Source organism: Aythya marila (assembly GCF_965140915.1).
Source record: "Aythya marila genome assembly, chromosome: 3".
Classification (NCBI taxonomy): Eukaryota; Metazoa; Chordata; class Aves; order Anseriformes; family Anatidae; genus Aythya; species Aythya marila.
In genome coordinates, this window is record NC_139044.1 from 16,108,325 (window position 1) to 16,252,503 (window position 144,179).

Genomic DNA, 144,179 nt, shown 5'->3' on the forward strand with positions numbered 1-144,179 from the left:
TACTGTCTAAAATGCAAATAATTAAGCTAGAAAGAGCACTGATATTTAAAATTTCCTCCCTTGGGAAGTCATGAAGCCTTTAATGTGGCAGAAAAAATGATCAAACCAGGTTTGCATTTATGTCCACAGACCCAGCCTGGTGGAGGGCAGGAGTGCTGGCTCCCTTCATCCTTTCATCTCATTGAGTGCTTTGCCATCTCTGGAGCTGCTATACCTGTTGATGTCTCTATAAGGGAGTGCCCCATCCCTGCAGTTCCCCCAAACCTAAAGGGAGCTGCAGCATCTTGGATGTGTTAGGCTCAGCATGCCTTGCTTCCCTGGCTTTTATGAGCACTGCTCCCAGTTCAGCTGCCATGAGATGGGGGATGGCTTTTGAGTCAAGTCAAGCTTCTCAAATTTTTTTAACACACAAAAACAGTGCAATTTTGTTTTAAAATACTCTTGTAGAAATGTTTTAAACTAGGTGGTTCCTGGTCTCATCTTCCATTAACAGTCTTGAGCTGTTTCCCCTCTAGCTACACAGAGAAGTTTGTAAGGTGTCAGGCTTGGATTTTCAGTGTTTGTTTTGTGTGTGTGTCTTTTTCATTCTCATCCCAAAAATATTCATTTATTCTCTTGAAACACTTCCAGTGTTGCTTGCCTAGTTACTTACCTTTTAAGTGTATGAAAATCAGAGATACTCAGTTTGTATGCTTGTCAAATTAATTTTTGGCACTTGCAAAATTAAGCTATAAACTTTAGGGATATTTATATCTTTAACCTAGATATATTTGAATTCTATTTTCAGCTAAATTTGTTAATGATGTCTCACATTTTTATGTTTCTTTCTGGTACTAACCAGGTGACAAAGGAAAGAAGCACAACATTTAGCAGTCCTTGGCTGATATAAGATAGCACAAGTTTACCATTACAGCCTCTTTGAATTAAATTGTTTTACCCATTCAGAGCTGATGCATACTTCTTAATTCTGCAAAACATAAGGTGTACTCATCATTAAGAGGAAGCCAAAAGGACCAATATATTCCTGAGTCCTGCCAGCCACTGTGTTCATCAACTCACCAAGTGGGTCTGGAAATAGCAACTCTCCATGTGCAGGTACTGCTTCCCACCCAGCTGTAGGGAAAGAGGAAAACCCTCATCTCAGGAGACTGTCACCTCCTGGGCTTACACAGAGAAGTAAGCAGGCTGTTTGTCATAGGGCAAATCTCCAGGAGAACCAGACATGGAGCCATGGTGTCCAGCCCTTGTTGCTGTGCTCAAACCAAGGGACCTCTCTCGGCCTTCTTCTTGCAGTCCTCTGTTTCCAAAGATGTTCTAAATGCTGCAAATGTGTCCGATATGCTCTTCTTTCCCATCCTTTATGGGATTTCTTGGTTGATTCTTTTGTTGCTGCCTTCCCCATCCCTCTGCTCCACATGGATTTCCCCAACATTCTTATTTCTGATATATTGATTTTCTCCCATTCTCCTCTATGAAAAAAGGCACAAAGTATTCACCAGTGTCTGCTGCTCATTACAAGATTATCCTTTCCATTTTACAGAAACCCCATTGTCTTGTTCACTTCTTGTTCTTTACTGGTCTTATTTTTAACCTTTTTTTTCCAATTTTCATTTTGCTTTGCATCTTTGCATCTCTGCTGCTCTTATGCCTTCTTTAAGATGTCCCGTTTTATTCTGTAATCTTTACAGATCCCCTTTGAGTTTGATCTTTCATAACTTCTGTGTCCTTCACTGCCCCTCTTCCTGCTGGAAATTCCCTGTTAGCTGCATCAGCCTTATTTTACTTTTACAGCAAAGTCCCACTCTCATGTCAGTACAATAGCAAAACTCCTATTGATTTCAGTGGGAATGGGGCTCTTGGAGTGTTTATGGCTCTGAACAACATACATAAACCCCATCTCATGTGGGAGACAACATAATTAAGCAATAAGGCATGACAGACCACATCACACTGCTGATTAATGTGTGCACTGGGTGTGTAATAAACACGAGCCTCCAGCACACCTGAGGTGCACATTAATCAGCCCTATTGTACAACCTGATCATTATAAAATGGATTCTTAAAACATTAAAATGTCCTATTTTTTAGTGGTAGCAGTCATTAATTGGAGTAGAGATCCTCTCTTGCATCCACAGCTCCACAGGGTTGCAGAGACTTTTTCCGGTACTGTTCCTTAATGTTGCAGAAATAAAACCAGGATCCCATATTTAGTTTAAAAGGACAATCTGCTTATTTATCTCCTTGCCTTTGTCACATTGTGGGGAATAACATGGCACCATGGGGGTCAGAGACCCCTATGCTACCAATCCTCTTTGTGATGAATATGAGGAAGCAAGGGAAGACATCCAAAGGAGCCTCTAAAGACAACTCACAATGATATTATGAATTTTGGGAAACACCCCTAAAACACCTGCCTGCAGACTACACCCCTTTTCATTACCTATCCCCTCAATCTCCCATGTATTTCCCTCCTCACAAGGCTCCTTGGACTTACATAACCCACCAAAAATCTCCAGCCACTTCAGGATGTTAATACACATGTGCGCTCCCAGGAATGATTCCTGCCAACATGTAGGTATCCCCTTCACCTGCCTGCAGATGTAATGAACTCTGCTCTTCGGTACTGCAGCCAATCCCACCGCCCACAGCAGTCTGTATGGTGTGGCATCCTGTGTAGAATTATAGAATCATTAAGGTTGGAAAAGACCTCAAAGACCGTCTAGTCCAACCATCCACCTACCACTAATATTGCCTACTACACCATGTCCCTGAGCACCACATCTAGCCTTTCCTTGAGCACCCGCAGAGACGGTGACTCCACCACCTCCCTGAGCAAACAGTTCCAATGCCTGACTGCTCTTTGTGAAAAGAAATGTCTCCTCATTTCCAACCTGAACCTCCTCTGGTGCAACTTGAGGCCATTCCCTCTAGTGCTGTCACTAGTTACCTGTGAGAAGAAGCTGACTCCCAGCTCCCCACACCTTCCTTTCAGGTAGTTGTAGAGACCATAAGGTCTCCCCTGAGCCTCCTCTTCTCCGGACCAAACAACCCCAGTTCCCTCAGCTGCTCCTCACAGGACTTGTGCTCCAGGCCCTTCACCAGCTTTGTAACCCTTCTCTGGACACACTCCAGTGCCACGATGTCTTTAGCAGCTTGTATTAGAAGACAGCAACCTTCCTGATGGTTGCAATACTGAGCAAATAAGGAAGTTTGTTCTCTTATTTTGCTTTTTCCTGATAGCCTAAGCTCTTTCACTTCTTGTGGCCACAAGAAACAGATCAGGTTGTAGCTGCTCACCTTCTTCATCTGAGAAGGGTCCTTTTTCATCCAGTTAGTATCCCTCTGTGATGTGCTGGAGTTCCTGCCTTATACTACAACCCAAATGGTAGTACTACCATGTATATGCTACCATCCAAGCATCCTACCTACAGATGCTCTGGTAAACATGGTATGCATTCAAGAACATGTACCAAGTTGGACCATACTGCAACTCAAAATCAATAGCTATGTTTGGACTCAATCACAGTGGGTCTTAAGTCAAGTAAACTGGAAATTATAACCCTGGTGGACTGTATCAACTGTGTTTTGCACCAAGGATTGAGTGGGCTTTGTTGTGCATGTCCCAACCTCTGCAAGGTCTTGCATGCAGCCATGCGGGTATAGCCTTGTGTCAGCACCCCTGTAACCTCACTTCTTGTGCAATGCCAAGCACTGCACACTCCTGCTGACATCTAGCTATATCCCCAAACAGCTCTGAGCTCATGCATAGCCTCAGGTTCATTCCCAAGCAGTTAACTTCACATTCACAATTTAATGTAATTTTCCTGTAGCTGTAACTTCCCAGATGTCTTTGATAGCCAGCCCTACTGCAGGAATCTGCACGGGGCTGTGGAGGATGGAATCAAATAGCTGATGATGCTGAGACTGCAGGCCTAGCACCAGTTTCCAAAGCCATCCCAGCCCCCCTGTCCTGGTTGCACTCCACTATTCCTTACATCAGACCCTGTCCCAACACACTTCCACCTCTCACCACCTGGCAAGTAGTGGCTGAAACCCCTGCCCCCTCACACTGCACTCTCTGATGGCCCCTATTAATTTCAGTTTATCATCCCTCCTCCTGTGGATCAGATTTGCAGCTTTGGGCTGCTTTTCAGTACAGAATGAAATAAATGAAAAACAAGTGATAACAGCAACATAAGAGTGTCTAGAAGTAGGTCTCACTCAAACTTCAGGACTGAAGTTTTTGGTTGCTTGGTGATCTTCCCCAACAGAGAGAACAATTCTAAAGATCCACTCCTCCAAATTCCCCTCTTTACTAAATAGTTTCTTTCTCCCCATTTACCCTGAGAAGGGCAGCTAGATGCTATGTTGTTTTCCAGTTTAAGGCCCACGCCAACATGTTCCAAAAGTGCTGGCATTTTCATTTTGTTCGATTTAATGGAGGGTGACTCAAACTCTAAGCTGCTTGTTTTTTGAAAGCAAATCCAATACATGGTGCTGCAAAGTGAGACACACTGTAGCCCTTACACCAGGTATAGATTTAAAAGCAAATATTTGTTTCCTTTCCAAAATAACTTGATCCCTCATCAGTTCTGATATTTCTGCTCATTTCTGTTCTTAAGGGATCTACCACAAGCTTCAGAGATACAATAGCTTTTTACAACCCATCAGTTCCTGCCATGTTGTAGCATATAGGCACACTGGTACAGTGGCAGGTGATGATGATTTTTCTTCTTGGTATTAATTGGCTTACAAATCTGTATCATATTTATCCAAGATGGATCCTAGAAGAATCCTAGGGGAATTATTTTTTCTACCCATGTACACTGCAACATTCTGGGGAAGCAATGGAATATCAGATGTAGCTATAAAATGTCTGGTGGCCACATTAGAAGTGTCCTCTTCTAGAAGGATAGGATGAGCTATTCAACCAGCAGATGGGATCTAAACATTTAGATGTAAGAACTGAATTTAGAAATACAGAAGAAAATAAAAGTGTGAAGTGTATTTTGTACAGAACACAACTCAAAATTGCAGATTCCTAGGACTCAGCAGAACTTTGTAATTACTAAATCATGTAGTCAGCTGCTAGCTTGGTAGCTGTGCAACACGAGAGGAGCAAAATTCACCACAATGTATATGGACACCTTAGTATTTAAAACATCTTTAGAGTCCCTGCTCTCAACACAAAGGAAGCTGCTTGCCAGGCACGCACAGACTGCTGCTGCAAGTCAGAACTCTAACAAAACCCCAGCAACACTCGATCAATGTAAATAAGAGGTCTGTCATCAAAATGGTAGCACAGGAGCAAATTAAGCTTGAGGCAAGTGACTTCAGGTAGGACTAGATGAGAATGGATTAAAGGAGAAGCCCCACTGAAGAAGACAATTTCCAAGTGTCTCTTTCTATACCCTTTACCCATCTCATCTGAAATATTCAGACTTTTCTCTAAATATTCAGTTTTGTTGTCTTTTTTTTAAAAAAAAAAAAAAAAAAAAAACGTAAGTGAATCACTCTTTTTGCTGTGACTGTGCTCTCCAGCTAGTAAGAAAATTTCAGAAGTTTTTGTAGTAAATAGCTTCCAGCAGAGAATGATTAGCATGAAGATTGATTGTGTGATTTGCCATAGTATATGGTAAATGTTTTCTACAACTAAATAAGAAGAGCATGATCCTACTCTGTGGGAGGGCTGGTTTAACTGCTCAGAATATCCCAGGGAGAAAAAAAGAGATGCCATTAAGAAACTATTAAAAAAGTACTAAATAGCATTCTCTTTCCATGGCAGGTCAGAACAACCTAGCACTGTTACATCAATATTTAAGTTAAACAACTACATGTATAATTACACCTTTAATACTGAGAAAAAAATACTATACTCAATGGTATCACACCTTTAGTACCAAACAGCCAGAGGTGGTTTTCAGGTAGCTATCAGGTAGTATGGACCTCCAGCTATTCATGAGACCACCTGGGTCTCCAACTGACCTGTGGCAATGGTGAAGACAACTCTTGTAAGATTTCAGTGCTGTACAGCCAAGTTTTGCTTCCAGGTTCACCAGAAGTGCGAGAGCTTCAACTTCTAAGAATATAGATATCTTCAAATGTGTAATAGGATGTTAGTTTCATCACAGACCATAATCCTTACACTCACATTCTTTCACCAAAATTAGCAGACACACTATCAGAAACCCTCAACATATGCCTGCTTACAAATAGAGCGATGGTTTCCATATTATAATAAAAAAATTAACAGCATATTTCAAGATCTTTGCAGATGCAATCTCATTTCCTGTGATGGAAAATTTCAGATGAAAGTGAACAGTGTACTTGTCCAGGACCCCACAGAAGTGTGCAAACTCACCACAGCATCTGTGAGAAGAAAGACCAATCTGTCTTGGGACTCCATTTCTCACAATGCCCAGATAACATGATTTCAAGTATCCTACAAGCAGCTTTGAATGGCTTGAACTGCTTTTCTCCACCATCAATACTGCAGCCTTTTCAATGATAGAAGTGGGGCAAAGCAGAGCCCTCTATAATTCAGCACCTTCATAGCAGGAAAAAAGATAGGGACAAAGAGCCCTTAAACTACTGTACCATCTCCCCATCATGGAAAAGGGAAGAGAAACAGGCTCCACAAACCTGGGAGAGGAAAGCAGATGGGATGTGGGCTGATGTTGGAATTTAAGACTGTTTGTTTGGCAACAGGTAGCTCTTCATAAAATACTCCATGATTCAGTCTCATCTGGGACTCTGCAAGCAGAGCTCCAGTCAGAGATAATGATGATGCTATAATTTCCATGCACATGGTGCATTCACCAGCCCTTTCACAGGACGTGGACCATTCACAGTGGATAAGGAGTTGGCTTATGGTCACACCTAGAGATCCCTGGTCAATGGCTCTGTGTCCAGGAGGAGGCTGGTGATGAGTGGTGTCCCTCAGGGGTCTGTCCTGGGACTGGTATTGTTTAATAGCTTTATCATTTATTAAAATAGGTTTATCATTATTTTATTAATATTTGAGTTCCCTTCCAACCCAAGCCATTCTATGATCCTCATGCATTAGATAAGGGGGAAGAAGTCAATCTTATACATTCTCTTTTAAAGTTGGGATGCTTAATCTCAGAAGCACATCTTTTTGCTTGGCCATGCAAACTTCACTCCATGTTTCTATGTACATACTAGGAATAGTTTTTCAGTAAACAGATGAGAAGACAGCAGTGCTTGCTGGCAAACCTTCAGCAGACAACTATATGCCTACAGGCACACTTCTACCTTGCTCTCATAGAGGGCTAACTTTGCAGTAAGCTTGCCTTGTTGCTGTAGGGGGGTATTTGGCTGGATTGTGGTTATATGAACTGAATCCCTTGACTCAAGATCCTTACACAAAAAGGAGTGCCAGTTACTTAAAGCACAGACAATCAATTACCTGAAAAGGTTATTAAAAGCTACAATTTAATTAGCAAAAGTCAAACTGCAAAGAGTAGGATCAACAGCAATTCAATCATTATTTCAGTCCCACTGACTTCCAGATATTTCCACATGTGCTACAGAAATAAAACTATAACCCATGCTGTAGAGACACTATGGGAAATCCTGGGTATGATTTCCTGGACTGATTTTATATTTTGCTTAGCCTACTGTAGCTGGTAGTTTCTATACACTAACATATTCTCCTTTCTGCTTTAATTTGGTCTTAGAGCTTTCTTAAACTGATTTTATGCTTGCTTAAGAAATTGTGTTACTTCCAGCAAGAGGTGGCTTTTACTGAGAGCATTTCCCCCAATACCTTTTTAATCTTTCTACCCTTGACCTTTCAGTTCAAAATATTAAACAAATCACAAGCTATTACTTTTATTTATTAGGCTATTAAAAGCCAAACCCACCTTGTTCCAGAAGTTAAATTGGAGAACAAGAGCCCAAAGCAAGGAGGACTGGATAATTATGGTACAAAAGACCAAACATAAATGAATTATTCTCATGACATTTTCCATTCTTGTTACCATCTTTGTAATGAAAATGAGGTGTCAGAAACTTAATTTCTCATACCCAGGCTTTATATTATTTCAGTTATGTGCTACATTACTTTGATGTTTTTGATATTTGGAAGTTGGGCCAGCTAGCCAATCCCCTAAATTCCTGATTACAGACTTAACTTGTAGGAGAGGGATAGAAAACCCAGGTAATCAAAGCATACTTCTTAAGCAGAGCTGACAAAATGGTCAGGTAAGGGGGGGAAATGGTACCTGAGCCCAGGCTTTCCCTTTCTTTCTTCTGGATGGAGTTGGGCAGGGCCAAACGCAGAATCAGACACATGCACACCCCATTACTTGTGACCTTGGCTCATATGAGGGATGCTTTGAGCCCAGCACACTTGGAAGGGAGGAACAGGAGTCCAAGGCTTACAGCATCTGAACCCAACTCAGATTCTTTTCAACAACCAGAACCAACACTGAAATGTGTCCTCAACATGGAAAGGCTCTCCCAGGATCTTCCTGCTCCAGGTGTACTTCATGTACTTCAGTGACACAAAAATTCTCATGTATTCTCAGATACAGGTGGAATCACATACTTTCAGCAGCAAGAGACTTTGGAAAAGTTACACAATTGTAACTTTCAGCAGTGTTGTTGGTATTTTAAATGAAGCTATTAGGATAAAACAACACTTTAGGATTATTTGTTTTCTAGAAAAAAATTCTTTTGCCATCAACAGTTTTAAACTTTAAATGAGCTGTGGGGAATTCAAAAGGACCTAGTATATCAATGTAATCTCAGAAACCCTTCCATATTCAACATGGCCAAATGGCAGCATTTATTCACCGGCCTCTGCTCAACTCTATTTCTACAGAAAGTCACATTAACTTGAAAGGCTAAATTCTGAGCAATTGGACAAAAGATCAGAAAGTACGTATCAATGAGGAAGTAGAAGAAATTGTTCAGGTGCAAGCCAGATATATTTAAGTATTTGACTTACAAATATGGAGTCAAAAGAAGATGATAATAAAAAGTATATCTGAGGTATATTTAACATCTACTTTTATTTGCACTGGAAAAACCATGAACCTTCATATTCTGCAGCAGCCCAAGGTGATGAAGAACAGATGTAAGGGAAGTGGCGGGGTCCCTTACCCTTCCCCAGCAGAGGAAGGTCAGGTAATTTCCTGCTATGTCTTATGTCACAACACAAAATTTAAACTCTTCTTTCGGAAAGGTTCTCATCACAAGGAGTCTAAAGGAAGTTGTATTTGCTGTTATTGCTTGCGTTATTGCCACTGGATGAAGACATTAAAAGATGTAAGGAAAGGGCTGGTATGCTCACAGATAAGGAGTTCCCAAATGATGCTTTCACCTGACCCTTGACTGTATGTAATCAGTTGTTCTTAGGAGACCTACTGACATTTCCATGTTTCTGAGTTTTATAGCCAACCTTCTGTAATAAGGTGAGGATGATGACCATTTGCTTCTAAAACAGTAACCTTGCTATTTCTTTCACACTACCCTGCTAAGCACACATGAGATTGCTGGTCTTGGTCTCTGTTAATAATCATAAAAGAGATATCAGACATTTCCTAAGAATCAGGTTACAAAAATGTAGCTGAGAGACATACAAGGACATAAAAATTCCAACAAGATAAAAGTATCCCTGTTTACATAGCAATTCTGCTTCATTAGACTCTATGCTGTTTCATTATATTCAATGCCATTTAGCTTTGATGTTCATTTCAAGGCTGCTTATTTGTATGAAGGCAGAGAGGGAGAAACACAGTAAAAACTGTGTTGAATTCAATGTTGAAATGCAATAATATATATATATTGTGTTCTAGCTAAGAAAAAAAAAAAAATGCTGCTGTTTGCTTACATATGTTACTATAACAATTATATCCTAAAACCAGAGCAGAGTTCAGGTATTAGATACTAAACCCCACAAGAAAAAAGAGATTCTTAATTGACACTGCTAAGAGACTATTCAAAATTGTGGAACAGAGACATTTCCCCCCCCCCTCTATGCATAATTTGTTAGGTGAAAATCACTATGATTTCAGGCTTTAAGGAAACCTCTTCTTAGGGATGAATTGCACTTGTCAGTACTAAGGCATGCATCTATCTAGGGTCTTTTGCCAGTGGCAAAAATCCAGGGGACGTGGGCTGGTGCCTCTAAGGCAGAACAGACTACCTGCTACACCCTAAAATTGCCTACTTTCCTGAAATACATTTTATCAAATTTCTTATATGCTGCAGCTTAAGACCACTAAGGGTTTAATTTTTCTTTTTATTGTATGCTATTTTGTGCATCTTGCTATAGGGTTTCTCTGAAAGTGCATAAACTTATTTTAATTGTTCCCAGTGCTGACACCCATTTAATTAAATGGCAGTACTACAGGAAGATTTATTATACAGAAACAGACACTTTTTTAAAGCAGTAATGGAATATATAATAGATGTGTCACATTTTAAAAGCCTAATTAAATCTATTGTTTCTCCATGTCCTCAGCATGTCTCTCTCAAGTGTAAGATATAATTTTAAATGGCTGAGATGTTTATTTCAATGATCAGACAAGTCGGATCCACATTTAGGATGGTTGCTCCTGGCAAAGCTAAAAGACTATTCAGTGAGTGTGTGTGGTGTGGGATGTTCAATATAACCCGAATAAGTGAAGGGAGTGAAAACAAGGGGATGTATTTTGCTCTCCATGGTTTTCATCTGATGTCCTTGAAAGTGCAAGTGAGCTGAGTCAGGCTCAGGGAGGCAGGTGGAAATCCTGTCCTTTTCCCTCCTGAGAGGCACAGTTTTTGTTTTGTCTTGTTTTTTGTTGATGTTGTTGTTTTGTTTGGTTGGTTGGTTGTTTTTTTGTTTGTTTGTTTTGTTTTATTTTTCCCCAAATTTAGCCTGGCCCTTATGAAGCCTTATAAATAAAAGTCTGGAGTTGGCTGGGAGTCCACAACTTGGATAACAAGCTCTATGTGAGGCTCTCTCCTAGCTTCAGGGTTTTTGGTGTAGTAAAAAAGAATAATTATTAGGATGGAATTAGGTAGGATTTTTTTAAATTCCAAGCATTAAGCCAACCCTGCTCCCAGAATGAAAGCTCTGAACACTTACTCAGGGAATTAGACTAGAGCCTAGCATTTTTATATATATATATATATATATTTTTTTTTTAATAGAAATTCCCCCTTTCTAAGCTTGAAATGGAAAACAGGTGACATTTCACAGAAAACTTGGACTCCAGCAGGGAAGAAGGATTTCTGTCCATGAAGCCAAGCTCCTTTGCCCCAGCAGTGTTTCAGTAATGGACCAGACCACAGGCATAGGCTCAGAGCTGTTACTGCAGTGACTAGAACCATTTCCCTTCATCCCCTCTGCACTGTAAATACCATCATGGCTGATTTTAAGGGCAATCAAATACTGCAAGTCCCTAAAAATGAGAATAATAAGACACACGAAGGGAGTCAAATTCCCTTAGAGATCACTGGAAATTATCAGAAGAAAATTCAGTACAAGCTAGATATCAAATGTAGTAACTCGGGAAAAAATAGCCTTTTATGAAGAATCAGAAACATAGCGGTTTAGTCTTTGCCACGTCTGGCCTTTTATAGTGAATAATACATTGTAATTATTTAGTCTTAAATAAGTAATTACTTTTTTCCTTTTTCAATATTCTGAAAATAATTATATTACTTAAGGTTCATTAACTGTTTCCAGCAGAATAACCGGCTTTATTTAATTAGCCAAATGAAGCTTTTTAGTTACTTTCTTTCTTTCCACCACTGATTAAACATTAGTTTCAGAAGATTAGCAGCTATTTTCTTCCAGTCAATATGCTCTCTAGTTTATAATCTCGTCTGGAAAAAAATGTGCAGTAAGTTAAACTAAAATGCTATGACTACTTAAAGAAGACATCAGGGGGAAAGAGAGCTTGCTGGACTCTTTCATCTGCTATATTGCCCATTGCAGTAGAAATGGTAAAATGCTCAAAAGCAAAGTGAATACTGCTTGTAAGGGACTGAGTTCTCTTGCTCCACCCTTTGTTACTGGCCAAGAACTGTGCTCTGGAAATCCTCTTCGGGGCACCTGCATGAAATAAGTGTAAAACTGATGTAATACATCAACTGTGTACTCCACTCACGCAGCTTTGCTGCCAAAACATATCACTTGACAGGTTGAAATATGAAGTATTACTCTCCCAATCCAATTCCAGCACATGAAAATGAATATCACATTAAGGGCATCAAGCATTCAGGATTTATGTTTTTTCTTGTATCTGACTTCAGGCAATTCCTGCAACAGGGAACTCTACATGTTTTCTATGCAGCAAGTAGAAAGCAAACCTTGCCCCTGCATGATTTGGCTGTCCCAAAGGGGCCAAAAAATGTAAATTCTGTACATGAGATGATTTTTGCAGCACCCTTGGCAAGCATTCTACTCTGCCAATCCCTGGCGTCAAGGTGGTCACCTGTCTGGTGGGAAACAAGTCACCCTAGGGAAGATCACACTAAGCTTTCTGCCACCATAACTCCTAGGGCCAACTTGAAGTAGGCTCAGAGATGTGACAGCAGATAATTTTTGGCAGCCACCAGGCCTTGCAATGAGGCTGCCTGGCACATGGTGTCAGACTGCATGCATGCCAGTAGGCTGGGAATATTTTTATCTATGACTTACGGTTCTAGCTGCCCAGTCACTGCATTCATTTACCACCACCCCACACAGAAAACTATCTAGCCCCCACCATGTCAAATATCTGGACAGCCAATAAATGAGTGACCAAGGGATGACAGCATAACTTTCATTGCATTAAGAAAATCATTCACTCTCTAGAAAAAAAAATGAAATATACCAGCTCCCAGCTACTGTATTATTTTTCTTAAATTTTAGCAAACAAAACCTCAATGCCTATAAAGCACACAAACGCAGGCATAAAATTTTACATTCCCCTTACAGTAGAGACAGAAATGGTATGTCAGCCTGTTTTGCCATTTAATTTTTGTGCCCTGCGCAAGTCATATTTGCCTGCAGCAGAAAATTCAGAGCTTTCTCATCTGTCCCTGAAGCACATTCCCTTGGAAGCAAGCAGAACTAAGCTAATTCCTGCACCTACTACAGAACTCAAAATGATGCCCTGCTGCAATGTACTGTGGGTTTCGGGTAGTGGGTATTAGCGGGAGGTTCATGATCAGCATATGGATTTTTAGTGAGGGCATGAATTTATTTCCTTATAGATAATAACGACCCAACATGAAAATCTAATTGATTGCAACCAAAAACTACAAACTTTCTATAGATTGCAATTTTTTAATTTTTGCCTATTCTGTGCTCAAAGCCTTCTTTTACTCATATCATACAAACACAGATGTAAAATATCAGTCATGTCAAAAATCTTTTTGTTTGACAATATAAGATGACTTTACTGCAAACCACAGATACACTTCTTAGGAGATCTTTTACAACTTGGATACAAGGAGTCAAGTTTTCAGGTAGACCTCTGCCTGTCTCCATTTTGACAATACATTCAACTTGCCAGAAAGCTGCAGATGTGTCAAATAGCTAAAAGCAGAGAGTAAAATTCTAACTACTGATTTTTTTTTTGCTTCTGAGTTGTTGCCCTGCTATTTTCTGGTTGTTTTCTGAGCACAGGTATGCTACCTGTCATGGCCACCTTGGTCAGCCTTTGTCTCTTTTTGTGCACAGACAGACAAGGGCCAGCTCTGCCAATAGCACCCAAATAAAATAATTTACTCCTAACACAGATTCAGTTATATACCTTCATATAAGCACAGAAAACAAATGTGATAGGAATATCTCATCTGAATTTCTATACAGAGCCTACAATGCATAATCACATAATCCCTGCAGCAGTGAGAACCGTTCTATAGGCAACTGATTTTGGACAGAGCCTTCTGTGGTTTTGTTTGTGTCAATACCCAACCAGCTGATAGTAAGAATTTGGGCATTATTTATTACAGCTGTCAACACAGTTGTTTGCATGATCTTCTCAAGCATTATATATAATTTTTACAGTGGATTAAATCTTTCCAGAATTAAAGAAAACATGCCCATCTATTGTCTGGGTATTGAAAAAAGGATGAAAGGGAGACATCAAGCCATTTTTCTTTCTTTTTTACCTTCCTGTATAAACAGTTCCTAAGTCAGAGACAATGCATTACAAAGGAAGGGCTCTATGCAGGTTTGTATAAAGGACGAGGGAAAAATGATAGCAGGTAGCACTTCAGTTCCTCTATTCCCGGAGCAAAATCAAAGCTCAAAGATAACTTAAATTCTGCCTGTGAAGCAAGGTTTCTCCTTTAAACACAATACATCTAAGGCAGACCATTGCAAGAACAATGCTATTGGGGTAGCTTCACTGCTTATTAGAAAAAGCGTTTTCCCTTTTCCTCAAAAATTTGGCTTGCAACAAAGCCAGAGAAAGAAGCCAACAACTGTGAGTCAGATAAGGCACTGATATTAGACACTAACTTCACTGACTCCAGTGAGTCCCTTCTTCTGCCACAAGATGAACTGGCATCAAGAGCAAGCCCCATTCACCACTGTAGTTTTGCCAGTCAGTAAAAAGAGATCCTCATTAACCAAAGAGACTCCTAATTAAGGAGTGCAGCTCAGATCTTTAGCCAGCATTAACTTGCAGTGGTTTATTGACTGTAATTATCTCCAAACTTCTAAAAATTTCTTTTTAAATGTTTGACAGCCACAGTTTCACAGATGTTCCTTTCCTCCTGCTCTGGACCTCTCTGCTCGCTCTGCCCTGGTTTTCTATATTTTGTTCACAGATCTGATCTCTGAAAACCATCACTTGCTTCAAAAGTCCCAGTCCATGCTCACTGCCAGAGACTTTTTTCCCCTTTTCAATTTACCATTATATCCTTCCACGAAGAGGGTTACCACATGCAGCACGTCTCTGCCCCTGGGCAGAAGCAGCTCTCCTGCCACACCATATGAGAAGAAAGCACAAGCCCATTGCCACAGAGAGCCACACTGCAACTTCAGTGACTGGGAATATCACTAAGGCAGTCAGTGGAACAAGTATGGTATAAATTTGCACAAGGACCACTGAAAATTAAGACATGATGTTTAAGATCTTTTGTGTGTGCAGCCCCTGCAACATGGCATACAGATCACCACTGGAGCCCTTGTGGGGACTATACAACACAAAGTGACAGAGGAGCTGGACATTCTTCTCTTTCAAGAAGACAGACTTGTGACATAATGTATGAAAGCCACATTTTTTTTTTTTTTAATATCAGCACCTTGAATATTCAAGCTGAGGCCAAGGCAACATTGTGGTAGTTTCTTTAAAGAACATGAGATATATTCTAAATGGATGGTACAAAGGAAGAATTGCAATCTTCGTTTGACAAAGAGAAAGAATTCAGATGATAGATTCAAAGATGACCACACTGAAGTGTCTGGCAGAGCCACACAATATGCCCAAGCAACCTGGGTCATCTGTGTTCACACCAATTTGAACCTGCCTTTCTTTCTTCAGCTAAGAGTCACTCTTCTCTTATAAAAAAGAACACCGCAAACAGAAACATCAGTTCCTGAAACATCCCATGAATGTGTTCACGTTATCTGGGAAGATAGTACTGACACCTCAAAAAGATGATATATGTGCAAGAAGCATATCTATATGATACAAAGGACACCAGATTGCCTGCTAAGTTATGGAGATGACAGAGCTGCATAATGTTACTGTTGAGTCTAGACAACCCATGTTTGTGCTGTTTAGCTACTGGCAGCTATGGATCATAATGAATTATGGGGAAATAGGGATGCTATCCTACAGGGAAGAGCTCCAGAGATATTGGAAAGAGTGGCAGCGTACTGCAGTGTTGCGCAAGAATGGTTGCTCAGAGTTTAGTTAAATACAGTCTTTTTCTTGTGGCTATCCAGAGACTTCACCAGCCATAACAGAGATAGGATTATAACCCACAGGCATTGCAAAACTTTGTGTTGAGAAGTCAAAGGAGATAATCAGGTCAAAATGATCCCAACCAAAATCTAGCGATATGAAGGGAGGAGAGATGGGGGGGGGGGGAGAGGAAAGAAGGAAAGAATAAAAAACTACTGCCACCCACACCTTCAGACAGCAGGAAGGCAACAGTCACAGAGAGATGAGATTCAGCCATTGCAGCCTTTAAGAGACACAGTGAGAGGTAACAGCGGTAACAGCACATGAAACAAGTAGTTTACTGGCATAGAAACAAACAGACAACGTGCACATTCATCTGTTTGCATCACCACATGCTCATTGTTGCCTTTCTGCTGCAAGTTTCTACTCACTTTATGAGTACAGCCAGAAAAAAAAAAAAAAAGATCATAGACATTCTATTTCAATTTGGCCACCTAGGTAAAGCTTACTGCAGACTCCATACTGAAGCAGATGAGGGAAGTTCACGTGATCTTTCATGTTGTCAGACCAGTGGGAGCTGTAGACTGCAGCACACTTGCCATAATGGTCAGCTGGCCAAAGCTAGCATCTAGCAGCTCTGACCAGACCCCAAAGAGGGTATCTGCCTTTCCCCAAAGTAGTCTCTCTTGTCTATAAGCTCTGTGGACCTTCCATCCTGAGAAACAGTCTGAGCAAGCTTGCAAAGAGAAGCAACTCCTACTACATGAGGCTTCAGACAACACAATCCCAAGCCACTTCTTGACAGATAAAAAGTTGATTTGATTTATACTGCTCCTCCTAATTCATAGACAAAACATAAGAGTCTGCCAGTGTGGAGTCAACTGATGATTTTCTGGGCCAAGTTCTGCTCACAGCTATATGAAAACAGATTTGTACATTCATTTAATTGGTATTTACATTAGTGCAACCAAATGAAGGAATTATTCAGTCAGCTCTGATCTGACTCTTACACTATGAAAATCAAAAGAAAGAAAGAAAAGAAACTGTTTAAATTGATGATTTTATGTAATAAGCAGCACTATAAAGTCTGAAGATTAGTTTTACAGTCAGAATTTTACTCTTTTTACACACCATGAAATCTATTTATTTTGGAGATAAAACCAGATTTACAGGTTGAGGTTAAACTCATTCACTCAGAAGCCTATAGTCCAGATTCTTTGTTCTGGCTTTTTCCTCTTTCCCCAGTGCCAGCCTGCTGCACCAAGGCGACAGAAGCAAGCATCACCTAGGGAATCCCCAGACTGCATGAGGAGCTGTGTCCCACCATCCCCCAGTGCCATCCGATGGGATGTGCTGCCCACGCCTATAGTGCCACTACGGTATGGTGGCACCTCTAAACTTCAGAGAAATCCCAGTACAATTATTTTAAGCTGGTACAATGCAGACAATCCCTCAGTTGTCCTAAATTATTCTAGAAACTAAGCCTCCAGACAATGGGATGCTCACAGGCACTTTATTAGGTACCTCTCTGTCCTATCAAACAGTAACTACTTCTCTTCAGTTTTCAGGCCCTTTGTTTCCTACATCAAGGTTATTTTCTACTCTCTCTTTTATGTTACTGACCCGCAAGCTCGGCATCCATATGACTTGCAAGTCAGTGATACCAGCAAACCACTTCATTTTTAAGTGTGCACTTCCATACTTTTTCCAATATATACCACACCAGAAGCCACTACATGGTCCACCTTGAAATCCCATCCTAAGACTGTTCTACAAGTCTTAGGATGGACAGAAGGACAAAAAAAAGTCACAGCTAGAATTAAGCTGTTCTCACACACAGGCACTGACTCCCAAACGATCTCTTCTCTGCCTAACACCTCTGCCTATTATCTCCCTTCTGTACTTCCAAGTGCTCATCAAGATCTGTTTGTACAGCACTTTGGTACGCTAGGTCTGCATCCCACACTGAATGTTCCTAGGCACAAGTGTAACATGGATCACAAAGAAATCATTAGCAAATCAAAGCAAAGTAAAAGGACAGATGTTTTTCACCCACTTTCAGCAGACCTGCGCTTTCCCGATACTTCTCAACTTCTACTTGTACAATTAGCATTCCTTGATTTCACTTTATTGTCATGGGGTATTTCTGTATTGGAGATTGTTTATTAACCTGAAACATTTTTGTACTACGTATTTACATTTAATCATCTAGCAAGCCTTATTACCTTGAGTACTAATAATAATCAACACATTACTAACATTAGTTTCAAGCTGTATGACTAGACATTGCAAATTAATTCTAAGTTAATGAGTTTCGTTAGCTATGCAGATTTTTTTTGTTGTTTAAACCATTAAATCAGATTTAATTTGCTAAGACAATATTCATCACAAGTTTATGCAATCCATTCCTGCTTTCCAATAATTAAGGCATGTTAAACTGTGGAGTCTTTATGAAAAAAAATAAAAAGACTAAACTGTAAAACTTTTGCCTTCATTTGCAACTTTTGTATTATGACAACATCTTTCCTTGTAGTGAATTTTAAAATATATCTAAATCCATTCTAAGTTTTGATATAACAAATATTGCCTTACAAGAAGATCACCATGTTGAGATTTTTCTCACTAGAAGAGTGGTAAGACTAAAGTATAACCTTTAAGCATGGTCTCACTTGTGCCTTAGCTCCTAAGTTTTTCTGTTCAAAGTGTGAATCAGACTCAATTAACAGAACAGAAGAGGGTAAGATGCAGAACTTTTGTAGTTATACATTTTGATAATACAGAACATTCAGATACACACACAAATTTGAGAAATTACTACTGCAGACAAATATGCAGAGTGGACTGTTCCTTTACATTTATTTGGGCAAATGTTTCATTTGCATCAGTGGATGTTTTGCCTGTGCAAGAGCACAAATACCATAGTCACTGAGTATGGATTTAAGAAGCGGGCCTACTGGGCAGGAAATTAGAGATTATCTAAACACTGGTTCTTAATCCAAAAAGCAGACTGGGAAGTTGAGAACATAAGAATCAGAGGAATGAAAAGGCTCCTCTGAAGACTTGAATGGACTGCAGCAGACACAGCTACCGGGGTTATTCTTAATGTACCATTTCTGTGCCTGCAGGTTCAGAGCTGAGTATTGAAAGTACCAGCTCACCTAGAAATGGCTATTTACCCTTGGAAAAGAATGGACCAGTAATTGAATCACCAACATGTGGACACCCAGTGTGCCTTCAGGCATGTGACTCAGCTTCTAGGTGCTCTTCATTTTTGGTAACACTGTCTTACTAAGAGGGATGCTTTATAGACTGGAAAGTACCAAAAGTGGTAAATGTAGAAGTACCGTATAAAGTTTGCTATTGGCTTTTCCTCTGCTTATGCATTGGTTATGTTGGATTTAACCCAAGAACATTGTAGAAACAGTAGATTCACACTAGGAAGATATGTTTTCAGAAACACCTTGTTGTTCTAGCTATGAAAACGGGATCCTTACTGTAGGTCCTGAGACCACTAATTTGATAGCAACAGGATCAGAGTTATATTTCAGAGACTAAATGGTACAATGGTGCAAGTTATAAGAAATTAGTCATTCATCTTTTATGGGATGTTTTCACATTTCTGCTCTGTGCGTTTCTCATTCTTTAAAAGCTCAATGTGTGTAACGACTGGCCCCAAGCCACAGTGTTTGTATCTTATTGTACAGCTTTAGTATTGATAAATAGAGAAAGTGCAGAGGAAATTAAGTACTGAATTTGGACCCAATTTTCATTTGGATGTAACTTTACTGTCATTGGACATCAAAAAATATTCTTGCATTTCAAATAAGCCTATGGCTTGGGCTATCAAATGCTATTTATTCCAGTAAGACAGAACTATGCTTAGCATTTTTCCATGTGCCTCCCAGCACTGACACTCAGATCATGACTTAAATACAAGCAATTACAGCCTATGGTCAACCCACACATTTGACCATACTGCCATCCATGGTTGTCATCTACAAGAATAAGGATCTCACATGAAAGGTCCTTTGGGAAATGTATCAGATCAGGTGTACCTTATCTGAATTTGAAGTGTGGCAGATAGGTCTTTACACACCCTTTACATATTTTGTTTGTGTAATGAGCAAAATAACACTACATTTGGGTCCCTGTGATGAAGTGCAGCTCTCCCATGAAGTCCCAAGTGGACTGGATCCTCAGACCTATCTTCCTCTCTCTTAAAGCATATTATTTTCTGAGAATTCATATTTCTCTTCTGGAATACAATTTCTGAAATACTACTGAGCCTTCCCAAAACAATAAAAGCTTTCTACTGATCTTTTTCACTTCCAAGCCTGCAAGCCATTTCTCACAAGCCATCTGCCTCAATTTTGGCATGAGGACAACCTGGTTAGATGTGGGTTGACACCAGGCTTGTTGCCTAAAACAGTACTCTCTGAAAAAGTAACTGCTCAAAATAAGTTTCCTTGACCACCCACAATTCAAACAGCTTTCTTTTTCACATTTAAATTGCATCATTATTCTTCGTAATTAAAACACATCCAAAGAGTGACGTATGACCCCTTAACCCCTGGACAAGTTTTGCCATGCCACAGCTATGTAAACTTAGAGTAATTGAAATGAGAAAATGAACTGGATTATAAAAGGTGTATTTGACTGCTCTGTCTGGGTAGAAGCAAGGGATAGAAGATAAGAGATACACCTATGTCATTTAGCAGCCTCACCAAGTGTTTACTTAACTGGTCTTTGTAGGACAGGGGTCATTATTCCATAGACCCACACACACATGCACACAAGTGGCTTTATTCACATCATTTGTACTTTAAATTCAGTGGGATTAATATATACAACTAACTTCAGTCCTATGAGAATGCTCAACGTGTTTTTAGGGAGATTGCTCACATCCATATTATTTCACTAAGTGAAAAATTTCCAAGACATCAGGGATGAACAAAAAAGGCGATCACTTCCTGTTGTTTGAATACTCTTCTTTTAGTAAATATTAAAATTAAAATAGTTTAGAATCCCAATCACTCCTCTCCTTTAATTTTGATTCATCACTAATTAAAATATTTGCATTTGTTTCCATTCTGAGGTCCTTATTCTAGCAGAACAAAGGGCTCATGGATAGATGAGGAATATTGAATGTTTTCTCCTTTTACAACTTAGTATCTTTTTTAAATAAAGATTTCAAAGCACCCAAATCTTTTTCTTTCTTTTTTTTTTTTTTTTTTAAGAGACTATTCAATATTTTTTCCCAGTTTCTCAGCTACTCTTTTAAACAACACACAGCTCAAAAATAATGAGGAAAGGTGTGGAAAGGGACTATCTTGACCTCTACATTGTATTTTTCACAAACAAGAGATGTGTTGAATGAATTTCATCTCTATGGCTGCAGCAATTACACATGAACCCAGAAGCAGCGCACTCCGTTCCTGCTTATTTTAAGCTAAAGCAGCTAAAGAATATGATTAAAGCAACTGACTCCTCACAGTGATATCACCTGGTCCCATACCCAGAAGACACACTAAGAAGTGCCCTCATTACAACAAAGAATGTTTAGGATCCTGCGGCCAGCTTGCCCTTAGGAGGGGGCATAATACACCTGAGAAAGTGAAGAGAAAAGGGTAAGTAGAGGAAGCACCAAGAAATGACTTTCTGATATTTCTCTCACTCCTCCATATCCTCCTGCTTCATTTTCCCTCTGGAAAATGGTCTCCTCTCTCTAGCAACCATATGTAGAAACCAACATTTAATCTGAGCCAAGAAGGATCGAGGTGGAGATGGGAGAGTTGAGCCAAAGGGTGCTTGATCTGGGCATGCAGAAACTGCTGGCTGGCTAAGCCTGAACCCTTTCCAGCTCCCCTTCACAAAAAAAGTCACACTTCTATGCAAGGATAAGCCTACAAGAAGCATGGCAGAGACTGCATCAGACCTACAGCTGGTGCTGTCTTTGGCTTCTAGGGTTTGTCAGTGGAAAGTAGGTGAACGTGGCCAGAAGAAGCTAGCACCTAAAGGAGTAAGAAAGGAGGAGTCTGGAAACAGTGAGAGAGAGAGAAAAAAAAAAAAAAAAAAAACTCCTGTGGATGCCTGAATGACAGTTAAGTCAGGGTAGCATTGCCCACTTGCTGTCAGCCTAGCAGCAAGCATATTGGAAAAGCCCTGCTGGATTCAGGGACTTGTTCTGCAGGGAATTTGAGCTAGCAGGGACAGAGAAGAAGCGATGGGATGGACTGAAACGAGCTGAAACAGGCCAAGGCAAGCTCTGCTGGCATGAATGCAAAGATTGCGTTTGTGGGGGGAAACAGTAACTTCTTACATTCAGAAGAAGTCAAGGGTGAAGGAGAGCATCAGAGGAGGGACACCTCAGAGGTTGTACATAGGAGAAGGTGGTCAGTGATCCATCTCATGTTAATATATGAAAGTAGATGGTGAGTCCAAATCTAAATAAATAAATAATCAGAAGTGCTATACCAAGATGCCATCTGTGGCCCTTCCCCGCTTCATTGGGCTTTGGTGACATGAGCCATTACCCAAGGATTCACTTTTATACTCTTTATGCTAGTATTAAAAGACGACACCAGCACTGATGAGGCTGAAATAAAATGCTCATTTTGTCCAGAGTATGCTGAACTTAGTGGAACAACAAGCAAGAGTGTAGCCTGATGAGGAGTATTCAATTGCCTTCTGATATCGGTGTGCATGGCAGAGTATGGTGACTTTGCATGGCCCGAGCACCCTCTAGTGGCACCCACCGCCCCTCTATCCTGATTCTCACCACCAGCCCATTAAAACACCACCACAAAGCAGTTTGCCTTAGCTTCCTAACATATACCTAGTAAACACAAATGGAGCGGTACGTAGAAGGAGAGCACTCCTTTAAGAGCATCTGGTCAAGGACCTTTCCCAAGGCAAGAAGACATAATGAGAAAGGGAGGCAGTGATGGGAACCAAGTCTGGTCACTCACACTGATTTATGAGAGCAGGTAAGAACATAGGAATGTTTATTTCAGAAGGGTTGTCTTATGGAGGACTTCTAAGGTGGGAAACAATAACAAGAAACTGACCTCTCAGTCATACTAATTCCTGGGGCTAACAAGGCCCCCAGCCTGTGGTGCCAGCTACTGGAGCATGTGGGGTCCTTGCATCAGATGCTAGAGCAAGTGGGTGTCTTCTACTCCATGCCACCCCGGTGGGAGCAGTGCTTATTTACAAAGCACCTGCTGGGAGGGACTGGTGCAAGTGAGAGTTTTGCACTGGCAGCTGGAGCAGGGCCACAGGTCACAGCCATTGAGCCTGGTGCCAGCTACAGTGGAGGGGCTGGGGGGAGGGGGGGGGAAGTAGAGGCAGTATCTGTGTCTGGTGTGCAAGGAGCATGTGTATTTGCTAGCAAACTAAGCTGGGGTAGCGTGGGACTTTGGTCCAGGCCAGGGTGTCAGGAGAATGGGTCTCCTCTGTCTGTGTCTATGTTTAGGTGAGACCTATGTGTAAGTGATGTTTGAGGCAGCCTTTGTGGCTGGTCATATACATGTGTCCTGTCTGGGTGTCTCTGGGACAGGTGATCAGCTTTGCTACCAGCTGAACCTGCAAACAGGAAAGCATCAGCCACATTCCCCAGCCTGGGCAGAGACCCTGCGTTCCCAGGCACTAGGCTGGGCCCCAGCAGCCAGACAGGAGTGGTCCTGCACTGAAGCAGCTGGAGGAGGTGTCTGTGCTTGCTCTTGTTGCTCTTTAACTCGCTTAACAAAGATTTTGGGAATAGTGCCAATAACAAATCATTAAAGAGATGTTACGATAATACTCTACAGCTATAGCAATTCTGTACTGGCAAAGTTTTGCAATTGACTTCCATGGGCTAAGAATCAAAACCCTTTGGATACACACACAACACCTACCCATCACACCATCTTCCTGCTAATTAGCAGAGGCAATTACATGAGGGCCCTTCATGCAAGGTAACCCTGGAGCAAGTGATGAAGCTATTATTTGGCATTAACCAAGAGGAAGGAAAGAAGGTCTGTACAAGAGGCTGTGAGTTCCAAGTGTGCAAACTCTGAGAAACTAAAGGAAAGAGTGAGGTCAGCTGGAGAAGAGAGTATAGAGATTTAAGAGGAAGGGTATTTTTTTCACCCTTAAGTCAATAAATATCTGGAATTTCCATTTCAGATGCAAACAAAAATTGTGAAGAAGTATTCCAGGAATAACTGTGTGGATATAGATCTCAAAAGGATGTTAATAATAAACACTAGGAATAACAATAATGCCACATCAGTGAAGAATTCTCAGCTAATCCAAGTTAGAAACTGGGGGGGGGGGGGAAATACACAGGCAAAAATTCTAGGAACTTAAACCACAAAAGGAAAATTACCTCTTGCATTCCTTTCTGTACAGCTCAAGGCAGCAGCTTGCAGGTGATCAAGTCCTAGCCAGGAGTTTTACTGCTCATCTGGAAGGTGATAGACATGAATCCAAATCTTCTTAGAGCAAGAAAGGCACCAGACCCAGCCTCCTTTCATTTTAGAGGCAGCAGCATTTCTTCTTTCTATGCAATCTCTTTAAAAGAAAAGAGCAAGCTCAGTAGAGTTCCTTGCTTTTAAATGGTAGATGTAGAGATTTGCAACTCAGGATCCTGAATGGATGCAGCTGGTTGCCTTCAGCAAACCCACTCTGGTGTGAACTGGGCTTCATATCCACAACAGTGCCCCAAGTTCCTTGCTCTGGGTGGCTTTTTATTATGTTTGTGTAATTTGTGATCGCTTCTGCTGATTTTCCGCATGAGCTTTTCAAGAAGCTTACATGCTAAACTGTGGGTGCTGCTGGGGAGATCAGGTAGATAAAAGCTAGGCAGAGAAGTTTGATGTCTGCTCCAGCTCTTCATCACCAGGTGATACTATTGACCTTTGGAGAAGAAGAAAAAAAAAAAAAAAGAAAAAAAAAAAAAAAAAAAAAGAAAAAAACACCTCACAGCTGAACTCAGGAAAGACACAGACACCCCTCATGTGCCTTTCCCAGTCATTAGACTAACTTTATTTATACCAGTGAGGCACTTACTGAAAAAAGAGGAGTAACCACAAATAAATTGGCAGTCTCTGTCACTTAGACCTTGATTCTGATCTTACTCCACATTGGTGCAAATCAAGATATCTTTCATTTTTCTAGTATTGGTGCCAGTAATCATTAGATGGGGTTACAGAATAATCTTTCTTCTCTAAGGCTACTAAGCACTGTATATGCAGGGGGACAGGTTGTCAAGACAATTGAAAACATTTGGTTTTCTGTATTTTGGCCTCGCAGTGTAACACACAGAGATCCTCCAAAAACATACAGCCTGCTCTAGCTCATTACCCGAACACTTGACAAATTCCATTGATTTGATGTTGAGTTGAGAAGAAAAGCTGTATATTTTGTGAGTCGTGTCAGGACAAGTAGAAAACATTCCTACATGCTTTATCAGTATAAAAGCATTTTCTGACTGATGGCCAATTACACAGTGTCCTGCACCCTTGGAAAGAATCACCCTTGGAAATACTGACCTTGAAATAATGTAACCCTACTGGGTGTCAGCAGAAGAGGTAAGAAAGTGAACAAGCTGAGGATGGCTAACAATATTCTGTTTTGAAATGAACACTGAGATTTTGATTTATTTTTCCCTCATACATTTACATATATTTGTCTATCTGTCTGTCTCAAGAAATCCTACTTTAATGAAAACTCAGAAAAATGCATTAACCACTTTCCAATCCACTGTGTAATTTTTGTCCCCCAAAAAAGGGTATTTTTCAATCCATACAGTGTGGGCAGTTCTTTTTCTCTTCTTCTTTTTCCTTTTCTTTTTCTTTTTCTTTTTCTTTTTCTTTTTCTTTTTCTTTTTCTTTTTCTTTTTCTTTTTCTTTTTCTTTTTCTTTTTCTTTTTCTCTTTTTCTTTTTCTCTTTTTCTTTTTCTTTTTCTTTTTCTTTTTCTCTTTTTCTTTTTCTTTTTCTTTTTTTTTTTCTTTTTCTTTTTCTTTTTCATCAACAGATTGTGAGCTGTCATTTTTTGTATAATGAATCTGTATTAACTATTAAACTGATATTATTGAAATTACTGCAATCTCTTTAGACTCTCTGTTATCAATCCCCACATTGTCAGAACCACACAAACTAGCTTGTATTATTTAGCAATAGAAACTAAATGCAATTGCAATCCCTTTTGAACATGACAGTTCATGAAATATTTGGACTAAAATATCAGGAGCATGCAGAATGCAACTATCATGGGAATGACGAACTGGAATTTCTCAGTGGAATTTCACCAATTTGACCACATCTGGTATCAGAATCAAAAATACTCGTTCTGATTAGGACCATTAAAAAGAATTCAAATGTGCCATAGATTTATTACCAGGCTGAGATGCCAAAGCACACAGCAGTAGGAGCACACACGTAGACAGTGAACAAGGTTGAGTGCAAAATTGCTTCTTACCTTATGAACTTCTGATGTCATATTTTTATCTCATTTGCAGCAGTGTTAATCCAGAGTCAATCAAATTCAAATTTATGCCATTAGAAATGAGAGCAAAATTTGGCTCTTAAATTACAGCAGCTAAGCACAACAGATTTTATTTCCCTTGGAGTGTTTTTAAGCTCCTGATATAGATACAGCTTTTATCTTTTTAATAATCCCTTCTTCCTGAATTCAATGGGGCAAGCATCAAACGTATTCAGAAGCGCAGGGCTTCCTTCATTCCTCATGATGGCTTTCATGTTTTATAAAGTAGTTTTTAAATCAGTGCTTAATGCATGCTAAAAGTGAGAGAAGAATCAGTAACAGGTCTGATTATGAATGGCTGTATTACCCTCTTTTGACATTTTGAGACAACATAAACAGCCAAAGATGAAAAAGAATGTGAAAGAAAGTCTGCAGAAGAGGGACTCCAAAACCACGCTGTACTTGATTATTTAATTTATGATCCAACTGATGTATGGATTACTGGATCAAAAAACTCTTGTTTTGTCATCCAGTGGATAAAGCTTACAACTTACAATACCACAAACCTTATCCACCCTTTAAGTTTTACCTTTATAATGCACATGTATAAGTCCATGGACTGCTTGTTCAGGTTTATCCCAATCCATGCACTCATTCTTGCAAGCAAGGAGCCACACCTGCGTCATTTGAAACCTACAACTGTGTGTTCGGGTTCAGTTAAAGATAAGTAAAGCTCAACGGATGCATTGGCCAGAGAAGGAACACTATGGCCCAAGAAAGAAAAATCCTATTCCCCAAACTCCAGTAAACCTTTGCCCAGCACAACACTGCCAAACTGGGAAGAGAGAATCAATCATTAAGTAATTGGCTAAACAGAAACCAGCTTTCTATAAACAAAGTCTTCTATTAATCACTACTTAGGAGCATGGTTGTGCTCCAAATTCACTTACTGTTTGCTGCTTTGTGGCTATACTGACATACTTTTTTAATAATGCCATTACAAATGCATTTCATTTTGGAGTTATGGGCTTGGTTAAGGCAAAAGAAAGTGAAATATTTTGAAAGCATGGTAAAAAATAGAGTAAGAGGAAGGAGCAGAAGGATGGTGTTAAATTTGAAGCAGAGTTTGACTAAGGTGGCTGAACCATTGTCAGCTCTAATTTAACTGTAGTTAGAGAATAGCTTAGGATGTTGAAAAGTATATTAACAAGAACTATTCTGTGATGTTTTGGACAAAGCAAAGTTAGTTCACTGAACAGTGCACAGAAGACCACTTCAGTTTTCCAATACCATAGTGGGAAAAAAAAATATGCAGAAAGAAGCAGTTCTTCTCTTTTATATGGTAATTCCACGGGAAGTGAGAAGCACCTCAGAGCCAAGCACAAACTCATTCAATGCTGTATTGCCTGTTACCTCTAAACTATTCTTGCTAAGATATCTCCTCTCGGGATGAAGTATGCACTCATGAACAATGGGATATAAATTAGCATTGCATCAACATAAGTCTGTCTGCATAATAGAGTCTTAAGCCAAGAAAGCATAATTCATCATGACAGACATATGCAGCATCATACATTTCTAACCAAGTTCAGGTTGAAGAAATACTGGAGCATCTGTAGCTTGCTCTGCTCTTCAGGCAGAGAGCACAATCCATCGCAGTCTACATGCCCACTGTTATCTTCTGGAAACTAGAAAAGCATATGGTACAGCAGATGCTGCACTATCATTTCCCCCCTCAGACTCTGTTAAGGGCATTCAACTAATTGTAGTGCCATAATTAGCTGTGTTCTGTATCTCAAAAGCATTTTTTTCTACACATGAGTATTCCACTGGCACTGCTTCTCTGAGGAAATGTAAAAAGGCATGTTAAGGTTAGCAAATGGAGAAAGAGAGGAAAAGATAGTAAATTAGAAAAACTGGCCTAAATTGGATCTACAACTTCTGCTAGTTACGAGTTGCTCTAGAGCAAAGTGGGTCAGCAGGTCTGAGACGTAATGTAAAATGTCATATCTTGCAACAGTTCCTCTGAGCCAAATCTCTCAGTCCTTGCTCCATCAACCCGACATTTGAGATCAAGGGGAGATTGGGTGGAATAAGGACTGCAGGATTTTCCTGTTTACATTTTTTGCCCACACAGCACAAACCTACAACCTCCAGCTGTTGCCCTCCTGGCTGTTATCACTGGTACAATTTCTGTGTGCAGAAGGGCTCACGCACACTTCTGCAAAGTGGCCTTGAGACAAGGATTCAGAAAAGCTCTCCAACATGTGTAAAGCTATTCCTGGTTATGCCAGTGTTTGGTCAGAGGAATAACATGAAGCAAATCCTTATAACATCTTTAATTCCCTGGAACTTCGGTGAAACTTCAACACATCATCAAAGTTAAGATCCTTCTTAGGTACTGCCAAAACAAAGCTGGTTCTCTGAACTGTGCAATATATGTAGTGCCATTTGTTACGACCATGTTGCTGTGTATGAATGGAGGTGTATAACTATTTGTATGTGTAGTTACAGAGCTGTATAAGGCTACACATGCCTAAAATTTTGCATAATGACTAATTAATTTTGGATATATATTAACTGAAGGCTGGAGTCTCAGGGATGGGGATGCTTGGGGATTGGGGGGGAGGATTTGCTTCTTACTAGAATGTGTACAAGATTCCCTGTTACAGCTTAGGTAAATTAGAGAGCTGAATGCAGATCAGTGAGCTGAATAGAATTAAGGATGTTTAATTGTTGCAGATTATTAAATGGTTTTTGCAGGTGATGTCAAGATATATACTCTCTACACACATGAGCATAAGGATGCATAAAAAACAAGCTGATTTATAATTATATAGCTAATCGTGATGCTCTCCCGTTCTCTGACAAATTTGCTGGCAAGGGGAAAGGAAGGCTCAGAGATAAAATGAATCTTGATCTGCTCCAACACCTGCAGCACATGTCTGATGGCAGACTGAACACTGCCCCACAACCACCACCAGCTAGGAAACACCCTTTACCCAAAACAGCTAGATTCAAGCTAGTTCAATCCATACAAGCTGCCATCCCAACATGAACATTGGTGCTGCTGTGTCTCCCCAGGCGTGACACATGCCCAGCAGTGCCACCACTCCTGGCAGGCACAGCACTCCGGTGCCACACACTGCTAGGCACCCTTGCTAACAATATTCCTAAATACATCTGATCATCAACAAAATTCTGCAAACCACCAAATGATGGAGATAATGCAGGTCCTGTGGATCCTGCAGCACCTGCCAAGCAAGGAGGGATGGTAGGTGTCAAGGTGTCACTCAGCAGTGCAGCAGTGCTGCTCCACTCACTCTTCCCAGCTTGGAGTAGAGGCAGCTTCGTGGACAGATGCACTATTTGGCAGTATGGAATTTGGTTCCTACTATCACGTCTGAGTACAGATGATTCAGGAAGAACTGGATTGGCAGGTGGCATCTTGAGAAGGGACCTTTTCACTTGTCCTCTGGCTATGTCCTTCCCAAATTGATTTATTTGTACAATTCGCATTTAAATAACACAAGAACATACCCAGACTTTTCCTCACTGATTTCTCTTTCCATAGGAAACCAAGCTACAAGATCCCAGACAACCACTGATGACAGCAGGAGCTCAGAGTGTCAGAAAAGGGTTAGCAGTACCATTTGGGAAGACCTCAAGGAACTTCACATGTGCAGGTCCTTACTCAACTCAGTCAGTCTCCTGCTTTCATAACCCCACCACTTCCCTGGTTGTCAAAGGTGACATGGAGGTGGGGGGAGTAGGACAGACCAATATAAAGGCACATGCTAGCTGGAATTAGGTAGACCACCTACCAGAATAACTCTGCTGTAGTGATGGAGTAAAAGAGTATTCCAAGCACAGCAGAGTGAAGTGTTGGAGTGCACTTCAGAACCATCATAAGGTCAGCATAAAGCTGGTATCATTATCAACTAAAATGAGGTAGGTGACTCTGAAGAAGAAAAGGTTGAGTGGATGGTGGCACTCTCAAGCTGAACAGCAGAGCTGGGCTTTGTCACCCTACCCCACCACCTAAAATTTTGTTCTATTTCCCAGCCCAGGTGAACACAGGGGATGCTGTTGGGGCAAGTCCAGGGGAGTTGCCCAGTGCTTGCTAACCATATCCTGCTCCCAGTCCCCACTGAGAATACAGGGATACCCAGTATCTCGCACGTCTCACATGCCCCACTTGCTGTCTCACATTTTGAGCCTAAATGCCTGAACCTCTAAAAGTCTTTGTTATCTGATGCTGTGATTACAAAGCAACAATTCAAAGAGTTGTCTCAGGCAAAACCCATGTCATGCTGGTTAACCCCTCCTTTATTCTCTGACCTTTCCTTCAAGGAACCTCTAGATAAGGTAGTTTTTGATGATGTTACCATACCCTTACACTTGGTTTGCAAATGCTTCTCTGGGAAACAATTGTCATGTTTTGTGAGTGTTTCTCCATCACTTGCCATCAATAGGGTCCTGATTTCTGACTATAGCTTCTATAAACTATAGCAGCATTAAAAAAATAACAATAGCAATAGTGATAATTGTGTGAAAATAATTATTATTACAAAATGAACGGACCTTTGGGGAGATAGCTAGTCCTGGGCACGATTACTTCATCCACTCACTCAAAGTGATCACAAAGCACCAAGTCACGCACTCTGAAATACTCTCTTTGATCACTCGGCAGGCAAATTACAAACCTTTATCAGTGTGTGCATGGAGTCATAAGAGCATATCCAGAGATGTTGGTACCCCAGTCACTGCCACCCACCAGGAGGCTGCTGTATCCGCACCCTAAGCGTTCACCCGGCTAAGGGGACAGCGCCGTGGTTTTGGACACCAACTTTCAGAGCAGCTCACACCCGGACAAACGGGGATCCCGGGCACTGCAGCCGAGCGGGAGCTGTCCGGGAAGACCCCGCTACGGACTCCAACCTGAAACGAGCTCCCACCGGCCCCCCGCATCCCGGAGCATCCCCCTCACGCCTCTCGCCCCCGGGGCTGCGAGCCCGCCCCGGGGCGGGGACGGGAGGCTCGGGGGGGTCCGGCGGCCGCGGGTTGCGGGCAGAGCGAGGCGCGGAGCGGGCACGGTGCGGCCGGCATGCTGCCCCCGCTGCTGCCCCTGCTGCTGCTGATGATGATGATGATGATGCCCGGAGCGGCGGAGGGCCGCTGCCCGCACCGCTGCGCCTGCAGCCAGGCCGCCCTGCGCTGCCCCCCGCCGCCGCCCGGGGCGCGCCCCGCGCCCGCCCGCGCGTAAGTACCGCGGGGTGCGCGCAGGGGGGCTCGCCCCGCACCGCCTGGCCTCGGGATGGGGCTAACCCGCGGGGTTTGGAGGCTGGAGGGGAGCCGGGGTCCGTGTCCGGGGCGGTGCGGGTCTTTTGGCAGCCTGCAAAAGGTGCAGTGGCGGTGCAGTTGTGGGAACTTGCTGGGTTTATCCTCCTCCTATGGCAAATGCTGGCTTGCGTGTTCCGAAACCAGCCGGAATAACTTTCAGGGAACTGGATTAAAAAAGGATGAAATCTGCTCTTAAACCTTCCTTCAGTTCTGTCTTCTTTGTTTCTTTTTTTGTTTGTTTGTTTGTTTGTTTTCACAAATCTGCTTGTCTTCTCACTGCCTCTTCTCTCAAAGCTTGTGCAATTCAAAGGCCTCTGTGGTTCAGCAGCAAAACCCTAGTGGTGCTCGCTTCTGCGATCCAACTCACTGTCAGCACGTGTTGCAACTTTCTGAGGTCCGATTCACGGACATCTGTTCTCAGCCCTAGCAGTCAAAAAGCTGCCAGGAGCTCTGACAGCTCTTGGGCTCTCTGTGAAGAGGTTCATAGCGTCTTTCTGCCTAATGCACCCCTGGGAATTAGGGCAGAATTGTAACAAAAGGGAGTCACGGGGATCCCCTGACCCCACTCCAACACCATGCTCTGAGCTCACAATCTAGCAGAGCAGACCAAATACGTGATATTTGTAAGTATTTAAGCATTGTTGTACAGTTTACAAGCCCAATTGCGGCACTTATCTAAACAATCATGGCGTCAAAATATGGGATTAGAGGAACAACAGATAAGATAGTTGCTGTTTCGAGGATCCCTTGGTTGGATTTTTCTTATTGTGCCCCTTTTGGAAACAAAGCCATTGTTTTACATTTTCATCTGATTTGTTTGTAAATTTCATATGCTCTTGAAATTCCCCAGAGATGATGCTGTCCCTGATCTTCTCTTTCCTTTCTCTCTAGCTTGAGAATTGATATGTGCAAGAAATACTAATTTCTGTTAGTTTAGAGCCATGTAAATCATTCCTGAAAAGTCAGTTTTGAGAAACATCTCTGTCCTGAGTTTGTTTCCTACCCATTTCCCTGCATTACTCTGGTGTCAGAGGAAGCAAAGCTCATGGGTGCTGGAGAAATTCTCCATACCTCTTGCAACAAGTACACTGCTTTCATGGCATTTGTAGCACACACAGAGTGGGCAAGGGATCAGTCACATCCAGGATCCCTGCTGCAGCAGAAGCAGATGGGAAGGCCAGTTTTTGCAGGGCTTTAGTGCGTTCATTAGTAAGCTGCACATCTGTCTGTAGTCACATCACAGCTCAGAAAGGTTATCAAAAGCTCTAAATGTGTGTGATTTCTCTCTCTCTCTCTCTTTTTTTTTTTTTTTATTTATTCTTTTTCTTTTTTTTCTATCTGTCACTCCAAGAAGAAACCACATCCCCACCTCAATGATCCAGGTTAAAACAGTGGCCTATGGCCACTTCCAATTATATTTCACTCAGATCAACAGGGTAGATGATAGACAAAGATAATGGAAGGATTTTTCCCTTTAACCTTTACTATAACAACTTTGCAGTTGTTTGCAGAGCACAACTATTAGGCTGGCTGCAGAAGCCAACGGTACAGTCAGATAAGAGTTCAACCACAATTCTGCTCAGTACTCCTGTGAAATATTATACTCAGACATTAAAAAGGAAAAAAAAAAAAATCCCTCTCTTTCAGTCTGCATTTGCAGACATGTTTAGTTCCTGGAAATGCCCTTTATGTCCAGAGGGGTATGGCAAAAAGGGCCGGATCCCAGCCATCGGCTGCATGTCCTCCTGCTGCATCTGCTCCAGAAGTGCATGAATGTCAAGTGGGACACGCTGCCATAGGGCACCTCTCCCCTCTGAGTTATAATCCCCACCCCACAGTTTAACACCCCCACAGAGCAAACACTCACTGCTTAGTAAGTTAATGGGACCCCAGCTAGAGAGACAACTCTGTGAGATCCCTCCTGCTGCCTATGCCAGGGGTGGGACACCAAGCAAAAGTCACTCCCATGCCACCCACTGTCAGTAGGATGGATGTGACATCACAAATATAACAGGAGAAATGGGGAGCAAATGGTCACCTCACTTAAGTGTGGCCAACAGCTCTCCTGAAAGACTACACTGCACCAGCAGCAGCCAGCACACAGTGAGCACCATTAAGTATTTTATCCAGCTGCTGTTCTCCAGCTGCTGTGTCTTCTGCTTCCACATCCCACTTCAGGCCACATCCAACCTGATTTATACTGAACCTGGAAATACACTACTGAATTTCCATTCCTTTGATATTTTTTTTTTAATAGTATATAGTTTATTATTTACAATTACAAAACTGTAATAATAAATGCAGTCTCTAACCATACATGTGTACATGTATTCTGGCTCTTTTTTTTTTTTTAGTTACTATTCCACCTCTTTTACTCTCCTTTCACCTATTCTCTTACTTTGATTTTCATACTAGTATTTTCTTACCCACTTGGGTGTCGTTTTTCCTTCTCTTGCTTTCTTGTGGCACATCTTTCCCAGCTTTATCATTTTCCTAACTCTGGCTTTCCATACTGTACCAGTATGTCTTTAGCTCTCTTCTCCCCCCTGCCCAGCTCTGTATATGAGAGACAAAGCAAGAGGAATTTACTTTTATCCCCTTGTAGTCATATTTGTGGTGCACCAGAGGAGTCATGGTATATCATAGAAGCAAGAATGGTTTGGGTTGGGAGGGACCTTAAAGATCATCTTTTTCCAAGAATAGTCAAGAAAATAAACGCCAGTACGTAATGCCAGCTATACCCGAGTAATTCAAGCCCTGATGCTGTCACAATCCGTGCTTTCAAACGTACTTTTGATATTATTTTTTTACAGTTCAAGCACATATCTTGTTGGAAAATTTCAACAGGTTATATTTACCAGACCTGCCAAGTCGTATTATCACTGGAAGATTTTTTAAATCTTCCAACGATAGTGCCAAAAGGTTGCAGAATTATTTGTTTATATGTTTCTGAATTGATCACATTTTTCTCAAGATCATGTTTTTAATTTGGGCACTAGGCAAACACTAGAGAAACTCCATTATCCTGACACCTCTGTATGCTGTGTTGGCTATAGCAACTATGTGTCTGCTTAGTCTCAGCAGAAAAATAACCTTTAATACACCACTGAAACAAAACATATGCTTTCTTCATTTGAAGCTTCATGGTACATCTACATCCTTTTGCTTATTTAAGAGAGTCTAAATGGCCAGGCACCCAACTCTGGCTGTATATTAATAGACGTTGGATACCTAAAACCTTTCTGCCCCTTTGGAAACCTCATTTCATAGTGAAGCTCACCTTGCTGTGCCTGTGTTCCCCCAGCATGCAGGGCTCCTGCATCAGAGCAAGTGGCAAATGGTTAGTATCAGGCACTCAATCCAAAGCTGTAGGGCAAAAGCTGAATAAGTAGACAGTTCTACCATGTCTTCAGTGTGGGCATACCTGGCTTTTTAAGGATTGACAGTGGAATTCAGTTTCAGGAATAAAATGTCTTCGGTAGGAGATAATGTGTCACCTACTAGCACCTGGCTAAAAGCACTCTGACTGTTTGTGTGGTACATCCAGCTCATAGTTCCCATTTCAGGTAGATAGTGCCCAATCTACAAGGCTTTAAAAATCAATGTCAATGCTTTACATTGCCCCCAGAAGCTGATAAAAATTCTGGGAAAATGGTGGGCTTTCAGTCTTATTTTCAGTCAATCAATACTCAATTCTTCTAAGTTCAAGGACACCACAGAATAAAATGTTTGCCACTCTTAGCAAGAATCTACCTTTGTGGCATTACAGTTCTGGGTAATCCTACAAAACAGTGATGCAACCATATATCTGCCAACCCAGCTGCAGTAATATTCATACCTATTGCAAAGAAAGCCTGTGCTCTTTATGTATTTATTTATTTATTTTTATGTGCAACTAAGCACTCTTTTCCAAAGGCCAGTGTCTGTAATGCAGGGATTTTCTTCAGCAGTGTGAGTGAGTTGGGCTTTGAGTCCTCTTCAGCTGGATTCTTGTCTGTCTGGTGGTCATGTGGTGTTTGGGCACCTAGACCTCCCAAAGCTCCTCTTGGAGCTTGAGTCTGTGTGGTAGTGCTGGAATAAAAGTTTATCTTTTAGCAGATAAAAATTGCAGAGTCAAGTTGATTTAATTACGTCCCAGAATTAATAAAAAAGTATGACAGTGGGTTTATGCCAGGGTATCTTTGGAACAGACCACTCCATAAGAATTTTCCAAAGAGCTCTTAGGTGGTACCTCTACATGTTTACAGCAGGGGAAACAGGCAGTTTGCTCTTTATATGCCTCTCATCGTCCCTACTGGCCCTGGTATTCCTATTAACAGGAAGGTAACCATCCTTATGAAAAATCCACTCTAAATTTATGATTTCAGAACAACAACACAGGAAACAAATGCTGGATGGTATTTTAGGTACCAAGCAAGAAAAGGATTTGGTCAATCTATGCACAATTCCTGTCACTCTCAGTGTCATTTGACAGTCTTACATGTATTTAGCCTGGCAATTTCAAACCTTACTGCCTAGAAAACCCAGCTGGATTTACAGACATGCTAGGCACTGCTCAAAGCCTAAATGGTTGGCTGTCTCCCCACTCCCTTCTGTACACATTGACTGGATGCAAGTCCCAAGGATGAAATGCCTGTTGATTATCTGAAGTTGCAGTATTGTCAGCCATTGAATGCAAGGAGTGAGTATCCATGAATTATTGTGTATCAAATATGAAAGAAACATGCCAGTTTTTCTTAAAAGTATAAAAGTTCATCCTTTAACAACACTCTTTCAAACTGGCGTTCATAACTTGTATTAAAAATGGATGCAGCCCTCCTTTCAAAGGCTATGGAAGTCGGCTAGTAGCATGAGAATGTTAGATATATAAAAGCTTTGTAAAACCCACTTTGTTCTTTCTTTTTGTCAAAAGCTTCCCAGCTCTGAGAGACAAATAACTGGTCACATCTGAGTATCACAATCTGAGTGCTATCAGAAAGAAATCGATATTTAATTCCTGCCAGTACCTGCTTGGGTTGCACTGTGTGCTATCAAAAACATCAGTCATGTTCAATAGCAGAGGCTTCAGCATAGGAGATAAGGCTTTGCTTTATTCTGGGTTTCAGAAAGAATTAAACCTGCACCAAACAGCCAAAACTGTATTAACCTAAATGCTTATATATGTACACAGTCTGGATTTTGGTCAGCGGCTAGCAGATCTTCAAAATGTTTATAGAGTTTAGAAAGAGACATCGTCTATTTCCCTTTAACACAGGCAGGGTTTGAGATGCAAGCTACAAAGGTAAAGCAGACAAGAAGAGAGTGAAAACATTTTACACCTTTTTGGTAAATTTAGGATACTTTTACTGATGTGGAACTGTCTCTGTGTGCTACAGCAGTACTTTGAGGATTAAGAGATGTTTGATTATGAATTGCCTTCTTCCTTTGTTCCTTTGCTGTTTTGTGAGACTGTCAATGGGATGAGGTAATGTCAATGCAGTTGAGTTCACGGTTTCAGCTGTCAAGGTGAATTCACAAGGATTTAAAATATATATATATATTTATGTTGAAATACAGAATGGATTAAGTGTTGCCATGCAATTTAACTACAGTTAAAGTTACAGCTAAAGTGCTGGTTTATCCCACTTAAATTGAATTCCAGAGCCGAGGTAGCTAAGCGAGGAACACTGGTGCCAAAGATTTTCTGCAGGCAGGGGGACGGGCACTGTAGGGGTTTTTGCTTTTGTGTGTGTGTGTGTGTGTGTAGACACTCACAAAAAGGTATGTTTTGTTTTCCAAGCAGCTCTAGTCGATGGTACAGCTATAAAGAGGTTCTTGCTGCCAAGGCTACAGATGAGCAATTTCTCAGCTTCTACTTTTTACTTCTTCCCAAAGGTGTTTTCCTGTTGGCTCTGCCTATCGATCCCTGCTGCAGGATTCTCTGCATACTTCTGTCCCCCAAGGGACAAATACATTTCTCAAGACATACAACTTAGCTTCACTTCTGATTTAAGCACAGCTCCTGCACACACACAACACAACCTGCCAGCATATGTCTATAGAGACCAGTATGGCCCAATCCCAGTGGTGTCAAAAACAAACATATTCTTACAGCATTGCTTATATGGTAGGGAAGTGTTGTTATTCCCAGTTTACTGACAGGGAATCAAGGTGTAAGAAAACTAAATGATTTGCCAAAGATCATATTGGACTGTGGCAAGGAATTGGTGCCAGTCTCCGGAGTACATCTAGATTGGTAATCCCAAAACATAAATATGTGTGACAGCCTGGCATTATAGTGAACTTTAAGTTCTTAAACATTTTAAATTGTCTTCATATAAAGGATTATAACAAAATTAGGAAAAAAAAAATTTTTTTTAGAAGAACAGAAACAGTTCGGTCAAAAAACCTTGACAGGGTGTTTTTAAGGATGGGAAACAAATGTCTCTGACTAGATATCTGTAATTAAAAAACAAAAGAGAGCAAATATCTTTTTGCACAGAGATAATGTCTTGAAATATGTTAAATATTTTGCTATGGCTATTATCAGGGAGAGTGTGGTCATGGCTGTAAATTGGCTGCTAAAAGGACTACAATTCAGATGTGGAGTAGAATGGTAAAAAAAAAAAGATCTACCTCCCACAGTGTCATTAACATCTCAGTGAGAGTAATTAAAAAATGTAAAAAGGAAAGTGCACACTTGCTTTCAATCAGCAAATCACAGTGCTGCAATTTAAAATAAATACATAAAATACATCAGGCCCAATTTGGACTTTTTCAAGCACTTGCATATAGCCAGAGGCTTTCTGATGAATTCATGATGCCACACCACAACATTACAGCAGTATTATGGAGAGAAAAGCATGGTCCAAAGAATGCAAACAAACATTGTTTCATAGAGGAAGCTTTACATTAAAGCCACATTTTTCTGAGGAAATAGCTCCAGATGGCCTCTAGCTTCATTTGACTGTGAATATAGAAGCCCATTTTCATAAGGTTATATTTTTTTTTCTAAAAGTTTATGATTATTATCATAATTTGACCAAGCCAAATCTCAAATTTATGCTCTTAAGGAACTGACACAATAGCCCTCAAATTTGTTTAACTGAAATCAGTGGTAAAGGGATCAAGCCGTAGAGGTACAAAGAACTGTAGGCAAAATAAAGTGACTTGAAGCTTTACTGTTTCTCTATGCAGTGTACAATCTGTAAACAATGAAACCCCATGCCTTACAATCCTTTCCTCCCTCTTTTCATTTTTTTTTTCAGATCGTTTACTCATCTTCCTGTAAAAGTAATCCCATCACATGCATTTGAAGGACTTAGAGATGCCTTCATCATGTAAGTTCACAACATTTTCCGTAGACTTTTCCTTAATGTCTTGCTAGAAGTTCTGTCATAAACCTCCATCACAAATAATGTCTTTTTACAATAATGTAAAAATGTGTTGCTAAAAACCACTTTTGGTGAAAAAAAAAAAAAAAATCAGAGGAAGAATAAGCTATTTTTATAGGCCAATAATTTCTTATCAGCAGTATGTAAAAGGTTATTTGAAAAGGTACGCTTTAACAGTTGCTTAACATAATGAAACATTAATCATGTCAGAGAGAACTGGATTCAGTTTGATAACTGATGATAGGCACTTTGTAGAGGAGATTTCTGTCATAAAATGTTAGTGCTGCAATGATAGCTATGGTATTCTGTGATTATACATTTATGAAATACTCAAATAAGGGTTTTTTTGCTGTTATGCACTGTGAGGTAAGTGAGGCAGGGAATCCGTAGGACTGATCCTCTTCTTAGAAGATACAGTTTACAAGCACTGTAACTTTGCACATAATGCTTCCCCTCCCTTGGCTTTGTATCTGTTTTATATCAAGGACTCCAACCAGAAGGCTTGGCAGACTAGTCTCACCCTTATTTCTGTCATTATTGCAACCAAAAGATGGCAGCTTTGGGTCTCCATTACTTTTTTTTTTTTTTTATCTGCATGGGGTGTTCACTGAAGGACAGCTGATGCCACACCAGTGCAATACAGAACAGGGGAATGAACTCCCCCAGAATCTAAAAGTAGCAGCACAGGTAATGGTGCTTCCTATTCTAGGTGTGCTTTTTAGAATTATCTTCACCTATAAAAAGCACATATTTTATCAGCTATTAAAATATAGGTTAGATTTACATAATCTATTATCCAGGAAACAGAGAAAATAGGAAACCCTTTAATGGTGCATTCCTGAAGGCAGACTAGAAGGATGAGGGTAGTGCAAACATCTAAATAAATTCAGTTGGTCTGGTTTAGCTTTTAGTGTTCATTGGTTAAACAATTTTGGCCAAATTATAAATTCCTGTGTTTCTGTAGCTCTAGAAAGTAGAAAACAAACTAAATGATGTCCCTATCTATTCAACTACAATGAAGTACATGTATTACAGTACAATCTAATGGCACTGCATTCTTGCATTCACTTACATCTGAACGATTAATGAGACCTTACCATTTTTAGATGGCAGATCAACTTAAATCTAAAAAGGTTCTCCTACCTTTATGATTTGACGCTAAATTTTCCCAAGCTGTATGCATAACCCATTCTTCATAGAGAATGTTTTGTTCGTTGACATTTTTCTTTCCATAAGAGTGTTTAATTGATTTCTTTGTGTCCTTTTAATACATCTCTCCAAATTAACAGCATAGAAATCAATGTATTTGTCTGATGTAAAACTATAGAACACTTCATAATTTTATTGAGATTTAGTGTTACTTTGAAAAATGCATATTTTTAAATCAAAAATCTCTAAATCATCTATTTGGCAACTCATCACCAACTGCAAATCAGATGATAAATTATTATCACTGCTATAACTCTCTCAGACATATGTAAATGGGAACCCAGTGGCAAGTAGGAAGGATCTCGTGGAAGGAGCATGGGATCTGGGGTTTCACGATTCAGAACCTGAACCTGATTTTTTTTTTCATTTTAAGTACTGCAAGTACTGATCCCTCCCAGTGCATGAGCTAAGCCCCTGAGTCTCTTAGGATCAAGTGCTCACCAGGCCTCTTGTTTTACATCCATCTTCATTCATGAATAACCATTGCACTATCAAAAATATCAATCTTACTGAATTCTGATTATGGAAAAAAGTCATTAATATTTCTGTAAGAAATATATACATACTTAATATATGATTTCTTTATGAATTCCCCTTTGCTACTAAAAATGGAAAAAAAAATGGTCTAAGGGTTTTTATAGCAACATCAGTAGGAATTGTTTTCTTATAATTACAATTCAAGTAAGATAGCTTTCAGGTCTGTCATAATAATGAATCTAATTTTATAGACATGTTTCAGTTGTTTAGAAAATATTTTTGTTGTTGTTGACAGAGTATAATGTTAGGTTTAGTTTGTGTGCCATACCAGTCAGTTCTGTCAGGAAAAAATGTTTTGAAGACCTTTCTCCTACATATGCAGATTAATATATATATTATATATAGAATATATTAATTAAATATTTAATATATAATTATATAATATATGATAGTTGTATATTTGATATATAATTAATATATAGAACATATATACAGAATATAGTACTGGAAAGAACAGCATTAGAGCTGAATTTGAGTAGCTTCCTAACACAAAGGCAAGGAAAACAGCTTTGTGATGAAATTTGCAGATGCTTACATAGTTGAAGTTGAGAATATTAATAGATCCAGAGGAAAATTCACAACATCTGTAAACAACACATGAAATAATCCAGTACATGTAATTTCTTTTGTTAAGAAGAGATTCTAACCCTTGGATATCTGAAGGAAAATGGGTTGAGGCAGGATTGCATGGGGCAGCCATTCTCTCTGGCAAGCTAATTGGCCTGGGGGAGCCAGCCCCAGAAAAGGGGCCCTCTGCTCACCCCCAACCCTCCTCCTTCGTCCACATGAGCGCATCTTCCAGGCTGCTCCCAGCACAGCTCCCTTTGGGCCACTCATGTTGGACATCACAGAGGCTTGCTGAGGTTACAGTGGCCACTGCTTCCCTGCCTTTGCCCTGGGCCCTACAAAATAGCCCCCCTGCAGCTGGCCCACAACTTGCTCAGCTACTCGGTCCTTTGAGAGCCGGCGTAGGTGGCAGAAAGAAGGCTAGAGAAGAAGCAAGGCTCTTCTTGTGGACTCACCTCCATGGGCTCCATGGTGTTAGGCAGGAGGACAAGCCAGTCCTTGCCTGGGACTGCCCACACAGGGTGCCTTCCAGCAGGAATATTTACAGGCCAGGGTGCTGAACCAGGGGGTCGCCCAGTTCCACGTTTAGGTCCCATGCCATTCTCCAGTTCATTTATAGGCATGGATTCAATGCTGCCATCTGTTTTACGGCCATGGCTGGGTCCCACACTGCGTTCTGGCCGATAGGCATGCCTCTGCTCCCCACGGCTGTCTGCCTCATGCTCCACGCCACCACTGCACTACTGGTTAGGCCCAGGCCCCCTGCTGCTGAATGTTTGAGGGGCCAGCCTGTTCCCCGCATCACTGTTGTGCCAATGATATCACTGATATGTGTCTGTGGGCCAGGCACCAGACATCCCCCAGGCACTGGTGTCCTTTGTGCCGGAGGTGCTGTCCTTCTGCCCATGACACATCTTCCTCTCATTAACTGCCATCCTTCTCAGTGCTTCCTCAGACAGCTTCACTGGCTGGGCGACCCCCTGGTTCAGCACCCTGGCCTGTAAATATTCCTGCTGGAAGGCACCCCGTGTGGGCAGTCCCAGGCAAGGACTGGCTTGTCCTCCCGCCTAACACCATGGAGCCGGGTCCACAAGAAGAGGTGGAGGAGCCCATGGAAGTGGATCCACCTCGGCCACATCAGACCTGGGACTACCCCAGCACGTCTTTGCTCTGTGCCATCAGAGAACACCAACAGCTTCTCAGCAGGGCGCGGCGAGCTCCCTACTCATCGTCACTCAGGCTCCATCCCAAGCATTAGCTTGGAGCCACCAAACACCCGGCAATAAAGAACTCTTGCTGATTCTCGGGGGTTGTGCGATTGCTTCTTTCCCATCCACCAGCCCTTGTGTGAGAGGTGGCAGCCCTTCTGCACAGAGCCTCGAGGAAGAGCACAAGATAGGACCCAGCTCCCTTCGGGATGCTGCGTTGGGGTGACAGGAGGAGTCCCCAAGGGCCACCATGCACCTTTAACATTTGTTAAAATAGACCGAGGGGTGAAAATAGTAGTGGGTACGCGATTATAGGTGGATAATTTCTTATTAAGAATGAGTATCTATATCTGAGTAATTGGGAACAATAGACATGGAGAAGGCTGAGATACTCAGCAACTTCTTTGCCTCTGTCTGCACTGCTAGAAGGGCTTCCCAAGTTTTTCATTTACCTGAACCCATAGATGGAGGCTGGGGGATCCAAGTAGCACCCACTGTAAGTGAAGAGCACATTCGAGACCACCTGATGAATCTAAACAGGTACACGTCTGCGGGACCTGATGACATGAATCCTAGGGTCCTGAGGGAACTGGTTGATGGAATTGCCAAGCCTCTCTCCATCATAGCTGAAAAGTTCTGGCAGTCAGGCCATTCCGTGCTGAGTGGAAAAATGGAAACATCATGCCCCTACTCTTCAACAATTAAAACAAAGAATTGGACAAAGAGCACTACTCTTCAACAGTTATAACAATTAGGACACATTCCTTCTTAGAAGAGCAGTCAGGCGTTGGGACAGGTTGCCCAGGGAAGTGATGGAGTCACCGTCCCTGGGGGTGTTCAAGGAAAGGTTGGTTGGATGTGGTGCTTAGGGACATGGTTTAGTGGGTGACATTGGTGGTAGGGGGTTGGTTGGACCAGATGATCTTGGAGGTCTTTTCCAACCTTAATTTTTCTATGATATTACACATACAATATATTCTATATAGTATATATACACAATAATTTATATTTATTTATATATAATATAGATGAATCTTAATCTAGCAGGATTTAGTAAGCATCAAAGAAGTGGATTTATTTTCCCTGTATCCAACATCGGTTGTTCTTAACAATGCCCCTGTTCCACACATGTAGTTATGTCAAAATTGTATAATGCCTACAAAAACAGTCATGTTGATCTGTGTAATGATGGAAAAAAGCTACTTGCATTCAATTTCTATGTATGTAATGAAAATGATACTTAAATCCAAAAATTATTTGTAAAGTTCACTAAATGCATATTCATGTATTTGTGTGTCTCTACATCTGTGAATTAGATGACCATGACCCTGATTTAACAGCAGTCTATGAGGCTCTGTGAACGTTATCTACATCTTTGTCTACGCAAATAAATTCACTAAGTGGAACCAATGGTAGGAGCAAAAGGCTTAGAGGCTTGGGCTGACTACTTTGTTTGTATTAGTTCAGCCCTCAGTCACTACCTTACCTACAATTTGCTGAGAAAATGAAGATTGGCTGCCCTGTATGTTCTTATTCCAAATGGTTGGCATAACCTTTTGCCAAGACAGAATAATGCCTCTCTCTCTCAGTCCCTACTGCCTAGGATTTTGGAGGTGAGGCATGGCCACTGCTGCAAAACAAGAATTGGGGCATGGGGTGGGGGGAAACCATATATAAAAGAAGCAAATATAAAGTGGAAACTTGATTTCTGGTATCTCTTCTGTTAATGTATTGCTTTGTGTCTGCCTTTTTCATTACAGCGAAATCTCTCAGAGCGACTCCCTAGAGAGAATAGAAGCAAGCGCATTTGACAGCCTTCCTGCTCTGTCTGAAATGTAAGTCTCTAAAAAAAAAAAAAAGGCGGCCATGTTGTGGTTTATTATCATCAAGGAGTAAACAGTCTACAGAAAAGTATCCCTGGACCAAATCTTCCTATGTTACTTCAGCTGGTGTTGGATGAGGTCTGTGATGACAAATGTTTCTCTCCAAAGTACCATATAAAATAATGAACAGTCTGTAAGGTCTAGCCTTGGAGATCTAGATCGTGCAAATTGATCCGTGTATGTGAAGTCCTGTTGCTTTCAGTGAATGCAATGACAGGATGGGAGCGCTGTGTCTACTTCTACCAGCAGTATCAAGCTTTCTAAGTGGAGAAATCATTCAAGATAACAATAGAAGAGAAAAACATTTTCTTTTTGAAGATGCAGTTTTCAAAGCCCTACAGTATTTAAATATGTCTGCTTAGTATGCAGCTCTTCTTTTGAGCTCAGAAATATTACTCAAACAGAACATGTACTGATTTTAAGCTTGATGTGCCTAGCAGAGCCATCTGAGAGAGCGTGTGAGTTAAAGCAAGGGCTAGGAATATGCTCCAAAATATTTAGTGAAACTAATATTAACTAATTTAACTAATATTGTTTCACTAAATATTTAGTGAAACTATTGGAAACTATACATTTGATTCAATATCTCATTACAGTGTTTTTCCCACAGCATGATCAGTGAGTGGCTTAAAAATGGTGCAACTGAGTGAGGACAATTATTTTTTTTTCTTATATGTGAATTCCATTGAAGCAAATTGCTTGCTCACATGAGCAACAGACACAGGTTTGTCCACCTCTTACTGTGTCTAATTTCCATTGGAATCAATGGTGGGTATAGGTAAGAAATTAAAGATCTGACCTAATGTATTCACCTACCAGGTATGGATAGCTTGTCATTTACCTGTCTGCCAAAACAAGAAAGTTAAGTTAGACCTTTAAAGAGCTACAGGAGACTAACAAGACAATGTTTGAATCCTGAAGGAGACATCTTTTTTTGGTTACCTAACAGTTATAACCTGATTTTGTTATCAATACTGCTTCAAAACGCACTTGTAGCATATTTCTAGAAAGTCTGTTTGCAGCATGAGAGTCTTCTGTCAAAGTCTGCACATGTCAGATTCTGACAAGGCCAATTGCTAGTGAAATTCAAGTCCCTCCAGGTGTGTAACAATACAACACTGACATATATTTCCCTCATTACAGATTAATTCTGAACACAAAAAATCTGCTGCACATTGAGGACGGAGCATTCAGAAACCTTCCAAGGCTAAAATACTTGTAAGAAAGCATTCTGTTACTTTTCTGTTTGCGTTCTTTTTTTCCATGAAGGAATGGACAAATCACAGAAAAGACTTTAAGGAAAAAAAATAAGTTTTTCATGCGTTATGATACACTACAAGTTCATGCATCATACACAACAGCTTTAATGTGCACTTAACTAATAGTGAGGTCTTTTAATAAGCAAGAAGATAAATTAACCCAAGGTAGAGCAGTAATGGACAAAACAGTAAAGTCTGCCAATTAGTTCTGCTAAGTGTTTATTTCTAAAGTTTTCATTTAGACAAGATACCACACAAAAGGGATAACTAAAATCTCTTCCTTGCACTTAAGGAGTCAAGAGGACATATGCTGCTTCTCCAGAATACTGCCTGAGCATGCTACACACAGTTTTTACAGATCTTACAAACACAGTTGGAGCCTAATTAAAAATTACGATATTTGCCACTCATATTTTAATGCATTGTTAAGCTCATACCTGCAGCATTGGCTTGTCCTTGCATTCTAGCCTGGTAACCTTCTCCCCTGTAAATCATGCTTTTCTCCAGGAGCATTTGTAACACTGGAATAAGAGAATTTCCAGATCTGACACAGATCTTCTCATCAGAAGCTCATTTTATCTTGTAAGTGAAGACCCACCCTAGCCCAGTTGTGAGTCTTTCCATCTTGTTCTTGTATCACTGACAAATAACTTTTTTTCCTCCCAAAGGGAGCTCTGTGATAACTTGCGTATGACAACCATACCACAAAATGCTTTCCAGGGGATGAACAATGAATCACTGACACTGTGAGTAAAACAATGTTAGATCCAGTTCCTTCTGTGAGGATAATACAGCTGTTTGAGGAGAGTAACTCCACTTTATAAGAATCTTGAAATTAAGCCCCATATGTCTGTATTGTCTTCACACCAAGACTTTCCTTTTAGCAAACTGGATTCATTGCTACAGTTGTCCTGCAAGACAGGTGAGTTTAATGTTGAGATGCTCCATACAAGGAAGGCAAAAAGCCACTGAAAACCAAGGAGAAAATCATCTGCCAGCACAGCAGGAGCCTTGTAGGGATTTTGCAGCACCTCTATCCTCACAAAAACTTCCATGAAGAAAGGCAGAAATAGCCCAAATCACAAACTGTACTTCTCAGCAGGATGTGGCTGAAATTCAGGGCTGAGGAAGGACCAGCAGAGCAATAGAGGGCAGCAGCAGGCTGCCTCCTTCATCTTTTAGCACAAAGACCAGTCTGGAAGCAAATAACACCAACCTTTGCAGACCGACCAGAGTGATGTTAAAAACGCAGCATACATCCAAATGTGGAGCCTTGTCTTGACACAAGTGTGTGTGCCAAAACACCTGCACAATTCTCCATGGATGTTTGTTGCTGGAAATGAGCTGGAGCTTGCATAAGCAAGTACTGCAGCTGGCTGGCTTAAGCCCTTCATCAGGCTGATGTGCCAGCACAATAGTAATTTAAACACAAACGTGATGTATTGACCAGTACCTTCAGAAAATGTTAGAAGAACTAAGCCTAAATGTGACCAAAGACAACTACTACCTGATGTTAAAGATGAGCAATGGCTCAGTTGAGGGCATCATTTTATCTTATGGGCTGTTTTCCTGTTAGCAAGTTCACAAAATAACTCCAGCAAAATGATGATTCTGTTAATGGTACAAGAAAACAAACGTGCTAGAGATGGAGAAAGATGCTTCTTTTTTTTTTTTTACTGCAAGTCTGAACTGTATTAAATGGAAGAGTGTCTAACTCACAGCCAGGAAAGAGCTAACAGTCATTTTTTTCTTACTCTTTTGTGATAGAAGAAAAGAATTACCTTATCAGCAGCTTTCTAATTGTAGAGCTACACTTTACCTCCACCCCTTGTAATTAACTACAATTAGCTGAAATAATTCCAATTGTTGCAGCATGGCCTAGTGAAGCACAAGTTAACTGTGAGTGTGTAAATTTAGACTGCAGTAATACTTTGCATTACAAATAGCTAATGTAGGCTTTCCAACTGTTAGTGTTTCATGAGGACAGGGAATCAATACTACAACATGGTTGTGTTTTTTAAGGAAATCACTAATTTCAGCACCATGTCAAGACAGACTCCTCATATCAAATGTAGCCAGCTATTCTTGGGAGTAGGTTCATACCCCTAGTTTCTGCTCTCCCAGCAACAAGTGGAAAAAGAACAAGAAAACTTTTGTAGAGATAAAGGATCCTCTATAAATAGCACCGCATTTTGTATTAGGACTTGATATTAAAGAAAAAAAAATACAAATTATTATATACAAAGGATACTGAAAAATACTTAATATCAGAAATGGCTTTTTCTCTGTGAAAACAGACCCACAGATTAGATCTCCTAATGAAGGAAAGTAGCCAGGTCTTAGGTACAGCAGGGTCCAGCCATTTGGTACCTGGCTCCAGAGTGGGAATCAAAAACTCAGGGCTGGCAGCAAGCATCCCTGTGCAGTGCAGGGAATGGTGAGGTTTCCACAGCACTGTTCAGGTCTGGCAGCACTACTTTGAGTAACTCGCTGACTGCTGGATGATGCATCACTCACCCCTGCTTCACTGCAAAGCTCTCACTTGGGCTGCTGGGAGATTGGTCTGCCCATAGGGGATCCACAATCCAGCAATACCTTCTGGGATTTACACGAGCTTTCTATCTGACACTTCTCTGACTCTTGCAGCTTTGCAGCTTTACCTACTTAAACCACAAAATCCAGGTCTTCTGCCTGTAGGTTGTTGTCTTGGTGCCAAGGGTTCACCTGGAATGCTGTCTGGATTCTGGGCCTCACTTCAAGGTGGGCACCAAGCTCCTTGCTCTTAAAGACGTAAACAGGAAAGCATTTAAGCTTCAATTTTATGCTAATTTCAGAGCTAATGGCAGTCATCCCATAGTTAGCTATATTCTTTATAAGCCAGACCCTCTAATCCTTAAAATGAATACAGTGTTAAGTTTTGAAATCCGTAGTACAATAACATAATCTCGTATTTTCCCAAATATTTTTCCTTATACATTTTTCTTAATCTTCAGCAAACTGTATAAAAATGGATTTGAGGATATCCACAGTCATGCCTTCAATGGAACCAAGCTGAATCAACTGTGAGTATGCTTCCCCTCCTTGGTAATTAAAAGAGCCACAGAATTGTACAAGAACCCAAGTTGGAAGGGACCTCGGAGATCATCTTGTCCAACCTTTCATAGTAAAAGCAGGGCCTAGACAAGATTGTCTAACACTTTGCCTAGCTGAACCTTAGAAGTTCAGCTAGACCTTACTATTGTAGATAATAGTAGATTAGTACATTATTAGAAAATAGCTCAAATGCAGTCACAAGCTCTTCATTCATCTTAACTGCCCATCTTAAATTTCATGATACCCATTAGAAAAGTCAATATATCAGTGTCACTGAGACGTAGTTGTCAATCCTGCGGCATCAGTGTCACTGAGACCTAGTTGTCAATCCTGCGGCATTTGCTGTTTTGCTATCCCTTAGAAAGCTGCAGTTTTTATGAGAAAAGCTCTTCTTTTTTAAGTAAAATTTAATAAATTCCTAAATTTAGCAGCAGCAGTGGAAAGCTTGAACCTGTAGACCAGATTCAGGAAACTTCATCTTACACCTGGAAATGTCAGCAGTTTTAAAATCAATTGCACACACCCTGGGACTAGCCTCATGGTTTTGGCAAAATTTTTGTTGTATTTTTGTACACTGCTGCTGCAGTGAAGGAACCAGAATGGCTGTTCCTGGTTTAAGTCAGAAGAAATTGGAAATGATCAGAATTAGGTGTAGATGCTAACAGTCTGATGGTATCAGTGGAGGAAAGGTTAGAGAAATATGAATGCTCTCAGACCAGGCGTTGCAAAATCACCACTGTGACAGAAGGAAGGATTGAGAGCAAATGGATGAGAAGAAGTAATGGAAAGAGAAGTTATTTCAAAATGCAGATGTAAAGACTCGATGTTTCATTCCACAGAATTCTGAAGGACAACAGAAACCTCAAGCGGATACACAATGATGCCCTGCGAGGGGCCACGGGGCCAGATGTCCTGTAAGCATCAAACCCCTCCTTTATCTAGTTGTGTAGACATCCCCCATTAACTGCACTTTGCTAAGCGGACTACATGCTTGATCAGATACCCTCTGTGTGTAAAATGGAAACATATCGATAAGATGCCATGAAATTGCAGGGCAGAAGACTCAGGCAGCACCACAACAAACACTTATCAGACAGCTTTAGCCTTGGCCTCTGCCCCATAGAGATTTGTGTGGCTTTAGTTATATTTGTGTCAGATCCTACTGATACTCTCTCTCTGTGTCTATCCTGACATGACTAAGTAACTTGTATTTTGGCAGGATGCGTATGTTTTTACAACATATTATTTTAGAATTTGGTTATAAAAGTGAATGAGTTGATCACATGGTATAAGCCAATGCAGAATAAAACATATTATCCTTCTCATGCTTTGTTAGTCAAGTACATACTTGAGGGCTGCACTGGCTGAAGCAACATGCAATAAAACCCAACGGGCGGCTCTGTAAATAGCTCTCTGTGCCACATATGCCATTGCATTCCTTTCATTGGTGCTTTGCAGTGCAGAGCATTACTAGCATCACTCTCACAATTGTAGATTTTTTTTTCCCTGTTTAATGGCCTAACTCTGACAATATTCGGTCATATAACTGGCCTTTCCTCATGCAAGCAAACAGCCCCTCTGAAGTTACTCTAAGCCAAACTACTGAAGTTTGTATTTGCAAGAATGGGAGACTCTTTTGTTTGTTTCAGTTATTAACCATGTAATTAAAATATCTAGAACAAGGCCCAACATGGTAGGTTTTGATTTCCACCAGGATAAAGCCAGCCCCTTGCCTGTCTGGGACTGCTGGGTTGCAGTATCACACCCTACATCTCTGAGATGGACATTGGGTGGCTTTGTAGATGTAGGCCTTCATGAAAAAAAATGAGTCACTGCTATCTTCTCTTCACACTTCGGCGCTGCTTTTATCTGTATGAAAAGAAACAAGAGTGCTCTCTGTTTTGTAGGGATATTTCTTCAACGGCATTGGAGTCCCTGCCTAGTTACGGGCTCGAGGCCATTCAGATCCTAAATGCAACATCATCATATTCATTGAAGAGGCTGCCAACTCTGGATAAGTTCAGCAGTCTTCTGGAAGCTGTTCTAACGTATCCCAGCCACTGCTGTGCTTTTCGAAACTTGAGGACAGAGAAGTAAGTCCAAATAGCACACTGTTCTGCAGGACTTCAGAAACTCCAAGATGGCAGTCCTGCTTTGTTTAGCTGGCGGGGTTGGATTATCCTTGCTCCAGTGGCAAGGAAGCTGTGGACTGTAGCAAGGCCTCACTCCAAACATACCCCTAAATCCAGGAGAGCTATTTCTGCTCCTGTTATTGGAGAAATACGTCTCATCCATGATCTGCCAGCAGGGACATTATTCTAAGTCTGCTGAAAGCTTGTATTTTTCTTGATATCTCAGTTAAAAAAAAAGCCAGTTGGAAGATACACTACCATCAAGAGCACTTCAACCTTAAAAAAAAAAAAAAATGCAGTCTTTAGCTAAGCAGTTTATTTAATGCAGGTACTGTAATGATCTTGTAGAAAAGACAGGCTTTCACTTTCTCACTGAAATAAGGACCTGACACAAGCCTGCAGAAAGAAGTTACACGCAGCTTAGTACCAGCCCTTTCAGATGACAGTAGACAGCATTGTTCTCCCTACTTCACAGCTGGAAACTGTGGCACAGAGAGCATTTCCCATCCACTAATTTGGCACAGTCAATTTGAGACAACTGGAGTTAAATTTTCAGCATTTTTGCTCCAAAGAAATCAACTCTCAGCTGGCTGTAGTCAGCCAAAGCAACTCCAAATTAGTTTAGTTATGAGCTATGAGCATTCCACACTTCTCACCTATCTCACATGAAGTCTGCAGTAAAGATGTGTACCAAGCAGCAAGTCGTGAGGTGTGAGGTGATTAGTGTGACCTGCATGTGGTCAGATCAGGGCTGCGTTGCAAGGATAGGAATAGAATCCAAATCTTCAGGGTAAAATTAGGGGTAATGTTATGCTTTCTTGTCACTTCAATAAGTGATTTCTGCTTCTACAAGAATAAGGCAAAGATCCTATAGTCAAGGGTTTCCATCGCTACCAAATGCTGATTCAGTCCCAGTGCAAGTCTCTCAGCGTGTTGTACGCAGAGGCAACTCTGGGACAAAAAAAAATGTTTTATTCATTCTGACTTTAAAATTACCATTGCACATATGCGAAACGAGACCAAAGTAAAGTTGCAAAGATAACTGCGTTTCTCATGTTTATTAATTTTCAGATGCTTGGCCTTGTAACATATCATCATGCTCTGTAAAAATAGAGGTGCTCTAGGAAGTCACTTTCTTATATTCAGTGACTGTTTTCTTAAGTCAACTTTGAAAAACCAAACCTGCAAGTGAGGGAACTAGACTGTGCTCCTACCTGGCATCAGAAGTGTTCAGGTGACTGCTGATGTGTTACATATCTGCACAGCCCTGACCTCTGGAAAAACTCATACAAGCAGCAGGCTATTATTTTCTATGTGGTCTGCAGCTATAAAGGAACGAGAGGCACATCTCTGTTTTCCTTGGCATTTACTGATGACAGCAGGAGACTACAGAGACTGAGACCTTCCAGTTTAACCAGGGAAGACTCTTCTTGTGGTTACATATTCTTATGACCATGCAATGCAGCCTGTTTCTGTCTCCTTCTAACCCCCTACCCTGCCCTGAATTCTATGTGCAGTCACCCTGTCTCATATATTTTTACTACCCCTGCCCATTCCTTCATATCCCATTCTTTACCACCTGTGGACTGCACCGTGTTAGCAGAGAGACGTGGTGACAAAGTCTTAAGTATATCTGACCTCGCAAACAGGTCCGCTTAAATCACAAACGTTAGGCAAATGAAATTCTCACACCAAATATTCTTGAGATCTCTGGGCTGAATGGGGGAAAACTCAACTGGCTATGACACATCTTCAAAAAATTACAAGAAAAGCAACTTCTAAGCATCACATTCGGACTAAGACTAGTATCTTAAAGCCTTATTTCTTTTGTCATACGTAACACTTTCTGTAAGTTTCCACATGCCTGATTCTCTTAAGGCTACACAGTAGAGTATCTGGCCCATAACTTTAAAAGCCTCAAAACCAGAGATTTTTCCAAGTATGTGGCCTTTTAATTTGTTCTTTTCCAGGTAAGCCTCCCGGTATTTGTTAATAGATACACTTCTCCAGAAGCAGCCTAACTGCTACTGTTCGTACTGGTGGAGAAAGCGTCCCATACAGTATATCATAAGGCAAAACATTTATTTTACTTACAGCTCGTGTTATTTCACTACAATGAGTAAATCATAAACAATAAACAAGCTGAAAGACCATCCCTATATCCCCCATGAGGTATTGCCCACTGTCACAACATTTTAGACCTTCCCCTCCCTGCTTTCAGAGGTCTGCATGAATGTCTCCACTGTGTGAGCCCAATTCCAGTTTACCTTACATGTCTATGAAGATCCGTTGCAAGGAAGATGAGAATTTGGCCAAAATCCAGACTGAAACTCAAACTTTCTTTTCCATTCTTGTTTCAGACAAAATTCCTTGCTTTCCATTTTTGACAACTTCTCCAAACAGTGTGAAAGCACAATGAGGAAACCAACTAGGGAGATATTGTAAGTACCGCTCTGCATACAGAAGCTGGAAGTAGCAAATTCGGACCCTCCCCTCCTGCTATTCATGTGCTTTTTCTAGAACAGCATGTTTTTTTCTTTCCAATTCAGTCACCCTTACAAGTTGCACAGTAGTAATTCTACTACCACTAAACCAAAATTTGTGATTGTGATGTTCAAAAGGGTAAAAAAATAAAACAACACATAATTTCATGGGCTTTACTCACCCCAGCTTCTCTTCCAAATTCCTGAAAGGCTCTTGAAACACTGATTAAATATTTAACAAAGTTAAGGGCCTACTTGGAGACTTTTGAGGCCCAGAGATAATTGTAGGGTTCTGTTTGATCAGAAGAAGAGCTGCCAGTGTTAATACTTCTTGCCTACCTATAGAATAATTACAAGATTGTACATCATCATTTGGGCCATAGATTTTCATGGTACAGAGTCCCTGAGTTAGAAGTTTGGTTAAGCCCATGCAATTTATTACCGTCTTCTACATGTGTCTTTCCACATCATCATAGTTCTGTATGACCAGCATCCAATGGGACAGGGAGAAAGGCAAACATCAAAACTGTTGTGTTGGCTGTGTTGGGTGTCACAAGCACTAAAAATAGTTAATTCATGGACAAGTTTAAGGACTATGGAACTATCCATCCCTCTCCTGCTAAATGGGAGACCTTGGGACTTCTCTTTAGCCCTAACGTGGGATCAGATCACTACAAAGTCTTGAAAAACAAAATGCCAACACATCCAGTACAGCTGAAATGTGATTGATCCTTGCAGATAGAGGTTTCCTTAGACAGTATCTCGTTTGCTGATTATTGAGTCTTCCTACACTTGCTGTTGGGTTTTATTCAGTCCTTTATAAAGCCACAGCTGCAGCACATTTACATGGCCTCCCAGAGAATCACAATTAATTTTAATTGGTAAGTAAAGTCAAACATATTTCCCACTCTTCCAGTTTAAACCAGGCAAGTAAAAGCAGTTTTTCATCTAAGGAAAGAAGACGTACTATAACAAGATTGGAAGCCTATTTACCAAACATGAATATTTGAAAAGTAGCCCAGCTTCACTTGTCAGTTAAGACCCTGCTCCAGAAATATAGTTTAACTTACAGGCTTCAGGAGATTCAGAAGTTTAATCTTGAATCTAAGCTGTCCCAAACCTATAAATTTTACAGAGTTGTTCTCCATAGAGATGATTTCCAGGTCTCACATTGCAGACTGAGCATTTGCCCACCGAACACTCATGGTTGGGATGACTGGGTAGTAGCGAAATCAACAACTGTTCTAGATAGGCATCAGAAGGAACAGTGCTTACTTTTAAAACGTACTTTCTTTCATAGGCTTCTCCCCACACTATTGATGACCTAGCGATTAGAGAACTATTTTAAACACCTGAAGATATTTATAGTTAGGCATTTTTCCAGCCTAGACTTCATATATTTCTAGCTATTGACATACCACTCTATCTTGTTAACCATGCACAGCTGCTAATCCTCACTTTATAATACTGTGATCAAATTCCTCAGCAATTCCCAAGCCGTACATAGCCTCAGGACTTTGTTGAATAAGTACATTTCCTGAGGCAAATGAGCAGAACTAATATCCTTAGGTATTTTAGTTTGTTGTTTTTTGTTTGTTTTTTTTTTTAACTACCTGACAAAGCTATATGCATCAAGCCTATAGTCCATCAATACCAGTGCTTCTATCATTTGAACTGCACTCTACTGGCATCACGAGAAAGATGGCTCAATTGCAGGGCAATGAAGATAAAATACTTACAGATTGGTAAGTTGTATGAGAAATCATTCGAATGGATGTAACCGTGACTTCTGTGGCTCTCTAAGTTTGTACCTAAACAAAAGGCATCCTTACAGGGCTTCATTGTATGTAAACATCCTGTAGAAACAAGTCTAGGAAGTGTTTTAAAACAACTAATTTGTTGTATTTTTATAAAAGAGTGCAAGCAACGTGCAACAAATAGTTCATTTCTGTTTGGGGGGGTTGTTATTTTAATAGCTACAGAGATGACTCTTACAACACATCGCTGTGGTCAGCAGAAAAGAACATGTATGCGCTTGCAGCAGATGAAGAAACTTTTCCTTACAGCTACTCAGACATGTTTGATGATAGTGAAATGACCGGCTTCGAGTTCGAGTATGACTTTTGTCAGCCTAAGATACTGACATGCACCCCAGAACCAGACGCATTCAATCCCTGTGAAGACATCCTGGGATACAGCTTCCTCAGGGTGCTGATCTGGTTCATAAACATCCTCGCCATCGCTGGCAATTTCACTGTGCTCCTCGTCCTCATAACCAGCCATTACAAGCTCACAGTTCCCCGCTTCCTCATGTGCAACCTCTCCTTTGCTGACTTTTGCATGGGACTCTACCTGCTGCTCATCGCTTCGGTCGATGCCCAGACGAGCGGCCAGTACTACAACCACGCCATAGACTGGCAAACGGGCAGCGGCTGCAGCACTGCCGGCTTCTTCACCGTCTTTGCGAGCGAGCTGTCCGTGTACACACTGACGGTGATCACCATCGAGAGGTGGCACACAATCACCTATGCTATGCAGCTGGACCGCAAGCTGCGGCTGCGGCACGCCGTGCCGATCATGCTCGGTGGCTGGGTATTCTCCATCCTGATCGCGGTGCTGCCGCTGCTGGGGGTCAGCAGCTACATGAAGGTCAGCATTTGTTTGCCCATGGATATTGAAACGGGTCTTTCCCAAGCCTACATACTGCTGATCTTGGTGCTCAATGTTGTAGCCTTCATTGTCATTTGTGCCTGTTACATCAAGATATACATAGCTGTCCAGAACCCGGAGCTGGTAGCTGCCAATAAAGATACCAAAGTTGCCAAGAGGATGGCCATACTCATCTTCACGGATTTCACCTGCATGGCCCCTATTTCCTTCTTTGCTATCTCTGCTGCCTTTAAGGTGCCTCTCATCACAGTGACAAACTCCAAGATCTTGTTGGTTTTATTTTACCCGGTCAACTCCTGCGCAAACCCATTTCTGTACGCAATTTTCACCAAAGCATTTCAAAGGGACTTCTTTCTGCTGATGAGCAAGCTTGGCTGCTGTAAGAGCCGAGCGGAGCTTTACCGGATGAACTATTTCTCTGCTTACGCCTCCAACTGCAAAAATGGCAGCTCGGCCCCAGGCCCCAGCAAGGCCTCACAAGCACTGCTGCTTCTGTCAGCACTAGAGAAGCCGTACAAGACACGGCGCCCTACAAAAAAAAGTCAACCGGAGTGCCAGTAGATGCAGCACCTCACAGTGCCAGCTGTAATTATTTCAGTGACCTGGGATTATCTTACAATATCTTAAACATCTCACAATAAATAAAAACACAAGTCAATAATTCTTATGCAACAACGCTGTTCAGAGGTTCAAAGTGGTATTTTCCCTTTTTTTCTTCTGTAATGATAGGTATGGAAGGTGATTATTAGGTGAAACGCTGCTTCAGGGCGACTGGGGGAGTCCAGTAGTCAAGGTGCTCTTGAAGTTAATGTGTACTGCAGTGACTGCAGTCTGCCTCCTTTCTTTCCAGATCTGCTTCCCTGTGGTATTTAAAGCCTGTCTGCTACCTTTTGTGCCTTCTTTTTCTACTCCTATTAGCTATGCTGGAGTTGTTGGGTTAAAGAAAGGGCACTAAACTAGACGCCTCCCTTCATTTCATCAACAGAAACTTCCAATTACACAGCCACATACACCCAGTTAAAGAACAGCGTTCATCAAGCAGCGTTGTAAAGATGTCGCCAAGGAGGAGTTGACCTGCTGAACCTCTGTTACTAGCAATTTCACAGATTACATTAGATCTCAGTCAGAGCTTGTAAGTCATTTACTTTAAAATAAAAAATAACCCATATGCAGCCATGCATGATCTGCAAATTGAAAGAGATGCAATAGCTACAGAACACCAAGCACTGTATTTTGGATATCGCACATACACACATATGAATCTCATAAACTGTGAAGGCCCCCTCTCAGCAGCAGGATAGCTGCTGCCTGCACAGGCAAATAGCTGCTGCTTGTTTTCTCTCCAGGGACAATCTCGTGCATTATTTACATCTGCCCTCCCTTCAGTGTCACTGGTGCCAGTGGCATTCAGGATACTCTGGGGACTCCTCAGCACTCACATTCCAATCCCATTCCCAGCTGATAAAGCAGAGTAGTTACTTTTCAGCGACTGTTTTTCCATTGAAATGTTTTTTCATTTTCCACCACGCACTGTCTGATGCTAAGGAGATCCAGACTTGTGGCTGCATTCCTAATTCAAATAAGAATCGAACGTTCCTTTGTTACTGCAGCATTACAAAGGGGCTTAGTTATGGGCTCCAAAAGGAAAGCTCACAGTTCTGTGGACAGAAAGAGATGCAATAGCTACAGGCTGCTGCTCAAGCCTCTTCTTAGGTTACTTATTCTTGACAGATTGGATTCACTTTCTGTAATGGGAGGAGCATATTACAGTGTCGGAAAACCAATCTGGTAGCTTGAGCCCTACATACGGCAGTTTGTTTCACAGAAGGTAAAGTAAATGTGTTTTATCTGGGCTTGTGATCAAAGTTTTAGCATCTTAGATCACATTCTGTAGATGAGACCCGCAATACCCGAAGGCAGATCCCCAGATGGTACAATATGCACCTCCCCAGCAGTCCGCAGAGAAGTGCAGCACCATAACGTCTGTGCTTACTCCAGAACAGGCCCAGTCCAACAGTTCTTGATGGCCACTGAAAGCGTAGACTGTGATGTGTAAGAAAACGTGTTTGTTATGATCACTTTAAACCCCTTACATTTTCTTTCAAGTCTGTGACAGCAACAGTATGAAAATCTGTGTTCCAAAGCATACCTCTTGTTGCCACAACACAGCACTGCAAATTAAATTTGCTTCACAGCAATGACAGTGATTCTTCGTGGTATTGAATGGTTTAGCACTAGATTATAATTGTGTTAATTAGAAATAACATCTCTGACCCTCTCTTACCTTCAGCTTAATACCATGATTTCAGTCAGTATAACAGGTCTGCGCACAAGCATAGCTATACTCAGGAGCAGTTGACACACACGGGGAATAAAGCAGGATAGAGAAGTGAAGGAGACTTACAACTCTCTGTGGTTCAGCAATCAGTAGGAATTCCATGTGAGGTACCTCTTTATATGTACCGGATGAAGAAATTGGCCTACTGCAGAATATTTACCAAAAAAAAAAAAAAAAACATAGGACAAGGTAAAACAATGTCTTGAGTGGGCATCAACTGATTTACTCATATTGCATTTCAGCAGGATGAAAGCTCACTTATATACATCAAAATTTTTCAATACACTGAAACAAGCGAGTAAAAACAACGCTTTAATAAAGATTTAGATTCACATACATGTGACGTGTTATTCTATCTCATTACTCTTGGTAAACTTCCCTGCTTTGTAGTGTGAAGTTTTAGACTGCTATTTACTGAAGTACCTTCAATGGCCATAACCGGTATTACACACTTCATCCTATCTGCAAAGCGTTTGCTAAACTGTAAGTAGTAGCAATCAAAAGCATTAATATGATAAATTATTAAGATCAAAAACACTCCGTTCTGATTACTCCTTAAGGCATAGACTAAAGTAACTAGCCAACTGAGCTTACATTTTAACAAGGAACATTTTTTTCCACTATAAAAATTCCTAACTTCTGGTATTTTTACTTAGCTGTAAATATTTCATTCAAAGCTGTATGTCTTTGCCAACGTTCATTCAAGAACACGGGAAACAAAAAGCAATTCTTACGTGGTTGGATGAAGGAAAATGGAAGCACACCCTTGTGCAGCAGTACAAGCAGCCCACACAGACAGGCCATAGCTCTGCACTGGGAAAAAACCCTACTCTAATCCGTAAAGTTCATATATTTGATAACTCAGGAAGACACTGGATGGATTCTATATTAAGGTTCCTTCGCATCAAGAATGTACGGGGTTAGAAAATGCAGCTGAATGAAAATTAATGGGATGCTCAGTGGCACATCCCCTCCCTGCAAGTATTCAAAGCCAGGTTGGATGGGCTTTGAGTAACCCGATCTAGTGGAAGGTGTCCCTGCCCGTGGCCAGGGGACAGAGTTAGATTATTCTAATGATACCTGTGCTGCCAAGTTGAAGTTGGTACCACAGGTCATAATCTATGCATTTCTGCAGCATGAACACTTCAGAGCCTGTAAAAATGCTGAAATCTACAGGCATCTATCGTGTGGGAAGAGCTACATTTCCTGCATATTCATGGGTCTGAAGTGTAGCTGGACTGATGATATAAGTCAGCTGAACAGGGAAAAAGTTATATGCCAGAACATTGAAACCATTTCTGGATACAAAGCTCTTTACATATCACCCATAACATCCATAAAAAGACAAAAGAAATGCCACACTCAGGCCTTTTAGTTCAGTGTTCCTTCTTAGAGAGTGGACATCAGCAGGTAAGTCCAAAAGAACATGCAGTAAACTCAAAAGGTAGTTAAACACATACCTCCTGAAGGAATTATCTCAATGCTATCAGCACAAAGGTTTCCACCGTGATGAACAACGGTTGGTTTTCTTCCCATGTTCTCTCCAACTCTCCCCATTACTTTCCTTCTCAAGGTTTTGGCAGCCTCCCAGGGAGTAGGGAGAACCAAAGCATGTCATGCGGTCTTCCTTCAGCAGATGCAGCCAGGAGAGCGGGTTGCCAGACGTGACAGGCACCTGCCTCTGTAGCAGGATGATCCTGTTCTGAGTCAGCCTGGCCTTACCCTTTAACTTGCGATGTTGCCCTACAAGGAACAAGAGCTAGCTAGGAGAAAGCTACAGCTATGAAGGGCTGGGGCCTGGGCCTCAACACATAGAACTTTTTGTTTCTTCCTCTAAAAACAGACATCTAAAAAGAAAATGCTGAAGACTGCTGGGAATGCAATTCCCACAGCAGGGTGAGCTATTGTCACAGGCGTGACTTCTACACATTTCTCTAAGCAAAGTTACATTTAGGGAAGACAAAAAACTCACTGCAAGAAATGTATATGAGATGACATTTTATTATTATGCACAATTTGTATCATTCACAGCCTACTGGTCTGTAGTCATAGAAGGCAGTGGATATGCACAGAACTGAAGTTAAATGACTTCACATTGACAGTGAAAATAAATCACATTCTGATGTTAAATCACACTATTCATTGCATCTCAGCAGACATAGAAGGTATAGAATAAACAATAATAGTTCTCGTATATTGAGCTGAAGGGTCTTCTGCCCCCATTTTCTGACTTGCATATAAAGTGTCTGCCTTTAAGCTGAAGCCAAAAAAACAATACACACAAAAAAATCACACTTGCACAAATATAAAGCTTTTTTTTTTCAACTCAGTCTTTGAAAATAAGTATCATCACTTGCAATTGTGTAGTTTTATATTTCAAGTCATACTTCAGCTCTTATTTAAAAAAAAAAAAAAAGAAATTTACTTTTAAATACAGTCATTTGGTATTCCATGACTTTCTTGAATTGCTAACACAGTCAATGTTCTAGCCTTTACAGCTATTCACTCCAACAATGCTTCTTTAGTGGAAAAGTAATGAAATAATCAGGAAACAGCAGAGACAAATGAGCAGGTAACAATACAGTGTTTTAATTTGCATGTATTGAACACTTATTTTACATATTTTTGCAAATTCAGTCTATTTTTTAGTAACAAAATAGGAAGTCCAGTTGTTTCACAGATGGTTAGTAAGGGAATAAGGCCACAGTTCTGAAGTACATACTTCGATGAGGTTTCACCACTCTGCATCTCCAATGGCTTTTGCAAAAACATAGTCCTTACCCTCAAAGGACATCACTCCATCTTTTAAGTAGAACTTCCATTTGTTCTTACTTCGATGTATCTGATGAAAGAAAATTAAATCAATCCCCCGTGTCCCCCCCCAAAAAAAAAGACCATAACAAAAAAAGAGCTTTTAAGCATAACTCAGTTTTAAAAACTTGTTTTTCCTTTAAAATCCTGATAACTCAAAATATGCAAGACACTTTCTCTGAACACAGCACAAATATTCAATAGAGGCAGCGGATTTCAGTTGTATATACCAGAATCTTTGCCCTCTCAAAGGAACAACTTCCTGAATCTTACTCACCGTATTCGAGTTTTCCATCTCCCTTTAAAAACACTAATTACGTAAAACATCCCTCTTACACCCTCACCCACATCCCCGCAAGGCAAAAGTAGCTGTGTGGAACCTTGTGCTGGCTGAAAAACAAGATAATAATGGAGCAATTTCATTACTGTACCACTCCCAAAATACACTGCACCCTGCAAATATGTATGGTTTAACTGAAACGCAGTTGTTTCCTTTTCCCATATGCATGGCAAAGCAATACTGCATACACAGGCATGTAAGGATAAGGCTAAAAACATGAAAACATGGCTCAGAAGCAAATACTGCCATACAAAACAGTGAGAAAGAATGTTCACATTATTTCTTATTAAAGTCCTGCAAAACAATCTATACTACAGAAAGTTTAATACTAAAAGAAGGAATTTTAACCATCTCTAACAATTCCTTGGATTTTAAGCATCAGCCTATCTCCAGATTCAGAAAATAAGGGGAAAAGAATTTAAAAAAAAAAATTGTTTTGCCTTTGGCATTCTTTTATAGATAACTATATAATTTAACAGGTAACTATTTCCATCTACTTTCTACTAGACCTACTTGTCTTTATTGAATCTATATAGAAAGGGGAAGTTATCAACATTTCCCCCAACTTCTAACTGTCAATTTTCAATGACATCTGATATTAAAGTTTCCTATAGACATGTATAGAATTGAACTTAATAGTTTTTAAAAGTATTTTTTTCAACTCATTACAGACAAAACTTGTTATAGATAGCAACATCTACTACCTGTAGCATCCATAACATCAAACTAAGTTACAATGCTTCAAAATTTTGTGCAACTTTTCAACACAGTACACACTGTGGCTCAGTTTCAGATGCGTTTTCCACACACATCCCTGCAGCTACATTTTCCAAAATAACAAGCTTCAGAAACATTCAATCTGTTACACTTGAGTAAAGACAATTTTCTCAGCAGCCCACTGTTTCCTAAAGCACAGTCCCCTTTAAGGCAGACCTAGCTGAACATACAAAAAAATTATCACTAGTCTCTTCTGAAAGCATAAAAGCAAAGTCACTTTTTTTTTTTTTTTTTTAGAAACTATTAGACGTATTTTTCCACATCTGCTTCCAAAATAAGATGGGCACTTTGTTTTGTCAACTTTTAAGCTATTAACATGCAAGTGTCCAAAACATACCTAGTACTTAACTTCATCTCCAAGAATTCAAAATAAAGTTAAAATTTAAACATTAAAATAAAGCAGGGCAAAACGGCCCTTAGTGACTGTTTGGCTTTTCACCTAACAGGATTCTGGTAGTAAGTCTTCCAGAAAGCACTTCAAAGACAAAAGATAGGGAATAGAAAAAGGTGTGTGTGTGTGTGTACTGTTTCGAAAGTCTTAATTCATGGCCAAAGATGCATGTATACATACAAGAAGCTGTTCACATAACTTCAAAATTTAAGGAAATGTAAAGCTGCAAAAGCTTATGCAAGTCTTAATTTTGAAAGCTTTGGCCCCTTTCTCTTTATGAACCCTTTAATTGTCCTCATTTCAGAAAATAACATACAGGTCTTCAGAGGACTGTCAGCTAAACACATTTAAACACTCAATTATTACAGCATTAGTTTTTCTTTAAAAGACACTGACAGCAGTCCAGATACGGATTTGCTGAAGATGCTATTTATAATGATTAAGGGACAAAGATAAAACTACTTACTGTACCTTGTCATACTGACAAACTATCACGTTATCTGTGTCAAACAAGTCTGGAACATCCTGTTCACTGACATCATCATCAGAATTTAATGGGTCCTAGAGTTTAAAAATGCATTTAAGAAGTATTTTATACATTCTTGCAAAAATATAGTGTTGAATAGCTTGATATTAAACACAACCAGAACAATAAAGGTTAACACAAAAAATCAAGACTTAGAAGCTATGGTCCACCAAGCTCACTTAGAATCATCTTTACATGCTTATGTTCTCAAAAACATTCCCCCAAAACAAAAACAAACCACCAAAAAAAAAAAAAAAGGTCAAAATAAAGCAGAACCGCTAAATGCCCAAGCTGACCCTAGTAACTAGAATGCTCACCAACTGTCCAGACTCCATAAGTTAATTCTCTTGTGAGCATCAAGGACACAAAATTTCATCTTTTTTTTTTTTTTTTAAATTTAAAACAAAGTGCTACACTTCCACCGTGCTGTTCTCTGTCTAATCCCCTGTGGTTCTTCAGAAGGAATAGTACAACTTGATTTGTATCAGGATCTTACTTAAAAGAACTCAATTCCACTGAGGTCAGGGTTTCACCACAGAACTTTAATGCTGGTGATTAAGTATTTTAAGTGATCCAATAAACAAATGATCTCATTCATTTGTTCATGCTCCTCATAATGAGCCCCCTAATAATTCCTCAGTGGCATCTCCTCTTGAGAGACATATGTAACCTAACTACGTTCTCAGCATTAAACTTAGCAGGGGCTGTTCTGGGTCCAACAATTCAGTATTCAGGGTAGATGACATTATTGTAACGTGCTTCATAAGGCTTGAAAGTATATTACCTCCTCAACAATATCTATTTGGGGCTCTTCATTATCACAGCTACTGCTGCTAGAATCCATGTTTGAAATACTGTCACCTTCTTCATCCTCTCCTTCATCCTCATCCTCCAGAACTTTTAGATCCTCTGATTCAATAATACCAATGAATTCATTCTCGTCTGTGTCTTTTGTGTGTGACATTTCTTCCTTGGGAGAAGCATCACCAGTTCCGTCTAGCTGAATTATGCCTTCGATGTCACTGCAGATATCCTTCTCTGATCGTAAATTAGATTCCACCTGCTCAGTAGGTTCCAGCTGACAACAATAAAGAAGACCAGAGATGGCTTGTGAAGTAACGCCACATAGCTTTCATTGTTCAGTACAAAGCCTGAGATTTTTGTTTAATAAAGCAACAAGATTCATGGCACTTCAGTGGGAGTTTCAAATCCTGGACTACTTGTAAACCCTGAGTATGTTTGAAAAATCTTGTTCTTACACCTACCTTAAATGGAATCCACGTCAAATATTCATTCCCTCAGTAATACAGAAATACATTCTCTTACACTTCTCTTTAAACACTATTGTACTTGACTTCTTCAGAAAAAGATGTTCAAACCGGCCTCTAGAATTTCTATTTTAAAGAAAATTCCAATAACTTGAAAACTATTTCTTATTTTTGAAGTAAAAACAAGATTAATCCATTTATTTCCCTCAAATCGAAGTGTTCTGTTTAAATACCATATAAAAAATGAGAATAAATACCTCACTACTTCAAGGTACCGTTCATAAAAGCACTAGAATTCCAAAACAGAGAGTTCACAGGAACATGAAAGAGCTCTAAGCTTTCAGTGATCTTAGGTTTCTCATTAAATCTTTATTGGAGTGCTACATTCACATCCACATACACTTTCTAATTCAAGGAAGTTAACACTTTGTTATGATCTTCCATTCTTCCTACAGTCTACATCATCCTGCCCAAGTGTAGACGAGCAACATAAGATGCTTTCTATTTACAGGCATTTTCCATTACTGTTATTAAATTTGTTTTTACTAAATTTGCCTCGATATCATATAAGCGCTACAATTCAAAGTCAGCACACCAGCCTCAAGTTGTATTTGCAAATGATTTCTGGAACATAGATTTGATGAAGTCAGAGCAGAGGCTTGATCAATAAAATCATTTTTAAGTTTTCCACAAACCTCTATCTGAATTCTAGCTTGTCAGGACTTTCTTCCCAAGGAAATGTATTTCTTAGCAGCAGATTTTCACTTATGGAATCTGACTTTTCATACTCGGTATGGGCTCTCAATGTAAGTTAATTGCTCTTCACATGTTATGAGTTAAAATTAATCCCTCTTGACAATCCAAAAGCAATTTTACAACTGGCCAGTATCCACACGCAGATTCAGCATCAAAATGACATGGTAGTTCTCAAAGCATCATTCATGCTTGCTCAGAGACAGAAACCAATTATCTCAAAAAAAAAAAAAAAATAGCCTATAAATCTGTGAATGCACTGTATCTATCCCACACACCTACAGTGTTTTTCAGATTGATGTTGTATTCAATCCAAATATTTCAACAACACTTGCAACCAAAACTTTAAATACAAAAAATAAGCAGTCAGCTAACTGCTCTTCAAAACAAGCTCAAGAGTGAACTTTAAAATGAGGATTTTTATCATCATTCATAGGTACTACTTACAGACATCTTTGATCACGTCTCTTACAAAACCTGTTCTTCAAACAACCATCTACAACAGCTGTATTTTCACTGGATGAGAAATGAAAAAGGTCCTACCTTGTCCGTGGGAGCAACAGTGTCCTCTTCTTTCAAAACAGTGTTATCATCCAAACTTTTGCCCATCATAATCATCTCAATGATATCATCAGACACCTGCTGTTGTAGTGATTCCTGAGGCTCAGTGTCTAACTGCCCCTCCACATCCAGCAGCAAACTGCTTGAGTTGTTTGCCTCAACAAAGTCAGAAGGAGAAAACACTTCAGAGGATTCTGAATTAAACACAGGTGTATCAAGGTTGCCATGCTGGGATTTCTCTGTAGACTCCGCATGCTGATTCTGCACTGCATTGGGTGCAATTTGCTGCTGGCTCTCTGTAGGCTGCTGAACCAACACAGTACTAGTAGAGTTCTCCAAGTGTTTATTTTCTGTGGCACTTGGTTGAACTGCCACAGTCTGTTGGACAGCAGTCTTCTGAGTTTGCAACACATCTGCAGTTGCCTGGACAGAAGGTACGTTCACTGGTGCAACACTGGCCACATTGGTGTGCAGAATTGAAGGTTGCCCAACCGACTGAAATATTTGCTGAATAGGAAGTTGCAGAATATTCGCATCTCGGCCCTGTGTAACCATAACAGGAACGTTTACCTTATAAAGCTGCCCTACAAAGAGAAGGATGAAAAGCTGCTTCAGCTACAGATCCATCTAGGCCAGCGCCCCATTATCAGTAACAGCCAAGAGGAAATAATCAGGCAAACTACAAAGAAAAAGGATGTTTACAAAGGAGTACTTTCCCGAAGCATACTTTCAGACATTTAGGAGTAAAAAAAGCTTGCTTTAAATTTGTTAACACGTCATTTCAGAAACAAAGGAGTACAAGATGAAACAGTAAACTGTTGCCCATCTCCATGGACAGATCATTATTTTAAGGGCATCCCCACTAAAATACCAATACAGTCCTAAACGTAAGACTCATAGTTTATCTGTCTTCTCCTTGCATAAAGAGGACTCCAAATACTGAATCCTTAATTATCATCATCAGTGTTAGAATTAAGATGCCAGAGCTAGTTTGCCAAATTAATTTTTCTTTTCTCCACGCATTTGCTTACACATACAGTCATTGGTATCAGCCTACAGCATTCAAAACCTTAGAAGCTATACCTGAAACAGACATATAGGACATTACTGCTTAAAAAAGAACAGCTGTTTAAGGAGAAAATCAATCTATGACTAACATAAGCCATCCATTCATCAAACTCCAACCAATACAAGCAAGTTTTTGTACCACCAATTTCATCAGCAAAAAAGGGTGAGCAAAAAGGGTGATGGGTGGTTACATTTTATTCGAATATAAAATCAATTTCATTTTGAAGCACCAGAACGTCTTTGTCAGTTTAACACACGAAAGACTACCCCTCATACAGGGCAAGGGGATATCTATGCCTGGACTGACAAAGGAACACATTTGCCAGCAGCTGTAAAACAAAAAAATGGCATCACCTGGCAGCCCACATTAACTAATGCTGCGAGTGTACACAAGTGACACACCAACTAATCAATATAATTACTTCCTCCATGCAGTAATTACACACTACAAAGGAAGAGGATAAGTGGCTCCACCCACCTATACTTCACATTTGTTTTATCTACTGCACTTAGAACCATCTTTCAATATTCACATACAGTCAACGAATGCCCTGTAACGTTTTACGTCTCTTCTTTAATCTTACCAGATGTAGTCTGTAGTGTCATTCCAGCTGGTACGTGTATAGGATAAGCAATACCCGAAGGGAGAGCAAGAGTTGCACCTGGTCGTGAAGCACCCTAGATACACAAGAACTTTGTTAAGTAGCAGTGCATACCTTATTCTATCAGGGCCCTAAATGTCACATTTAACACACCCAGAAAGAGGCCCCTTTGCAATCATCTCTACTGAAGAGTTGCTTTAGACTTTTTATACATAGGCAGATAAAGAGTATTTTGTAATTGCAAGCACGATGATTGGCCTCAAGTGCTTTATGTTTTCCAGTTATCACATCCTCTTTTCATTAAGAACTTTCCTGTAGCCCCTCAAAGAACACACGATTCAAAACGATACTCTTCCACTCAAAGCCACTTTTACCTAAGCTTATGCATTAAGTACAGACTCCTTGCCCACAAAGACACTTCACATCATTCTCTTTTTCTCCCGGAAAGAAAATCATTGCATATAAGATGCCCTTTCAAACTAGCTGTTCCTAGGAAGCTCAAATTTAAAGTCAGGGAACTTGCATGTTACACAAATACCTTCCCAAAATTATATTTCAGTTTGGCAAGGTAGTTGGCTGGAGGCTCAGGAGGCACTCAACAAGTTCATCAAGCTCTTACAATACATCCTTCTCCCCCACACCCAACTCCACTATGCCAATAGTTCAGAACCTATCACTCCAAAAACACTCACTTTCATCTGGATGATTTCTGTGCTTCACAGATAACACTGCTTCCAACTTCATTAGTACTGGCATTTCCCAACCACGCATTATTTTAACATCCAGTAATAATAAAAAAAGTTATAAAAATGATGCCTACATGTACATTTCCACTTCTTCCAACCTCTGGGCTAAGTTCATGCAGCCACATTTTCCAACACTATTCTGCCTGCACTGCTTGAGAAACCAACTGCCTTTTTTTTTTTTTCCCCCTCCACTGCTCACACAGCAGCAGAGTTTGAGCACTCCTTCTGCAGACTCTTACCTTTTGTATGGTTTTCATCAAATAAAAAAAATAAATAAATAAACACACTGAGTTTCCTCAGCTGTGGATATTCCCTCAGCAGACTCCTGGTACCCTGCCTACTATGCCATGTTCTACAGATATAATTGTCATGAGAAATGCTAACTTTTTCAGTCACTAAATGTTGTTCTAAAGCACCCATACACCAAAAAGAAAAAAAATAAATACAGAAAATAAACCCTTAATATGTGCATCCCCTCAAGCCTGTGAAAAACTGACAAACTTAATCATTTTAAAATTCAGAATAATCAAAATAAGAATTCACTGCAGCTACCTACCAGGCCTGCTGCCGTGAAATGCTGTAAACCTCTGCCAGCTGGGATGACTAAGGAAGCAATTTAAAAAAAATTACAAAAACATGTGCATCTCAGAAACAGTTGATCATTCAGTAATTCACAGCATGCAGTCCTGAAACTAAAGCAATCTTAACTTCAGCTCAGACTCATTAGATCAACAATAAGTAAGCACATCCAGATAAGGCTACTGAATATACTTCCTTTCAAGTTGCTTCAAAGCTTATGCTGTACTCAGGGCAGGGGTTATACCCTGAATTTATAAAACTCGCATTCTGTTAAAAGTTGGTCTTGGAGTTTTTGTTGTTTAAAATATTTATCTATTTGATCTGCTTAATAAGTAGTCCTGTAAAATCTAAGCACACCATTTCTATTTATTAATATGACTACAAACACACGTAAAATGCACTGCCTTATCAACAAGAGGAAAATGTTTAAGTGGTTTCCCACTCTAGCACAAATCCAATGGTGATAATAGCAGGAAATGTAGGATGGGTTTTCAAAAGCATTACATACTTCATTGAGGGAAGACAAACCAAAGAGAAAGCTTCTGCAAGCTTTGAGACGGGAAGAATTTAGGCAGCCCTAACTACTTCAAAAACCTAGACCATAGGACAATTCAAATCCTATTAGAAACAAAAAGAAGAAGTCAGGTGGCTTTAACAGAGTCTGATGTGCCTTAGCATCAGCTGCCCTTCCAAACGTTAGGAATAACAAGGGAAATAAAGTTCATCAAATATAAAGCTTCCAATAGCAAACAAGCCCCAAAATAAATCCCCTTTAATTGCATAGAATAAATAAAGTATCTGTCATCCAAAAACAGTCCAAATATGAAGACTGTAAAAATAGTAAGTAGATGAAAAGTACCTGCCCAACCTTGAAATGTTCTCCATGGGCACTGTGACACAGATTTTCATTAAATCATCACATATCATTATTTTTTTTTTCTTCATGGGGAAGTTCCTTATGTGCTTCACACTCAGAAGCCTCAGCTGAGCGTTATGTTCTATCATAACATTAGCACAGTGGTCAGCTGGACTCAACTGAGAAGAATATGTCCTGATGTATGAGCCTGTATGAAAGTCAAATATTTCTGTGCACTGTGAATACTGCTTTTAGGAGTACTGAAAGACAGACCGAAAAATCTTCCCAACACTCACACTCTTCTGTTTGAGCAAGTGCTTGAATTTTAAGAAAAGCTGAACCAGGTTAACCTCCACCATGACAGCAGAGCTCCAGAGCACAAACACATCATGTAACCCTCAGCACACATCATGCCACACCTTAAGTGTGAAGTGAAAGCTTAACACTTTTGATGAATTTGCAATTGAAGGGTTACTCTTCTGGACTACAGACAAGAAGACTAAAATTCTCTTCACGTTTTCCTGCTGGAAATAAATGGCAGATCAAATTCATTTAGACATACCTGCATTAGTTTATCATAGTTTAATTTGTCCTTTACTGGTCAAATTTTGCTTTCAGATACGTACTGTTCCCCATCATGCTAGATATATACACATGCATTGCAAACCAAGATCATTCCAGCAACTTCAGGTCTTCCAAAACATTCTTGAAACACTGAGCTATTCTTAAACTGCATTTGCAACATCTGACCTGATGAAGCCTGCAAAACACGATGAAAAGTGTGTGGCAACTGCAAGGTGAACCGTGAAGAATGCTGGCTATGTCTGAAGAAGCCTTCTGTTGCTTTAGACTGCATCACCTTGGTTTCCCAAAGCTGCAGAGAGAATATTAAGGTCAGCAGACATCAACTTCAAAAATCAAACCACATCTAACATGATAATCAAGTATTCCTAGCTCTTCCACAGGTAAATTGATTCTATCCAATAAGCATGGCTACACTCACTACTAGACCTCCAGCATCCAATATAACGTTCACAGAATACTTGTAATTCTAAGTTAGGGCTAAAGTTTACATGTTTTAGATGGCCAAGAAACAGACAAGTATGTCATCTCCAAAGATAAATATGCATGCATACACATTTTATTAATGCAATGGAAACCAACAAACCTGCTTCAAGTCTTTCAAAACCTGTTCATCTACACCCTCTTCAGTAAAGAGTTCCCGAACACCTTCAATCACATCTTCAATAACGGACTTGTAGAGTTTAAGCTATATGTAAATTTAAAAAATTAAACATTTTCAAGTTAAGATGAGTATTAAGGCATTTGAAATGATAACATACAAGTCTAATGTGGCTGCATAAACTACTACTACAAACTGAACAATGCAGACCAAGCTGTGTAATACACTAAATACTGTCAAATGCAAAGGTCTGCAAGTCTACCAGATACACAAGTCCAGTCATTCCCTTAAATCTGTAGAACTAATAAGACATTCATGGAAAAAAATACTGGATTTGAGCCTCAAATTAATGACTTCTGTGGGCTACAGAAATGCTTAAGAAATCCTAGAAATGTTAGAAAAAGCAATCGCTGTGGTGTATTTTGAAACCTAGTATGTTTGGAGTGCTGGTTTAAAATTGACATTTACTGCTCAGTATCATTCTAGAACCCAGCATCATAACCTCTATCTTGAGGAGCAACTAATAGTACAAGCTACTAAAAATGAGATGTGCCAGTTTTATCAGAAGCATAACATAAGCAACCTGAAAAAAAAAAAAAAATCCCTTTGTGACAATAGTCTGATGCCAATATAGTAGTTTAGCTGTGGAAATTATAATCCTACATAATATATACATGTATATCATTCATCTTATATTACAACAGGACTCTAACACAACATTTTATTAGTTCATCCATGTAAGTGGATCCTCGTTCTCCACTCAGATCCAGACAACAGATACAACCACACACCAGCTTCAAGATTTACCCACTCATATCAAAAAGGAGGATAACAAGCTTTTAGCAATATAAGGCTTACTAACCATGACTATCATCACCACCAGAACAGCCTACTAATAAAAGGTGAAAGATGAAGCTTATTAGGAAACCTTGGAAGCTAGGACACCAGGATTTTAACTTCCATTTTTCTAATTTAACAACAAATAAACGTTTTACTGCTGTACAGTTGTTCTACACTGCAGGCAATAACCATCCTTTTCAAAGTTATTAAGTAGTAGCACATTATGCTTTTTGTGAAAAGCAATCAGCACAATTTTAGCTACTCTAAAATGACCTTAAGTTTGACTTCTTACAGGAGCTTAGAGATCTCCAGGAGCTTCCCCTGCCCACTTCAGGGCTGCAGGAACAGGGAGAAAAAAGGAGATTTGTCCCACTACAAAAAGATGCTGACTAGCCTGTATGTCAAAGGCTTGGCCTTCACTGTTAATGCAAAAGAGCAGAACTTAAACCACTTTGCTTTCAACAGGCCTATTCCTCTCCCCAAGATGTCCAAGGAGTTTTGTATTAAGCACAGCCGTACAGCAAGGACAAGCATTTATTACACCATATACTGAGTTAAAAACCCTACAAAACAACCGTAAAATCCGAATTAGCAAAGAATAAACAGGAGCACGGGCCCCGGGGGCAGCCCCTCCTCTCCCCCGGCCGGGAGCAGCCATTGCTCCGGCCCCTGCCCAGCCCCGTCCCGTTCCCCTGCTCAGATCCGGCCCCGGCCCCCGCCGCGAGCCCTCACCACGAGGCTGCCGTGAGCCATGGCGGCGGCTGCCCGCGGCCCGCCCGCACGCCTTAAGGCGCCGTTGCCATGGCGGCGCGGCCCGGGGGCGGCGGGCCCGGGCCGGAGGCGGGCCGAGGGGTTGGGGGCCTTGGGGTAAAATTGCAGTTCTGGGAGGCTGTGACACATGATGGTTGTTTATCAGGCCTCTTGGAAGGGTGGGTGGGGAGGGTTCTGTGGGTTGAGGTTGATAGTCTCAACATTATGACTCATGGAATCATTAAGGTTGGAAGAGACCTACAAGATACCTGGTCCAGCCATCATCCTACTACCATTAAACCGTGTCTGTAGGCACCGCGTCCAACCTTTCCTTAAACACTCCCAGGGACGGTGACACCACCACCTCCCTGGTCAACCCATCCCAATGCCCGACTGCTCTTTCTGAGAAGAAATGTCTCCTCGTTCCCAACCTGAACCCTGGTGCAACTTGAGGCCATTCCCTCTAGTCCTATCACTGGTTATCTGTGAGAAGAGGCTGAGCCCCAGCTCCCCACAGCTTCCTTTCATGTAGTTGCAGAGAGCAATAAGGTCTCCCCTGAGCCTCTTCTCCAGACCAAACACCCCCAGCTCCCTCAGCCGCTCCTCACAGGACTTATATTCCAGGCCCTTCACCAGCTTCATAGCCCTTCTCTGGACACACTCCTGGGCCTCGAGATGTCCTTCTTGTAGTGAGGGGTCCAAAGCTGAACATGGTACTCGAGGTGTAGCCTTACCAGAGTAGAATACAAGGGTTGCTTCACTTATCTAAAAAAAAAAAAAAAAAAAAAAAAAAAAAAACACATTGTGTTTTGCTAATGTGTTGAGAAGGAAAAATAAATGAATCCCTGATCCAATTATTAATACAGAGGAAGAGTCGAACTTTTTTTTTTATTGAAGATGAAGTTGTTGGAAGGTTATCATGCTATGGAACCTGTGAAAAATCATTTGGAAAATTTAAAACCTCTTGTTTCCATCCCATTTAAAACTGGTCTCCTTACGCTTGATCTTGTACTGCCAGTGTCACTCCCAGCCCACTGCATCGCCCAGCCATAGGGCCTCAGCAGGGCTTTGTGAACGACAAACATTCATCTGGAATGGACCACAAACCTGTCGAAAAAGAGTGACCTTGATGATCCAGGTAGGCAGGTTAATTCCCCCCTGAAACATACATAACGCTTTTGTTTTATTTCTTTGAAATAATTAGTAAGCTTCCACAAAATTCTTCAACTGGAAATTTCCCTTTTTCAGAAAGTACAGATCCTGTGGGCAATATTCAGATTGCATAATTGGTGGTCTCTGAGTAATGTGCAACTAAGAGCTCTAAAGGAACTATATGTCTAGTAGGAACTTGGTGATCTCAAGAGAAAAGGTGATGTGGACCATTAGCTGAAGCACGAACACAAAAGCACCCAAGAGCCTAAGGCTTTTGTCTAAACCCTTTTTGGTGGCCTAAAGCAGGTCACCTTGCTGCTCTGTCTCCATTTCCTTGCCTGCAAAAAGTGATGCTATTGTAAGATTGCTCCATAGCCTGATGAAACATGTTATAGAAAAGCTACAAACTTATTATTCAGAGCACAAACCGGAAAAGAAAATGTATTAAAAACCCCATGATTGCCCCTGCTCCCATTGTGCTCCTTTTTTCCTCCTTGTGCCTGAAACGCACTGTGAATGGCCACACTGGGACACAGCTGAGTATTGGTTACAAAACCCAAGTTTCTTCTTTAAGTTCCAGAGGCCGAAGAGGGATCATCCCCTGTGCAAAGTACAGGGCAAATGAGGCACCCAGTTTGGACCCTGAGCACTACCACAACCTTAAACAGTCTGAAACCTCAGGTTTTGTACGTGGAGGAAAAGCGACTTTGTCCTGAGAACAGAAAGGAAGGGAACTACAGTTGCCCTTGTAATGCAAATATATACCTAGGAAAGCTGCTTGGAAAAGCATATTACCTTGCTGTAAAACTGGGAAGTCATTCTTACCTCATAAACAGGGAGATAGCTGAAGCTTCCAGTTAAGTAGCAGCAATCTGGTACAACTACACGAATTATTGCTTACATTTGCAGCAATCTGCTCATATGTTAATACAGAGATTTACCAATTTAGCAGTTACTCATCTGGAAAAATGTTCTTTATTATCATATATGTAGGAGAATATATATTCTGGCCTTTATATGCCTTCCATCTATACATACATCAGTGTTCTTCTGATTCTGAGAACCTAGAAGTATCTTTTTTTCTTTTTCCTTCTTCTATTTTTAGGTTGCTATGTAGATACAGTGCTGTCTGACTTGTGAAGAGAAGACTCACCCTTTAAGCATTAGATTTTAAGGCTAGCTTACACAACCAGAAGAATGAAAAGATTTTAATGAAAATACTGACAGACCCTTAATTTTATAGCTAGACTAATACCTACAACTACAGGAAAAAAAAAAAAAAAAAAAAAAAAGCAACATCCATAATCATATTGTAAGTTGTATTCTTGCAAGTGAGACAAAGAACAAATGCAATTTGCTATTGAAGTAATTTTGCTCAGTAACAAAAATATTTAATGACACTGTCTAGATCATGAATTAAGTGACAATTACATATTCAGCTGTTCTGTGTGCCCTGCATCACCACACGAAAAAGGCAAGCCATGCTGCTTTGCTCATAGAGTAATTTAAATAACAGTATGTATTTTTAAAGTGCATCATTCATCTGAAACTATCTGGGATAGTGCATAACAGGATATTCATCTGATCAGTCCTGTCGTGTTTAAAGAAATAGCAGGGAGAACTTGCAGCCTTTAGGATCTCACTGGGCACTGCAGGTTGCAGATGGTGATCCTGCAGCTGGCTGCAACTTATTCATGAGACAGATAAGCCTGATACATAGCCATCTATCTGCCAGCATACTGTCCAGCAATCTTTGGAAAGGTAGAAAAATGCAAAAAAAGCATACATAAATGAGTTCCCTGCTATCTATGACCCCTCATTTATCAGGGAGTAACAAAGTTCCTTGACATTGGAACAATTTGTACAGCTAACTTCAAAAAGAGAGTGAGTTTGTGGAGCTTGATACCAAAGGACTTCTCAGCTATCTCAGATAGAGGTCAGGTTACTTTGGGTATATCAGCATGGACATTTACAGCAAATGAGCTTCATCCTGCACTTCAGTTTGACTGTGTCTCTGTATTTGTATGTACCCAAGACATCCCACCAGTGCAAGGCACCGTGGCCGTACCCTGTGTGTTGTAAATCGTAACTTTAATATTGTTGCTGAATACCAAAGCACAGCTATCGCTTAGGAGAAAGTAAAAACTGGAGATGGGAATACAGCTTTCCAAGATGCACAGGAAGGTTGCACTTTTGCTAACCAAGGCACTTAGGCTTTTATCTGAGGTCTGTCAGCAACTTTATATAATTTCTTTTAGAAATTGCTAAAGAAGGTGTCTTTTCACTCGGTATGTCAATTGAACAAGCATAAAAAAGCCTGGTTACTTACATCTTGAAATTAAATTTCCTCTGAAAAACAAAAAATACAAAAAATCTGTTAATAGCAATACTTACTACCTTTGATATTGGTGATCTTAACATAGGATCAGTGTCCTGCAACATAAAGTGCAAACCTATCGTGATTTTCATGCTTACAGATTTTGTTAGCATTTAACCCTACTTTTAAGAGAAGAAACACGCCGACTGTCTTCATGAAGCTCGCAAATGGCAGTCAGGAACAGTATCCAGGTTCCATCCATCTCACTTCAGCTTCTAATCTAGGTCTCCCCATTGCAGTTTCTTTAACAGCTCACAAGTGTTTTAGAAGTCAGGCTATCAAAAACATTAGTATGCTGTTCAGACACTCTTGATTTTTCAGGGTTGTGTCAGCATTTGGGGTAGTGCTGCTTAAGGGCACCTCAAGCATTCATTTACTGGACAGGTTTTAATTTGTAATTATTTATACTCCTCTTGGTACATGATGTCTGGAGAAGATTTATTTTCAGATGATGAACCTTTATTAATCATTTAAAAAAAAAAAAAAATACAACTTTCAAATGCCTTACCTCTAGAAACAGTCCTCAGCAAACTCAGATGCTTGGTAGTGAATGCCCTCTCCTGTTAAAATCTAGTATTGCTGCTGTAGAGGAACATAACCACAGGTCTATACAATTCTTTCTTAAGGCATTATTTTACAACTACCATCTTGCCCTTCTTTCCAAGTAAATTTAATCACTCTTAGAAGGAAGTGGTTGCAGGATCTGGGCAGTCCCCATGCAAATGCCTCGACATGGTCAGACCTGTAATTTCATTTAAAAGCTATTCCCCGTAACACACTGCCTTTGTGTTCAGCTGTTGATTCTTATATATATGGCACTGTGGTATCATAACCAATTTTATAAACTGTGATTTAGTTATAAGCTCCATAATTTCTTTTGGAGTTCTCAGACAGATAACACTGGGACACGTTTAACAAATGGACCTCTCCCATTTATCATGTGGGACTCTTGTTTTCTCAGATGCCTTTCCTTTTTACCTGATTTAAGCCACTTCATCAGAGGAATTGTAGAAAAAGCTCTCCCTTAGTTCAATTTAATGACAAAATTTCATAACATAGGGGAGCTTAACAAGGGCTCTGACCTGTACAAACTGCTGTATAAAAAAGCACTACCAATGGATTGAATACACTGAATAGTTCTGTACAACTCCACTCCTTGATACACCCAGAGATTTTTGTAGCATGATTAAGCCTAATTAAGGATGAAATAAACCTTGCCTCTCCTAAATATTCAATCTCTTTCCTCTGTCCCCAAATCAAAGCTCCAGTCCTGCTCCTGGGCTCCCCAGCTCAACTCTCCTTTGCCTAAGAGATGAGCAGGATGAAGAGGCACTACCTACACACCTGTTCAGAACCACACGGAGTCAGGGGGCAGTGGGATGCTGTAGGTGGAGGTGCCTGGAACATTATTTCTCCTTATCTGAATCAGCTGCTGGGAGTTTTTAGAGTCGAGCAGATGGTTCCTCAACAGTTTTAATCCAGCAGTTGCGCAGATGATTGCTGAAATCCAGCAGCTTGAGTGCGATGTTCACTAAGGGAAGAGCAGCATGTTTTGCTCAAGCCCAATTTGCTGTGTCTAACTTTGCATTTAATAATTTGGAGAGGGATAAGTCCGAGCAACCAGAGAAGCCCCTTTTTACCGACAGCCTTTTTTTTTTTTTTTTTTTTTATTTATTTTTTTTTTTAACAACACCAACAAAATCAGTCAGGCACATGAATTAGAAACAGGTGGATCAAGCACAGAGTGGAAGTAAGGTTTTCTTAAGTGTTGCCTAATCGATACCAAGTCAACTCCACTGAAGAATGGCAGAATATGAGGATTAAGTCACACTGCCGTGTCAAATCTTGGAAGCATTTATGTGAGGACCCATTGCTCAATGATCATTTTCTTGGGCTTCCCTTCCAGAGCAAACATGGTTGGGTTCCTGCTCTCCTAATACTTGACTATATGCATCATGTCACTTTTTTTTCCCTCCTCCTCCAAACTCTGCTTCTGAGTAGATCTACTTGGAGTGATGCAAGCGTTGCACGTCCCCTTTAACAGTATTAACTACATAATCAGCAGCAAAAAATAATCAGTAACTAGTTCTCATGGATACATGGAAACACTTTTCATTTGCATGCTATGACTTTCCACAAAGGGGGCTAAAATAAACTTTTGGTTTTTTGCTTGAGGCAGTGGATTGCTCCCTCCATTTCTGATCTCTTCTAAACTTTGGTGTCAGTATTTACAATTATGAGGTAAAATTGACTCAACATTACAGATGAATAGAGAAAAGAAGGTCCCACATTAGAGAGCAGTCCAACAAGGTTACAACAGTAGCATACCTCTGTATATCATCAGGATGATACCGAAGTTCCTGCTTTTAATCTTGCATGTTCAGCTTTCTATGACCAGCACTATTTAAGGCTAGAGGAGATGTCCCCCATTCATACACACAGTAGAATTATTTTTTGTAATAAACCGCAATATTGGTGGTACAAGATCAACCAGTTAATTACAGTAAATGTAAGATGAGCTTGATATTTTTTTAATGAGAGGACAAGAAACTGCTAGTTTGAAATACAATTTTATTTTTCTAATCAATATGTAATCTACAAAGTGTTATTACAAGATCATCAGCATGATCTGTTTATATTTATACAGACAAAAATAAAATATTTTCCATTAAGAATAACAGCACTGCTTCAGAGTTATCAAAATTACAGCTAAGAATTACTAACTGCAGCAGTTAATTACTGTGTTTAGTCAACAAAAAGAAAAATAAATGTAAAAATGATGTGGACACCAGTACGGCAGCTAAGAAGCCTGTCAAGTAAAATAAATGCAGCTAAATGCAACATGTGAACACACATTTTCCAATGCAGAGTACTTCTGGACAACTACTATGGAGTCTGGAAAAAAGCAAGGAGCATAAGGATGACCATGGCTTGGCATCACGTTCAGTGGAGTGCACCATCACCCTCATTTCTCGAGAGCTGCTGCACAAAGGCAGCCAGAGCATTGTTCCCAGTCACTGCAAGGCTTCAGCTCTGACACCCAGTAACATCTCCTGTCCTCACTTTTGTGCTCTCTTATGGTTGCAATAAGCAAACATTGAAGATTGCTTATTTACTAGCATCAAGAATCTTCTACAGTGTGTTTTTTTTTTCCTGCCCGTTATAACTATTCCTTTCTTCTTTTTTTCCCCCCTCTCCTTTATTCTTAGAGGCTTTGATGCAGATCCCATTTTGTCAGTTAAAAGACTTCCATTGACTTCAGTGGGTGTTTGAATCCAAAATTACATCAAATACAATTTACCTACACTAACACAACTAGTCTAAGAAAGATTAATGCAAAGAAAGTTTGTCAGTTTGAGCAAATACAATGCTTTGTAAATAAACACTTTGAAAATAGCCGTTCTCATTGATTTACACTTAAAATTTCACACACACCAACTGTGCTTCCTTTGTGAAGGAAAATACAGATATCTAAATACTGCCCTGCAGTAAATGTTAGCGAAGTGTCAGCATCTTAAGTGACCTAAGCATTTGGAAGACTTTCAGTGAGTGCAGGTGCTGGCTGTGGACATGCAGAGAACAGACGTGTGAAACCTGGTTCCTCGCATGATGCCAACGTACCTCATGGGCTATTTAAAGCCCCAGTCCTTCTGCCAGCTGGACACCAAGCACACATTTTAGCAACTGTTCCTCATCTCCCAGAATACAGTGAGATGTCTTACTGCCCAGATTTCTAAAGAATAAAAACCAGCATGTTTACTCACTATCACCTGCTATAGTGTTCACAGAAAATGTTAGCAAATAAGTCAAACACAAAGAATATTCATTCAATTGGCTATACTCAATGGCATCAGAGAATGCAGAAGAAATATTATAACGGGGAAGCCAGGGTGTTTCTGCTTCAGCAGGTTGCAGTAGAATAGGAAGTTAGAATTGATGAGGGGAAGTCAGACAATCCAAACTTTCTTTCATTAAAGTGCCTCGTATTTTTAAATATTCTGACAGCAAGGTATACAAACAGCAGTTTGAAACTGAACAGGGTAATTATTCAGCCCTAGGCTTCGCTAATTGTCAGGTTTAAATTGAAAGTTATGCATTAAACAGAGCAGCTTTCTTCCAATACAGGAGTATTTCTGTGGAATGGATTCCCTGTGATCCTGATCCACTTCTTATTAACATAACGGAGTCTGGCAAGCCTCAGATGGAGATCCAAGATTGTGCTACACAGACAAAGTTGTAGCTTGATCTTTTTATGTTAACGAGTTCAGCAAGGCTGAATGATCATTTGCGCCACACCAGATACAATACAGACTCACTACCAAGAAAGATGAATTAAAACGTTGCTTTACAGCTCTAGTATAACCGCGGATTTAAGTGCATTGCAGAGCTCTGCCGCGATGCCAAGGATGAACATTTTGCCCTACTATGCACTGTGCCACTCAGTTCAGCTGAGAAGTAAACAACCTGAAATGGAATGTGAATAAAAACAAACCAAACATGACTTGAAGGTGCTAATGGCTACTAAAGTCAGAACAGGGATGGAAGATGCAACATCTGAGACATATTTGGATACCTACAGTACTCAAATGCTTGCTTAGATTTATGATAATATAATCTGCTAATAAAAAGGATATATAGAGAAGACAAAATACCATAATAGTCTATTTGGGGCTTTGGCAGTGTAATACCCATAAAAAGCTGCCCCCAGGACTTACTATAGAATCTATTACGCATTTCATTCTCAGCTTCCAAATGGGTGGAAAAGTTTATTGTGGTGAACTATGTTCATATTATGGCCTTCTGTTTCCTCAGACTGGTAATTTTCTCAGTACATATCCCACATTTTTCTACTTTGGGGGAATAACATTTATCTGTATTTTTACACAGTGCTCACATAAACAGTTACAAGCTGTGGCAAAATATAAAGTGAGACATACTGTATTACTGTATTTTTATTCTTCAATAATTTCAGTTTGAAGTAAGGATAATTTTAGGAAAACTACAGGAAAAAAATTATCACAAGTATTTTTTTAATTTATCAGATTTTTTAGCGGAGCTGGAATTACAGCCTGCATAAAATGACTAAGGGGATAATGGCTACATGGAAATGCTAAAAAGACTTCCTAAATTACAATAATAGGAAGTTAACACATTAATATAGGGTTAGTAGCTACCTGCTCAAGTGTCACATTTTCACTTCCCTTGCCATAGTCTATTCCTGCATTGCTTCCCCCAAAAAATGCCATTAGAGCCAGCAGCATAACAAAAATACCTCACTTTCCATGCATGAAAAAATGCCCTCTGTCTTGGAAGTTCTTCAAAGCAGCAATGCAGCAGCTTCTGCAGTTTCCAAACCAACATCTGGACCCTAAATCCTAAAGACACAATCAGTAGCAACTCACCATTTTTTCAGCCTGTGGGCTGGTGTAAATTTTCAAAGCTTCACCAAATGAAATTGGAGTGGACCGATTTACGCTTGCTGAGAATATGCCCCCTCACTTGCTGCAACAATGGGGAAAAGAAAAAAAAAAAAAAAGCCTGATGCTGGCACAAACATTTTAATCACATCTGCCATATGTTTTTTTTTGCCCAAGAGATTACTTCAAATGAACCTATAAAAGTGCTGGGGAGGAAACACTCACTGCCACAGAAAAGTGAGGAATATTATTGCTGAGGAACTTTTCCCATTTTACCAATGAAATCACTCAGTTTATAACTCATTAGTTGAGGCTCTCATAGAGAATAATATTACAACTTGTTTTGCTCACATAAATTGAGGAGAACAAAAACACGAGGGACAGGTTTTCAAATGCCACTAAAAAAAAAAAAAATGTAATTGGTCCTGCTGGAACCTACACATATGCTGGTGTGCACATAAGTGCTCTGGCAATTTTTATTGCTGAGCATTGTATGTTCAAGTGACATGAACTCTTTGAGCAGAGTCGTTAGGTTTCAATATGGACTATGAGATCATTCCCTTGTCAGAGATATGCAACAGGAAAAAAAATACATGTATTACAATCAGTCAAGTAAGTGCTCACATCCTGCAAACCTTTACAAGCAGACCTTGCTCATCCTGTTTTTCCCATGACGGGAACCTGACTTGAACACAAGCCAATCAAGTGAGTGCTGATTTGCAGCAACAAACCCAAAAGCACTTAAAAATGTATTTGATGACCTAGTTTAGGATAAACACGATCAATGCGCTTTTTCTAACAATAGAATTTCCAATGTGAATTGATTCCTACTAATATCACAGTGATGATGCCCGCTGTCTTCTTTCACTGCATTAAGCAGTTGCCAGCCTTATCTGGATCTTCTCCATCAAGCCTAATCCACTTCTTTTCAATTTCAACCTGTAGTTAGACAACAAAAAACAGGTAGAATTAGCGAACAACGGGGGGCACTAGAAGTGTGATTTGCAGCAATGGCACAAGTAAGAGCTTTGACACAGAAGCAAAACATTTCCAGACTGAACAGATTTCAAAAGCACTACTCCCAAATATAGCTCACCGAGGAAAAATAAGGCTGCATTTGTCTTTCAGCATCATCTTTGATGAGACAAGGAATTATTTTTTAATGATTCTTTTGCTTGAAGTCATTATCATAAGCACATGCAAGATACAGTTAGAATACAAAGCAGATTTGTTTTGTAAATACTGTATGGAGGGACTGGGGTAGGGGAAGAGAAGGAAAAAATTGGAAAAACAGCCCCGGATACCTGGCAATTGTAAAAAGCTTTCTGAATCACATGTTTCTGTGGCTGCACATCACTCTCTAAGCCCAGTGACTTGACTTCTGTTCCTGATGCACAGGTATCGTGAATGACAAACTGTACAGTAGCAAACGGGTACCAGTCAGAAGGTATTTCCTGGTCTGATCCAAGCTCGAGTTTGTAAGACAGACTGTGTGGATGATCTGAACCTTGGAAAAGATAAAACACAACACACACACACAAAATCAGTTAATTATTTTTTCCTTGTTCATAACGCATGGTTAGTCTGCTGGCAGAAGACCATAGCTCTCTCTCTTATTAATGCATAGCTGTTACATAGTACAACATCATTCTATCATCTTTTGCTACTTCAGCACACTTTTCACAATGACTGTAGTTCTACAAATTAATTTACAAGTGATTTACTAGATCCTCTCAGCTTCTGATTAAGAAAAGAGTAGTACAAATGTAGGGAAATGGCTGCTAAATCCAGACTATTAGGAAAGAATCTCATTTTTCACTTCAGAATACATTTCTTACTTTACTGTTACAGAAAAATAAAAACTGGAAGACCCAGCTCAGCCAAGAGAAAGATGCCTCCCTATGTACAACCACCAGCCTTTTCCAGGGCTCTCTGCTGTTGGAATTTTCCTGGGGTGTTCCTTTCAAGAGCTAGCACTGTAATAAATGCTGTTACATGAGAGTCTGCCTACAGCAGGAAGATAAAGGTACAGCTCAGACCGCAGCTCAAACAAGGTATGTCCCAGCAGCCACGATACAGGCTAGCTGGATTCCCTTCCTAGCTTTGCTTCTGCTTTGGGAAAAGAACACACCCTGCTTCTTCTAAAAGAAAATACTGCTGAAGTAACTGCCCTGTTACAATGTGGAAATGGCATGGAAAATCATTTCTCCTTCACCTGGCCCACCATGAACACCAGGGTGAAACGCCCGCCTTCCGAGGGAACCAAGGTCAGCAGGATCACTTTGCATGAAAGCAGTATAATAGAACGGAAAGTACCCTTTCTATCATATCTGCATCTCCAAATTCTTCTAGGCAAAAAGTAGCAATTTCCTGTTTCCCCCCCTCTCCAGGATTTTAAGCATCAGCATAAACAACTAACTACCATTTGGCTGTAAGCAGAGAAAAACAGAAAAGGGATTGGCCATATTTTGCTGAAGGCAAGCCTGGCAGTATGTATTTTTTATCCATTATATTGAATGGCATCTCAAAGCTCAGGCAAAAGCGTCCCATTCTTGCTTCTCTGGTGGCAGGAATCAATTTTGTATCAAAATGAAGAAAATACTGAAGACGGAGCTAACACACACCAAGCTTTATCTATCCCATAGGAATCATCCATATAACATTCCATATTCAAATGCTCACAGGCATTTGGCAAGACAAAAAATAATAGTAATAAAAAAGTCCTTCCATAAGAAGTAGCTGAACCTGCAGCAGTTCCCTACAGCAGCAACATCATCTCCAGTGCTCCTAGGAGTCTTGGGCTGGGCACATCCCCTTGCACGGCAGGTGGAAGCTACATATGCAGCATCATCTTGTCTTAGTTTCCCCCACAACCTGCCTCAAAGCCTGCCCAAGCCAGGCCATTTGCAATTTTAGGAAGTCGTGTATATTTGCTTGCTTTCGATGGACAGAGTTCTGTCAAATATATCAGTCCCTGAGTTCACCAGAACAAAGTTTAATTCAATACTGCCCTCCAGATTTCATCCCAAATCTGGAGGGAAGTCAACAGGTCCCCAACAATCCAGGGTTAAAGAGCACAAAATTAATATTTGTCTTAAACATACTCGTTATATTAATAATACTTTAGTAGTCAATAAAAAAAACAACCTTTTTTTTTTTTTTTTAATTAGAAATCTCATCTCTCTTCCTTCCTTTGTTCAATAAGTTAAAATTTGACTGCCTGGAAGAAAACGTGAGGAACGGGGAAAAAGGAACAAGAAATCTCCTCTGGATTGTCAGCCACTGAACTTCAGATGGTGTGGGGGGGGACAGAATCTCTAACTCTTTTTCTCCTCCACATATAACAACAATAATCAACAATTTAAGAGATATTTGCTGACTTCTACTGTTTTTCTCTCTGTCAGTTCACCCAAAGCCACACAAACACAGCCGCATTGTTACAGCCACCACTCCAGACAAGACTGTGTCTGCCACTGGACAAGTGCATTCCTGCACTGTCTGGACTCTCTAAGTGGCTGGTTTACAGGCATCCACTGCAGGCTTGCTTCCAGCATATACAGCATTCAGTCCTTATCCTAAGTGTTTCTTCTCTCTGTACCTATTTTTAATGTTGAGAGATCTGAAGCAGATTTCAGAAAATAATCCTATATACACAGCAGATGTTATCTTGCACCATGGGAGAGCATCAGCCACAGGCTATGAAATCCCCCAGCTTTCTTTACGAAAGTGTGCGTCACACTGCATGGGCAGCAACTCAACCCTAGGCAAAATAGCAGCAGTTGTAACACCACGATGGCACACGGGAAGAAGAGGGTTTCTCTCAGCCTCTAGGGCTATGGCTGACAAGGATCTGAGGAGAAAGGATTCATCCAGCAGCGTCTTGTTTGGAGTCCATTCGTGGTAGACACAAAAGGGTGTATATCTAGGGACTTTTGGAGATCAAATTCAGCATCTTCCTGCTGCGGGAGGGAGGCTTATGAAGAAATGAGCAGTGATGGGAATTGTTTGGAAAAGTATTTTGTCTTCCAAGAATGGGAAACCACAAAATTGCTTGGCATTCTCCTGGACAGCTCTCTGATGGTAAATGTCTCATGGCAAGATGCCCACTTGATCCCAGATGAAGGCATAAATGGGCCTTTATTCATGGCCTGCTGCTAGCGGGTCTGTTAGACATGGCATAGTTACGGCTCAGGTACCACCTAACACTTCAAAAGCCCTCTGGGCTTATATTCCAGCTAACATACACTGTGAGAGGCAGAGCATTCAATGTCTCAGTGTTGGGATCTGGTAAGTTCTGGACCCTTTCTTTCCCCTAGGAGGTAGCCTGTAAGAGCAGAGGTGATAGTTCTGGGATCTGGATAAGGCTACTGCCCAGGGTCCTCTGGAGCAGCCTCCCCTGGACCCTTTTAGCTACCCCCAAAACACAGAGCTCCTCCCAGCCCACCCACCTCCTGCACAAGATCACTGCCAGAGGCACTCACCACTTAGCTTGCAAAACAGTTCCTCTGCCCACCACAGGGCCACAGTGGGAGAGCATGTAGCGACCCCTTCCCACCAGCTGTCAGACATGATTACCCAACACTTCAAGAGACGGCAAGCATTGCCTTAGTTTTCTCCTAAAACCAGCTAGTGTTTGTCACCTCTGCTCCACAAAACTATTGTTTGCTAGCCTTGTGCTACAGTGGAGTTAGAAGAAAGAGAGGTTGCGTGTGTAAGACCTTTTTTCCAAAACAACCAACCAACATCAACAACAAAACCAGCAATGCTGAATAAGTGAGTTGCTGGCCAGGACCAAAGAAAATGCAGAAAGACGAGTTGGCTACAGCAGGTACAGCAGGCAGGGTGTACGTCTTTATGGTTACCCAGTGAAAGCTAAGACATCAGCTTTATTGTTAGCATATTATTCAGACACAAGGCTAGCTAGCTGTCCAAATCTACCCTTTCAGGCATCGTGGAGACACTGACCATCTGGCCTGATGGACTGAATCACTCCTGAAAGGTAACTGGACAATTTGGGGAGATAATTGAGTTTTTAATGGCTAGCTTAGGAGACAGAAAACCTGAGTCTGAGGTGTCTAGGCAACTTGTTACAACTTCTTGGAATTGAGACACCAAAGTCTTTTCCTATTTTAAATGTGACGATCTGGCAAACCCAAAAATGTTCTAAATTCTTGCTCCCTTCCTTTCAAGAACAAACAAAAAACCCCACCATGCTATGAAATGAGATTCAAACCATCACCTCGCATTCAGATAGCACTTCACAAAAAAATTAATAACCTAACTTTGCTGCCTTTACTCACACCATTTAGCACTCAATCACCCGTATGAGTAGCATTCAAGCAACCTTACCTGAGGTGGCATTGCAGGAAACACCACAGGGCGCAAATTTACACAGCAAGAGATTAGAACATCGTGATTACAAGACTAACATCCCCCCGGCTCCCCAGGCAGCACACATGCAGAGCTTCTCCAGTGCAAAGACTGGAGACAATACTGTGCTGAAATCATTATATATGGAAGCGTAGAACATTTTAAGTCCTTATTTCACAAAGTGTATGCTCGCACAATTTGCAGAAACTTCATTTGAGCAAATCTTCAAACTCCAAGCCTTTTAAACTTTTTTTTTTAATTAATACTAACACTCAGGCTCCAAACTCTCCATTTATGTATCTGAATGAGCACAGACAGCTTTTAAAAATCTGGCGTATCTCACAGCTGACATAGACTTGGCATGGCCAGCACTCTTCCAAGGAAGTAATTTAATAGAACCCAGTGGATACTAACATATTTCAATGTCTATAAACAATAGATAACCTTTTCTTCCCCACTCCCTCCCCTTATTTTTTTCTAAGCCTTGAATAGAGGCTTTTTGAAAGCAAAAACCTCAGCATATTTTTTCCTCCTTCCAATAGAAGTATTATGAATGCATACATATTTCTATTGGTTTGACTGTCTTAAGATTTTTGCCACAACTCAGGACAGTTTTATTTTTGAAAGCTTAAATGCATGCAGAATATTCGGCTAAAGGCTTTAAAAATTGACCAGGCAGTAATTCTGCTGAAATGTTTCCTCCAACACATGAGCATTTCAAGGATATAGGTGATTTTTCAGATATCAGCCAGAGGAATTAATCAACCATCAGAAGTTTAAGCTAATGTAGAATGCCACCAAAAAAAAAAAAAAAATAGTAGTTGCTCTTACTTTCAGAGAACATAAGTCTGGTGCCATGCTCAGGGTTTGGGGTTTTATGCTCTCGGATGCACCTCGCCAGGTGGGGCAAGAGTGTTCTGGGTAGCAAGCTGGCTGGGCTTACTATGCAAAAATAACTATAAGGGATTCTATAGGTACATTGGTCAGAAAAAAAAAAAAAGTCCAAGGAGATGTTACCCCACTGTTAAATGAGAAGGTGACATTGACAGTGGGATCGAGGGTACCCTCAGCAAGTTTGCAGATGATACCAAGCTGAGTGGTGTTATCTGCATACACCAGAAGGAAGGGACACCATCCAAAGAGACCTGGACAAGCTTGAGAACTGGGCCCATAATGAGGTTCATCAAGTCCAAGTGCAAGGTGCTGCAGCTGGCTGAGGGCAATCCCAGACATGAGTACAGGCTGGGAGAAGAACTCATTGAGAGCAGCCCTGCAGAGAAGCACTTGAGGGTTCTGGAGAATAAAAAGCTCAACATGAGCCAGCAGTGAGCACTTGCAGCCTGGAAGGCCAACTGCACCCTGGGTCCAGAGGAGGGCCATAAAGATGTTTAGAGGGCTGGAGCACCTCTCCTATGAAGAGAAGCTCAGAGAGCTGGGGGATGTTTGGCATGGAGAAGAGAAGGCTCCAGGGAGACCTCATTGCAGCCATTCAGTACTTAAAGAGCAAAAAAAAATATTAAAAGCAACCCACATAGACAGTCCCATGAGAAAGCACACGCCCGCCATCGCTTCTGGCTCAGCTTCCAGCCTTGCATTAGTCCAGCCACTGATGCTGTGTCTCTTCTGTCCCCACCACTGAGCAGAACGTGAGATACCAAAGTAACAAGCAGCATGCAAAGTGGAGGGCTCTTCTCTAAATAACCAACAATTTGTGGGGACCCAGGAAAAAACATATGGCATTAAAGTAATCCACAGGAGGTTTTGTTTGCTTTTTGTGGGTGTGGGTGTGTTTAATTGCTTTGAATGCAGTCTCACCTGCTCACACATTTAGCTGTCACAAGTAGTGAGTGGACATATCAGATTAGTACTAGCATACCTGAAACCAGGAATTCAAAGACTGAATCTCTTCTGGACATTTTAAAGTGGTAGTTAGACCAGATAGTCAGGATGTTACAAGCCTAGCCCAAGCTATTTGTAAATCCTACACACCTACTGCCTTTTTAAAAGTACAGATTTTGCAGATGTTTTAGGCAAATACTTCAATAGATGCCCTTGTCTTACACAGATCCCCGAAGTCTCATATACTTAAAATGCCTATCCAAGAAAAGCATCAGGTGCCTTCACCCTACAGAACTTAAGTCAGAATGAGACTTCTGTCAAGAACTTGCATGCCTTCAGAAAAGGATGATGTGGCCTGAAAACAGGAATTTTACAACCATGTATTTGTATTTCCCTGCCCCCCAAAATTGTCTTTCCCTCAATTAATATAAACCAACTATTTTGCTTAGACAAAAATTAACAATTCCCACGTGCATGACTACAAACTTAACTGGCTTTACCGCAGCAAGTATCTAGAGAGTTATTAGCACCAGAGAAAAACAGCAATAAAGTGGGAGGCATTTTTGGCAGTGCAGTTATTGCCATGACCATACCATCTCAATACACAAACCCATAAAGAGGCAGTAGATAACAGCCTTTGCAGCAGCACAGTCAAGTTGCTACAAGTTTGACCACAGCACCTTCTAGTTATAGATCATACCCACCATTTTTCAAAAGATGATAGAAATCCAGGACACAACGGTTCCAGTACCACCTTTTCTATCAACTGTATGACACTGAGTGAACAAATCATTTCATCTACCTGCATTTGCTTCCCATCCCTGCACTGTCCAGCACAAACCTCATGTGAAACCTTTATGTGAAGCATAAACCCTCCCATCTGTTTTTTTACTATAGGCTTGAGGTTTACTCCAAACGATGAGATCCACTTCCACACTACTGCACCCTTAAGATTTGTGACAGTAATACATCTGCCTTCACTGAATTGGGAAAATGCCCTTGGAAAAAAAAAAGAAAAAAAAAAAAAAGGCTATTTTTTTCAGAAAGGTTAGTCCAGCTTCCACCAATACAGACAGAAATCAGAAGTACTGAAGCTGATGGAGGCTCAGAAGCATAAAAACAGGGCAAAATCCTGAGAAGACATGCACCCAAACCCATCGATTTATAGCGCAAATTATTTACTTGAGTTTTTATCTGGAAGCCTGTCTATCTTCCACACAACAGCCCTGTAGGCACTTTCATATTTGGCTGTTCCAACCGAGACTTGTATTACGGGATCAGATTCAATCTCATGTAAAGAACCAAGGCATGCTCTTCTATTCATTTTTGCTTTTAGGGACTTCTGCCTTTGGAGGTTCATGGTCCAAAATGCTTTGATCCACTGAACAGGAACTGGAAAGCGTATCATAACATTTTCACAGTATTTCACAGAGGGTAAACGTGTTGTAGCTGAAGACATATTTATAAAAGCCTGAAGTTCTACATATGCCCCCTGAACCACTACTGCAGCCTTCACAGAAAACGGAAGGTCTTCTCCATGGTACTGTGTCCTGAAACGCATTAGCTCCAGCCTATAGGCATCAGGGGGTGTAAACTTAATAATTCGCAATTGCTCAAATTCCTGCGTTTTGACACAGCTATGGAAATAGGAATCAAGAATATTGATCCATTTCTTCTCCACATCCTTCTCAAAGTAATGCTCATCCCTCTTCTGGAGTTCCAGGTCATTCAGAGTTAGAAAGCAGTCAGTACTTCCATTCACAAAACACAAACAATAAACATGTGTGATGACAGCACTTTCTACAAGTTTTCCTTCTGCTTTAGTGACCTTCCCCCAGAAGTTATCTACTATTTCCAGAGTCATTTCTTGTTCTTCATAATTTCTCCTTTGCCTGGAAATGGTAGGAAGCTTCATAAGCTCTTCCTCAACTGTTACAATGAAATCAGTGAAGTCATTATAATCCGTGGTTCCTAACTTTAACATCTGCTCAACCTCCTGCTCATGGATCACTTCTACTTTGGGATGGTACTTCCTTTTTTCGGTGTAAGAAACACACTCGATCTTCACGGTGTGGATTTTTCCTGAAACATTATAGCTCTCTAGTTTGGGTTCAGATAGCTTACAGTGTGGCTGCAGCTGGAATTCTCTGAAAGGTTTCTCGAGGCCCTTTTCATAGTACATCTGCAACACGCCTCCAGCTAGAACCCTCAGGTAAATAGGGCCCCATTGCCGAGACGACATCATGTTCTTCTTTTCAGGAATGCGCAGCATGAACGGCCACCCATCAACTTTCCGGCTCCTGAACAGGCCGTGAGGAACAGCTGGAGATTGCTTGTGCCACGCGTGAGCACTGGAGATGGGAAGGCTTCCCACAGTGTCCGAGCCATCAGCCTGCAGGTGTTCAAGCCTCTCACAGATGTAGCTGAAGGAGCCCTGGTTAAGGCTCTTCTGGTCATGGTAAAACTCTTTTTCTTTAGAATGACAAATGCCTTTGTTAATCGCTTTGTCCTTCCTGCACGTGTTAACATTAGCTGGTGATGTGCTGAGTGAGCATCCGTCCTTCCAAAAGGGACTGGCAAAGCCACAGTCACTCTGGAAATGGGGGAAGCGCCCCAGTGTCAACGATTCTCCTGACTTGTCACAGCCTCCTTGCAGATCAGGGTTTCCCTCATCTGTTGATCTGGGGAGTGAAGCCTTAACTGGATCGTCATTAGTCAAAGGAAAGCTGCTGGATTTCTGCAAGGCGAGGGAAGAGCAAACCCCAGGTGATGGAAGGTTAACATTTGATGGCCATTCAGGAATAGGATACAGGATATGAATCCCTGGGTTCTGGATGCATGGACTGCCTGGGTAGTCTCTGGTTGGCGTGGTCAGTGGAGAGTTACTGGGGGGCCCAGGGCTTAGGTAGAAGTCAACTACAGGAGACGAGAGTGGAGTGCTGCCTGTAGAAGATGATCGACTTGAAGATTCATACACGTTAGAAAGATTGAGTTTAAGGCCATTTGCTTTACAACTGCTGTGAGTATCAACCAATTTCTGAGGTGACTGGAAGAGTGGCTCATCATCGAAGGTAACCCAATTGGTTGGATTTGAAGAACACATCTTGTAGGAGAGAGCACTTGCAGCTATATCACCCTCAAAGCATCTATAAAGAAAGAACAGACACGATCAGAAATCAATTCCATTGTAAGACAAAACCAAGAAACCCAACCCTTACAATACTCAAACCACACAAAACTTAAAACTTGCATGTAGTTTACAGATCATACAGAATCACAGTGTTTTAGGTTGGAAGGGACCTTAAAGATCATCTAGTTCCAACCCCTCCCATTGGCAGGGATGCCACCCACTAGACCAGGTCGGCCAAAGTGGCCTTGAACACTTCCAGGGATGAGGCATCCATAGTTTCTCCAGCCAACCTGGCCTGATGCTTTATCACCCTCACAGTAAGGAATTTCTTTTATCTAACCTAAAGTTACCCTCTTTTAGTTTAAAACTGTTACTCAGTTAAATGTATTTTGTGTGTTACATGTCTCTGTTCTCTTCAAAGACCTCTGACTTAAGCTCTCAGAGATCAGACACGTCACAGTAAAGTTAGAGGAGGGGTGGAATGGCTTATAAACAAGCAAGAGCTAGCTATAAGGATGAGCAATACACCCCTGTTGAAGGGTAGACTATAATCCGGAGGAGATACAAGCTGTTGAAGCACAAGTCAAAGCCAAGTAAGTAACAACATATGCATCTGCCAAGCACTGAATTGGCTGGTGGCCTGGAAAAAGCACCAGGCTTCAAACGAATTAATACACTTATCAAACAGAGCGGCTTTGGTGAATTGCACAGCTAGATGTCCTCTGAGCAAGACTGTAACCAGTAAATAATTGTCTTGCTTTTGTTGTTCTAAACCATGCACTGAGATGTGAGATGAGCACTAAATGCTCATTGTATCCTTATGCAAGATGTGTCATCCACAAAGTTTTTCCTCCCCACTGCTCCCGACTAACGCAGAAGTGAGAAATAAATTGCTGTTGACTGCAGAGGAATCCAGTACAATGAAGCACCACAGGACCTACATAAACATCGTTTATCTGAAAAACAGTATTCTTATTGTGCCAGAGTGTGTTCACATTTGCCGGAAAGCACGAGGAAGGCAGAGTTCATGTGCACAAAACCACCTGCATGCATATTACTCTGTTAATTACAGCTAGATAACAATAACCTAGAGCCATCCTCCTTCATGCTCAAGCAGCCATAGTCAGGCCATTTCTTAATTGCACAGCAAGGATGTAGGCATATAATCGTGTAACCACAAAAGCCATTCCTCATCTGCAGCGTTTAGGGAACAGTCTGTTTCTAGAGATGACAAACTTCAGCCAAGTGGAATCTTATCCTACGAGTCATTATTTTTCAAAACTTCTCCCTTATTTCTTGGCGGGCTTATAGCCTTTAAGAAAGCATCACGAACTGACACAAGACACTCACCCCACTGCTGAACAAACAAGGGCTTGGCATGGACCCTTTGGTCCTTCATTATTTTTCTGAACTCTCAACCTTTTTGTTCAGGAAAAATATTTGCACTATGCTAGTTATTTTATAAGCATTCTCCTCTCCACTTAAAGAGAGAAGGAGAAAATGAGCAAACAAGTTACAAAGGACAATCACAGCTCAGACACACAACTACTACTGTACCCCTTCGCCCACTCAGTCACTTCATTAAAATCAAGTGCAGCAGTGGGGAGAAAAATCAAAGCTCCTTGGTCTCATATTTGGTCATCATTTTTTCCTCCTATTTCACAGCCTTCTCCTCCGTCCCCTCTGCAGCATTTATTGTCGGCTTTTGCAAGCAGGAAGTTTCAATGTTTTCAGGCTCACTCCATCCCCATCTGGCATTTATGAAAGATAAGTGACTGCCAGCCAGAGAAAAAAACATTGAGGGCGAAAAACCACTCTGAGCAAGGAGAGTGAGAGACCTTCTGGCTGCCTGGGCTCCGTGGATGTAGCTGAAAGGAAGTGACGGTGCACTCAGGAGCCTGACAAAGCACAGCCTTCCTGTCCCACTGCTGCTAAACTGAAGAGGCAAATAACAAAAACTTGAGATCGTGCAAAAGAAGAAGAAAATATAAAACAGAAACATTTGCAAACCATGTTTACAGGAAAAAAAATATGCATTTTCTAGTGCATTTCCCTTTCACATTACAAATTAAGTTTTTCAGTGCCCTTTATTATTTCCAGATGTTGAACTATTTTTTTCCAGCCTCTGTTGCTATTCAGCCTTTTTAAAATGTGATACTGCAGATTATTCAGCATGTTTTTTTCTGTAACAAAACACTCATAAAGATGTTTGAAATGTAACTGCCATATACTTAACCTCAGTCGATAAATGTCTACGAAGGGAAACACTTTGGCAGATGGAGCTCTCACCTGCAGTTACAATATCATTCACGTACCTGTCAAAAAGTGCAGCTTTCACCTTTTATTACTTGCTCAGAAATGTATTAAAAAAATAAAAAAAAAAAAAGATACTGATATTAAAAACAAACAAAGAAAAAACACAGGCAAGAAGCAAGTGTTGAAATAGGTAGCAATTCCACTGCTAGTGCTCACTGATTACTGAAAGCAATTTCTGGGAGTGGAGAAAAAAATCATACAGATCTTTAAAAGCTATTTTTGTAATGTCATGCTAATATGATGAAATGCACCCTCTCCTCTGTTACAGACAGCACCATTCATCTAGTACTTAAAAGAAAAACACACGTTTATAGTCTTACCTACTTCATGTAGTTTGTTCTCAGATGCTTTTACATCTGTATGACACAATAAATTAATCCTGTCTCTCAAGTCCTCTTTTGTTCTAAAAAGTGCTTCAAATTCCTTCTTAAGAATTAGCGCATTCTTCCTTTAAAAGGCATTAAAATCAGGCTGTAAAATAGATGTGGTTTGGCTCCAAAAAGCTCCCTAGGGACCCATGTAAGCATAACCCAGATATTTTAGGTAACAGGAAAACGATACAAGATGCCATTGATCTTTGTGACCACGTACACTATGCAGCCCCTAACATCTAAATTACAAGCACGTGTGGTATCTCCTTCAGATATGTGACAGGAAATACCATTTTTTAGCATATTAAAATCATAAACAAAAAGCTGGCTGAAATACCAGCTGATGTTAAATTTGACTGCAGCGAACCCAAGAGCTGCGACTCATCTCAACCCATTGTGTTCTGCCTGAAAACAATCTTTGCATTTAGCAAATTAACTCAGTCCTTCAGTATTTAATGAACAGAAGTTGCAGCTGTAACTTCTTCATTTTGATACCTCGAGGATGTAAGCAAGAGGATTCCTACCCTATTATTGAGAGATTTTATAGGCTGCAGCAATTACCAGGTCCTTTGCTGCTTCTAAAATCCCAGATCAAATCTGCTGCTAAAATACAGCTTCTGTGCCTTGTGGGGGGATGCTGCTCTCTGTTCCTGCAGCAAAAGGGTAATAACAACTAACTTGCTCCAAGATGCAATTGAAGGTATCGACTGTGGTATTTTTAATCCAGATACGCCTTGCTCCTCAGCTAGATGACGATGGTGATATCCTCCCGTTGCGTCTCCACCACCCCGATGGAGCAGCTTCTCATCACCTCCTACAGCAGGGTAGAACCAGCATGTGAGCTGGTGCTGTCTGCAGCCCTGCACATCACAGTACCCAGACCGCCTGGGTTGTCTGCAGGATGAAAAAAATTGGGGGTCACGTAGCTGCTAGGGAACCCCCTGAGCATCTCAGCCCCAAGGTCTTCCCAGCTTCTGACACCAGGTAAATCCTTCAAGCACATCCCTGTGGATTTAAACACAAAGGGATGGTTGCAGGACAGTCTCCATCACAGCATAGCTCCCACAATGGCAACTCACAGCTTTCACATGTTTGCACAAGGATTGTCTCCTGGTTTTATGTTTGTTTGTTTTTCCTTATTTTTCTTTTAAAAATATTGAAGAGGAATGGGGTCAGTTAACAGGGAATAACAGGGAAACAACTTGCTTTTGCAAACATATAGTAAGTGAAGTAACTTTTAATAGAGTGTACTCATATTCCAAAGTACACAGAGAAGCATAATTACATAGATACATTCATTATCACCTCTTTATCTCCAGAGACTATTGCAGCTTCAAAAGCATTAGCCTATACAGTCTTTAAATAACTTCTCTTTGTAACGCCTGAGCACATCTCTCAGTCATGCTACTTCCATGGCAGGATCTTACTAGGCAGGTGTCAACATCACACATTAGTTCAAAAAAAAAAAAAAAAAAAAAAAAAAAAAAGCAGATTTAGCAATGCACATATACCTAGACACACACAGTGTAACAAAACACTTAAACAAACCCTTCAAAACCAGCTGAACTCTTGGCACAAGCTGCTCCGTTTGTGGACAACACCTGGCAGTTTTATTTCTGCCCTGCCAGAGGGGCTATGGCCCCCATACGTTAGCGCACGTAAACAGTATTTCCAGGAAGCACATCAGCCACTCTCCACATGCTCTCTAGAAACCTAATGCAAAACTCCCCATACTATGCATGCCGCAGTAAAGCTGTCCCATAATGACACCATATGAGTTGTTACTGTTTATTGTATAAATATGCAGACGATTCTTAAAGCATTTTACCATAAAGCGTAATGGTTTCACAGGGAAGTACAAATTCTCTGCAGTTTAAGCAATAAAGCACATATGGTGTATAAAATAACCTAAACATTTGTAAGTCCTTGTAATATCCAAGTAAAATATGGCAAATGTATCTCTCAGTTTTACAGCCATATTCCTTTATCACCATATAGTTTATTACTTAACTACACAAAGAAAAAAAATGAAGAACACCTTCTATGTAAAACATTGCTTGATTTATGCTGATTTGCCTCAAATTTTATTTTGAGACTACATATGGCTGCACTTTTATTTAACTCTGCTCTACGTCTCCTAGACAGAGAAAAAAATCTCAGATCTGTACTTCGGAAATAAACACAAGTAAATGACAAAACTGACTGTGAAAAATTGGCTTTCGTTTGTGTTTTGGATATATACGTGAAGTCTTCCACTGCATCACTCATTTCGTTACTTTTAGAAAATAAGTCATTGGCCTAAGAGTGAAAAATACACAGACTTCAAAGCATAATGTGAATTTGTATTTATAACGTTGGCTCCGCAGAGCATGGGCGCAGCTGGGGGAAGGTGTTCATGGGGGCTTCCAGACTCCTTGCACCAGGAGCACAACCTCCATGCAAGGCAGGAGTAACTCACTCTGTCCTGAGTCACGCACAGCTGACAGATACAGCAGCTGATACTGCACACACAAGAGTGAAAAAATTAACATTTTTAGTTGGGGGTTGGAACTAGATGATCTTTTTAAGGTCCCTTCCAACCCGAGCCATTCTATGATTAATGGCATCAGCGCAACGCTGCTTGTGTCCACCTTGCACTGGGAGTAAAGCAAATCTCACATCTGGACGTTGTCTATGCTGGGGAAAAAAGGCACCCAACATACAAACACTGCAGCAAACACGGAAGGTTAACAGGTTATTGTGTTATTAAAATGTCAAGTCCATGTATTGGCCCAAATGTGCTGTCCCTGAAGAGCATCCAGCGCTCAGGACAAATTCCATACAGCAGTGCTCAAGGGAACACCTGCTTCTCTGCACCTCTGAGTCATGTCTCATGCCTTAAAAAGCTGCAAACAGATAGTAAATTCGCACACGAGGGAAAACCTACAGCAAGCTTTCAAAATAAAATGAAAAAAGCAGCAGTGCTGCCAGATTCACATCTCTAGTTATCTACTCCAGGCTGCGTGTTACTGAAGAGGGTTTCCCCCAGAGAAGCAGCTCTTCTTGCTCACTTCAGAACAAGGGTAGACAGTGATGACTTTCCAGTTTATACAGAACAGAATAATTTACTTGGAATTGCATTATTGATCTTCAAAGATCATTGAGTCCAACCGCCCAACCACTTCAGGGCTAACCAAAAATGAACGCATTTTAATAAGGACATTTTTCAAATGCCACTTGAACACTGACAGGCACAGGACATCAACCACCTCGTTAGGAAGCCTGTTCCAGTGTCTGACAACCATCACAGTAAAGACACATTTCCTAATGTCCCATCCAAACCTCCCCGGTGCTGCTTTGTGCCATTTCCTTTTGTCCTATCACCAGTTACCAGGGAGAAGAGCTCAGTGCCTCCTTCTCCGCTTCCCCTGCTCAAGAAGTTGAAGAGAGATGTTGTACAAAAATTTAGCATACCTGTTCGAAGGCATTTTCAATTTTTCCATGGAACAACTGCCCCAACCTTAACCAGTGGGTTCTGTGAAGGACCTTCTCGTGCCTGGATCTACCCTAACAGACCTTCCCTAGCATTCAGATGTGAAGTAATTGCAAAAGCTGTTTCAAAAAGACAACAAAACCACATGCATGACTGCCCTTGAGCACAATGTGATCAGCTTAAGTTGATCTCCCTGTATGCCGTAAGCCACGATGCCCGCAGCCTCCCTCCTTGCTCCTGTGGTCACGCAGCCAGGGTGAGTCACACGAGCTCGCTCACTGATCCAACTAAACGCATGGCCGTAGGGCACACCAGTTTTAATGTGAAGATGGCACTCGAGAAAAACAGGAATACTCCTTCAGCCTGCAGATGCATTATAAAACACACAAATCAATGACTGCAGCAGCACAGAGAAGTCAGGAAGAAGCCCATCTCCACCAACAAAGCATCCAAGAATCACAGGCTTACAAGGAGGAGAAACATAAAGAAAACCAAAAAAGTTTCCCCAATCCACAGCTACATTTAACTCTTCTGTTTTTGAGGAAAGGCGATCGTATCTTGCACTGTACCACACCACCAAGTCTGGAGTGGTATTTAAGAAGGTCCAAAACCACAGAGTTATGACTAACCCTGTTCTTTACAATTAAAAGGTAATGAGAATGACAAAAAAAAAAAAAAAAAAAAAAGGGGCGGGGGGTTAACTGATCTCTGATTTATCATCTCGGGTTTTTTATTAAAGGCTCTGATTCATCATCTAGGCACAAGAATGGCAAACGTAAATACTCAACGCAAGTCTAAGCATCTCTCTTGGGTCCATTAATGGTTCTCACATCTTGGTTCCTTCAGAAGACTCAGGAAAGGCACCTATGAACAGAGAGGTGCTGGCCACCCAAGTTTTCCCTCTTTTCTGTTTCAGGAAGGCTGGGTCTCAGTAACACATGCTTTTGGTAGCACATGTTTCTCTGCATCCTTGGACTTCAGGTTTGTACCTGAGCACACAGTACGGGCCATCCCATGCTCATGCCCCACTCACTGGCAAACAGGTGATCAGTGGGGCAACATTCATCAGAACAGCATCCACTGGCACAAGTGGTGGAAGTACTTCTACTAAGTTGGCTGAGACCAGCATTAAGCCGTAAGAACTCCAAAATGGTAATCCATGTAAAAGTAAACACCTTTAGTAGAAAAAACCTCTCTTTTCCTAGCAGACATAAAGACAAGTTTGATCAAAGCAGTACAGTAACTAGTAAGCATTCTCTTCATCATTTATTTTCCTTCTTATTGTCCAGTTAGATGAGATATATAAATCATCTTTAATTCACTTCATGCACATGCTTGCTTGTCTCCTTTATACCGCACACCCCTCCATGGGGCCTCTCTTCTCTATACAAAAAAAAAAATCACCCCGATTAGAGGATAAACAGGGGAGAAGAGGCTGAAGTTCCCGCTGCCATCCAGTCCCCTCTCCAGCATTGCCATAGTGGCTGCACAGCCCATGCTCCGCAGGCAGGTTTTGGGGAGCCAGTGAGCAGTTACAGAAGAGACCCATGTAAACTGTTTACTGACAGTAGCTGACGTTTTACTGCATGGATGGCTTTTTTGTTGGTTCCTCCCTCTCCTCCCCCCCCCCCCTTTTTTTTTTTTCTTTAAACCATAACACAGTGCTCTGGCCTGGAAAAGACGGGAAAATAAATCTGTTTTTATTTACAGTACTCCTGCAGGTCACCAAGCTAATGGCATGTCACTGATTAACTTTAAACAGTGTTTGGGAAACAAATTATCATTAGGAATGCACAAACATCTCACACAAGTGCTCTGGTCACAGCAGAACTGCAGAGGGCTTCAGCAAGTAGTTTATTTAACATCCAAACTCCTCCCCATGAGCAGAGGCAGGGATTTATAACACTACCACGCAGCAGAAAGGCAGTCATGTACAGCTGTGTCATTTCTCTAAAATCAACAACCTTATTTTAGAATTAAGCAGCCCTCTGGATGAAAAACAAAACAAAAAGAAGTCCTGAAGGCTTTGGCACACAGATCGCATATCAAAACATTAAACAGGCCATGTTTAGAAACAAATTTAAAACTGGTCCTCAGCTAGCGTTTGTAGTGTCCCTGGGAAGCCATGGATGAAATGACACAACGAATACGTGATGAAAAAGTATGCTTCCAAACCTCCTTCCCCAAATCTTAGCACTGAACAACAAGAAGCAGGGAAGCTATTCGAAATACTACACTTAGCATATTCACTGAACCACATGGTATACTTGGGGGGAGGATGGATGGAGGGTATATTCAGAGTCAGTTTTTACATCAGCATTTAAAACTACCTCATGCTTTAGTAGCCAATAAACAAGAGCTAGTACCTTCCCAGAGATCAACACACCACCTAAATTTGCAGAGCTCTTAACACGAGAAGTACTGCATGGAATCTACCACTAACATTTTCTGACAGACCCATTCCCTCCTAAACTGCGGAATATTCTGTTTCCCCTGTCATAAAGCCTGAACACTCATACTAATAAGGAGTATCATAATTAAATCCTTACTGCTTAATTGAAGAGAAGTATTTTTAATAGCTACTGATCACAGTCATGTCAGAAAGTACGATTCCTAATTCACTTACCCAAAAATCCTCATCTGGATTCCTCTCCAAAAGCATCTCTAACACAGATGTGGACCCCATGGTACAGACCTGTATCGGCACAGTTCTTGAAGAGCTGCTGCCTGTGGGCAGCCCCTGCAGAATCAGTTTGGGAGGGACCCCACATGGAGCAGGGGCAGAGTGACCGTGAAGGAGCGGTGGAGATAAAGTTTTAGGGACTGACCACAGCCCCCATTCCTCTGCGCTGCTCAGGGGAGAAGGTAGATACGGTGGATGGGGGAAAGGTATTTGTAGTTTGTTTTTAGCTTCTCACTGCTCTAGTCTGCTAGTGATAGGCAATAAATTACATTCATCTCCTTATACTGAGTTTATTTTGGCCATGGCAGTAATTGGTGAGCAATCTCCCTGTCCTTAAGTCAACCCTCGAGCCTTTTTCCATGGTGTTTTCTCCCCCACTTCCTCTGAGGAGGAGTTAGAGAGCAGTTGTGGTGGAGTTTAGTTGCCCAACAGGGTGAAAACACGATGCCAGAGTTAACATCCATGCACAGATAAACTTAAGAGCTTGCATTGATTTGTTATTTAGAGATCTGGATTTGGGTAGCTACGTGTCAGTGTAAGGTCTGGTCAAACTCTAGCAGTACAAACTTCTTCTGTGCTCTGAACCAGTCACACACTAGTTACATGATGCAGTGCTAAGCTCTGCTCTCTATATAGCTACTCATACAAATAGTCAGGGAAATAGGTAAGCTTTTTTTCATAACATTTTCTTGCCGTAGGTGGACTTTCAATGCAGTAAAGCAGGCAATTTGATGTTTTGCCTTTGGCTAACTTTCTTCTTTTATTACACATGTAGAAGAGCCTTGACCTCCAGACAGGGAAAATGGAGCTAACAGGAAGGTGAACAGTTCATGTGTAAGAGCCTCAGGCTCTAAAACTTTTGTTCCCTTCCCCATCCAGACGTTACCATCCTCCTCCTAAAAGTTAAGTTCTGCTTGCAGAAAAATCAGGTTTCTGGTGCACTCTGCATTGGTGAGAAAACATCCCAAACCAGGAATGCGAGCACAGACATCCGTAACCTAACTCTTACCGTGCTTCAATAAAACACCCCAGTCAGCATTTTTCCTAGCACGTTTACGAGGTGCTCTCAGTTGTCGCAAATAGCAGAACACCTAAATCTTTAAAAAAAAAAAAAAACTTACTGAAGGGATCCTTCTCCCTGAATACTGAGTTAAAACCAGAAAGCAAAAGTTTTCTGTAGTCTTTGTCACCTACAATACGCTTGAGTTACGTCTCCAGAGTGTGCACGAAGGGCTTATTTATACATAGTAAGCACAGTCTAACCAGCTCTGACCCGTGCCAGCGCTGCAAGGCACACAGTTCAGCTGGAGCTGCTGGTTTGCTTCCCCAAAGCCCTGGGTGCTGCTGGCCATCCAGCAGAAATTTCTGCACCAATAACTTCAGACGCTGCGAGCACACACGCACAGTTTAACACCACCAGCTGCATTACTAGACAACATGAGGAAGGCTCCAGGAGTTCATTTCGCTTCAAAGAGCACACGGAAAGAAAGAAATAAATCCTCGCTGGCCTGGCTGCCTGCTGAAACAAGGCGAAAGCCCTGGGGACCGGAGGGATGCCCGCACCCAGCGCCCCGGCACGCCGCGCAAACCCTGCCCCTTCTCGCTACTTCGCCGTCGGTAAATAAACAAAGGTAGAGCCCGGCATTTATTAAACCCCGTTCTTCAACCAAAAAACGGAGAACCCCACCCACTTACCCCGTTCCAACTACCGGGAAAACGCCGCTGCTGACGGCGACGCCGCCGGCCCCGGCTGCCCTCCGGCGACCCGCGGCATCCGCTGCAGCCGCCCGGGCAGCGAGCGGGGCAGCCTCGGCCCGCCCGGCTCCGTCCTCACACGGACGCCCGGGAGGGAGTCAGCGCTGTAGGCAAACCCAGCCGGCACCGCCCGGGCAGGAGGCAATAAGGGACCGGGACCGGGACCGGGACCGGGACCGGGACCGTGAGCGGGGCCGGGTCCGTGCCCAGGCTCCGCCTCGCCGCCCCGCCCCGGCCCGTCCCGGCCGCCCCCGCAGCCCCCGCGGCGCCTGGCGGGGCCGCCATTTGCCGTGCGGAGGGACCCTGCCGGGCTGAGCCCAGCCTCGGTGGTGGAGCTGGTAGCTCTTGGGATTTATCTTTAAAATAAACTTCTTTTAAAAACTGGGTAGCGTTCCCGTGGCAAGGACGTTGTTTAATCCTCGAGATTAAGCCGAGTGCTTGCGTTTCGGTTTGATGCCTGAGCACGTCTTCTGGACAAACTTTGGGGAGGGACGGGGTGCGTTAGGCAGGCGGTGAGGGACGGATTCCACCGCGGCTGCTGGGAACAAGCACGCTCTCTCTTCCAGTGGCACCAAACGCTGCCCTCAAGGTCACGTCTTTCAAAGGTGCAAAATAATTCACCTCTTGTGCTGCTCACATCCCAGAAATTCTTTCAAACAATTTCCCCTTATCTTGAAATTTAAACAGCCTAAGTGGATCTGCTGAGCGGCAGGACCACAGGAGCCATTCATCTGCGCTTACAGCCTAATCTTGTTTCATTTCCTGCCCTTTCCCCAGCATACAATAAGTGTGCTCACCACTGAACCATCAAGTCTGCAAAACTTCATGGTTTCAAACAGGACTGGTGGTGAAATTACAGAAATTCTATTTTATTTAACTCTCCAGCATATAACAAATTTCAAATGATAGGGGAACCTGTTCAATAGGGGAAAAGCAAGTGTTTATTCCAACATTTATCATGAATTTAAAACAAAAAGTTACTTTCTAGACCCATTGTTAATGGCAATATGGTAATACCTGTGCCAATTTTTCTTATATGTTATAATGCATATGATATAGCATTGCTGGGTTTGGTTTTCACCAACTTTTAATAATAAGTGATATGCATAAAAATCCCGATATATCCAGTAAATACTACAGAGCTCTTTTGAGATGCTCCACAGCCTTCATTTAAAACAGTGTTGAGGAGTGCTTCAAGTGTATCAATTGAATTTTTGTGTAAAAGAAGTTACCCAAGCATATATGAAATCTGTGAAATGTAGAAAGTGGGGAAGAAAATGTCTGATGAAAGCAAGATTTCATTGCAGTGGTAGTGGGTGCTACAGCAGTAGAGGAGAGTTTCTTACTAGTACTTATAGTTAAGGCAACTTTGTGTGTGACAAGGACTCCAGGATCACTCTCTTCAGCTGTGTACCCCTCCTAGGTGTCTCCCTTTAAGCACTGTGCTGGCTCAAAAGCATGGGTAGGGCTCTGCAGCCATTTAGCTTACATCAGATACATAAACTTGCTGGTTTCTTAGCAAAATCTTAAGCCAGGGTGATTTTCCAATTTGTGTACAGTAGGCGTTTTCTTCTCTGTAGCATCAATTTTCCTCTCTCTAAAAGGGAAGGTGCTCTCAAAGAAAAAGCAAAGGATTTCTTGGTGTCCAGAACATATGTCCCAGGAAAGGGACACGTGAAAGAAAAGAAGTGTCTCTGTTTTAACGAATATGCCCCTCAACCCTTGGGAAATAACATTTTTTGGTGGAGTAGCAGTCACAGGGACAGTAACTGTGGGAAAAGACTCGTGACCACAACCAGTTAGGTGACAAATGATCCACCACTAGAGGAAAATCTGCTCATATTGCCCTGCAGAAGATGCATTGCAGTCAAAGAGGAGCTGAGGAAGGGCAAGCTACTGCGACTGAGATTCAGAGATGAATTACAATTGTTTTAGAAATGAGGACCTCCTAGGAAACAGGCTTGGAGTAAGCATGTGGGCAGCCTCTGGTGAGGATATGAGACACTGATATGTAACCTATGAGCCAAGGGGCTGATTTTCCATGGGGTAGGAAGCTTGTGAGATTGTTCTATGAGGCTTTTCTAGAAATGGAGTTGAGACAGGGTCCAGTAAATTGAATGGCCTGAGGTGGGATGAGCAGTGACTTTGATACGCACACAGCAACAAAGATTTCAATCAATGCTGAAAGACATCATTTTCAACAACACATTTCAGGCTTTAGACCACTTATCCTCGGAATTCTTAGCCTCCCGACCAGGGAGGTGATCCTCCCCCTGTATTCTGCTCTGGTGAGGCCGCACTTCGAGTACTGTGTTCAGTTTGGGCCCCTCACTACAAGAAGGACATCGAGGCCCTGGAGTGTGTCCAGAGAAGGGCTACGAAGCTGGTGAAGGGCCTGGAGCACAAGTCCTGTGAGGAGCGGCTGAGGGAACTGGGGTTGTTTAGTCTGGGGAAGAGTCTCAGGGGAGACCTTATTGCTCTCTGCAACTACCTGAAAGGAAGGTGTGGGGAGCTGGGCGTCAGCCTCTTCTCACGGGTAACTAGTGATAGGACTAGAGAGAATGGCCTCAAGTTGTGCAGGGGAGGTTCAGGTTGGAAACAAGGAGACATTTCTTCTCAGAAAGAGCAGTCAAGCATTGGAACGGGTTGCCCAGGGAGGTGGTGGAGTCACTGTCCCTGGGGGTGTCCAAGGAAAGGTTGGATGTGGTGCTTAGGGACATGGTTTAGTGGGTGACATTGTTTGTAGGGTGATGGTTGGACCAGATGATCTTGGTGGTCTTTTCCAACCCTAATGATTCTATGATTTTCTTCAAGGTAGGCCATCAAAATTGCCAAGTCTTCCTAAAAACCCATAGAGCAATGGAAAGACCAAGCTGCAATGTTGGAAGACCATGTCCAGGGCAGGTCTTGCCCTCTGTTCACCCTTGTCAGTGACCTTGACCTCTCAGAGCAAATAGCTCCCATCTCTAAGAGAGGACAGGTTATCTTCTGCTTCTGAGTTTCTCTGGAGAGAGGAGATCCATCAAAGAAATGCAGAACAAGGCTTGGAAATTGGCTTAATTACCAACCGGATAATTGTCATATTACCCTAATACAAACTTTCTCAGCCAGTACGTGGAGTATCTCTAAATTGTGCTTACCAGAGGTACCATGCTGCAAAAAGTACACCAATCATGGATAGAATGTGTGGGATGAAAGGGGGACTGCAGATACTCTAATTCCTTGTATGCAAAGCCATCAAGATCAGCGACAGCTCGTTTACAGCAGTAAATTCTAGTTTCTTGTGTAATGTATCTAAATTTCTTTATAAGGCATCATGTGTTCATTTTAGCTTCTCTGCTTTTCAGTGCTGATGAACTTTCCCTTGAATTTTAAAGAGATTAAGGAGAGGTGTCCTTTTGTAAATTACTTTCATTTGTCCTAATATCTTCTCCAAAAACTAAGCAATATTGATCTTTTGCTGTATTCAGGGGAAATATTCTGTATGCCTGCAGTTGCAATGGAAATGTTCAACACAGTTTTCCCTACAAATAAATTTATCTGTTAGTTTAATGCATTCCAATTACAAAAATTGTGCTAAGAAAAAAAAAAAAAAAAAAAAAAGCTATTCTTGTTTTTATTTTTGTTTAGTTTTAGATCAATTTTTATTATCTTAATAATAATAATAAACAATGCCTCATATAGTTAGCCAGCTCTTTCTTAATGAGTGTTAGTTGTTTCACTAGTTGGCAAAATTATGCTCCCAATGAATTTTATAATACATAACCTGATGGCTTGCTACCTACCAGCTTCTGATAGCATCTTGCTCTTGTTCTTACTTCCATCTCAGTGATGGATGGTAAAGTTTCATGGATATGGTTTCAAGATATTAAAGAGAACTGGCCCCAGCACTGAGCCCTGGGGGACTCCACTAGACTTTAACTCCATTCATGACTCTTCGGGCGCAGCTACCCAGCCAGTTTCTAACCCAACAAAGCGTACACCAGTCCAAGCCAAGAGCAGCCAGTTTCTTGAGGAGAATGCTGTAGGAAATGGTGTCAAAAGCCTTGCTGAAGTCAAGGTAGACCACATCCACAGCCTTTCCCTCATCCACCCAGCGCGTCACTTTGTCATAGAAGGAGATCAAGTTCATCAAGCAGGACCTGCCTTTCATAAACCCATGCTGACTAGGCCTGATCACCTGCTTGCCCTGCAAGTGCCGTGTGATTCTATAATTCTACGATTCTACGTGATATTTATATTGAATATATCTCATTAAAGATCAATGATAAATACGTAGATATGAATGGGGAGAGAAAAGGTTGTCTTTTCTTCTGATAGCCTGAAGTTTTTTCCATCATAATTTAATATGTAACTTGCAAGCCAGAGAGAGTGGTTGCATTTTTATTTTTCTGTCTTTAAATTTTTTTCTTCAGTACTGCCAGCACAAGGCCCCCAGGCTCAGATGACGAAGCAGCAGCTTCATCACTGGCAAGTGCTGGGTTATGTAGCTTGGCATGCCACCCTCCATCACAGCACAGAGCCCTGTGGGTGCCAGACCCTGATCTCAGCATCTTTCTTCCCCTCTCGAATTCCATCCCAATGAGTCTCCTGTCTTCTCTCAAAGCACGCCCAACACCTCAGCAACAAGAAAAGGAAGATTGATACCTCATATCTTGCCAAAAAGCCAGGGAATTTAGACATACATTCATCAAAAGGAGTCCTCAGGACTCTCATTTACTCTTACAACATTCAGTAACAGTTTCACTCTTAGTTTCTACACTAGCCCTTTCTAATGGTTTTCATTTTAAGCAGGCAGAGTATTATATATGTATTTTTCTATCTCCCTATTAAGGTCAGCATTTGTCTAAAAATACATCAGATTTTTCTTTTGCTGAGACATGTACAAATCTGCTGTTGTTAGTGACTGAGAGACCTCAGTTTTGCTTAATGCTGATAAACCAGAGAGACTGAAGACTTAGAAGAGGAGAGAAGTGACAGTGCTCCAGCCCCTCACTGCAGCAAACCAGTTTCTTGGTACCATGTCCATCACTGCACTTCACCGTGTCTCTGTGTGCATGTGAATGCTTTTGGTTTTTGCACAATAACATAATCAAAGAGACAAGTATTCTAATATTTAGGATTCATTTCCAAAACAAGACCATTACTCAGGAAATTCTGTAACCATTTTCACCCTCTCCCTAAATAATTCAGTGCAATATAAATCCAAGCAGAAAAAAAAACAAAAACTAATTGATGCTGAGATTTAAAAGTACTTAATACTATTTCACTTTAATGAATAGCATATGCAGAATAAATTAGAACCATTAGAACTATTTCTTCTGTAAATACATTCTGAAATTTGACATAAGGATACAGTACTACGTATTGCTACAGGCAGTTATTAAATTAATTCAACATTTTACAATGCTAAGTCAGTTTATGTTGCTAACTATATTTATGCTGATCTCAATGTGATTTGCAGTGTATTAACCTTTTTATGAAATGTTTACTGTTTTGACAAAAGTGAAACCTGTCAGTTCTTATGTTGCTAGAACCAAATATTATTAAATGGAAATAGAAAAGCACTCATTTGTAGACTTGTTTTTAACTCTTTGTTCTACTACTTTGCCTTTTATTTTTGCAACAAATTTCCATAAAAGTCCTTTCTGAGAATTCAAGCCAAAGTGCAAAAATTAGAGAAAAATTCGTCCCCTTCCCTTATTTAATACATTGTTTTCACTTACCACTATTGCTCTTAAAAAAAAAAAAAAAAAAAAAAAAAAAACTCAGAAGTTTAGTATATTCACTGTTAAATTACCATGTATTCACCACATATAAAATATTTATAGAAATATAGCATACTCATTTTGTTCCTTCTGTGTGAGATTTGGTGCTCATTGGCTTGAAATGCTCATGACCACCTGGGCTAGACTGACGATCTAAGAGAAAGTTGGCTTTGTGCCCTTGTTGGGACTGAACATAAACCAGACTTTCCTGATACTAAAAGAAATTCAGTGAAACTGATACCTCCTCTCCTCAGGTATTTGCTGTGACAAACATTGTATGCACTATACGTGATCTGAAAGTCACTAAGTAGAAGGCACATAAGGGGGTCCAGTACTACAGCTAATTCCTTATACCAATGACTACAGTCAATGAACTGCACTGGATTCACAGGTCAGATTTTTTCAACCTGGTAACTTCAGTAAAAAGTCTTCCTTAAATAAAGTGCTTTGCATTTACTCCTTCCAAAGGAATTCATGAATAACAACTGGTAGAGCTTAAAGTCACTGGAAATTCCACCCTGGACTCTCTAATTTTGTGGTTAAAGCTCTTCCCAGCACCAACCTGGGTTGCTTATGGAAGACCATAAAATAGTATCAGCACCAGGCCTGCATTTCCATGGCTGCTTCATTGTGTAAGACCTCATCAGTTTATGAGGCTTTTGACTTTGCTGTGTGAATTAGTTAAAACCAGTACATATAAGCTGATTTCTGTGGTTCTCTCTGCCATTTTATTCATTAAAAATTTAACATTTTACATTGTTTTAGTGTTGTCAGCATAGCAGCTTGACAGGCAAATTAAGCCCAACAAGAATCAAATGCTTATTTTGCTGCTCAACCTGGGTATAGCAGTACTGTATTTGTATGGAAAGTTTGTGGAAGAACCCCAGTGATTCAGAATTAGCATTGATGTGGTTGAGGCTGCCTACACATACAACAAAGGCAAACAATGAGAAATTGCCCCTAGGCAAGTTTCCATGTGGCAGATTTCATAATCCCAAATACATCTTGGTTTCTAAAGGTCTCTTTCTCTCCTCTGTCCCCATCTGTCATTAAGCTAGCAGTTCTGCAGATGGGTGTAGTTAAAACAAGTTTCTAATTCTCATGATTCAAATTAATAAAAAAAAAAAAAGTACTCAAGAATTAGGGCAAACAGAGCCTCTTTTAAATTAGCATTGATTTAAGTTGCTGCTGAGTAATAGCGCAAGTAGTAACCAAAGCAAAAAATGCATGACAAATTTTTGTTTGTTTTTAAACAGAGGAGCACCTAGCTTTTGTAGGAAGGAGCAATTAGCGATTATGTGTTTTTACTGCAATAAACTTCATTTTTATCATGAGCCTGCTGTTGCTAAGATAGTAGTTTCAAATTACCTTTACATACTGCACTAAAGAACAACAGGTTTGCCCAGTTTATATGGCCAGATGATTCTCTAAAGTCTAAGACACTGTAGTATTTATATAATAAAAAGGGTTTACTTGGTTCAACCAATCCAAAAAATAGTAACATGATAGGTGCTATGCAGTCTGATCCCTTGGATGTCTGAGCAAATCCCCTCTTTGAAGGTACGGGGAGCATAGTTGTACAGTGACTGGCTCCTGCTGTGCCTGAAGTCAGCATCAATGAACAATGCTGGGTCAGAGACCCCTCCCCACAAAAAAGTTCAACTCAAGTCAGCGATGAAAGATAGAGCAGAAACAGCAACAGGATTACAAGTACAAAAGGAGAATACGAAGCTAGCTTGGTAAAAAGGAAAAACACCCTGTAAAAATAGCAAATACATTTCAGCAAGCAAGGGAGTGAAGTGTTTCAGTCCTAATACAGATGCTGCTCTTGAGTGCTACCAGACCACATCTAGTTGTGATGTAAGTCTGATGTTTCTGGCACCCATATCACTGAAGCACTAAGCTACTTAATATTGAATCCAAAGGAATTAGCAAGACATTATGAACACCATTTTTAAATCAGTTACATAAATATACATCTGTGATTTAACCACTTGTAAGTAACAAAATCATTAAATATGAATGTGGTAGCACTTAGGCAGAAATCATAAGTTGTCCAGCAACACTTTTACAAGTTAAAATTTTGGCCTTATTTCAGTATTAGTACAATTTCAGTTTCCAATTTGTGTATTCCCATAATACACAGACCATTTTGTATAGGCAAAATAGTTCAGATTTATATTTGTTGAAAACTTGGTCTCAAAGATTAATTCTCCACTGCAATGTTTAAAACAGCATTCAGCTTTATAATAGCATAACTTCAATTACAGTATAGGTGTTAAACATCTGTAGTTATAGATATTCAGAAGCTGATTCAGAACTAATTAGTTAGCAGATAAGTACATGCTAGTTGGGTAGTTTCAATAGTAACTTGCATTGCAGCATTAGAAATTGAAACTTTCAATATACTATATGGCTTTGGCTGGGATAGCGGTAGTTTTTTTCTGATGCTGTGTTCAGCATTTTTGATGAAAATAAGAGTGATACACTGGTTTTGGTTGCAAAAACAGCTAAGGATAACATATTTAACTTTCTATTAAGCCCTGAAACAATCTTCAAAGCATATTTTTACTTATGTATTTTTCTGAACGTAGGCACTGTAAGTAGTAGCATCAGTAAGTTCATCAATTGGATTCATAAAATTAAACCTAATTAAATTAGTACCTTCACTGACAGATCAAATTCCTCAGAGAAGGCAGCTTAAAAAAAAAAAAAAAAAAAAAAACTCTGGCAGGAAGCAGATAGCTTCCAACCCTATTTGAAACACTTGAAGCTATCTGCTTTGGCATATGGCTTATGGTATAACCAGAATTAAGAAGAGTCACACTGTTTCTTCTAGTTGATTTTATTGTTGCATATTAATAACACCGACACAGTTGATATCAGAGTGATCCCTTATGGGACAAGTGCCATAATGCAAATTATGAAACAGAAAATCAGTGTAAAGTGTGGAGCAGCACAGCATCTGTTTTAAAAAAAGGCAATGCCATGAAAACTTGTGGTATTGGACCTCACTGAAAAAAATTAGGAAAGGCCTAAAGTTCACACTTCCCAAAACACAAAAAAAGCCATGTGCATCTCCTCAGTTAATCCATCAGAATTTAATTCCATGAAAGACTTTTTCCAAATTCAGCGTTTCAATTTTCTAAGTAATTCATATTCTTTACTATAAGAGAGCACAGTAAGCTGTTCTATTCTACACACAATTTGCCCCAAAAGAGTGAAGGAATATACGATCACATTGTCCTCTAGCTTTAAACAACTATTTCAACCAGTACATATACATGTAAACAGAATGCCTAAATAAGGGCTTAAAAACAATTTCATAGAAGTATCCCAGTTCAGCTATTTGTGCTCTTTATTTCAAAAAACCCAAAGTGCCAAATACAAGCAGAAAGTTTCAACTATTGCAATCTAAATTAAGAATGATCCCATTTGTTTGTGTGAATTTATAGAAATATTTATAGAAAGCCACAATTCCAATTAATTCAAAAGGGCTGAGAACAGGAATACATTTACAGTAGCTGCACAGCTTGCATGGCCAAATTCTCAAAAATAAATTTTAAACTTATTAACAAGTAACTGAATGTACAGGTGTTGACAGTTTAACGTAACTCAAGAATAGACCACTACTGTACTGATACCAAATTTGTTAATGCATAATCTATCTGAAAAAATATACAAAAGCCAAAGTTATTACATGAAATTAAAACCCAGTTTTAAAAAGTGCACAGTAAAAACTGAAGGTAATTACTATATAAATTATCCACAGAGTGTATGTGTCCTGGTTTAGATACAACATGAAGTTCTTTTAGAAATTTTAAGTATTTTAAAGCCATTTACAGCACCAATCCCATTTTTTTCTAGATCAAATACCACCCCTGCTTCCTGTAACAAACAGGAACTGGACGACAAATGTTCAGTATCTGCATTCTGTTCTGCAGCAGCCTCCACGGACAGTTGACGAGCCAGGAACTATCGATTTTTGTTCTTTTTAGAGTTTCCCTGGAACAAGAAGAAACTAGTTAATACAGTATATAGTTCAGATAAGAATAGTATGCAGACAACATATAAAACCTGAGGTCTGGTATCTTATCCTACAGCAAGCAAGGAAGCACAGTAAAACTGAGAATAAACAGTCCATCAGTGTTAATAACAGAAGCTTGTAACTGCTTGTTCTGAAAAATCTCTGTCCTTACAGGCATAACAGAGGGAAAGAGTACCAGAGCTTTCAAACAAGTACAACAGTACCTTACTTTAATTGAAACCTATGGTAAATGAGACATCTGAGTTATGTCCCACAACATTCAGTTGTATTAGCACCATTAACATTTTAAGGACACCAAAGGCAAGTTAAATCATAATTTGCCCTTCGGTAATTCTTCAAGTATAAACCTTATAGGATAATTGCCTCAAATGAAATCGATTCTCCACCCTAACATTTTGTTCCAAAACAAATTTGACTTCAGCTTAGTCTACACAGAATATTCTTAGTTCAGAAAAGGATTTGTTACGTGACAACCATATTACATTTGACTTTCAGCAATTCCACAACGCAAACATGCAGCTTAAATTTTGTACAGTAGTTACTTGCTGGCAATTCTCCATTTTCCTATTTCCTTATGATAACATTTGTTTTTTCTAATGGTTTAATTCTGTTTAAATGAAAGTGATGCCATTTGTTTTCTACGTTTGATAGCATCCAAAATGCAAAAAAGTGTGTCTACTGTTATGAGATTATGACTTAGTTCCTTAGAGACAGAGTACCCCTTTGAGTTTTATAATTATGACAGGTTAAAAATTCCACAAAACATTTTATAGAAACATGAAGCAATATGGTCAGTATACAAAGCTTCCTTCTAGAAGCAAGAAGAGCTTATATACAAAGAAAGTAACCTTAAAGAGCACATTGTCAAGCCAAATTTCTCAGACATCTGAAGGAAAATGTGAAGGAAGTCTACAAATAAAAATCACTGTCATGGGGTGTCGAATCAAAACATAGATCTTCATACACACACCCCTCAGTGAAACCTGCTTCCATGCATTCCACAATTAAAGAGAGTTATTTGTTTCACAGCCAAACAAGTGAAGGATAAAGACCTTCACAACATACACTTCTTCCTAGAACTTTCAGGATAGGATATACCATAGTTTAAGCACTGACTGTTCAACAGCAGACTACTATATTTTTCATCATAAAGTAGAAAAACTTGCTTCTGGTAAATGGATAAACTTGCTTGGAAAAAAGAAATGTATGTGTGACTTTCTCAGAAGTTCACAGAAGAATTTAGGTGGCAACTTTTTCACTCCCACGTGAAAAAAAAAAAAACAGATCAGCTAGAATATGGAAGTAAAGCAGAGGAGAAAAAAACAATTGCCAGGACAGGAGCACAGGACATTATCATAAACATCCTATATCATTAGACAGAATTGCAAATAGCTTCATTTTCACCAGATTAAAAAAAAAGTGCTGATCTTTCACAGGATACACTTTAAATGTGCATGCTTTGAAGCAGTGATATACAGCATCTGCTCTTTCACACATGTACGTTTCTAAAAATCTTCTTTTTGAAAATATGCATGACCAGGTTTGGAGTTTTCTTTCCAGTTGGCCAAGAGTAAGAACTACAGCTTGTTTATTTGTGAAAGGGTATTACTACGGGCACACCAAATGCAACCCACAGAACTCCACTAGCCAGTGTCTACTGTCAACACTTGACAACTTACCTTACTAGTCATTTTTAGTGTATCAATTTCTTCCCTTTGTTTAGTTAAGGTCTCGTTCATACTGCATAGATGGTCACTCATCATACTTAACTGATCCTCATAGCTTCTCTTTGTTGTCATCAATTCATCCTATTAGGACGAAAAACGAAGAAGTCCACAATTTGAAGCCTTTCATCAATATTAGAAAATGTTTGCTTTGCCAGTTGTCACCATCTCCACTTAGTAATCTACATTTTTGATATTAGATATGTGCAATTAGGCCAAATTGCACTTAAACCGTTGAAATTACATCAATGAATCATAAATTGCAATTAAACCATTGAAAAATAACACAACAAAAAAATGTCAGTAGTTACTTCCTTTCACCTCAAGCCTTATGCACGGTATTTTCCCTGTAATTTTGTTTAGTTTCTTTAATTTTTTTTCAGCTTTGTATAGCTTATGTAAAAGCTGAACAGCTAGATTTTTGCTTCCAACCAAGACACAGGTAAAATCTATAGGATTAGAACACTGCCTGTACACGAACACATGCAGCTCATGAAGCTGAAGGAATCAGCAACTCAGGTGCAGTTGCAGAGCGATCTTTCTGGCCTTAAAAACATGGAAGGACACTGTGCATTACTAGAAAATAGCGATGAATGGATACAGACTCTTTAGGAGGGACAAGATGGGAAGGCAAAGAATCACACTCTATGTGAAAGAGTGGTTAAAACACAGTTAAGATCTTATAAGCAGGAATCACACAATAACAAGGGTAATGTGGTAGGCGTCTGATACATGTACTTAATCTCACTACTAAGACCCTAATCCTCATGAGGAATTTTAACCCCGCTACTGTCTTCTGGAAGGACAAGGTGGGATGCTTGCAATTTAGGAGTTCTTTTTAGTGTTGTAAAGGATTTATCTAGTTCCCAAGAAAATTGCTGTAACAGTTTATCGTCTTACTGTTAAAAACAACTTCTTAAAAGATTATCTCTGCTTAATTATCTCTGCAAAATTATCTCTGCTTAATATTAAGGTATCTGCCCACAAAAAATGACAGACTTTTCTAAGATTTTCAGTAACAGGTGCTAGAATGGATTAAAGATTCCATGTTTCATCTAGGATACGGCACTATCATCGTTTTCCTAGTCCTGTTTAAATTAAATGAACTAATATGGAGTCAACCTTGCCAGTACCACACCTAATACTGTAAGGAGTAGAAGACACTAGAAGAGGAAAAAACAGATGTTAAGTACTGCTCATACATTAAGTAATCCTCCCCTCACAGAGGGAAACGAGACACTGAAATACATCATACAACTCTGCATTTAGACATACAGAAAACACATTTTCATAAAAAAGCCTTGATATCAAATGTGCTAAAAACACAGGCTTGGCTACTACCACCTTTCTTTACAAGGATATTTCACTTCAACTTTATACATGGATTTGAAGTGTATGACTTCTTTTCTCTACATACCCTTAATTTTTATATGTCTCATTAAGGACCTAGATGAGGCAGGACCATGCTTGGTGGTCTTTCTCCTTCACCTTCCTCTTAGACACAATTAACTATGCATCTATTATGTCATTTAATATTTTACTTGCCTGTAATCTACTGATGTTTTGACTAGCTAGTTTCAATTCTTCCGTGAGTGATTCCTTGGACTTCTCCGCTAAAGACAGTCTTTTGGCAAGTGCTCGACACTGTCAATTCAAGCAGGATAAGGAGGGTAGAAGGGAAGAAATTTAGTTCTACAGTATCGTCTTGTGCCATCTTTAACTGAATACTTTGAATGTTTCCATTTTTCTGGAAGCCTTATATATTCAGGTATTAATCAGAATCTGTGTACATTTTTTTAATACAAAAATAATTTAATAGTTAATGTTAAACTTCTGTTTCATTTTACAGAATTACTATATTACCACTTGTATAAACTTTATTTTTAATCACATTATTGCTAGGAAAATATTTCATAAAAAACACAAGTCACTTCATACTATTGATACTCAAGTATCATAGAAAGATGGTTTACTATGTCATCTACTATTAAAAAACTAATTTTAAGATGTTTTGGTTAATTATACAAATCAAAACAGCCACTATATTCACGGATTACTTAACAATTTGAAAAGAAAAGAGGAACTTAAAAAGACTGAATTACATTGTTAATTCTAAATTTTAAGTACAGCTTCTCAGGAGAGTTGTTTTTATCACTTCATTATATGCTCAAGTATTTCTTTTAAATGACATCAGCATTATTTTAAGATGAAGTCAAAAATAGCCTGGTAACTAATACCAGCCATTTCACCTTATAGAAGTAGACCAATACATGATACACATTGTAATTCTTAATGCAACAAAGAAAACGCTAATAAAAGCCTTTTTTATAAAAGAAGTCTGTCTATACTCTCCATTGTTATGCATACAATACCACAGACGAAAACATATTCCAGGAACACATTTTTCTCAGATATAGTGTAGTATATATTTAACACTTGTTTATGGAAAATTCAAAAAGCATTTTTCAATACAAACACTGCCTGTATGCTCACCTCAGCATGAAAGTGTACTGATTTGCTGTCAGCAAGCTGTAGATGAGATGTAAGTTCTGCTATCCTTGCCATATAGTGTTTTTTTATCAAGTCTTCCCGAGACTCAACATCTGGAGCCTGGTAAATCAAAAATTGAAACAGACACATATAAGTTTAATGGACTGAATACTTCACAGTGCATCACAACAGAGTCTTCTCTATTGACTTCCCTTCCCTCCTGATGCTCAATATATCCGAAAGCATTAAGTTCCCCAAACCACAACAGACAAATTAGAGGTCAGATCAACTGACAATGCCTATTTAGTGTCATATTTCCTCTAAGGACAACAAGATGACCAAGGATGCAAGAAGTTTGCTTGATTTAACATATCAAGTCTCTGATGAAGATTAAAAAAAAAAAAACACTGCAGAAGTAAACTCATTCTACCACCTTAAAAAAAAAAAAAAAAAAAAAAAAAAAAAAAAACATACTACTAAACACTTACTGGCTTTCCCAGCAAGGAAAAATTCCTCCACATAACTAAGTTTCAGAGTTCAGAGTTTCAGAAGCTCACAAACTCTCAGAACAGTGCACGTTCCAGAAGTTCATTTACACATGAGGGCGGTTGTTTTTTTTGGTGAAGTGGTGGTTTATAACTTGGGCAGCTTTCATATGATTTCTCAATACCTCCAAGTTCAGTCCTATGCGGCAGCTTCTAAGACCTGGTATCAGCTATTACCTGACTCCCACCCTCATTTTAATCATTCCTTCAGGAAAAAAAAAAAAAAAAGATGGAACTAAAATACATGTCAGTTCCATGCAATAGCAGAAAGCCAAAGCACTGAATCTTACTCTTAAGTTCTTGGTGTGGCAAGTGTTATGCTATAGTAGTGCTAAAGGAAGAGTTAACATTTGGTCTGACAGGTAGCCCTATATTTCTTTCGGTATAACCTCTGGTTTGGGATAGCCTGTTAAAACACAGAAATACAGCCAGTGACTTTTTCTACACCACTCCCAACTTAAGCCCCTTCTCAGGAAATTAAGAATTGAGGCCTGGAATCCACTTAGGATTCCTAAGGAAAGCATTGATCTCTGTACTCTTACTGAAACTACAGAGAACAGACCTAGGCTACAGCTCATACTGTTCCAGGCCACTTACACAAATAAAAGCTACAGTTGACTATACAGAACAAAAACACATATACATGATTTCAGAAGCTTGAAGATATGGTACACAGACTGAGTGATTCATGCCATTATTTTATGGTATTCTTGATATTTAATTACACCTTTGGAATAAGGTTAACAATTAAATTAAAATATTTACCATATATAATTGGATAACATTTAAAATAGATTACCTTCTCATTATCAGTAGTTATAGTCAACATCCCGACCTAAAACATGGAAGAAAATACATATGAAGTGAGGATTGCAGAAATAGGTACCTGTCATAAAAGGACTTTAATAAAACAATCTTGAAACAGTTAAAATTAAGAATTAAAATTAAGAATTAAGAAATTAAGAATTAAAATTAAGAATTTCCACACGTAACATAAAATAAAGCACAACATACAGGAATGCCTTGAACAGAATTAAAGGTGACACCAATTCTCCAAATATTAAGTATCCCTTATCTCAGGATATACACATGGCAAGAGCAATAAAAACAACAAGATGCAGCTAGCTTATCTGATTATGTAACTACTTGATCATATGCACATGAAAAAGCAATGCTTCAGTGCACTAAGGTGTCTAAATTACACAAGAAAAAGGAAACCTAAGGAAAAAAGGAAAAGGAAATCTATCTTGGATTTCTTGAGTACCTGATGAATTCCTTTCTTTGCAGTTTGACTAATAAATTTCATTGACAGCTTAGTGTAAAGCCCTGACTGAACTCTACCAGCGGGATGTATGTGATTAACTAGTTTCACGTAAGACGATTTTCATACTCAGTCAGATATTTCTTCCTGACCCAATAGGACTATATATAGATTTGGGTCTATGAACAATATTTTTGTTATGCTGACCTATCATTTACATCAAGCACTGTGACTAGAAAAAAATCTCCTCAAACTCCTGAAGGATAAAATATGTGATCAAGAACTTAAAATGCCAGTTCACATTAAAGCATGTAATTCCAAAACTGGTTGGACTTGATGATCTGAAAGGTCTTTTCCAGCTTAAGTGAGTCTACAAAAAACAACCCATTGTTTGTTTGTTCGTTTTTTACCCTGGAACAGGAAAGCGGTGAGGAAAAAAAACTCAAATTCTATTGAATGCTTGTGTTAACAGATTATTTAATGTCTTACAGATGACAGCCCTGTTAATACCATTTCAGAAGCAGCAACTCAGAGGAAAGGGCAATCCTTTTAAAATATTCATAATAAACAGCAAAAAGCTATTTACCAACACAGGGAAACAACACAGAATTCATGCCATATCCAAAAGCAATCGATGAACCCAAGTTGTATGAACCTACGCAGGTTATGTAAAATTCATGATCCAGAGAATACTGGAAACTTGAATGACTTCAAGTTAACTTTGTTATACTACATGGACCTACAGTAAGTCTTTTAGCTCTTTTAAAAATACTAGTTACCAAATTCTGTTTGCTTTAACATATTATGGATATGTTAATACCAATCATTTCCTCCTCAGTCACAGAAGTACAGCACCACAAGAATCCCTCTATTATACTAAATAGCCAAAGTCTCAAAAGGCAAGAAGTTCCAAAATCTGAACAAAGTATCAGCAAGCCAAATGTAATGTAATTGGAAATGTAATGAACCCAAGCATGATTGCATTTCAACACCAAACCACTTCCGTTATTAATGTTTCACTGATCAAACAGTACTACTACTAAAATGTATTTTTTTTTTCCCATTGAAGGAAAAAAAGTCACTTACCAGACTAGTACTTTTAATAGGTTCCCTCTGACTCTTTTCTGTTGTTTCCTCTTTTTGTTCAATTACATTTGGCAAAACAGAACGTTCTTGTGCAGTTTCAGCTAAATATCCACTAAGAGAGTTCTTCAGTTTTTGGTTTTCTTTCTCTAGTTTTATTTTAGCTAGTTGCGCCTCCAACATCCAGTGTTCTTTTTCTTGCTCAAGTTTTGCAATTTTCTCTAAACTCTGCTGGACCTTTAGGATAGTTCACAGTTCACGTTAATCAACGCAGAAAAAACACAGCCCAGAAGTTGATTGAAGAGAGAATTATCTCAAATCATAACACAAATGAGCTAGTGAATAACAAAGCAGTAGGCTGCATTCTGTAGGTTGAACTGTGATCATCTATGACATGCACAAACACCCCCCCCAGCTTGTCCAAATAAGAAAAGCTATGGAACAGTATATAACCTTCCACTCCACATATTTCTACTCAACATCTCATCTCAAATAATAGATTCTGAACGTGGGCCACTAAAAAAAAATTCAAGTATTTTTCTTTTACAAAAGTTCAAGGACACTAACACAAGAACAGCCTGAACATTTGAGCTAGTAAGAGAAGTTTTAGTCAGTACTTCAAATTAGCAAGTCCCACTCATAAAGAGGTGGGCAGACTGTATAAGGCCGTTTAAATACCATTTAGTCTCCCTCTGCCTTATCTTTCAGAAAAGGAAAGACACACTTCAAAAACACTCAAGACAGTACAAAAAATTAGAAATGAATATTCCAGTTTGAGCTGTTCTTTTACTCTAAAAAAAATAAGTAAGACATCTGTAGTTACTTTATGACTCAGTATGTGCCTTTATGTACAAACAACCACATACAAACATAGGTAGACTATTCAGTACTACTTTCCTTTACATTTATTATTAGACATCAGTACCATTTATACCAGAATACCTGTTGTGCAAGACCTTCTCTACTTTCTGTGGAACTCAGAAGAACTCTACGATTGGCTAAAGCCTCTTCATAAGGCACTGAATCTGCACAAGGCTGTGAAAGGATAGAAAACATGTTTCACAATAGATCAGAGTATGTATTCTACATTTATTTTCTTATTGTCCTTCTTACTTCACTGGAGGGAAGAAAAATATGTTCTAAATATTTATACCAGACAGTAGAAAAAATGGTTCCATGGTTCAAACTCAAAGAAAACCATTGCCTTCTCTCCCCAAAAATGCATACAAAGTTCTCTGGGCACCTTTTACTTGTGTGCAACTTAGTGATCAAATGTATCTGAAGTCCACTTAGATATCACAACATAAGGGTTCTCAATAAATCACTTCACCATGAAATACATCGTAACTTTTTTTTTTTTTTTTTTTTTTTTTTAACTATAAAGGGAACAGCGGGGAGATCTGTCTCCAGTGAATGCAAGTATAAAAATGATGTCACTCACACCATATTCTTGGTGAACATGGGAGGAAGTTTAAATAAGTAGTTATTGGTCTCAGAGTCTTAGTGCAGATATTTTTGGAACTGGTTAACAGCAGAATCAACACATACTGTCAATTTTGAGAGCAACTACGATCTAATCACTTCAATAGCATTACTGCTGTATGGATCCCATTCTCCTCAGCCAAAAACCCTCCTTGAGAGAAATCCATTCCAAATGCTGGAAACCAATGGTCTAGAATAGCAACTAAATTATGCTTTCTCTGTGCAAACATGCTAACTGAACAAACCTTCTTCAAAGACTTCATGTAAGCAACTGCCTTTTTCTTGTACTGCAGCATACACTCGGCTGAAAGAGGGCTGATGAACTCTGTTCCTCCTTTTGGGCCATAGCTTAACGAAGCAGTGAAATGATCCAAGTTGTTGCTAAAGAACGAGGCAATCTAAACATAAAGAGAAGTCACTTTTTGAATTAAGTTGAATACAGTGACTTAGAGCAGTAACTCATTCAAGAGAAAGATGAGCATTTAGTGAAACTGAACTTCACAAGAAGAAACTTAAAGAAGCTACAGGCTCCTTTACATAGCTTGGACCTTACTAAACATCCTCTTTACAGTATCTACTCTTATTACACATCGTGTCTAAACATATGTCCTGAAAGTACCTTTCATTAAGCCTGTACCATATAGTTAATAGTATCAGAGGTACACCTAGATTTCTCAAATAAAATTTTTATTAAAAAAACACTCAAGTTATGGCATTATATTAAGACAAAAATTTACATTACCTTGCCCATTCCATTTGTTAAAGACACAACAGAGGACAAAATACAGTCATTTGTAGTTATGAGTTTCTGCGTGACAGTGGGAACCTCTTGTTCTAATGTAGCTTTCTGACTGTAGTGCTTGGAAATGTCTAGAAAAAGAAAAACACTTACATAAATTTTGTTTTTGTCTATTCAAGCAACCATCTCTAAATTCAGCTAATGACCTTGGGTTTTGAACAATTCTCTCCTCTTTAAGTGAGTTGTACAAGTGTTTAGTCTGGATGCTTCTAGTTGTTCAGTAGACTGCCTTACACAACTGTTTAAGGTCAGAAAGAACAGTTATTACTGTTACGGCAGGCAGAATAAAAGGGTATATTTATGTCTTGCATCCCAAAAATCATAGCTGTACAGGGGAGCCAAACTCCCACTGAACCTAGCATTTGATTTCAAAATTATACTTCCCACTTCTACGTATTTACATCAGGACACTAAAGATATAATTATTATTAATGTTCAGTATCTGAGCCTTAAGCTTATATGACTTAGAAGGGTATGGTATTTTAATTCTGTCAGAGCAAACCTAAAAGTCTACTAAAAATTCAGAAAATCGCTTTCTATAATCTGAAGTTCTTTCAGGTAAAATCAATAGACTAGTCTTCTGAGAGAGAAAAACAAAAAGAAATCCACTACACATTTTTTGAAGGTAATTTACAAGGAAATATTAGCTTCCATATGCTAATAAATTTAAACAATATCAAAATAAAAAATTCAAGTATTTATCATGTAAAACAGATGTTCTTAATCATGGTGTTGTGAAAATTAACAGGCATTTCACAAGTAGACATTTCACAGCTATTTTACAATCAAGTACTTTTGCTACAAAAGGGAGAAATCCCAGGTCATCACCACCAGAAATTTTAGCTTGAGGCAAGGTTAAGCAATTGGAGAACTGTTTGAGTTATAAAGGGAGGGTAAAGAGAAACTACAGATCAAGATTGTCGAGTATGTAAGCATGAGACATTACACACATCTCTGTTTCTAACTAATGAGTTCTAAAAACTTTCTTCAGTACCTTTTCTGTCCTCTTTATTTTTAAGAAGTTGTACTGAGATTACATTACAGCAACTATACCAAGAGTATGTATCAATAAACTTATCAATGCTACAATACTCTCTGGCATAGTAGTACCTCATGTTGTTTGAGGTCTCTGCAAGTCTGAAGTCTACAAATCTCTACCATCAAAATTTTTTTAAAACAGGACCCTGTAAAATGAGTCAGTGCTATTGACATTATTGCTAATTGAACAAAAACAACATACATTTTGTTTAAATTAAGACATTAGTATTTATGCAGCTGACTGGTATCAAAACAATTCAACTATACTAATTACTCTCCCTACAAACAGCTACGTAGTACAGAAGCTATTGGATATATGGACTTGTATGGACTAAACAGATGTTTTAAAACTCCCTGAGTATTAACCAAAGAGCACTCCACTAAAAATCCAGCAACTGAAGAGTACTCCACTAATCCAGTATATCCACAACCTTTTGATAAAAGAAAAGCATTTACAAGCAGGAAATTTTGCTTTAATTTTGAAACTGTCTTCTTCGTAAACTTTGGTTATACAGTCATGTTAAAAAAAAAAAGCAACCTAAAAATTGTAAGGTATCAACAAAGAAGCAAAGCTGAAAACAACCACTACTTCTGCAGCCTCACCTTTTAAAATGTCATGAGACCCACGAAGACTTGCTGCAATGCCTGTAAACACCGAGTTGTAATTTGTTCGAAGTAGTCCTTCTGGTTTTGTACCTAAAGTACCATGTCAAAAGGGAAAAAAACTTAGCATTCAGTCACCAATGAAAAAATATCTTTGAAAGTCACCTAACTTTCAACTACTGAAAGCATATTTGCTTGAGTTACTTCTTCCTTTAATATAAAACATATACATACACTATATAAAATGCAGTTTATTAACGAATTCATGATTAAGAGACAACAAATGACTTAGTGTCGATAGTATGATAAAAAACCTACAGTTGTTTCTTCTCCTCTACAACGAACTGCAACTAAAATGTTGTACATGGGATTATAGTGTAATTTTAAGGCCTACATTGTGTCCATGTCTATCCAGATGGAAGAGTGCTGAGCATTAAAGAAACAGTGCACACTCACAGCCAGGATAAAAGAGGGTCCAATATGACACAGCATTCTGCAGAACTCATTTACCCCATAGTTTAGACTGTACCTAAAGAGTAGCCACAATCATGTTTTTCCTGTATCAAGGAAGTGTTACTTAAAAAAACTGGCCCAAAAGGAATACCAATACCTCCCAGCCTCAATGCAAGTGAGCCAAAACTGGCACTTACTTGGTAAAGCAAGAAGACTAATATATGTGTGTAACTTCTCAAAGACCGCAGTCAACCTCTTCATGTCTCTGTGTAGTTCCATATTTCTAGCTCTTAAAGCAGCTGTGCAAAGAGAAGACTCACACTCTTCTTCCAAACTAGGAATATATGAATTAAAAAAAAAAAAGAGTATGATAAAAAAAAAAAAAAAACGGTATTTTTGGGGGTAGATAGCTAGTACTCTCTACATCCCCAATCCAAAGTAACAATAAACTGGGAATTTATATTAGAAAGGTTAACTTATCAGAGGAACTTACTAAAGGTACAAAGAAAGCATAAAAAAAAAAAAAAAAAACTTTTCTTTATTCCTTAACCCAAACCTCTTTTTAAATATTCCTTTGCACTGATAATTCACCTTCCTTTTGAACAAATATTTTCACTGCATAAGGAATGTGCATCTCACCAATTTCTACTAAATTACTCTAATTGCTGCATGACAAACAATCTTCAGACAGGCTCAAAAAATTAACAGCTTCAGTGTATAACGTCTGAATAGTATCAGTGCTACTGAAAAACATGATTAAGAAACATTAAAGCTTCACCTGTGAAGGAATAAAAATTTGAAGATATATGGTTTTAGGTCTAGTGCACAGCTGAAAAAAAGCATAATCTAAAGGCTCAAAAAACAGCAGGCAAAAAAAAAGCTCTGATTTTAAATCCAAGGTGCATTAAGGACTGACTTAATATTGAGTTGTAGATGCTACCAATGCTGCAAATCTGACACAGTGACCCTTTATTTTGATCTATTAAATCAAAAGTACCTTTTTAACTGATAAGGAAGAATCTTTCTTAAAAAGCATAAGTATGAAGCTAAGTGTTCTGAGAAGGCCTTCAATTTCACAGCTGTTTCCTAGAAAGAAAGATAACAAGTAGGTATTTTTGCTCTGTAAAGATCTTTTTCAGTGATGAAAATCATAAATCTTACCAGGACTGTCACAGTATCTTCAGTAATACTCTCAAACAAGTGAAGCATTCCTTCCTCCAGAGGGCGAACATACAAAGCATTTTCATGAAGATACTGTGAGAACTAAGCACAGAGAGATTTTAAAATGGTGCTTGGTGAAGGCTCTCAAACTATTTTAAGATAACAATTTACACTTTGCAAAGTACCTGTAACTTGAAATGATCCCCAAGACATCATTAACAAAACAGTCAAGTGTACAGCCCCCTCTTCTTACAGGGCACACAAACACATACCTTGAGGGAAAGTGAGAAATAGTGAAAACTATAATGGAAATCCAGGCAAAACTTTGCCACTGTGTCCTGTATCTCCCTTTAACTGCCATGCACAGCACACCAAACTCCTGGTTTTTTGGCTATAAACACTTTCATTATTTGTTTCATTATCAAATTAAGGCTAGATCCATGCACCCATTAAGCCATCAAAACAAACTGTCCTGCCTTCCTCCCAGCTGTTCACCTGTCAGCCCTCATTCTGTGCACAAGCATTTATTTGAACATGCTGTGCAAAGTATTGAAGAACTAAACTGAGTTAAAACTGACAGCAAGAGAAACATATTTTATTTTTTTTATCTGTTCACAGTCCAGTTTGCCACATGGGGAAAAGTACACTTTTGTCAATACAAAGTATGAAGGATGGAGGAATAACTAAGCAAAGGGAGAACTGCTGCTTTCAGAAACTGTATCAGGTTAGAGAAAATTTGAAACATGGGTGTCATAGAACTGCCTGACTTTCCTAAAAATTACTTATATTAATTTTATGGCTTATTTCTCCTTTAAAAAAAAAATATGCCTGGAAACAAAGGTATTTACTCTTAAACTCTTCAAAATGAACACTGGTGGTACTGTTAACATTTATAAATGTGACTATAAACACCACAGAATTACAGAAACTTTTTCCACAGATTGACATAGGCAATTGACATATCAAAAAGTGATACTGGTTTTTTAAATTTATCCCACAAAAGATACCTTCACCGTTGATTATTTATACTACAGTAGTAGCTACAGATCCCAGGCAAATAGGGTACAAGAAACTTTAGTTATTATTATTATTTTTTACTATTATTATGCTGCAGTAACACAGTGTTAACAAGAAGAGAGATGCGAAGCTCTCATTCATACATGCATATGTCTGGATGGAATTAAGGAGAATTCCTAAATCTAAGGAGGAAGAGCCACATGCAGAATGCTCCTGCCTTGTTGCAAGAGAGAGGACTGGAGTTATCTGGCACGATGCTGAAGCCCCAGTAGAACCCAGCAATCCAATACTTAAAGAGAAAACAAATACTTGAACCTGGAAGAGAATTGTCCACATCTACTTTGAGTGTTTGGTGGGGAAAAGAGCTTGAAAGCGCCAGACAAGACCTGGAGTTGGGGAAAAATAAATCAGCACAAGTGTGCTAAGCCACTACATGACACTTGTCTCATTTTCTCTACTGCATTACGGGGAGGTTTTTGAAACACTCAGTGGAGGAGCTAAGATCACACTGAGAATATCGGCCAAACAGATAAGTTACTCAAAGATATAGGAGCAACAGCAGCTTCAAGAAGTGCAAAAAAGACATTTTGCTGCTGGAAAAAAATCACAGCAAAAGCTGTAAGGTAGGATGCACTGAAACATTTAGGTCATAAATATACAGGAACAGAGGCAGGCTGCAAGAAAACAATTATGACAACAAACAAAGCCTGAACTGAATCCATCATCAGCAAAGAAGAATCAAATTACAGTTCTGATTAAGTTGCAGGTTTCAGCTGTGTGAAAGCACTTTGCTGAAAAACAAAGAACTGTTAGTTAGGACATTAAGAGAAAACATGCGTGAGAAGTGATGTCTGTGAGACCTGATTTTATTTGCCTACTGTAAACTGCAATAGTGTTTATAGAATCCAATCACCGTGTTAGGCCACACAGAGACAGTTCCTACCCCAGAGAACTTGGAAGATAACAAGACTACATGGCCTTCACAAGAAGGATATGCCATTTTGAGTGTTGCTGTGGCAGGAGCAGGAAAACACTGTTTTCAAACAAAGAGCTATGCTGAGCCTCCAAAAAAATTAATTCTTGATTTAAATAGGTGAAAGGACTGAGAAGGTAAATGTAACAAGATTTCTCCAGAACACCCACGTAAGCGTATTTTTTGACTCCAAAGAGATAGATGGACGTCCTCCCAAGAACAGAAATGTTTTGTGACAGTTAACATTGCTTATATAGTACTACACAGCCGTTTGATGAACAAAAAATTACATCCATCTCTAAATTAATTCTGAGCCATGCAAACCAGTAAATTGAGATTTTCGTCTGAACCGCAAAATACTAGGTCATTTAACTATCAACTTTAAAGCATGTTTGTCCACTGACACTATAAAGTCAACAAGTCAGATGCTAAAGCAATTTTTATTCCATAGCACCCATATATGGACTTCCTGCACAAACACTTGTGTGCAGTATTATCTTCTATGTTTCATGGCATAGAAGGAAAAACTCAAAAGGTGCAACTTGAGAACTCCGAATGACACCCTAAAGTAAAAAAAAAATCTTCCCATAGAGTTACATAAGTAGAGACAGGTCACATTTCTCTATAATTTCAACATGCTTTTCATCAGATGTCAAGCTTCACAACACTTACAGGAGGGGTCTTTACATAAATAGCCCAACATCAGATTATACAGTTGATGTCTGACAAGCAGAGTCAAAGTTCTTACCTTGGTAAACCTAATTTACATGCCGTTTATTTCACATCATAGTTACACAGTTCAAACACAAGACCTTCTGTCTTCTTATCTCCCATGCTACACAGTGCATTTTTATATTAACTAACAAATACACTTTAATTTGGCATTTAAAAAGCAAGATTTTGATTTGCCTATCATACTTCTCTTTTAACAAAGGCACAGGGGAAAAGGAGTCTCTGCAACTATCCCTTTCCCCATATTCTGACAATTCACCCAACAGAAAAGACCTCTGATGCAGGAAAAGCTCTCAAACACATTTACAGCATTCAGTAAAGGAGGCAGAACTTTCCACCACTAAGATTATTCACTCAATAAGGTCTAAACAACTGAACATACTTACAGCTGAAATCAGTAAGCTTTACCTTCTGATTTAATGGTGATATAGTGTCTGTTGCCGAATCAATGGGAAAGATCTGGACCTTCTGCTCAGTGTACGTATGAAAGTTCAAAAGAGCTGTTACAAGCTCTTGAACAAAAGATAGTGCCTGGCCAGCAAGGTCTCGTAGCTTGAGCTGTAAAGACAGTTATAAAAGTGATTGCATTTGACACGTTCCCATTTAAATGTGCAAAATATTCGGTGGTTAGACACAAGAAAAAAATGCTGACTTCTTTCCTGCCACTAGATCAGCATAAGACACACAACAGCAATTATCTACCTATAAACTTTAAAAATGAATTAATAAACTACAATTCCACTCAGAAATGCATGTTTTTGTTCATTGAAGTGTTTTATTCCATACAACAGATGATGCTTGCTTTTGCTGTATTTCTCAAACTACAGGCCACAAGAACACTGAAGAGGTTGTTACAACTACGCAAGCAATCTTTGAAATAAATACTTCAAGATCAATAGACTGATAGCTGACCACAGCTCAGTTCTTTCAGCATGATGAAAGCAAGAAATTTGTGACAACTATTTGTAAGGAAAATTAAGTACTAAAAAAAAAAAAAAAAGTATTTTATTCTGGGGCTCTCTCCAAGAATAAAAGATGTCTGCTTCTATAATCAGCAATGCAATTCTCCCACCTGTACAGAACTGAGCTGTTGCTTGCATATCAGGGTGTTCTTTAGTTTCAGTGCAATTGGGGGATATCCAAGAAACAAATCAAAAATGGAGCATTTTGAAAATGCAAAGGCAATGGAGAAGAAAACCTTATTCTGTCGTGAATATGGAGTACAGAATAAGGGTGAAGTGACATTTCAGCCAAGGATGAGTTATCCTTCAGAGACATTGGTAGTAGTGCAATGAAGTGTCAAATGAAGTGAATCTCAATTGTGGATCAGGGATAGCCACAAATAATTAATAGTCATTATACTCAGTTTGTGTATCTTAGTTATCTATGCAAGAAAGGAACACAGACAATACTACTGTTTTGCTGTCCTTTACGTTGCAGCTTGTGTTAATACAGCAGCATTTTGCCTCCACTGGCAGAGCCAGTCATAAAAATCTGTCCTGGAACATTTTCAAGACTGCAGATCTTGAAGTGTGAAGCTGGCTGACAGAATGCTACCAGGCAACAGTAAAGGGCTAAACTATGCATGAAGTTATTCTGATTTTTTTCTATTACTCAGCAACAGGCCAAATTAAGATTTCCATCACAAAATTGGACACCAGGTCATCAGCTCTCACAAGAGACATATAACGTATGTTTTGGTCAGAAATATCCCATAAAACGGGAGTGAACTCAAGTTCTCAAAATTACAATATTTATTCTTTCAAATGATTACAACGTATTATAAATAGTAGTAATTTACCTAGTATACAGCAACATAAAACTTACAAATGAAAACATTTTTTGGAGCTCCAGTGATATGACCAAAGAAGCTGAATTTGAGGGGAACTAAAGATACCAAAGCTACCTTTTTTTAAAAAAGATTAAATCTTCTAAACTAAGGTAGATTTAAACTTTTAAAATGAAATGTTCAGGTTCTAACCTGAACAGGTTGACAGGTTGACACAGTAAAACAGTATTTCAAGTGTTTATCTTTAATAAGAGTTATATTGGCATTTTTGCCATTCTTTCTATAAAGATGTCACTTTATTAATACTTAGCAATCACCAACTGGGACTCAATAGACTAGCTCTAGGTCAAAGCAAGATAAGCAGATGACTTATTCCATATAAGAGTACAGACTGTCTTTAAGAAGTGCAGAGGCTTTGTGGACAGAAATTTTCTTGAAGTACCACAATAATAAGGAAGGTAGTCTATCTTCTGCCATTTTGGGTTGCTTAAACAACCGTTTTCATTCAGTATCTGAGTAGAAAGTTACTTCTTTACCTATGAAGTCAAAAAGTACTTACCTGATATCTTCTATTGTGCAATGGTATGTTCAGAGCATTATACCGATTTGATCCTACAGAACAAAAATTGAGACGCATACATATTAAATCATATTTTATTAAAAAAATTACTGATATACAGTGATCCAAATGAAAAACTCACTGCAGTAATATTACAGTTTACACGAGTAAATAGCTAAAAACATGAGAACAATGGACTCAATGAGGTTGGACTAACCATCCTCACTTAAGAGCCATTACTATGACTAAACAGTCTGCCTATACTTGCCTCAGATTATAAATCAAATTCAACTATCTGAACACTCTAAATTTGATAGCAAACAATAGAATCTTCTTGCCCAGAAGAACAATATTCTTCACTACATTAGTGAAAAGCCTTAAAAATCCTTATAGAATCCAAAGCTAATTTGACATTTCAGTTACATCCCAGCAACTGTCAAGCAAGATCAATTTATTCTTTCTTTAAAGAGCTCCTCTATGTACACAATTTGTTGATAGTTTAGAATAAGCTCTACTCCCCATATATTTCAGCCTTTGTTTCAGTTACAGAGCACCTGGGACAATTATTGAGATAAAAATTGGATCACTTTTTTTTCCAAAGAGGTAGATGTATATTTGTACCCAGAGAACAGCTTACAAAGTCGTAAGTATTTAAAAAGGAACATGTCCATTCTCAATCAAGTGCAATAAGCACCGCTATTTAAGTTGTCATAAAAAGTACAACTTTTTATGAGTAAGATCACCGTTTGAAATTACTGAATGCGACTACCTTTAAGGAAGGGATTAATAAAGTTCATCTTTATCTTCTTGTTCTTGAAATCACACTTGATAATCAACAATTTGCTGCTGAAACTGAAGCCAGCTACTAGTTAACATTTAAAACCAACTACAGAGCCAAGAGCAAGATATTTAGAATCCATAGTAGACAAATATTTCCTGACTTTCTCTCATTCTTCTGTCACTAAAGAGCTTTCCACTTCTGCACTGTTTTCTACACAAGCAAAAGTGTACTACATGATCATGGCAGTTGAGCGAGCTGAGAAATTTCGTGTGAAGTTCTCGCTACAAGTATAACCACCTGTAGATATCAGCCAGAGAAGTATATGCAAGAAACAGACAGCAGGCAAAGATCTTTATTTGTAAGAGGCAAGGAGGGAAATAAAGAGGATTATTAACTCAAAGCACTGCTAACTAAGCATGATATGCTGTATAAGGGTCAACATTCCCTAAGGAGATCTGTTTTTTTCAAGCCAAGACTCGCTGTACTGCCAACCCAGTGGAGAACCAGGATGGCTCACCCCTGTAGCAACCAGCCAGATCAGCTTTTAGAGAATGTAAGCCATTAAGATTACTGCTAGAATAGTACACACTGCCTACCCAAGTACAACCTCATACTGAATCTATTCAAAAACAGCACAGATCTTGCATATACTGACTGATTCTGGTACCAAAGCACTCCTTCAGGTTAGAGTCCCTGTCCCAAAATCAAAGTTGATTTTTCCTGAAGAGATAAGTCCAAGATAAGTTGTAGTCTAGGTGTTCTCTGACCAGAGATGTGACATACTCACAGACTTTCCACTAAGTACACAACATTATTTATGCATTGCCTCATGGAGTCAGTGTTACTGCAGCCATTAGTGTATTCCCAACTTATTGTAACTCTTAAATTTACCCTGACAAAAATATCATTCTTTGAGATGAGTACCTAAATGCAGCTTTGTGGAGAAACTGGTAAGGTGACAGTGTTTCCTCGTCTTTCACAATATTCTGTCAACACTAAGTAAGACAAGTGTTAAGTTACTCAAAGGCTTTTTAAAGTTTTTATTTTCACTTCATATATACATAAAACCTGCTATTTTATATATTTAAGAACACTAAACAAAATGTGACTAGCAACATGAATATATATTACATTTAGCTCCAGGTATCTGCTTAGATGTCCAACATTTCTTACATCTAAGGCACTTTAATTCTTAAAGAGTATTTCCTTCATATGGGTACCTAAAATTATAAAATTAAACAAGAGGACTAAAAAAAATCCAGACAAGGCAATACGTACTTGTGTCATTAAAAGGTACTTTTTCACTGATTATGCATAGAGATTCTTCCAGTCTACTGCCCAAAGCTGCTTGAAGATTCTTTAACTGTTGCTGACTAAATAAACAAGAAAGCACACATTCAATGTAAACCTTTGAAATTTGATCTGTATCACCATCACCTTAGCTCACCCTAAACAATCCTCGAGTGTACAGGTATCTGTCTTGCTAGATGTTAGGATGAATCCTATTCTGTCTTCTTTCTCCTGTGTCATATTTAAACTACAACAATGTATTTTAGTCACTAACAAATGCATTGAAAGATGCAAGAAAATGTTGTAAATCTTAAGTTCCATTCTCAATTAGCTCAAACTCAAACTGGTTTCCAAACTCAATTTTCTTTATTTTTTACATCATTTTCCAGTTCGATATTTAGAGCATGAGCTGTAAGAAAAGTATTCTTTTCTACTGGAATTTGAATGGAAATGCAAGAGGGCCTTTATGCTAGTTACTTTATATGGCGTTTCGTACCGAGTTGCTGATAATTCAGTAAGCTGTCACATCATAACTAGAAACATCTCAAAAACCATTCAAAGTCCTGTATTTAAGCATTGTTATGATACCACCTGTTCACACAAGGTTTGGCAGTTGTTTCTGATGCATTCTTAAGTTATTTTTATTTTGATGTGCTTCACTTACATCTGATTACATATACAGATGTGAATCTGAATTATTACTGTTCATCTGCATATTAAAGGTAGTAGTAGTAAAATATTCCAGCACTTTTTTTTTTTTTAATTTATACTGCTTATTGATTTTCAGACCAAATTTCACACCTTACCCAACTGTAGCCCTCAAAATCTTCACTGTTTTGTTTCTAGTTTGACATCTAGAACTCCTGCACACATACTGGAGGGTGGGAGGAAGGTGTCAAAGTGATAGCTCTTTATTTTTTCCTCTTAAAAAAAAGCATTCAAATACATGGAATTTAATCAGGACTGACAGGGAAGAAAAATCCAAATAGACAAGTATGATATTAAGTAACTGCCCAATAAGTAGCTCACACACGCAAATGAAGATTTTTCTTCAAGAGCAGCCACAAAATCGCATAAACTGTACAGCATAAACTGCAGTAGAATAGAGCATGATAGAAAAACTCAAGATAAGTTGCAGTACGTACTTTTTCCCTTTAGTACTATAAAGGAATGGATAATAATTTGATATATTTTGTTTTACGTTCTATTTATATTTTCAAGGCATGCTTGCTGTCAAGTCTTGTATGCCCTTCACAGAATCATTCAAGTTGGAAAAGACCTCTAAGAACATCTAGTCCAACCCTTGCTTTCTAGAATAAAGCTTGGATTTAAAAGGCAAATGGATCCCTTCTGCCAAAAAGCTTGGGAAAACAGAAGAACAGTACTTTCATAAAGACATCTTCTGTCTAGCGTTCATTATATCTTAATTTTAAACATCAAAAATCCATAAGTGTCAGGCTTTGTTTTTAAAAAGCCTCCCTTCTTAAATGGTAGGGACACTTTCTTACAATGACAGTAATTTTGCAGTCATCATAGAACATGACAGATGTGCTTTAAACTAAATAGCAGCAGATTAAGACTACATTTTCTTAAACACCACAAAAAAGCAAGTAACAGCAAAACATAGCTTTTACCCTCCTTTACAAGTCACATTCTCAGTGAAATTCTGATCCTTATTAGAGTCGAGTTAATGAATTCAAGTATTTTTCAAGATTACCATTTGAAAGAAGGAACTTTTCATCTGACCATTTATTGTGCATTTATCCTTAACATCAAAGATCTGTACTGCAATTTTTTTTTAAAAAAAGCACCTTAAAGAACTTCAGAGAAGTACACCTTAACTTGATTTGGCCCACAATCCTCAGCTTCTTCAGTTTTCTACAACTTGTCTTCAAAACAAAGAAAGTATTCCACAACTAACAATGGAATCCTTGAGCAAAAAGCTTCAAATATTCTAGCTGAGTGTTTTATCTACAAATACCAGTAGCAAAAGCTATTGCTGAAAAGGCATTGGGGGAGGTGGAGAGAGGATTCTTGAAACTTCAGTTGGTTGTCTTGACATAACTTCACTAAGTCCCATCCAATCCACTCCTTGCCCTACCCCCACCTCACCTGACATTTTTGCTAACTGTTCCGTAGAGTTGAGTGATTTCTTTACATTTTATGATGTTCCATGACAAAGAAATTTTTCAAATCATTCATCAGCTTCACGGCTACCTAAAATAGCTTGGCAGATAAAACTGCTCTTTGTAAGTGCTGACTCTGGAACAGATCGTCTAGTTACATACTCAGCAGAAGAAAAATGGGTCAGACCTACATGATGCTGATGTTAATGTGCTATTGCCCCATATTTTGAGTTTTATCAATTTAAAAAAAAAAAAAACATTATTACTCTTTAAAAGTAATCCAGCAGTCATTTCTTTAAAGCAAAATTTCATTATAGTAAATTAAAACACTTACCATTCTTCGGTTCGAAGCCTACAGTCCTTAGCTTCTCTTTCTAGTGTCTGAGACTTGATCTTTATGCAAGAAGATAATCTCACAATGTAAATACTGACACAGGAAAACATTTAATTTCAAAACTTTTTAAGCTTGTCAAGTAACAGAAAAGCTCCTTACTTCCAATTTAGCTTTATCATTCTGCAGCTTTTCTATAGTATCGGTATATTTCCTTGTTAAACTGTCCACCACAGCCTGATGCTGGGCAGCATCGGTTTCCAAAACTTCAAGTCTAGTTCTTAGCTCTGCTTCTAAGCGTTTGTGCTGCTCGTCTGCTTCAAAGAACTAAAATAAGAAAAGCAATCTCATATTAAAAACATTTCATTTTACTACAGAACCTAGTCCTATGAATTACACTAATGTAATTAGCCAGTCAAGGTTCAAAACACATACATACTAATTCTCAGACAAGCAGAAACTTTATACTGTTATTTACAGAAAAAAAAAAAGAGTTTCAGAAACAAAGTACTCTGTGTTTATTAGAGACCTGTAATATCAAATACTTAAAATATTACTGGTGTAATTTGGGGAAATTAAACATGAACCACAAGGCTTTTTGTTGAAGCTTTCCAAATCAAAGTGAAGTACGTTCTTGACTTGATTACGGCAATTTGCAGAAAACATTTTAAACTTTAAAGCAACTCTGAAACGGTTAGTGAACTAAAAAGCTTACAACACAATACCAAGCATGACTAATTTCAGTGGATTAGCTGTGACAAAAAGCTAAGTTCTTAAGTGAGAAAAATGTGTAAAATATAATATATTTAATACACTGTCATAAGAATCTGAAGTCAGGATACTTTCTCATTTTGCAGGTGAACATACTTGTATACAATACTGGCTGATCTAATCTGCTATTCTGCATGTAATTAAACCTCTAAACCCACTAGTATTCAGGTGCATTTTCTTCATCTTACTCTGTCCAACTAGTTTTCTCAAGTAGCAAAAAACGACTAAAAGCTTTTACTCACAAGTATATGCAATCGTTCATTCTCTTCTATCTTTTTCTGAAGATCTTCATTGAAGACGCTTTTCTGCTCTTGACTCAACTGAGATGAAGATTCTGCACTTTTCTAACAAAGAAAAAAAAAAGCAGCTAAATGCATTATCCCCCAGTGTGCGGGGGTATCCTAAAACCCAACCCCAAGTGTATGAAAACACTTCCTGATCACCAATTCCCAGTAGAGGCATGTTAAAATGTATCTTAAACTGAAATATCTAAAGATACATGTATTGAGCACAGCATTAGCTTGAAAGCAGCACTTTTTCCTTTGCACTGTTATTGTACAGTGGTAGAACATGATTTAATAAGGGCTAAGGAAGCCTCTACTCAGACTTCACATTCACACACACAAAATGGTTTCTATGGGCACATTCCCATTTGACGTTATTTGAATCTTTCATGATTCCAAGCAGTTGGCAACGTTAACCCCTGCACTCGAAGGCATACACAGGTCCTGGAACGAAGTAAAAGCCTTATTGTCCCCCATCAAGTGTTTGTGTGTAAGCTGGTATGGTCACACCAGGCATAATCACAAGAAGCATTGTACAGCCTGTCACTGGATAATGCCAGGCAGCACTGGAGAACACAACATCTATGAACCAGAATACCTGAAATATTGTGGTACATTCCCCTCCATCTAAAAGGACTGACCTGATGCAGATCATCTAGCAGGAACTTAATTTAAGTAGTTCTATATGTGATTTACTTGGTCTCCCAATGGCAAGTCTCATAAGTAAGGATGACATTGAATTAGTAGGCCTACATTCAATAGGATGTATTCTGTGAGGCCCTATAGCTAAAACTAAAAAGAACATATCTAAAAGGTAATACGAACACATCTTAAAATAATAGTGAACTATGCATTCTAACAGTTGAACGTGAAAGAAAAGTCAGAGGCAGTGGTTTGAAAGCCTACTCAAGCCAGGTTGAGGTCCTTCAAAATTTGGAAATGCATCTAGTGAAGCCGTAAGTTACGTAAAATGAAATAAAAGGACAGAATGGCCAAAACGCATTTTGAAGAAAAATCTACTGTTTTTTGTTTTTTGTTTTTTTTTTTTTTTTTTTTTTTTAAGTTTTGACAAAAAACATTTATCTAAAGACTTGATGCAACATATCTGCTGCTAGAAAACAAGATAAAACACTGATAAGAGAGAAACAGACATCTGCTAAGCAAATAGTTTTCCTTTAGCATATACCTTGTTCTTCTTCCCTCTGGCTTCACTTAAGGCAAGTTCATCCTGAAGTAACTCCACTCGCTTGGCAAGTTGCTGATTTCGAAAGGTCAAGCTGTCCATTTCTTGTTGCAGTTTTCTCAATGATTGATCCTTCAACTTCAGTTGCTCCTGAGTGACCAAAAAATTAAATTTTAAAAGCCATCACGTTGACTTTCATACATGCTTTTTAATAAAAGTGTCATAAGCACTCATTAAAAATTTGCTTTCTTCAGTATTTGGACACTGATGAGGCATAAAGAATTGTTTATAAAATGGAAAAAAAAAAAAAACAGAAGAATTAAGAAGCAACTTTCTACTTTTACAAAGTGAGCACCTACAGAGAACAATCAACACAGTAGTTGCAGAACAGAAATTCTTAACTGAATCCATTTCCTTCTTCATTCTTCTAATCACAACACTGAGTTAAAAAGCCTTCCATTTACCTATTTTGTCACAGCTTAATACTTCTAACATGAGCATTTTCTGGGGATTACCTTCAGAGCAGCAGAGTTTGCTTGCTCATCTACAACCCCTTTTTTCAGTACTTGGTTCTGAGCTCGAAGCTGAAAAAAAAAAATGACAGTAACTATGCAAGACAAAAGAATAACAAAAAGCAATTCACTAGAAAGTGCAGAAAACATTGTATACATTCATGACAGCACTAGATGTGCATTGCTTCTTAAAGAATTCTGTTCAAGTAGGCAGTTAGCAGGTTGAAAAAAGTATTAGTTTCATATCCTGAACTGCCAAGAAATAAGACATTATTTAACCAGCTGAACTTCTAGGGTCAAGTAAAACTTAACTCTTAGTAACTATTTTGAAAATGAACAACTCAAATACAGTTAAGGTTTTAAGAACCGTGAACAATTACAGAAAAGTCACAATTTCTTGCTCAGATATGTTGCTACTTCTGCCTCTTCCCTGTTCTCCCCAGAACTGTTTGTGACTGGCACTAGAACATAAGCAAAGTTCATAATGAAGTCAAAATTTGTTTCAATTCAAGAAGAGCTTAACTTTACTCTAAAGAAGAATACCTATTACCAGAAGCAGCAGATGATCCTGACAATGCCTTGACAGAAGCCCCAGGAAAGCATCTAAAAAGCATTAAAGGCACAGCCCTCTCTGACTTACTTATGAAGTTCACAAATCTGAGCTAAAAATCACCAAGGTGAAAAGTGCCAGTCAGGACACCCATTTACCAGTCACTTTACAGAGCACCTCTACTCTGCAGCACTAAGGCTACCGACAGTCCCATCCTTCCATTTCTTGATCACTGCTTGAGTCCCGGTTTCTGCAGTGGTGGTCTATTCATTTGACGTGTTTGAGTCCAGCTGTTGCACATACAAATTAAAGGGGCTTGCACAGTCTGCCAGAAGCATTAAAAGCAAGACTCAATGTAAAACAGCAACAGCTAACCTTTATCAGCGTGATATTTCAATATATTTAGAAAGGTCAAAAGTCAACTGGCATCACTAAACACCTGCTCTTGCCCTGCAGTATTCCCATTGTGCCACTCAGGCATCGCAAAGGCAAGAGAAGAAACTTTCAAGAGCACCACAGATTTCCCCAACAAGAAGCAGCAGCACAGCAGCTTTCTATTCCTTTTATCCACCACAGCTACTAACGCAGGAACACAGCAGGTGCAGTGATAAAACATAATGAACTAACTCAATTGTGCTGCACCAAGATATCCAAGCTGAAGCATGATGCACAAGGTGAAAGAGCGTTTTGATTACTGCTTCCATCAGAGCTGTGTGGAAGAGCAAGAAGCTCTAACTAAAAGGGAAGAAAAGTTTCTGAAAAAAACAAACCCTTCTGGGGTGCTCTGAACCAAGAAGGGAAGTGATCCTTTGCCGGGTACTTTCCTTGTTGCTTCCTGAATCTATCGAGTGCTTCTCTGCCCCGTTCCCTGGCTTCCACAGCATCATTAGTGAACAAAGTGAGCATTAGTGAGCAAAGAGCTTGATAGGCGCGCTCTCCTTTTCCACCTGCACACAATCACCAGCCAATTCAACAACTGACTATTTGCATGGAAGTGTTATCGGAAAAGGTGATCCCACAACGTCCTGGGGCTGCTCCACAAGAAACAGGATGAGACCAAAAAAATAGCTCCCACAAAAAAAACAATGAAACATTGCAAGCTGACAGCTGCAAAACGAAGCTCAGAGAATGCTTTTCCACAGCGTGATAATAAAAGAGAGGCTCTGGTAGCTGGAGCATTTCGAAGATATACTAAAAGGTGCAGGTTTCACAGTGCCATCCAGGAATCAAGCAGACAAGCCCTCAGTCACCTTCTCAGACCACAACACCGTTTCGCACGTATCAGAACGAAAAACACCGCGCTGTGGGACAGGAACCGCCACACCCCGCGGCTGTGGCACCGCCTCTCCCCCCCCCGGCCCGGCCCGGAGCGGCCCCGGCACCTTGGAGTACTCCTGCGCCAGCTTCTGGTACTTCCCCGGCAGCTCCGCCGCCGCCGCCGCCGCCGCCGCCATGGCCCCGCCAGAGGAAGGCCGGGCGGGCGGGCGCGCTTCCGGGTTGAGCGTAATGACGTCAGCACGCCGCCCCCTTACGACCGCGGGAAAAGGAGGGGGCCGGGGCGGGGCTTCGGCCGGCGGCGCCGCCATCTCGACGCAACTTCCAAGATGGCGGCTCGGGGAGGGCGGGCGCGGTTGGCATGGCAACAAGTGACGCGCCCTGCGCGGGCTCGGCGCTACGGGTCGCCGCCGCGGACGAAAAGCTGCAGGGCGGAGCTGCGACGCCGCCGGGCGGGAAGGCGCCAGGGGGCGCGGGCGCCATTTTGGGGCAGCCGTTAGGGCGCTGAGGCGGGTGTGTGCCGCCTCCGCTGGATGCGGGGCCCTTTGTTCAGCAGCCCCCCTGCAGCTTCCCCACTAGTGCACTAATCATCTCCTTATCTTCTTCATTCCGTACATTTGCTGTACACTTAAACGTGTATACACCATAAGCACTTACCAAGCAGATTCTGAAGACATTGTAGTCGGTGTATTTGGTTGTGACGTACCCATCCAATAAAGATTTTTTTTTTTTTTAAACGATTGAGATCAGGTGTCTAAAGAAAAAACAAGGCAAAACCTTAATGATACTTAAGCAGCATATGCTGAGCATCAGGTGATTTGCAGGTTAAAGGCTTCCTACGTCGTCCAGTATAGAAATGTAAAAGCAAATTATAATCTTTGTTTACTTTCAATGGTAGCTATGGTATCTTTATTTGTTTTTCCTGCTGAATTCTAGCACAATGTCTTCATAGTCTTTCCACAGTTGTAGGCAGTGCGAGGGACGCTAAATCATTGTTTTTTCACCTCCTTTTCTGTTTCCATGAAGTAAGAAGTAGTGACCTACAATGGAAGCTAATCCTTTGTCTTGTAGCTTTGATGGTGTTTGCTATTGTTTTGCTTGTCATGGTAGCGGAGGTGCCAAACACAAATAGGACATGACAGGTAGATTAGCAAATACGTTTGTATCTCCAGAGGAATTCTTATGTTGGAGGATATGTCACTGACCCATATTGCCAGGAACAGAGACTGCACATTTTTACAAAGTCTAAAAGGGGGCAAAAGCAAAGTACATGTTATCACTATTCATCCAAATGATCTTGATGCTGTTCTGCGTGACCAGATGATCTTACATAGCTATACTGGAATAAGGAGGCTCTAACAGCAGAGCCATTATAGACTATTCCTTCTACTCCATTTTGAGTAGTACTCCCTACAGAAGTTCCTAAGAAAGTATTTGGAAGCACACTGCAATCGCTGTTCAGCATACTGGGATTAATAACAGCCCACCTCACATTGGATGTCTTCACATGTCAGCGTGGTAATTTTTATAACAGAAAATTATTAAAAACATTTATAATTGATTCTAAGTCTGTGTTTTGAGGTTTGATGCTCTAGGATGTATCTTTCATGAAATGTTAGACTGAATTGCTTTGAGCATACACTGCAAAACACAGTACTCCTGTTTTGTCATGTGTTCAAAGATGCTTTTGTGACGGAAGTTTTTTCCTTGTATCTGGTGCGGTGAATGCTGGCAGAGAAGTTTTACAGGTGAAAGATCGGAAACGATGCTGAGGGAGTTAGAGTGCATATTGTGAATTGTTTCCACACTGAGTACAACAGCGATTCTTACTGGGCGGCTGTATTCAGGGTGGAATAATATGGACTTTATTTACCTGAAACCATCTAGAATGGCCAGATCCAAACGTATGTTATATAGGGTATTTGTCATGGGAGGTCATGCCAGCTTCTTAAAATCCAAGTAGACTGAGTGGAGCAAAAGATGGGTGCTCTTACTGCTTAAAGGCTGTAAGGCTGACTGCAGGATTTTTAGGCTATCAGAAACATGTCTAGTTCAATGTATTTTGAGCACCACCAAGCCAGCGTCTTGTATTTTAAAGTCCTGCCTTTAAACCAGCTTTTCATGGATCCTGGAGTCCAATAAAACGTTAGCAATGTATAATGTTGTAATTTATCAATGTTCTGGGGTGGTGCTTGGTAAACAGGTTGAGTCAAAGTTCACCAAGCATACAGGTTACAAAAGGTTTAATTGTTTACTTCCTTATAGCAAATTATCAGATTCATCCTTTGATTTGTCGGTGCAACTGCGGTACTATTTGTCATAGCTGTAAGAAGGGGAAGTGTCGTTATTGTGAAGTTCCCTCTCAAGCACTTTCTTAGTACTCACCACTGCCTAGAGAGCAAGGTTGTCCAGCCCCTGCACCAGAGAGGTGCACAGTGCACGTAGCTGCAGCGTGGTGCAGCAGTGTTCACCCGTCAGTGACCCGCTACGTGACTGCAAAGGACCGACCGATCCTGTCAGCAGACGATCAGAGCAAGAGAGGTCAGCCGAGTGGAATGCCAAGCAGTGTGCCATGGTTGCCACAGGACCGCCAAAATATTGTCTTCTGCAAGGTCCACCCACATAATAAAAGAACACATTACGCCAGCAGAAACTGATGCAAGCTGAAACATGACATGTTGAACAAAAAAAAAAAAACAAACCCTTACCAGGGTCATGGCATTTTTGCTTGTCTTGTTGGCTTCACTGGGGAGAATAGAGAGCAAAGAATATACAGTGGATCAGAGGTTGTCCTTTTCTTACATCTCTACCCAGTGGGTGTTGAATTCTAGGTGGTGTCTCAAGACAGATAATTGATTTAGGAATTACAGTGGTCGTTTTGGTATGCTCTCCTTTCAAGCTCATTTGTCCTCCCTTCTCTGCTCAAACAGTGCTGTCTGGTTAATCATAACTTGCACTTCACATATCCTGTGAATAGGTGCAGACAGAGAAACAAACAAAGAATATATTTTCAGTCATCCAGGATGTTTTCTGTGCTTTGGGAAAATAAACTTTGTTGCCATCCCTTACATGCTTACAAGTATTCTCAACAAAAGGGTTTCTAAGGTCTGGAAAATTTTCAAAAATGATTGGAAGGGAGCCATCTTCAGTCATCAGACTATCACAAGAAATGCAGAAACCACATCCTCGGAAGCTGCAAACACCCTAAACTGCTGTTTTGTTTCTGTTATCTTAGCAACGGCAAGTATGAACAGCAGGATATGTGCTCACGATACGCACTCATTATTTCTCATGATGACTCTGTAGCAAGCCTTTTGTTATATTATAACCTTTCACCTCTCAAAATCTGATTATTCTGCTAAAATCAAAAAGAGCCAAGTACTAAAAAAAATAAAAAAATACATGTACAGAAATGCACTTCAAAGAACTTTTTTTTTCATTATTTGTAGTCTTCATTATCATAATTTCAGCATTTATGTAGCATTTAAAAATAGCAGTGAAAACAAATCCCTCTGTCTCTTGCGTCCCTTCTCAGCCCATAGGATAAGTAGCTTGAGTCAAATCTAGGGTGTGTGCATGGCTGGGGGAATGCTGTCTTTGCATAGGAAGAAATTACTGAGAGCAAGAAGATGGAAAAACTGAGCAAGCAGCTGCCTGTGATAATTCCAAGCTGACTTTGCAGCTTGTGCAAGTTTTCTTCAAACCCTTCTCCCTGGAGATGGGCTCCACTGCAGTACAGCCCATCCCAGCCCTGGGTGCAACAGCAGCGACTTTTGTGTCTTCACAGCAAATCCTTGCTGTTATTTCACAGAATCACAGGAAGGTTAAAGTTGGAAGGGGCCTCTGGAGGCCATCTGGCCCAGCCCTCCTGCAGGGACACCTTGAGCAGGTTGTCCAGGACCACGTCCAGGTTGCTTTTGAACATCTCCAAGGAGAGAAACTCCACAACATCTCTGGGCAGCCTGTTCTGGAAAAAAAAAAAAAAATACATAAATAAAATGCTTCCTGATGCTCAGACAGAACCTCCTGTGTTCCTCTTTGTGCCTCTTGTCCTGGCATTGAGTCACCATCCCTGGAGATCTTTAAAAGACGTTTAGATGTTGAGCTGATCGATATGGTTTAGTGGAAGGCTGGTTAGTGTTAGGTCAGAGGTTGGACTCGGTGATCTTGGAGGTCTCTTCCAACCTAGGTGATTCTGTGATTCTGTGAAAAGAGCCTGAAGGACTGGTGCCAGTATGAACTGCTAAACATAACAAAAGTTTAACAAATAAGACCACTTGCACTTGAATTCTAGAGTCTTGCACATTTACCGGAGAAAGAAAATTAAAGACAATGTACATTATTTCCAGAGAGCCAAACTAACCAATTTCATAGAAAAAAAAATAAAAGAACTGAGAAGGAGCATTATGAAGACTGTGAAGTGAGAAGTCAACACCCTTTCCTGTATACTAGTTGTGGACAAAGACCAGCAACCTTTGGGAACAGACCCTATTCCCCCCCTGTGAGTGACACCAACAAGCCAGGAGCTGTTAGCTGTAGCAAAAATTGCATGGTCTTGTCTTAATTTTCTAAATCCCACAGAGACAGACACATGAGCAGAGAAAGGAGAGAAATCTGGCAGATTTACTAGTAATTTAGGGAATATTTTTATCAGAACTGCTCCTGTTCATGAGCACTTAAAAAATATGGCATCTCCAAAAATAATTTGGGCTTTTGGAATGAGCCAAAACCAGGTCTTCGGTACATAAAAACTTGTGTGGAAAAAGAAGAGACATGGAGGACAGGGGAGCAGAGTTCATCACTGACACTGCACAAAGAGAAGGCACAACACAGTGCAAAAGGAGAGCATAATAAACAGTTATTTGTTCATCACAGGCAGGGATGGGAAACGTGGACTTGAGGAAACAGAATAGGGACACCCCAGGAGGATGGAAAGGCAGCAGGGGTGCGTTATGATCAAACTGCCTGCTGGAAAAAGTGCTGTGGCAGGGACAGGTTTGTCTGTGCGTGTTAGTATGAACTGGAAAGGAGAAACAGCACAAGGAGCAAACGGTGTCAGTTCTGAATCTTAACAATAGGAGGAAGAAGAATCTGAGGGGAGTTTGCAAGGCTGAGATGGCCTGTATTAGCTTTTTTAAAAAATATATAAATGACACAATCCTTTTCTTTTCTTTGTATTTTACTACATTTTA

General features: G+C 39.9%; 3 protein-coding genes across 4 annotated transcripts; 1 reads left to right on the forward strand and 2 right to left on the reverse strand.

Annotated features, from left to right (window-relative positions):
* Nucleotides 1–31,438: 31,438 nt before the first annotated feature.
* LHCGR (luteinizing hormone/choriogonadotropin receptor) lies at nucleotides 31,439–56,649 on the forward strand (the record flags this gene model as incomplete). The annotated part of the gene is made up of 11 exons (XM_082756047.1): nucleotides 31,439–31,593; nucleotides 38,922–38,993; nucleotides 44,329–44,403; nucleotides 45,595–45,669; nucleotides 46,218–46,292; nucleotides 46,379–46,456; nucleotides 48,704–48,772; nucleotides 49,643–49,717; nucleotides 50,711–50,896; nucleotides 53,296–53,376; nucleotides 55,395–56,649. 11 exons carry the CDS (start codon nucleotides 31,439–31,441, stop codon nucleotides 56,647–56,649), a joined length of 2,196 nt encoding a protein of 731 aa, XP_082612173.1.
* A 4,503-nt stretch (nucleotides 56,650–61,152) lies between these two features.
* LOC309877082 (stonin-1-like) lies at nucleotides 61,153–100,671 on the reverse strand. Its single transcript, XM_082758164.1, has 13 exons — nucleotides 100,548–100,671; nucleotides 89,815–91,778; nucleotides 82,728–82,930; nucleotides 82,312–82,362; nucleotides 72,460–72,588; nucleotides 70,873–70,974; nucleotides 70,455–70,578; nucleotides 68,826–68,872; nucleotides 67,506–67,599; nucleotides 65,836–66,437; nucleotides 64,056–64,349; nucleotides 63,217–63,306; nucleotides 61,153–61,268 (listed from the first exon to the last, which is right to left on the reverse strand). The coding sequence occupies exons 1-13, from the start codon at nucleotides 100,559–100,561 to the stop codon at nucleotides 61,161–61,163; spliced, it is 3,822 nt and encodes a 1,273-aa protein (XP_082614290.1). The 5' UTR covers nucleotides 100,562–100,671; the 3' UTR covers nucleotides 61,153–61,160.
* Nucleotides 100,672–110,870: 10,199 nt separating this feature from the next.
* PPP1R21 (protein phosphatase 1 regulatory subunit 21) lies at nucleotides 110,871–139,221 on the reverse strand. 2 transcript variants are annotated; one of them, XM_082757360.1, is made up of 22 exons: nucleotides 139,095–139,221; nucleotides 137,166–137,234; nucleotides 136,654–136,800; nucleotides 135,426–135,527; nucleotides 134,575–134,739; nucleotides 134,416–134,474; nucleotides 131,944–132,038; nucleotides 129,885–129,937; nucleotides 127,945–128,094; nucleotides 124,815–124,916; nucleotides 124,651–124,739; nucleotides 123,851–123,987; nucleotides 123,201–123,293; nucleotides 121,503–121,630; nucleotides 121,006–121,158; nucleotides 120,221–120,313; nucleotides 119,282–119,515; nucleotides 117,734–117,769; nucleotides 116,393–116,509; nucleotides 115,445–115,543; nucleotides 113,855–113,983; nucleotides 110,871–112,132 (listed from the first exon to the last, which is right to left on the reverse strand). In XM_082757360.1, exons 1-22 carry the CDS (start codon nucleotides 139,164–139,166, stop codon nucleotides 112,103–112,105), a joined length of 2,352 nt encoding a protein of 783 aa, XP_082613486.1. In that variant the 5' UTR covers nucleotides 139,167–139,221; the 3' UTR covers nucleotides 110,871–112,102. The 2 variants fall into 2 exon arrangements, with proteins under 2 accessions (XP_082613486.1, XP_082613487.1); XM_082757361.1 differs by lacking the exon at nucleotides 137,166–137,234 and having other exon boundaries at nucleotides 139,095–139,188.
* Between the last annotated feature and the right edge of the window lie 4,958 nt (nucleotides 139,222–144,179).

What these genes read in the sequence shown, in the direction of transcription:
- PPP1R21 (XM_082757360.1), bottom strand. Translation starts at nt 139,166, where the DNA reads ATGGCGGCGGCGGCGGCGGCGGCGGCGGAGCTGCCGGGGAAGTACCAG. An exon ending in AGTACCTTTTAATGACACAA is followed by an intron (nt 129,938 to 131,943) that starts GTACGTATTGCC and finishes TTTGTTCTGTAG; the next exon opens with GATCAAATCGGTATAATGCT. An exon ending in CTTCCTTATCAGTTAAAAAG is followed by an intron (nt 123,988 to 124,650) that starts GTACTTTTGATT and finishes ATATATTCCTAG; the next exon opens with TTTGGAAGAAGAGTGTGAGT.
- LOC309877082 (XM_082758164.1), bottom strand. An exon ending in TGGCTCACGGCAGCCTCGTG is followed by an intron (nt 70,975 to 72,459) that starts GTGAGGGCTCGC and finishes ATTTACATATAG; the next exon opens with CTTAAACTCTACAAGTCCGT. An exon ending in TAGTTTGTCAGTATGACAAG is followed by an intron (nt 61,269 to 63,216) that starts GTACAGTAAGTA and finishes TTCTTTCATCAG; the next exon opens with ATACATCGAAGTAAGAACAA.